Source organism: Aulonocara sp. 'chitande type north' Nkhata Bay, linkage group LG4, assembly GCF_057382095.1.
Source record: "Aulonocara sp. 'chitande type north' Nkhata Bay isolate Kocher_YH1m ecotype deep benthic linkage group LG4, A_spYH_male_GT1.1, whole genome shotgun sequence".
Taxonomy (NCBI): Eukaryota; Metazoa; Chordata; class Actinopteri; order Cichliformes; family Cichlidae; genus Aulonocara; species Aulonocara sp. 'chitande type north' Nkhata Bay.
The window spans coordinates 15,419,854-15,529,634 of NC_141347.1; the positions used below are offsets into that span (position 1 = coordinate 15,419,854).

At 42.6% G+C, this 109,781-nt stretch overlaps 10 protein-coding genes and 2 long non-coding RNA genes across 16 annotated transcripts; 3 read left to right on the forward strand and 9 right to left on the reverse strand.

Annotated features, from left to right (window-relative positions):
• Positions 1-2,475: 2,475 nt before the first annotated feature.
• On the reverse strand, positions 2,476-10,209 carry LOC147332226 (adenylosuccinate lyase-like). Its single transcript, XM_086288676.1, has 12 exons — positions 10,057-10,209; positions 8,317-8,520; positions 8,185-8,229; positions 7,786-7,865; positions 7,503-7,674; positions 7,358-7,404; positions 7,156-7,246; positions 6,176-6,245; positions 5,959-6,097; positions 3,453-3,633; positions 2,962-3,138; positions 2,476-2,813 (listed from the first exon to the last, which is right to left on the reverse strand). Exons 1-12 carry the CDS (start codon positions 10,168-10,170, stop codon positions 2,727-2,729), a joined length of 1,407 nt encoding a protein of 468 aa, XP_086144802.1. The 5' UTR covers positions 10,171-10,209; the 3' UTR covers positions 2,476-2,726.
• Positions 10,210-12,001: 1,792 nt separating this feature from the next.
• LOC147332227 (uncharacterized) lies at positions 12,002-17,784 on the reverse strand. Its single transcript, XR_015128789.1, has 3 exons — positions 17,446-17,784; positions 17,285-17,370; positions 12,002-16,678 (listed from the first exon to the last, which is right to left on the reverse strand). It is a non-coding gene; the product is annotated as an uncharacterized LOC147332227 (long non-coding RNA).
• Positions 17,785-22,932: 5,148 nt separating this feature from the next.
• LOC147332228 (uncharacterized) lies at positions 22,933-26,649 on the reverse strand. Its single transcript, XR_015128788.1, has 3 exons — positions 24,411-26,649; positions 24,250-24,335; positions 22,933-23,657 (listed from the first exon to the last, which is right to left on the reverse strand). It is a non-coding gene; the product is annotated as an uncharacterized LOC147332228 (long non-coding RNA).
• A 7,654-nt stretch (positions 26,650-34,303) lies between these two features.
• LOC147332229 (adenylosuccinate lyase-like) lies at positions 34,304-54,222 on the reverse strand. The gene is made up of 10 exons (XM_086290779.1): positions 52,316-54,222; positions 49,421-49,624; positions 49,289-49,333; positions 41,203-41,282; positions 41,118-41,148; positions 40,940-41,006; positions 40,714-40,861; positions 37,236-37,416; positions 36,104-36,319; positions 34,304-35,928 (listed from the first exon to the last, which is right to left on the reverse strand). Exons 1-10 carry the CDS (start codon positions 52,367-52,369, stop codon positions 35,872-35,874), a joined length of 1,083 nt encoding a protein of 360 aa, XP_086146905.1. The 5' UTR covers positions 52,370-54,222; the 3' UTR covers positions 34,304-35,871.
• On the forward strand, positions 53,538-61,704 carry LOC147332230 (GTPase IMAP family member 8). Of its 3 annotated transcripts, none has more exons than XM_086288673.1 (8): positions 53,538-53,711; positions 54,530-54,735; positions 54,955-55,559; positions 56,764-57,319; positions 57,950-58,047; positions 58,595-58,726; positions 58,995-59,585; positions 59,732-61,704. In XM_086288673.1, the coding sequence occupies exons 3-8, from the start codon at positions 55,529-55,531 to the stop codon at positions 59,803-59,805; spliced, it is 1,482 nt and encodes a 493-aa protein (XP_086144799.1). In that variant the 5' UTR covers positions 53,538-53,711; positions 54,530-54,735; positions 54,955-55,528; the 3' UTR covers positions 59,806-61,704. The 3 variants fall into 3 exon arrangements, with proteins under 3 accessions (XP_086144799.1, XP_086144800.1, XP_086144801.1); XM_086288674.1 differs by lacking the exon at positions 53,538-53,711 and adding an exon at positions 53,850-53,945; XM_086288675.1 differs by lacking the exon at positions 53,538-53,711 and having other exon boundaries at positions 54,530-54,573; positions 54,641-54,735.
• Positions 61,705-62,823: 1,119 nt separating this feature from the next.
• atf4b (activating transcription factor 4b) lies at positions 62,824-65,723 on the reverse strand. Its single transcript, XM_086288678.1, has 3 exons — positions 65,534-65,723; positions 64,330-64,785; positions 62,824-64,220 (listed from the first exon to the last, which is right to left on the reverse strand). The coding sequence occupies exons 2-3, from the start codon at positions 64,679-64,681 to the stop codon at positions 63,223-63,225; spliced, it is 1,350 nt and encodes a 449-aa protein (XP_086144804.1). The 5' UTR covers positions 64,682-64,785; positions 65,534-65,723; the 3' UTR covers positions 62,824-63,222.
• A 2,626-nt stretch (positions 65,724-68,349) lies between these two features.
• On the reverse strand, positions 68,350-76,473 carry LOC147332232 (uncharacterized). Of its 2 annotated transcripts, XM_086290579.1 has the most exons (12): positions 76,396-76,473; positions 75,030-75,122; positions 73,925-74,065; positions 73,686-73,823; positions 72,139-72,252; positions 71,835-71,924; positions 71,062-71,112; positions 70,512-70,622; positions 70,184-70,300; positions 69,199-69,315; positions 68,875-68,914; positions 68,350-68,515 (listed from the first exon to the last, which is right to left on the reverse strand). In XM_086290579.1, exons 2-12 carry the CDS (start codon positions 75,090-75,092, stop codon positions 68,493-68,495), a joined length of 1,005 nt encoding a protein of 334 aa, XP_086146705.1. In that variant the 5' UTR covers positions 75,093-75,122; positions 76,396-76,473; the 3' UTR covers positions 68,350-68,492. The 2 variants fall into 2 exon arrangements, with proteins under 2 accessions (XP_086146705.1, XP_086146704.1); XM_086290578.1 differs by having other exon boundaries at positions 68,385-68,914.
• A 1,837-nt stretch (positions 76,474-78,310) lies between these two features.
• On the forward strand, positions 78,311-82,542 carry napsa (napsin A aspartic peptidase). Its single transcript, XM_086288681.1, has 9 exons — positions 78,311-78,510; positions 78,801-78,954; positions 79,334-79,457; positions 79,818-79,936; positions 80,085-80,284; positions 80,416-80,538; positions 80,997-81,141; positions 81,234-81,332; positions 81,518-82,542. Exons 1-9 carry the CDS (start codon positions 78,443-78,445, stop codon positions 81,677-81,679), a joined length of 1,194 nt encoding a protein of 397 aa, XP_086144807.1. The 5' UTR covers positions 78,311-78,442; the 3' UTR covers positions 81,680-82,542.
• A 90-nt stretch (positions 82,543-82,632) lies between these two features.
• mief1 (mitochondrial elongation factor 1) lies at positions 82,633-86,896 on the reverse strand. 2 transcript variants are annotated; one of them, XM_086288679.1, is made up of 5 exons: positions 86,750-86,896; positions 86,485-86,665; positions 86,346-86,381; positions 85,808-86,079; positions 82,633-85,721 (listed from the first exon to the last, which is right to left on the reverse strand). In XM_086288679.1, exons 1-5 carry the CDS (start codon positions 86,894-86,896, stop codon positions 84,885-84,887), a joined length of 1,473 nt encoding a protein of 490 aa, XP_086144805.1. In that variant the 3' UTR covers positions 82,633-84,884. The 2 variants fall into 2 exon arrangements, with proteins under 2 accessions (XP_086144805.1, XP_086144806.1); XM_086288680.1 differs by lacking the exon at positions 86,346-86,381.
• Positions 86,897-87,136: 240 nt separating this feature from the next.
• LOC147332235 (mitochondrial ribosome and complex I assembly factor AltMIEF1-like) lies at positions 87,137-87,939 on the reverse strand. Its single transcript, XM_086288682.1, has 2 exons — positions 87,853-87,939; positions 87,137-87,388 (listed from the first exon to the last, which is right to left on the reverse strand). The coding sequence occupies exon 2, from the start codon at positions 87,347-87,349 to the stop codon at positions 87,137-87,139; it is 213 nt and encodes a 70-aa protein (XP_086144808.1). The 5' UTR covers positions 87,350-87,388; positions 87,853-87,939.
• A 5,146-nt stretch (positions 87,940-93,085) lies between these two features.
• On the reverse strand, positions 93,086-99,471 carry LOC147332236 (uncharacterized). The gene is made up of 3 exons (XM_086288683.1): positions 98,691-99,471; positions 98,165-98,566; positions 93,086-97,907 (listed from the first exon to the last, which is right to left on the reverse strand). The coding sequence occupies exons 1-3, from the start codon at positions 99,342-99,344 to the stop codon at positions 94,008-94,010; spliced, it is 4,956 nt and encodes a 1,651-aa protein (XP_086144809.1). The 5' UTR covers positions 99,345-99,471; the 3' UTR covers positions 93,086-94,007.
• Positions 99,472-106,013: 6,542 nt separating this feature from the next.
• Positions 106,014-108,866, forward strand: mpst (mercaptopyruvate sulfurtransferase). The gene is made up of 2 exons (XM_086288684.1): positions 106,014-106,787; positions 107,675-108,866. The coding sequence occupies exons 1-2, from the start codon at positions 106,184-106,186 to the stop codon at positions 107,971-107,973; spliced, it is 903 nt and encodes a 300-aa protein (XP_086144810.1). The 5' UTR covers positions 106,014-106,183; the 3' UTR covers positions 107,974-108,866.
• The last annotated feature ends 915 nt before the right edge of the window (positions 108,867-109,781 follow it).

The following is a 109,781-nucleotide window of genomic DNA, read 5'->3' on the forward strand; positions in this document are numbered from 1 at the left end:
CCCCAAAGTAATTTTCGAGAAGCTTGGTGGCATTGAATTTCTCTTAAAGTGCGACTTTGAAATTTCCAAATTACCAATTAAATCATCCAAGTTTCATAAACAGGTTCTCCAGTACTGGAAAACAAGCATAATTTTTCTCCACATACAAATTCAATTTGGAACAACAGATGTATTTTGATAAAACGAAAATCCATCTTTTATAAGGATTGGATGGATCATGGAATTTGGACGGTTTTACACCTTTTAGACAATGACGGCAATGTAGTATCGTATAATAAATTCATAGATAATTATGGCTTATCATGTACTCAAAGTAAATTCATTGAAGTTGTGAAAGCCATTCCCCCTGCAATGACTCAGATGGCTTAAGCCAGTTTAACCTATTCTTCCTCTATAATTCGTGAACCGTCATTAATTATTGATGATCGTCAATTTAAAGGAAAGACATGCAATAATACATTTTTAAGGACAATTCTAACCAAACAACTTTTTCCTTCTCAATTAAAAAGAAAATATTTGTTTAAAGATTAGAACTCGAGGTTTTTGACTAAGTATCTTTCTTTTCCAATTCCACCTAAAGCAAAAGAAAATCACTTTAACAATAGCAAGCACACCATTGTTTTTCTTGTGACATTACCAATAAGTTTGATGTGTCACATGGCCCTCTTCCTATTGAAAAAACAAAAGCTGTATCCAAGATGGCCGACTTCTTAATGGTCACCATGGTCACCACCCATCTTGAGGAGTTTGCCCCCTCACATATACTAATGTGCCACAAACAGGACTTTAATATCACCAACCATTCCCATGTTATTACCGTGTATCCATATAAATGGCCCACCCTGTAGATACGAATGCATGCACTCTTTACAGAGCACCTTTTTTATTCATGTGAAAGTTCCAGATCTTTTTGGGATGATTTTCAGTACTGGTTAACCTCTAAAAATATTGACCACCCTTCTATAACCTTTCAAGTAATTAGATTTTGCCTACAAACAGAAAATAAAAAAAATTATTAATTAACTTATTTATAGTTGCAAAATTTTTCATTCATAAATGTCGCTTCTTGAAAATTACTCCGATTTTTGCTGGCTTTAAAAATGAAGTCCTTCTATTGAAGGTTTCATTAGACAAGTGTAACTTAAAGCTCACACCTTACTTGAATTTTTGATGCTGCTTTTCAACTGATGTAGCTAGACTGTGTGTGCGTACTTTTGTTTTTTAACTTTTATATTGAAGGTCACTTAATGTACTTGTATGCTGCTTTATTTTATTTCTGACCTATAGTGTTCTTTTGTTCGATGGCTGCTTTGTTCTTAACCACCTATACGTGTACATATCTTTTCGATTAGTAAGATATGCGCTGTAATTGTTAGTTTGTACAATTATAAAAAACAAAACAAAAAAACCCACTTAGAACCAAATTTATTTCGAAGTTACGTGATTCCGGTTAGTGTGGAGGTCGCAATATGATGCTCCCAGTGGCTGCAGCCAGGTGCTCTTGTACTGGACTGCAAAAATAACACCTCAGTGTTATTTCGTGTAATTTTAATCCATTTTTGCCAACAAGTCAGTCTTTGATCTCGTAGACTTCTCTATGTAAAACGGCTCTGCTTCTTCTTTGTGGCCTCAGCACCAAGCTGACAAGCTCTCACAGCTGTTTATGGCGAGTCCATGAAATGATGCCGAGTGATGCCACAGCTCTGAGGTCGCTCCAAAAGATACTCTGGCACGTTATGAGAGCTTGGTCCACATTGCCAGCAAAAAGTCAAACTTGTTCAATCACCTGGTAATTATATTCACATTATTTATTCACTTTGTCCTTTTGAATTTTCTAGCTTATCACAGATTGTAGTTGAGCCAGTGGCTCCTTCACTTGTTTGTCCTGTATTTTCCTCAGTAATCAGTGTGTCAGATCTTTTGCTACTTCTCTGCCTTGTTAGGCAATAATGATACTTGAAAGGAATGTTGTGTATTTACAGTTCTGGAGGTCAGGCTCACTGAATTGGAGACCCAGCTCCACACCATGGAAAATCCTTTCCAGACCCCTGCAGAGAAAGAGCTTTGCTACCATTAGCGCTGACCCAAGCATATAAGAATAATGAAAAATCTGTGCTTATCAGTTGCATTTATCTAATATTAAAAAAACCTCATGAAAATTTTTCGAATTTTCAGTGTATTGCTGTATAGGGTACACATGGGGTTCCTTATGATTTTTTTCTTGATATTATTTTGATAAAATGCAACTCTGGAACTGCTGAGTGTTTCCTGACTTATACACCATTTCTTTTTACTGTGCGCTAACAGTCTATTAAGACCAGGGGACTTGATAGGGCTATTTAAAGGTCACAGAATTTACTTCAGAATATTTGCAAAATGTGCCACTCAAAGTGTTCCCCATGTCAGTGTGAGTAATGCTGGTCTCATGGCCCGTCTGTGTAAACTTCAAAGATAAAAACAAAAACACACAGTGGCTGCAGTGGACATTTTACTGTTTTTAATGCCCTCGCTTCATCTCATCTGTTATAACTTCTCTCCACCGCGGCTGGTTGACCAACAACAGTACAAGCAAGAGCGGCCCACACGCTGGTTGTACCACACACTTTGTGCGCTGCCTCCATCTGACAACAGAGCTCGCTCCAGGCAGACAGACGGTCAGTCCCTAGAGTGGAGTGGACAGCAAACTCTGCTCGACCATAAAACCAGCTTAAGACATCACTGATGTTTTAAAGCACAAGCTCAACCTTGACGTCCATATTGGCCTTATACGGCTCCAGTAGGGGGCGTACTTCTTCAGCCAGGAACGTTTTCACCTGAAGAAGAGGAGCAGGAACAAGAAAACAAACTATCATCAAGGGGGGGGGGCAACAGACACAGCTGCAGTAATAGGGGAGCTGCAGCTTGGCTGAAAACATTCATCTGTTGTCAGACTGAACAAAAATAAGGCTGTTCATGCTGTACCTGCTGTGGAGCACGCCCAATAAAGGTCTTGGGGTCCAGCAAAGCATCCAGCTGCCCTAGAATGGGTGCAAAGTAGGGGTCTCGCTGGATTCTGGCCAGCAGGTCATTGTCTCCACCTTCCTGTTTGACCACAGCTGCTGCCTCTTGGGAGAGAACATGGATTTTCTCGTGACACTCCTGAAGGAGACACAGGAAAAAACAGAAACATTAAGGTGGAGCTGACTTTAACAGCCATGTTGTTAGGTCTCCATGTCAGGTCTGGTTATTGGTAATCAGCTTCTTCATTTAAATGGTCAAAACACTGGTTACTAGTCAGTAAGATGAGCTCACTTCAGTCATCTGTTTTTCTGGTTACCACTGGCATCTTCTGCCCAGTAAACCATCTCTCCTGATCAAGCAAAAATGCATTCATCCAGTTATGTTCAAAACTATTATTAATGTGTCCATTCTGACTCACAGAGGAGAACTCCTCACAGGGCATTTTCTCCTACCTGTCTGTTGCCTCCTGCCTTCACTATCGCCATAATAATGTTCTCTGTGGCCATGAAGGGCAGCTTGTGGCAGATGTCTCTCTCAATGACTTTGGGGTAGACCACAAGACCCTCTGTGATGTTCTGCAGCGTGCTGAGGATGATGTCTGCTGTCAGGAAGGACTCGGGCAGGGAGATCCTCCTGCACAGGAGCAAGGCAGAGAAGAGAGGAAAGAAACCATCAGTAATCACAAGTAACAGCTTTTTACTCAACCACTGAATCCTGGGTAACAATGTGCAATGCATTGTAGGATGTGTAGTTCTTTAACCATTAAACGCAATTATGTACATAGTCTTTTACTCTTGATTTCTTTTCTCCCCCCCTCAGTTTTCCCTTTATGGCCACAATTCCTCTCTTAGCTGTTTGACTTGGTTCAAGGCCTCAAACTCTCATGGATTTCCTTAAGTGTCAGTGGGAAAATGAAGGAGAAATCCCCTTTTAAAAACCGTGGGCAGTCACTATGGCACTCCACTTGGGCTACTCACTCCTAATTGCAGGGTTCATATGCATTTTTCAGGGTCAAAATCAAACACTTTAAGCACTTTCTAGGTCCATTTTCAAGCATTTCCAGTACATTACCAAAAAACAAAACACGTCTCCTATTTTAACTAGTTAAGCACTCACGTCCCCCAAAACGAGGGCAAAAGGGAGGAGATCGCGTTTAATCGGTTAACACGAGGAGGGATAAGACAATATAAATGCTGACATGAGTAGTGTCCACAGAAACCTGAATTTCAGACCATTTTCTAAAACCACCAAACAAAGCAAAGACGCCAAACCGTTAAAAGAGCAGTTACCGCACCATGAATCTGTGGACAGGTAATATCCATATTGATATATGATTTTCTGGAGTTGAATGTGAACCAAAGCATATTTTCAAAGGTGTTAAATGCTTTAAAATACTTTAATTAGGTGTGAGATATAAAAAAAATAAAAATAAATCATTTTTTTCTATGTTTGAGTCACAGTAACTTATAACATAGTATCATCTGCAGTAATATTTACACCTCTGATGACATCTCACAAGTGTTAGCTTTATTTTGATAGCAAGATTGCATACACACAGTTTGTAACTGTAGAGAAATACTCCATTTATTTTAGTCATTTCATTTTCAAGCAGAAAGCTCAGAAAACCCCTGGAGGCCTAACAGGTTAAAGTGAATTCCCAATAAAACTAACTGTAAGTTGTTTAACTACACTGTTGTCTGTATAATTGTTAAAGTCCTAAATGATTATCTTTAAAGTGTTTGTGCTAATAACATCATGCACAGTAAGACAGTCATGGAGAACAGCACTGACTGGGAGACGCTTTGAACATAATGAATTGTTCATCTCCCTTTAACCCTTGGAGATCCCTAAAAAAGACATCCACCTTGATCCCTAATGGACATAAATGTCCATTCCCCAAAAAGTGCAATAAAAATATTATATATTAATTTTTTTTTTCACTTTAATAAACAGGCAGCCATAAAGTATGAAATATTCATATATTAAACATATTTGTCTGTTGTCTCAGTGGCTGATAGTGCCCCACAGACCTCAGTCTGAGCTTGAAGCCATTTATCATTTTTAAGTTGTTTAATGTGTAGGTGTTCACAATAAACAGATTAAATGAAAGCCAGGGAACTTCAGTAGCACAAAAAAGTGGCCATTCTTTGTGCCCATATGGATCAGTGCCTCTTATTACCATCATTTCCTTAAGCTGGCTAGTTAAGTATCAGGCTAATGTTTAAAGCTTTCACTTGAGTGAAGAAACTCACATTACTGCTACTGCCAAGTAATGTTAGCTAAGTTTACAGCATATTCCATAAATCACAATGCCATAACTACCTACTGTAATAGCGCTGCCATACTGCATTACACTCAGTGCATTTCAATCATTTCTCCAGAAAATTTGAAAGCCAGCAAAATAATAATAGTTTTAAAAAAAATTTGGCATATGTCATGTATACATTCTCGAAAATTATTAACTAGGACTCTCCTGTCATGTGTCTCAAGAGCGCAAACTCCGCCATTGTCGTTTTCCATCGAACACTCATTAAAACACCAACATGTTAGTGCACTCATCCCTGACTGTGCGGGGCGGAGTCAGACATTAGAAACGGACTGACATGCAGAGGTGCACGGCAGCCCGGGCGGAGAAATGTTGCTTTTACACTTTGCAACTCATTTAATTTCTCTATCTGATAAGAAAACTATTCAGAGTTATTTGTGGTGAGTGAAATACAGTTTCAAGAACATTTAAGCTCCACATCTGAAGTTCAAGCACTTTTCAATCCTTGAAAAGACAATATTAAAATTCAAGCATTTTCAAGGATTTCAAGCACCCGTACAAACCCTGTAATTGGGAATCATTGTTCACTACTATTTATTGTACGCTTCCACACTGATGTGATATCTACTTCACAGAGGAGAACTGCATCATACCAAATTCACAGCAGTGTAAGTGTGTCTGTGTTGGCTGACCTGTTGGCGCTGTCATCCAGTGTCCTCTCCAGCCACTGGCCCGAGGCAGTATGCAGGGGGTCGGCCATCAACGCAATCAGATGTCGGGCCAAGCTACAGGAGCGTTCTGCATGCATCTTGTAGGGCATAGCACTGGAACCTGGAAGAGGAGCAGGCAAAGCTTTAGGCTGAGGCACAGTTTAACAGGCAAAAAGTGCTTTTGAATGAGCGAACGTACCAATCTGCTCCTTCTCAAAAGGTTCCTCGATCTCTTTTAGGTTGGCCAGCAGGCGGATGTCTGTGCAGATCTACAGCAGATGACAGCAAAAAGTTTAGACTCAGGTAGGGCTGCACGATTTTGCATAAAATGATAATCACGATTTTTTGGCTTGGAATTGAGATCACGATTCTCTCACGATTTTCTTTTCCAGTATAAATATTTATTGCACTTATTGACTGCACATCAACTCGTAACAGTTAAGACTGAACATAAAAACAATAAATAAACAAAACAACAAATGTCTCACGTTTTGTTGTTGCTGCAAACTGTTGTACTGCTTGAAATTCCGTCTCCACCGTTGCTCGACGCTGCGTGTATAGAGCAGGTAGTGCAACAATAGAAAAATAGTTGCGGGACGGCACTGTGTAGCGTTTGTCTAGGGTGTTGATCATTTTCCTAAATCCCTCGTTTTGCACAGTGTTGATGGGAGCCATATCTTTGGTCAGGTGATAAGTGATAGCCTCCGTAATTTCTTTGTGCCTGCGGGAGTTCAATGTGTATAGGGAAGCGCTGTATAAGGTTCTCGCTATTGATGTTTGGGTGGTTGACCGGGACGGATTTTCTCCTGTCACTTTCTCGTCATCCCTGACGTGCACTCCGCTGTTTTTTCCCTGCTAATTTTAGCATCACACGGCACAGCTTCTGTATCACGTGGTATAAGGCTCCGCCCTTGTCATTTGTTGAGCAGGAAGAGTGAGCGCTTGTTTTCATGCAGATTACGTCCCGGATCAAAATGCGATACAATCGTCGTCTTTTTTTTTTTTCCCTTTTTAAATCGTTGTCATTTGGAAATGAGATCGCACATAAATATGAATCAAGATCGCGATTTTCTAACGATTAATCGTGCAGCCCTAGACTCAGTTACATCAGCTTTTTGAAAAGCTTGAGCTCAAGGCCCAAGTTTCTTTAACCACCACTAAATGGAGACATTTCCTCACCTTGTGCGCAGAAGCTCCCAACCTAGTGAGGGTGGACAGGCAGTCTACGTCCACTTTACGACTGTACGTCTGTCCAGTCACCAGGTAGGCTCTGGATAAGAATGGAACAAATGAGTTATAGCCTGTGTTTCAAACTGTTCCTGCTTGGACCATGTTATAAAAACATGTCAGCCAACATTGGAGACAGGAGTTTGATACTCACTTCTTAAAGCCAGCCATCTCTGTCACCATCTTGTCAAGCTCTTCCACCTGGGGGCACAAAAGGAAAACTGACATTAAAAAGTCATCACAATACGGTGCTGTGGGACTTCAGAAATCACCCACGTGGTTCTTATGGTTGTTTATACCTTGTCATGGTCCCCTTGAAAGAGCTGCAGGAAGCTGGCCTGGGTGCCTGTGGTCCCCTTGACTCCACGGAAACGAAGATCATCGCGGGCTCGCTCCAGGTTCCTCACATCAATCACCAAATCCTGCAGCCACAGACATGCTCGCTTCCCCACTGTGGTCAACTGGGCAGGCCTGTACAGAGAGCAGGAGAGGGGCACAGTGGGTGTGTTTGACATCAAAGTTGGACAGCTCCATCAGTCTGATGAAGGCCTATGAAAACACTGCAGCTGCAGTCGGACTCACTGGAAGTGTGTAAAGCCGAGCGTGGGGAGGTCGGCGTATTCCTCTGCAAAGTTTGCCAGCCGGTCGATGACTCTGGCCAGCTGCAGGAAAAACAAGCCTTTAATGATCAAATCAGGGTGTCAAACTTATTTTACATCGTGGGCTACAAACAGCCAGCTTTGATCTTTAGCTCCCAGAAGCAGTGAAGATGCGTAATAAATGTGACCAATATGTTGCATAGCCTGTCCTGTAATCTTTCAATATATTTTTTCATGAATTCAATTCAATGAAAATGCCCTGTTAGTTTTTTTTTAATGGACTCACTGTAAAAACAAAAAACTAGCCGACAAGCTTGTTTGATATTAATATATTAATTTGCACTGTTTTCATAGAATTTCTGGACAAACAGGTGAGTCTCACCTTAGGCAAGAGGATGTTGAAGCCATCACGCAAGGCAATGAGATCCTGAAGAAGAGAAATGACAAACATGAGAAGCTTTAAAGAGTCAAAACTCATCACTGCTGGGTTTATTTATGCAATAGTCATACTTACAGTATTGTCTCCCACATAGCATGACGTAGCTCCGAGGTGGATGATGGGAGCAGCTGTGGGGCAGCAGTGTGCAAAGGTGTGGACGTGCGCCATGACATCGTGCCTCAGCTTTCGCTCTTCTTCAGCCGCCATGGCAAAGTCAATGTCCTCTGCATGGCTCTCCATCTCTGCAATCTGAGCATCAGTGATGGGCAGACCCAGAGCCTGAGGAGGAGAACATTGAACACAGAGACATGATGACAAACAGGAAGAGTTCCTACAAGCAACTCGTAAAGTTTAGAGCTGGCAAAACAAAAGTGCTTGTAGTTACAGAATGAATTCTGAACCATTTCCTGCAGGGTTTCATTTTCAGAGTTTACTTATAAGCTTTTTATGTCGAGCTTTTTGACTCTTGATAATACAGTTCTTTACTTTTAAGATATTTATCAACAGTTACAAATGCAAATACGTTTTTATGTAAATACATGTTTTATTATAAATACATGTATTTGCAGTATTGGCTCTTCTGTTGATGGAAAGGATGTTTGGGTAAAAGTCAGTGACTTGCATTGCTAAGCTGATAGCAAACAGCCTGCTGTTTATTAGTCATTAGTCTGTCTATTAGCATCTCTATTCTCCAGTTTTGATCATCATGTGCTGTCCTCATGAGGCGGCACAGGCGCTCAATATGCTGATTAGACTGGACTGTATTCTGTTGGGACACCGTAGTCACGTGATTCCTACAGCAGTACAGAAAGGTTCCAGATAATAAAGTACCTCTGTCCAGTCAAAGGGGTCATAGGTCAGACTGGTCAAATAAAACCTCAGTAGAAAAGAGAGCACAAACACAACAGCATTTAGCCAGAGTAACTGTTACCAATTTTCCCACTTGAAGAGCTTTTCGTTCACAGGAACATTCGCTGTCGAGAGAGCAGCAGCTGTTCAAATGATTCAGAACATGTACGCATGCGTGTCGAAGCTCACGTGGCTCTGCGATAGAAAATACGAACTGCAGATTTTCAATTTTAGAATCTCATAATAATGTTGACGGGTATTTTTGAAAACAGATTTTCCGTTTTCAAAAAAATAATCCCGTCCACACGTAAACGCAAAAATGAAGGAAAACGCTGCTAGGAACATGCCAAAGCAACAGTTGGCGATATATTCCTACCGTGTAGAAATGTTGGCCAATCAGAAGTATAGAAGTAAACAAAGATGGGGCATAGAAGCAGAACCGAGTCCTATGTGTAGAGGGGCAGTAACTGTGTATATTTAAGCATTTAGACACTGCAGAGAGTACAATTAACAGTATTGTAGAAATTCATTTCACCGAAATAACGTGGCGCACAGTGTGACGTCAAAAATGGCGCACACTTTGATGTTGCATTTTCTCCCGTTTTCTTCATCCACACCTAAATGCAAAAACTGAGTTTTTGAAAATATCCACCCTGGCAGGCGTTTTTTTAAAAAAAAAAAAATCTCCGTTTTCAGTGACCGAAAACGCCGTTTACGTGTGGACAAAAGGTGCAAACGCATAGAAAAATCTGCATTTTCAAAAATACCCGGGTACGTGTGGACGTAGCCAAATGTTCATTTAAAATATGACCTATGACCTCCAGACAAAGACGGTAACAGTCTGCTCAGTCAGCACCGGGTAGCATCCACACGACTCGTAAGACCTCCTTATAACTATGTTTAGAGCAGGAAACTTGATAGCGGACTTCTTTCATAAGCTTGTATCAGCAGATCATTATATCAAACCTTTTCCGCTTTGGCGAGGAAAATCCACAGCTTCCTCCAGGTGATGAACTTCTTTTTGTCGCTGAAGTTGTAGTGCATTTCTTCGCTGGCGTAGCTGGACAGCGCTCCGGCCATGGTTGCTAGAAAAGTGAACACTGCGGGGTAGCGACAGGATCTTAAGTAGTGATGTGCGGATCGATCCTGAAATATCGATTCCTCCGATACCAATCATTTATGTTCTGGAATCAATTCTCACATTAAAATATCGATATTTTAGTAATTTACAGTAAATTTGTAGTTTATCATTAACAGGAACACAGTGGAAAGAAACTATAACATTCGGATTGTCTACATTCAAAGGAACTACTTTCTCTTCCGCCTTTCATAGTCATGTGCGAAATACGGCTGTATAAATGCACATCACTAGCGCGCACTCACAACAATGGTAAATCTAGTGTTAAGGGTAAGATCTCCCATTTGTTTAATTTCAGATTTAACCCCAGGGGCGATTCTAGGATCAGAGCTTTGGGGGTGCTGAGCACCCAGAGAGCTGCCCATCCAGGCAAGGTAAACTTTACTCGTCATGATGAGACTTCTTCCCTGTCTCTGTTAGTCCCTGCATCCTTAAATGTCTCCCGTTCTCCCGAGTTCCCTCTGACTGTCTCCTTGGTGCATTTAAACCCCTGTTCCTCCCTGTCCTCATCGTCTGTTGTCTTCATCTCCATTATCAGTCATCATAATTTTACCCTCTCTGTGCAAGTCTGCAAATTTCTTTATTAAATCATAAGATTCTTAAATTCATCAAGTCTCTCTGTGCCTGGGTCCTTGTCACAAAACATGGCATCACTGTTTTGTACATTTTAACACAATTTAATCCCCACATTTGGGAAAGAAAAGCAAAACACTTTTTTGAAAAGTCTGTAACAAAACCATCAAATCTGATAAAGGTTATTTAAATGCTGCAAAAGAAGAATGGATTGGAATTTTAAAAAAATACATATCCCAACCTTAATTATTGTGGGAGAATAATGAATGATGCTCATAGTGAGTAAAAAGTAAACAGAGTGCATTTTTTGGACATAGATTCACTTTTAAAGTGAATGTATAATATAATGCAGATACATAAAAAATACACTCCAAAAATAGAAGAGTCCTTGAAATGTACAAAATATTATTAAAAAATTAGAAAAATTGAGACACCTTGGCCTATGGTACAATGTACAATGTATGAAAAGATCTTTACTGCAGATACGACTATGGCTCTCCAGATTTTTTTCTTTTATTTTAACCTATGTCGCCTCACCTTGAGGTTGGCAAATCTATCACATTTTGGTGGTCAAGTCTCTCAAGCATCTCTTTCTCAACTGACATCACAGCCAGGTGCTGGAGTCTGCTTTGACCCATGGTCCTTCTCAGCCAGGTATGGAGCTGACTCAAGACACTAAATGACCTCTCACAGCTACAGCTGCTAACTGGTTTTGTTAGGGCAACCTGAATAACAGTTTTCAGTGTGGGGAAGATCTGATTATCCAGAAGATTGTACAATGTTAGCATATCTGGGATGGCACCAGCCCCACTCTTGAGCTTCAAAAGGTTTTTGGCAACCGTGACTTCCTCTGACTGAAGCTCAATATGGTAATGCAGTGCCAGGGCTGACAACCCAGTTTGTTTTGCAGATTCTGTATAGCAGCTTTAATATAGGGAGAACACAACTTCCAGATTGCATGAGTAAAATTAGTTGTTTTTTTTCTTTGCCAGTTTAACAGTTTCTGTTTTGCCTGTTAGTACTCCCTGTCTGTTTTCTTACCTGGTTTTTCCTGACCTTGTACATTCCCCTCTTTCCTCTCTCTTTCTTTGGACTGACAATCATACACAAATAGATTGTATTCAATTGGATTAGAAAATACTATTAAGATCACTAATAAAAAAGTCCTCTCTCAGTGTACTTTCAACCAAAAGGCAAATAACCAAACCACATGTACATCTAATAAAGGATATAAATATTGAATCAACATTATCCTTTATTCACGAATCATTTGATCTTACACTTTTACCTAAATGTGGCTCCTTTTTTTTTGAAAAAACTTCCTCATATCCATTATGAATCTGGGTGTCTCTCTGTACACACACACACACACACACACACACACCAGGAGTTATAAGGTTAATGGGCATCCAGCCAGTTAGCAGTTAGTACCTTGGGTTCAATATCGGCACATACACATAGGACAAATTAACCAGTTTCTCTCATTCCATTTCAAACAGGACAGTGGTAACAACAGCAGGCTACAGACAGTGTTAAGTTTCAGACTTTAAATAGGCTATATACATTTCAATGGGAGCAACAGGACGGTCAAATGTCGCTGATTTCACTACAGAGCAGGACGGATTGTAGGGTAGCAAACATAGTCGTTTTCAACACAGCAGGTTACCTGGGTGTAATGTTTTTCAGCTAAAAAGAAACATGGCCTGACTCCTACCTAACTATATAAAGAGTAACTGAAGGTTAAATGCAGTTAATATGTCCTGTGTTAAGGCAGGTGCTTCCACCTCCGCTTCGCTGCGTCTCAGCCACCATCTCTCTGGCAGCAACGGTGCTAGAGCCAGAGCAGGGGAGAGCCGAGCTGGAACAAACCATTTTGGGAGGGAGGAGGGGTTATCTAAACTTTTGTTGTTAAAATGTTGCATCTCAATTATGTACTGTATGCTTTTTATAATTTTAGTAGTGTGTCCCACAAACAGCAAATATTGTCAAAAAAAGTAAGAAATCTTTGGGGGTGCTTTGATTCCCAAATCCAAATCCTTTACCCAGGATAGATATCTTACCAAACTCAGCATTTTTAATCAGTATGGAAAGCATTTCTGTTGCTGCAATAAACAGCAATGGCGAGATTGGACATATTTATGATTGATGGCCTCAGCCTAGACCTTTTGACCCTACCAGAAATACTCCGGAAGTGTCTAGTCGTTTTCAGATGTGTGTAATATGTTCCATAAGCATGAGGGGAGGGGTATGGTTCCTGGGGGGATCAGAGAGGGAGGGGTTCCTGAGGCATGGGGGTGACGCAGCAGATTTCTGTTGAGTCAGTGCTGTATAGAGAGACAGAGCAGCAGTTAGTTTTCCACAGACAGCAGTCAGAATTCTGTTTCATTATTATGACAATGTGATCTTTTTTTCCACAGTAAATAACTATTTCTTTTTTCAATAGTGGCTTTATTTTGCTTTCTTATATTACAGACCCAATAAAAACCTTTAAGATTATCTGACTAGTAACGGATTGCATTCATATAGCGCTTGGTGGAGGCAGGCTACATCCTTGTATGTGTACAAAAAAGAAGCGCCGCGCACATTGTCACGGACCCGGCTCTGGAGGACTCGGGGGTCCGTGAGCAGTTTTGACCGTTGTTGTTGTTGTTATTAGTATTATTATTTTTTGGTGATGTGTGTGTTTTTCTGCACAATGCTGTGTTAGTCTGTGTCCCTGTATAGGCAGGGTGTGGGTGTGTACGTGTGTATGTCTGCGGGTGAGGCTGGAGGATGGAGCACAGCCACCTGCAGGCCTGATGGGTGTGGCCCTGCGGGAGGACTGGCCACACCTGAAGTTCCTGCCACACCTGTTGGTGATCAGGCTCGTCGGGGGAGCTACTTAGGAGAGTGTTGGAGCTCCCACCGCCGCGGGATCATTGAGTTATCGTACCAAGTTAGTGTGTCAGCATATGTCAGTGCTGTATACCCGCCGAGGGTTAGTGTTGACGGCTGCTTCTACGGTTTCCCTGCAGGAGGAAGAGTGGTCCAGAAAGGCAGCACGCACGGGGTGTGCGGAAACACAACAGCGGGGAGCACGAGCACAGACGGAAGCACGCACACGGGGTTCAAGGGAGCAACGGGGAGTTATTGTGTTTACAGCTTTTCACTGTAAATAAAGAGCACTGTTTGCATCGCAGATTCTGCGTTTTGGGTCCTCCTTTCCCCACATCCCCACCGTCTGCCAGCCAGACCGTGACACACATATTCAGAAATCAGCCCCGAATGATTTTATTAAAACACCCTCGGATGAGGTAATTTTGGTTTTGTGTGCTTTTACAATAGCGGATTTATTTTGCTTTCTTATATTACAGACGCAATAAAAAACCTTTAAGATTATCCGACTAATAACGGATTGCATTTATATAGCGCTTGGTGGAGGCAAGCTACATCCTTGTATGTGTTTAAAAAAAATAATATCCCTTAGTGAAAAGAGCACCGCGCACATATTCAGAACTCGGTCCTACTTAAACCATTAAAATACCCCGGTGAGGTATTTTGGTTTTGTGCAGCCACTCCTTCTCAGACCAAAGTAAAGAGTTTTTCTTCAGTTTTTGAGCTACTTTTCCAACAGGTTTTCTCAGTAGCAGAAAACTGTCGACAGACAGAAACTCTAAAAGAAAACGGTCTTGTACATCGAGGAGGAGTCAACAACCCCTCAAATCGTTATTAGTATCTTTTTCTTTTCTTTTTTTTTTTGCCTGTCCCGTTTGGTTCTTTTGCCATCAGAATTATTGTCTAAAGGCAAAGAAAGATGCCCAACGGATTTACTTTACCAAATTGACCATCCCAGCCTTGCTGTAATGGTGTATTTGTTTCACCTTTTATTGTTTATTTTATTTATTTTTCATTTTCACTTGCTAGATACGGGACAGACTTGAATGAGGAAAAGAAAAGGGAGAAAGGAAGAGGGGGAAAAAACAGTGGAGAAGAGGGACGGGGATAAAGGGCAAAAAAACAAAAACCAACTAAATAAGCAGACAACAAAAATACATATATCAATCACCTGGATCACCTGTTGAGAAAGAAAAAAGAAAACAAGCAGAAGAAAACGAGAGCAATACAATAAACAACATCACGAATATAACATGGGAAAATAACAGTAAATACTAAATATTAAACATTATTGTGCAGCACGTAAAATCGACAGCGCATGGGCTTTGGGGTAGGAGCCAACAAGGGTGTGTGAGCACCCGTGTGTACACCTGTGAGCATGGATGCGCTTGTTTTTAAAAGGCTCCTTCATGTAATGATCTGCTAGAGCAGGGGTGTCAAACTCAAATACTGGGTTTTGCAAATACACAGTGGGCCAAAATTCAAAACTGGATCAAAGTCGCGGGCTAACATTAATATTTATTGAAAAAAAATCTTCCTCCAAATATAACAAGGAATCTTTTCTTATGGACTCAAACAAGTTTTGCTGAAAAACTGAATATGGAACAAGCAAAGCTTAATACTAAACAATATATATAACTTAATATTGCACACATGCAAAATCAAAATTCCAATTAAATAACACATCAGTGGAATTCATTTCTTAAATAAAAAATGTATATGCATATGTATATATGTATATATCATTTTATCATTTATCAAATTTTATCATATTCTCCCACCTGTCCTGAAAGCTCCTGTTTTCTGCATTTCTTTTTTCCCTTTTGGGATAGGTAGCATGGCAGTATTTGCATGGTTGCTATGACTATGGTCAACAGAGGAGAGGGTGCTAATGGGTCCTGTCATGACTGACGCACCACAACAACAACAGTTTTCTGGGAATTGTAGTATTAGCAGTACATGCACTGTATAATACTGGCAGGCCAGCTCTAATAGTAATTTTGTATGGCTTCGCGGGCCAAATGTAATTAGGCTGCGGGCCAAATTTGGCCCGCGGGCCAGAGTTTGACACCTATGTGCTAGAGGGTGTGGGGGAGCCACAGCCCCGTCCCCCAGGGCATGAAGCAAGTATGGATTGGTATCGGAGGAATCGATATTTCAGAATCGATCCGCACATCACTACTTCTTTCCCCCCGCCCCGCTCCTTCTTCCTCTTCCTCTGAGTTTTTATAGCAGTTGTACCAACTTACAGTTGTATTGGGGAGGGGCCAAGATGGTGACCGAGGTAGACGCTCTTCTCCGTGGCTAAGCAGGATTTTGCAGTTTTACTTCCCTTTCAGCCGTCGTTTTTTTCTCTGAATCACAAGTGAGTTATCCTACTGATCTTATTCAGTACACGTATGCGGCACTTCTAACTAATGGCTTCCTGAACCATACTTCAAAGAACTTTTTCGCGACCCTAGCCTCTTTGCAAAGCGATAGCTCAGCTAACAGCAGGAAAGCTTTGCTACCTCAGCGAGGTTTCCAACAACTCAGGGTAGCAAAAGGAAGGAAAAAGAAACACCCATGAAATTGTGACCAAGTGGTCGGCGGGGTTATGCACAAAATAAATAAACTTAACAACGCCACCTAGGGGAATTACACCCCCAGGAAATATATTTAAGAAAAATAAATAAAAGGAATAAAAGAAGACCGCACAGATTCAAGGATGCACACTGAGGCAGGTTGGCTTCCAATATTAAAACAGTTTTATTTATAGAAATAAATAAAATATTATAAATAATATTTTATAAATAAAATATTAAAAGTCAAGATGTAGCGTCATTATTGACAGTGTCCTACAGTAAAAATAAACAATCGTGGAACTTGGACTTACCAGCAGCCGTGGAACCAAAAGAAAATCACACCAAAAGAATCACTGCAGACCACCCAGTGCTGTACAAAAGAAAGTGTGAAAACGACCCACCACCTGAGGTCCCAGGGCCACTGGCTCGTCCTCCTTCACTGAAATAAAACACAGAAAAGTATGTTAAAAGAATAAAAGGACACTGAGCGTCAGGCTCGCTACAAATCATAAAAAGACTAAAACACACGTTAATAACTTTAATAAAAGAAATCTCACACACACACACACACACACACACACACACACACACACACACACAGGAAAGGCTTATTCCCCACGGGTCAAACTACCACTCGTGCTGGTAATAATTATTCTCAGGCGTAGGCCGGTCTGGCTCCCCACCGGCTGAGACCGGCCACCCAGGCGATTTAGAGTCCCAGCACGACACTCGGGCAGAGAATCACTTCAGCCCGATCACAGAAGTGTGGGTACGAGCAACAGTCCAGGGTAAAATAGAACACCAGGCGAACCCAAAAAAAGGTAAGCCTACTTAATAAAAACAAGATAAGACAAAACGAGACAAGACAGCAGACTCCACCAAGGAGGAGCTCACAACAGCAACTGAGAAGGCAGTCCACTCTTCCAATTTAGGTTGGACAATTTACCATGGAGAGGTGAGTACAGCAGTGAACCCTGAAACAGATAAGTGTAACCTTAAACTCTTATAGCTATGAATGCTAATAAAAGTAGTTCTAACAGCTTACCCCAGGACCGGAGGCACTATACTCTCATTGGTGGAGATACCACGAACACCTCTCTCCGCAATGGCAGAATTAAACAGACTGCTGCGCTACAACAGGCCGGAAAAGGATATTAACACCAATTCCAGTATTCGGAGGGAATCCAAGGTTAAGCGAGAGCATACCTGTAGCTGTCGTATAATCGGCTCTTGCTGATCAGTCCGTCGCAGTACGCCAGCATTTACTGCTGTATCGTACCAGAAGCTCGGGAGGAATTAATCCAACAAGACATCGGCTTAGCTTTATACAGGCTAGCGCCACCCTGCAATCAATGTGCAGGTGGGTTCCCAATTAACCCGATCACCTGATACAAGGAGCGAGTGCAGTGGAAAGAGAGCGAGGGTGGTAGAGCGAGCGAGAGAGAGAGAGAATGAGAGAAGAAAAACAACGGAAGGCGAGTAGCCCATCTGGCTACATCTACCCCCCTTTTTTGTATTGGCGCCCCGACAATAACTCAAGGAACCTAACACCATGGCCTGAATATGGCAAGCTGAGCATTAGCAACTGACGCAGATTCAACAGGACGTGGCAAGTGATAAACATTTGAGTGATGACCAGCTGTTGAACGTGCTGTTCTCCGCAAATGTGGCCCACTCACCTCAGACTGTTCAACAGAGCCTGAGGAAGAACCTGGGGGAGCAGAGGTCGAGGGTGCTACAATCACACTGGGAGTAGACCTGAGCTCCACCGATGGAACTCTAGAGGCATCGGGAAGTGACACCACGGGTGCGACAGGGTGTGAGGGTACCTCAGGGACAAGGAGCCACAACTCGTCGTCACTCAGAGAGGTCTGCTCTGAGTCAGCGGGTACAGGTGGGGGTGGAACCGGTGGACCAGGTGTAGGTGGCCCTAGGCTGACCTGTGCCTTTAACATGTCACGATGGACATGTCGAACCTTCTCCAAGTCTCCCACGGGGGCAATGGTATAAACAGCCCCGTTCTCTTGGGGTGCCCTCAACACCTGATAGACCACAGAGCTCCAAAGGTCCTGGATCTTGTGCCGGCCCCGGGTGCTATGATCTCGAAGATACACCAGCTGACCGACCTTTAAAGGAACAGGGTGGACTCTCTGGTCATGCCGTTCCTTACGGCGGTCAGCGGCCAGCGACAACCGTGCCCGAGCTCCCTCAAAAGCCACCATTAACCTGGCTTGGTGCTCGGCCACCCAGTCCTGTACCCCTCCAGGCACTGGGTCCTGAACGCGGCCTAGAAGGAAATCAATAGGCAGCCTAGGATCCCTGCCAAACATCAAGAGAAACGGTGACTCTCCGGTGCCCTGATGTGGCGTGCTATTATAGCAAAAGAGCACATGCGGTAAGCATGCAGCCCAGTCGCGTTTCTGAGATGATGGCAGAGTCCGGAGGAGGTTATGGAGGGTTCGGTTAAACCGTTCGCACTGCCCATTACCCGCTGGGTGGTAAGGGGTTGTACGGGACTTGGCTACCTGATACAATTCGCATAACTGTTGCATCACCAAACTCTCAAAATTTCTACCCTGGTCAGAGTGGAGGCGGCTTGGAACGCCAAACTTAAAAAACCACTCTGTTAACAGGGCCTGGGCCACAGTAGAGGCCCGCTGGTCCCGAGTAGGGACTGCAACAGTGTATTTGCTAAAAACGTCAGTCATAACCAAAACGTTTTCAACTCCACTACGGGAAGGTTCCAACACCGTGAAGTCTATGGCCAGGATTTCATTTGGCCTAGACGCCAACAGGTGACCCATATAACTATGAGGCCCCAACCCTGAGTCCTTTGCGACCTGACAGCGTTCACAACGCTGAACCCATTGCTTGATGTCAGAGGACATCCTGGGCCAATAGCAACGCTGCCTGACCAGTTCAGTGGTGCGCTCAATACCTTGGTGCCCATGGTCCTGGTGCAGCTGCCTCAAGGTCTCAGGCTTCAGAGCCTCTGGGAGAACAAGTTGGAGGGCTTCCTCACCTCCACCTGGACGCAAAATACGGCGATAAAGGATGCCATCCTTCTCCACCAGACGATCCCACTGACGCAGCAGAACCATGACTGGTTTGGGGAGCTGATTCCTTTCCTCCGAAGAGGGCAGGGTGTGCCTCCTCCAGTGTACCAAGAAATCCTTGAGGAGGGGGTCAGCCTCCTGCAAAGCACGAATATCCTCCAGGGAGTGAGATGGAAAGGCCCCAATCTCCAACTGAGTAACGGAGGGCAAAACGGCTGGACACTGAGCCTGCCGAAGTGAAGTCGGGACACAAGTCCCAGGCAACACACCCTCGGCCAAGCTGGAGCTCGTCTCATACTGTCGAGAGAGAGCATCAGCATTCCTGTTACTGCGGCCTGAGCGATACTTGATCTCAAAATCGAATGCCGCCAGCTGGGAGGCCCACCTCTGCTCGGTGGCACCCAGCTTAGCTGAAGAGAGGTAACTGAGTGGATTGTTATCGGTGTAAACCACACACTTCTGCCCCAGCAGGTACTCCCGGAACTTCTCGGCCATGGCCCACTTGAGTGCAAGAAACTCCAGCTTCATGGAGCTGTAATTGTCCATATTGCGCTCATGTGGCCGAAGACCTCGACTAGCATAAGCCACTGGCCTAACGACACCTTCTACATCTTGGGAGAGAACTGCACCTAAACCACTGTGGCTGGCGTCAATCTCCAAGATAAATGGGCGCGTAAAGTCAGCATATGCTAGCACAGGTGCAGACACAAGCTTTGCTTTCAGGGCCTCAAAGCTTTCCTCACACTGAGGGGTCCAAATAGCACTCAAACTCTGTCCCGAGCCCTTCTTTGTCTTTGTGCCAGCCGATTTAGCCACCACTTGATGCAGGGGAGCCGCCAATGCGGCAAACCCCTCCACAAAGCGCCGGTAATAGCTGGCGAAACCCAAAAAGGATCGCAACTCTGACACGGAACGAGGACACTGCCATTTGGCTACTGCGTCAACCTTGGCTGGATCGGTCGAGACACCCTCACAGGAGATTACATGGCCCAAGTAGTTAACCTTCTGCTGGAAAAAGGCACACTTTTCTAACTTAGCCTTGAGCCCCTGTTGCTGCAGCCTTGCCATCACCATCTCTAGCCGTTGCAGGTGCTGAGAGACAGACGAGGAGAACACAATGATGTCGTCTAGGTACAGCAGTAATGACTGGCACTGCTGATCCCCGAACATCCTCTGCATTAGGCGCTGAAAGGTACCAGGAGCATTGCACAGCCCGAATGGCATACGATTCCACTCGAACAGGCCAAACGGCGTGCAAAAAGCGGTCTTGGGCTTATCCTGCTCAGAAACTGGCACCTGGTTGTACCCGCTGGCCAGGTCGATGGTAGAAAACCAGCGTGCGCCAGCTAGGGCATCCAGACTTTCCTCGATGCGAGGTAAGGGGAAGGCGTCCTTCCTTGTTTTGCTATTCAGCAAACGATAGTCAACGCACAGCCGAAGGCTTCCATCCTTCTTGCGGACCAACACGATGGGAGAGGCATAAGGGCTGCTACTTTCCCTAATTACCTGGGCCTCCAGTAGCTGGTTGATATGAGCCCTGACAGCCTCATAATCAGAAGGAGGAATTCGCCTGTACCTCTGCCGGACAGGTGCGTCATCGAGTAGCGGTATGTCGTGCGAAATGAGGTTTGTGCAGCCCAAGTCTCCCTCATAAGTGGAGAAAACAGAGCGGTACTTCCGCAAAAGTAACCGTACCTCGTGTTGCTCTGACTCAGCGAGAGCAGACAGGTCAATCATATCCACCATCTCTTGAGCAGGGCTGCTGGTTGTATGGGAGGAAACGGTAACGGGAAAAGAGTGTTCCTCGCTAACACCGGCAGGGAGGCTAACAACAGTAGCTTTGCTTATCACTCCCAAACGGGTCCGCGGGTGGAGAACAGCTTCCGCTGTCCCTACATTGGTGACTGGGATGTAGGCAACGCCCTTATCCACCTGAACCAAACATGGAGAGGCCAGCAACCCAACTGGCAACCCGGACTCAGAAGGTTCAAAAAGCACAGCCTGACCTGACAACTGCTGAGAACAAGTAGTGGCCACCAGCTGCATAACACCACCAGGTATCCGCACGGCCCGCGGGCCCTGTACCTTAACGGTACTGACAGGGTCCTCTGGGGCTTGGGCTGCAGACTGGTGACACTGATGTAAGGCCTCCAAAACTGGTCTCGGTGCCTGTGACACAGAAGGAGAATGAAACAAGGAGCCACCGAAAGCCCCAAACAGTTCTTGATAACAGCGGCGGATTACGTTCATTCCTAAGATGCCAGGGACAGAGGGCGTAGCCCCAGGAGGGTCCTTCACTATAAGGATTCCACAAGAGGGCATTTCCTTGCCACACAGGAGTACACTGAGCTCCAAATAGCCAATGTAAGGGATGGCAAGCCCATTGGCAGCCCGAAGCTGTAGCCAATGACATGACTGAAGGCGTTCTTGTCCCCAAGGGGCAAAATGTGCCAAAAAGAAACTTTCTGTGATGGTGGAAACCATGGACCCAGTATCCACCAAACAAGGGACAGTTACCCCACTAATAAGCACATCCATCTTTGGACACGATGAAATTAGCCTGCCAATCCTATCTTTCTGTGAGCCAGTGAACTCCCCACCTGAACTGTGACTCTGCAGCACAGATGGCGTTAGTTTTCCGACTGGGTAGCGGGAAGATGATTGCCAACTGCGGCGTAAGGAGGGCCTGAATCAGAACCTGCTCTAGGGCGGCGTGAAGCCCGCTCCCCAGTGCACTCCCTAGCAAAGTGTCCTGGCTGCTGACACCGGCGACAAATCACCGAGCCAGCCCGTGAAGGCCGAACACTTCTTCGGGGGTTCTGTAAAGAAGCCACTGTCTCAGTGAGCTGATTTAACTGCTCTTGTTGGCGCTTTAGGAGTTCCTTTAGCTCACGCCACTCGGACTCGGGTGTACCAACAGGAGCGAACCTAGGGCTAGTGTGCACTCCACACTGAAAACCATATGCCGATGGTTGAGAATAGCCACGGTCGCGAACACCGCCTGAAAACCCTTCTCTTTCCCATCTAATTGCTTCCCCGCGCACCTCTAACAAGGTGGCAGTGGGCACACGGCGAACGTATTGTTTAAGCTCTCTGCGGAGACCACTATCAACAACATGTTCTACAAATTGGTCTCGGAGCAGCACCTCTGCGTTACGCATACCATCAGGTGCACTTTGTTTTACTTGCTCCATCAGAGCCATTAGCGCTAAGGAAAACTCCTGCAAAGTCTCTTCCTCCCGTTGTCTCCTCGAAAAGAAAGCCTGCTGCAGAGTGACATAGGACTGCGCATTGCCATACAGTTCCTTTAAAATGGTCAACACCCGAGCAGGATCCCCTCGCTCTAAATTAGGGCGAAATTTGATCTCCTCCCTTGCTTCTCCCTCTAAATGGTCAAAAATAAAGAAAGCTTGATCAGCAACAGACAGGTGCCGGGCACGCATGCATGCTTGAACCTCTTCGACCCATTCAGCTATATTGATGCCTGTTCTACCATTGAACATGGGACATTTACGGTCCCTAGGCACCACCACCAGACGCTCTGTAACGGCGGCCTGGCTACCAACATTTGGTATGCAACCAGCTGGTACGAAAGAGGACGACGCGGCCCCGCCACCAGACTCGAGCACAGCGCCCCCATCCCGGCGCAATTGCTCATTATCTGCCCTTAACTGCGCTACCAAGTCCCTAAGTTGCTGCAATTCTTCCTCCATAATAAATTTTGACCCCAAAAAAAGAGAAAATTAAATCAGCAAGGTGCTAAAATCCTATTACTCTTCCTTCTACCTGGATACTGCTGTCTTGTCTATAATCACACTCTAAAACAAATAGAGCCTTCAAACAGGTGAACTAGACTCGTTGCAAAAAAATAAAACAATTTACAAAACCAAACATCTACCTCAAACGTGCATCCTGTCGACAACGCCAAGTATGTGACCAAGTGGTCGGCGGGGTTATGCACAAAATAAATAAACTTAACAACGCCACCTAGGGGAATTACACCCCCAGGAAATATATTTAAGAAAAATAAATAAAAGGAATAAAAGAAGACCGCACAGATTCAAGGATGCACACTGAGGCAGGTTGGCTTCCAATATTAAAACAGTTTTATTTATAGAAATAAATAAAATATTATAAATAATATTTTATAAATAAAATATTAAAAGTCAAGATGTAGCGTCATTATTGACAGTGTCCTACAGTAAAAATAAACAATCGTGGAACTTGGACTTACCAGCAGCCGTGGAACCAAAAGAAAATCACACCAAAAGAATCACTGCAGACCACCCAGTGCTGTACAAAAGAAAGTGTGAAAACGACCCACCACCTGAGGTCCCAGGGCCACTGGCTCGTCCTCCTTCACTGAAATAAAACACAGAAAAGTATGTTAAAAGAATAAAAGGACACTGAGCGTCAGGCTCGCTACAAATCATAAAAAGACTAAAACACACGTTAATAACTTTAATAAAAGAAATCTCACACACACACACACACACACACACACACACAGGAAAGGCTTATTCCCCACGGGTCAAACTACCACTCGTGCTGGTAATAATTATTCTCAGGCGTAGGCCGGTCTGGCTCCCCACCGGCTGAGACCGGCCACCCAGGCGATTTAGAGTCCCAGCACGACACTCGGGCAGAGAATCACTTCAGCCCGATCACAGAAGTGTGGGTACGAGCAACAGTCCAGGGTAAAATAGAACACCAGGCGAACCCAAAAAAAGGTAAGCCTACTTAATAAAAACAAGATAAGACAAAACGAGACAAGACAGCAGACTCCACCAAGGAGGAGCTCACAACAGCAACTGAGAAGGCAGTCCACTCTTCCAATTTAGGTTGGACAATTTACCATGGAGAGGTGAGTACAGCAGTGAACCCTGAAACAGATAAGTGTAACCTTAAACTCTTATAGCTATGAATGCTAATAAAAGTAGTTCTAACAGCTTACCCCAGGACCGGAGGCACTATACTCTCATTGGTGGAGATACCACGAACACCTCTCTCCGCAATGGCAGAATTAAACAGACTGCTGCGCTACAACAGGCCGGAAAAGGATATTAACACCAATTCCAGTATTCGGAGGGAATCCAAGGTTAAGCGAGAGCATACCTGTAGCTGTCGTATAATCGGCTCTTGCTGATCAGTCCGTCGCAGTACGCCAGCATTTACTGCTGTATCGTACCAGAAGCTCGGGAGGAATTAATCCAACAAGACATCGGCTTAGCTTTATACAGGCTAGCGCCACCCTGCAATCAATGTGCAGGTGGGTTCCCAATTAACCCGATCACCTGATACAAGGAGCGAGTGCAGTGGAAAGAGAGCGAGGGTGGTAGAGCGAGCGAGAGAGAGAGAGAATGAGAGAAGAAAAACAACGGAAGGCGAGTAGCCCATCTGGCTACATCATTTAAAAGTCTAACCAAAGGAGCAACCAAGGAAATGGAGAGAAACACGGGTGTAGCTGGCTCCAAAACCAGCCCCAAGAATGCCGTGACTGCCGAACATGACTACAACCGCAGCAAAAGTCCTGAACTGATGCCACTGACTGACAGGAGTTATTACTCTGAAGAACAAATTTAATGGGAACGTTATGCACTCTGAAATGGACTCAGAAGGACACTATGATAGTCAACATTGATGGTACACTTCTTCTTCTTGCCAGTGTGTATGGTTTTAATTCTAAGTCTCATAATGACTTGTTATTGGATGCCCTTGAAACACGCTTTTTGTTCTGGTTATCCAAATATCCTAATCTCCTGTTATTAGTTGGAGGCGATTTTAACATTGCTCCAGATCCTTCACTAGACAGATGGCCACCTAGCTCAAATAACTCTCTGTCCTGTTGTTTAAATACATTTATGCAAAAAATTTCATTTAATAGACATTTGGAGAATTAAAAACCCTAAAGGCAGACTATTTACATGGAGTAACAAATCCAACTCTTCTAAATCCCGTATTGACTTCTGGTTAATATCTGATTGCTTAAATAGGAATAATGTTATATCCAATATAATGCCAACTCCACTCACGGACCACAAAGCGGTATCACTGAGCTGCTACTGGAAACTTAATAATTCCCTTCTAAAACATGAAAAAGTGATTGAAGATATTTTGTCATTAATCAAACGTTTCTGGGATAAAGCCCTAACCAGTCATCTCTGCTGTCAAAATTGGGAAGTCTTTAAATTTGAAGCCGGTAAATATTTAAGAGAGCATGGCTCATCTGCAGCAAAACAAAGAAAAAATGAAGAAATTAATGTAATTCCTAGGATATCTGCTCTCACTCAGATCCCACCAGAAAACCTATCTGAAGAAGATAAAACTGACTTAGCTTTGCAACAGAGTAAGTTAAATGATATCTATAAACTGAAAGCAGAGGGAGCCTTTGTGAGATCAAGGAGAAGAGGATTAGAAGAAGGTGAACAACACTCATCCTACTTTGTTAAATTAGAGAAATCTCATTCTAAACTTAGTTCTGTTCGGAGACTTAATATTGACGGTATTATAACTGATGACCCCCGAAAAGTCTCCACCTATTGCTCCAATTTTTATAAAGATTTATACAAGTCAGAGTTTGATGAGAGTGCTGGTCTGAACTTTATGGAACAAATCCCTGATGTGCGAACAGTAACAGAAGATCAGTTGAGTTTCTGTGATAGGCCGATATCTATTGGTGAAGTGCTGCCCGCTATTCAACGTCTTAAACTTAATAAATCCCCAGGAACCGATGGCTTAACCTCTGAATTTTACATTGCTTTTGCAGATCAACTGGCTCCATTTCTTCTTATGTATACATTGAAAGTCTTATAAATCAGTCTCTTCCCCCCACTTTATCACAAGGTCTGTTAACCCTAATCCCAAAGCCAAAGAAAGATCCCACTTATATTGACAATTGGAGGCCAATTTGCCTCCTTAATAATGATTATAAGATCCTAGCTCAGATCTTTGCCAAAAGACTGAAAGCTGTTTTGAATGATATTATTGATGAAACTTTCTTTATGGCTAACAGACACATATCCAACAACATTAGACTTGTTTTTGACCTAATTGATTATGCAGATTTGTGTAGGGATGATAGCTTTATCTTATTTGTAGATTTCTGCAAAGCGTTTGATACCAGTGGCGGTCCTAGCCTGTTTGGCGCCCTGGGCAAACACTCCCTCTGATTCTCATTGTTTCAGGATGACCTGCCATTATCCAATGACACATCTGCTTACCTGTATCTTTTGCTCGTTTCTCCTCCTCTTCTTTTCTCTTTTTTCTAAACTGAGCACCTGATGGCTTTGAACTTTTCTTGTCCATCTTCCATTGGTTTTAATTTTGCACTCCAGTATGAACACCCATCCCCCAACCCGAGGGTCACCACAACATAACCTAACAGACCTAGACCTTAGTTCACAGATTTGCTTTGTCTAGGGTTTATTTCTGGGGTTTTGTACAACCCAGGGTTCAAATCATGAATCCATAATGGACTTGGATTTACAACATTATGAATGAAATGTGCTCTATTTGGAAGAACCGAGGGCTCTCGCGCTCACTTTTCGCATATAGAATTTTGAAAAAACATCGGTGCAAATTATAAGCCTGCATCATAATGTCTGGTGTTTTCATGTTTGTTGGTTTGTTTTAATTTTGTTTTATTTTGCGAGTTGGTTATTAGATGCTGCTCCAGCCAGCCGGAGAATCCCCCGCCGCCCCGCCCTCTCCTCCCTGTGCAGCAAGCAGCAGGCGCACCTCGCAAACGGAGGGCGCCCTTACTCCCAGCAAATGGGCAATGGAAACCCAATCGGTGCCTACAACATTCCCAATATGCGCTGGCATGATGTCGGGGCAGCATAAGTACGAGTAATTTTTTTTATTTATTTATTTTTTGCCGATGCCCGTGATACCGCCCCCCCACCATGATGCCGCCCCAGGAAACCGCCCGTGTCGCGCGTATCAAAAACCGCTACTTGTCCTGAATATCACGGCACAAGCAGGATTCACTGCACTGTTAATGTTAGCTTTGTTATATTGCTGCCTCTGTTCGGTGGTGTTGAGCCAAACGGACTTTAACGTGTGTTTGAACGAGCTGGCGGTTCACTCGTGAAGCTGAAAGAAAGATGCTTTAATCACAGGAGTCACACATGTGTCCACTGTACCATCTGGTAACTCTTCTTGTTTAGCACTCGTAATAACACAAACACTAAATCCTCCTTCTCTCGTGCTGTTTTGTAGCAGTGTACACCTGAGACTGTCACCTGTCTGTCTGTCCTGCACTCTCTCTCTTTGTCTTTCTTTCTGATTGTGTAATAAAAGTATGAACATGTATTTATAAGTTACACTTGTGTTTGAATCCTGCAGCTTCTCACACATTTGATTTCCATGTGTGACAACTGCAGACAGACTGAGGGACACACTGCTGCACATCATCTGTGAGGCTTTGCACCCCTGATGATCCACCAGGACAAACTCAGCAGTGTGTGAGGAAGAGGAGGAGGAAGAGTCAGCAGCTGCTGACAGATGGAGAGAATAGACAGACTGTTCCCTGTTTGTGAAGGACTGCTAGAAAAGTTTAAAATAACTAATTGCCTGTCCTGAATCAGTCTCATTAGGTAATGTTCAAAATATTTTATTATTCCAGTGTTTTCAGTGTGGGAGAAAGTACTCAGGGCCTTCAAGTTACACACTATGAAAGGCAGCAACAAGTTTAATATTCAGAAACCTAAAGTATGTATCAGCAGCAGAATGGACCTAAAAATAAATGTTTGTTTCAGTTCTATGAAGCTTTGAGTATTTTGGATTAGTAGCACTGCTGTGTTTGTTGCATCATATTGCTGTAATTGTTTATATGCTTTATATATTCTGAGGTAAGTTGATCTATAGTGTTACATCATATTCTATAAGGATGTTATGTGTTTGTATACTTTCTGCCCAGATGACTTAAAGCAGTTATGACATGGTCTGATTTTCTCACCCAATAAAGGAATATTTAATATATCAGACTACTCTTCATTCTATCAGAAACAGTTTTCACAGCTCGTACATTTTCCTTTTTACACATGTATGTAAGCATTGAGCCAAATGTAATAATGCCAACATATTAAATGAACAATATTTGTCTCTCATATATAATACATCTGGGGTGGCTGTAGCTCAGGTGGCAGAGCAGGTCAGCCACTAATCAGAAGGTCGGTGGTTCGATCCCAGGCTGCATCCTGGCTGCATGCCAAATATCCTTGGGCAAGATACTAACCCCGTGTTTGCCTACTGGTGGTGGTCAGAGGGCCCGGTGGCGCCAGTGTCCGGCAGCCTCGCCTCTGTCAGTGCGCCCCAGGGCAGCTGTGGCTACAATGTAGCTTGCCATCGCCAGTGTGTGAATGTGTGTGTGAATGGGTGAATGACTGAATGTAGTGTGAAGCGCTTTGGGGTCCTTAGGGACTAGAAAAGCGCTATACAAATGCAGGCCATTTACCATATACACTGTCAAAGATACTTGTCTTTGAGTGAAGATTTAAGGTGATAGGAAATATAGATAACTGCAACTTGAATCTTTGACCCAGAGTTCAAGCTCACTAATATAACATATATATATATATATATATATGAGTTGTTCCTTTTTTGACTAAGTGGGTTGGTTTAAATGGACTCACTGTATTGGTGCACGGGTGTGGGGCGTGTCTCATGGGTGTGGTAGATGATAAATGTGGTTGCACTCACCTGTTCACAGCACCTGATGTTGATGAGCAGAAAGGTAGGGTGAGCATGAGGCAAAACTTTCTGTTCACCGCAGCTTGAATTGTTTTGATGTATTTTAACTGTAACTTGATGGTTTTTGTATATTTGTGCACTAATTGATGCCATAGACCAAGTTGTAATTTGGCATAGTAGTTAGTGCAGTTATTGGTGAGTTGCAGTTATTTGTTTGTGCAGTCTGTGCATTTGTTTAATAGTTAATCCCAGGCAATGATTTGTATATTGGACAGTTGCATGTGGAATAAAAGGAGCAAATGGTACAGAAGTGTATTTTATGTGTTTATTTTTGCGCGTCATCTGTGTCCTCATGTTTAGCCTGCCGCGGCCATATGTTGGAGGAGCCGCAACAAATTGTCAACAGAAAAGTTTGTAGGTTTTATTGGATTATTTATATATAGATGAGTTTTATTGATGAGAGTTTTATAATTTGCTGTTGCCTTTGTCCACGCAGCTTTTAGAATAAGCCTTTGGCTACACAAAACAGATTTCTTTCAGGAGTCTTATTCCCCTGTTAGGTTTCAGCAGTACAGCTGCACAAGGCGTTGTACTGATTTACTTTCTAGTTATTGTGCATCAGGCGGCTGAAGCCATTGGCTTGGGAGTACCGCCGCAGTTTGTGTTTAAGACAGTTTGTCTTCCTCACAGCTGACGGTATGGAGGTACATAAATACCCACCGCTAGTATGTACGGAAGACTAGGTTGAGTTAGTTAGGTTTAATAGGCAGATAGTGGGGGATATTGCTCCTGTTAATTGTGTGTCCAAGGTTTATTGAAGGGAATGTCATCAAGTTGATGTGTTGGAATGAAGCTGTGTGGCATAGGTGCAGTTCAGCATTTGGATTTTGTATTGTTTTGAAAAAAAATGGAGACACACCAATTAATACAATGTGGTGATGTGGATGGAAAGAAAAGACAGCCGAAACCGACTACTAAGGCTTTGGAGAATCAGATTGAAAGGCTTCAAACAGAACGTCACACTAAGATTAATAAAATTAAAAAGGTCATAAAGATTATTAAAGAATTAAAGCAATCTGAGGATAACGTTTCCACTGTTCAGGCTCAGTTAGAGAATTTGTCTGTGTTGCTTAATGAGGCAACTCGTCTGCATGAAACCTTGCTTCCTTTGCTTCCTCAAGAAAAACAAACTGCTTGGTTTATAAGTGTGCGAGCACATAATACTGAGTTTATGGGAGAGATAAAGAAATGGCTTCATGATGCAAAGGGAAACCCTCAGAGTAAAAATCAGGTGTCTGAGCTTGATTTGCCACATATAAATCCACCTGGTGTTGAGTCTTCTGATGTATTACCTGCTGGAAATGGTTCTGGTGCTTCTAGGCACGCCGGGAATGTTGGTAAAGGTGCTGTGATAGATTATGTTAATCCAAGTGAAAGCATCTCTAATGTTGGAACCAGAAGTTGTAGGAAAAGTAAATCATCACTCAGTGGCTCAATGGTTTCATCTGCCTTGTCAGCACGCATAATGGCAGAAGCTGACATGGCTGTCCTTCTTGTTCGACAGAGGTTGTTGAAAGAAAAGCATGCTTTGGAAGAACAAGAAATGCAGCTTAAGAAAAGAAAGGAGCTTCTTGACTTAGAAACTGAAATAGAAGCCTCAGCAGCAAAGGTGAATGTTTTAAAAGCTTCTGAAATGTCCCGAGTCAAGTGCTGTTAATGGTAAATCTGATGGAATGAATTCGTATTTAGAACGAGAACAGGAGTTTAGGCATTTTAAATCCTAACGCTCCTACGTTCAAACCTGTGTTACCAGAGCAGCCATATCAGGGTGTTGATGCAAGTGATCATCAAGCGCATGTATTGGATGTAAGGCCCAAGGTTAAAAAATATTTCTCAGCCTAAGGTCGTTTTGTTGGAAAAGTCAGAGATGGAGTTACATCAAGTATTTCCAGGTGCAGTTTCAACTAATCGGATGATGTCGCAGTCTCACGCACAATCAAAACCTCTTACACATACAGTGCAAGGTGGTGAGGGTCATGATCATCTAGTCACAGTTTTGAAGAAACAAAATGAAATTACAACTTTATTGGCTGAGCAGCTGTCTGTTTTTGCTACCAAGGCGTGACATTCAATTCTTTGATGGTGATCCTTTGCAATATCAAACATTTATGAGAGCATTTGAGCACATGGTGGAGAGTCAAGCTCACAGTGCTAAGGATTGTTTATATTTTCTCAAGCAATATACTAGAGGCCATCCAAGAGAAATGGTCAGAAGCTGTCAGTATATGCCTGTTGAGTATGGATATGCTAAAGCTAAATCTTTGCTCCAGGAAAACTTTGGCAATTCGCTGAAAATTGCTGCTGCCTACATTGAAAGGGTCAATAAATGGCCACCTATAAAATCTGATGATGTGAAGGCTTTGCAGGGATATGGGTTTTTATTAAGGCAATGTTGTAATGCAATGGGAGACGTTGAGTCCTTGCATGAGTTGGATGTCTCTGCTAATAGAATAGAATTCAACTTCAACTAATATGCAAGCAGTTATAAAAAGTTGCCTTATAAGCTCAGGGATAAGTGGAGGAATGTTGTGTGCAATCTGCAGGAGAGGATTCAACGTAAAGTGGTTTTTTGCGATGTTGTTGAGTTTGTCGAAAGGCAAGTTAAGATCGCAAGTGACCCATTGTTTAGAGATATACAGGATCCTCCAGCCATCAGAAAAGAGGTGAGGAATGTTAAGTCTCAGTTTTACCCTAAGGCTAAGCGGAGTAGTTTTGCTACTACAGTGGCCAAGGTGGAAGGGAAGCTTGAGCCAGCATTGAGGCGAGAGAGTGGTTCAGTTGTGACCAAGGTTTGCTTGTTTTGTGGAGCAGGGCATATGTTGGATTTGTCCTTTGTTTGAAAGAAAGTTGCACTGTGAAAGATTATCTTTTTTGAAAGAGAATGGTGTGTGTTATGGTTGTCTGCGCATTGGGCACAGAAGCAAGGACTGTAGGAAACGTCTCTTGTGTAAAGTCTGTAAACAGAAACACCCCACACTCTTACATATCCACTCCAAGCAGAGGGAAAGTGTTTCAGTGCAAACTGTAGGAGGGGGAGAACCACCAGATGAAGGTCCTTCATGTGCTGCGCAAAGCAGTGGCGTTACTGGGGCTGGTGAGCAAAATGGTGCTCTGTCCATAATACCAGTTAGTGAAGGCCAAGAAAGGTAATCAGTCACTGATAACCTATGCTTTTCTAGATCCTGGGAGTTCAGCTTCATTTTGTACTGAAGGGCTCATGAATAGGCTGAATCTTTCAGGAAGGAAAACTGGCGTTCTTTTGCGGACAATGGGTCAGGAGAAAATGGTCAGTAGTTATGTTGTTTCAGATTTGGAAGTGGTTTGGATTTAGATCACTACTGTGACTTGCCTGACTTATTTACTCAGAAAAGCATGCCTGTTCATCAATGTAATATTCCCCGACAGGAAGATCTCGATAGATGGCCACATTTGCGCTATATTAAGATACTGGAGATAAATTCTGGGGTAGACCTGTTGATCAGGACCAATGTGCCCAAGGCTTTAGAGCCATGGGATGTTGTTAGAAGTCAGGATGGAGGTCCCTATGCAGTAGAACTATGCTGGTCCTCTCAGAGAGGATCGTAAGACTGACATTTTTGATGTGAGTGTCAATAGGATTTCCGTGGCAAGATTGGATGAGCTGTGGGAACGTCAAATAAAGGCTGATTTTCCAGAATGTATTCAGGATGAGCAGTTTGCTTTGTCTAGAGAAGATCAGCAGTTTATGAAGTCAGTGATGGACTCTGTTAAGTTGGTTGATGGTCATTACAACATTGGTTTACCTTTTAGGTGCAATCAGGTAAAAATGCCAAATAATAGGAAGGCTGTAGAACAGCAAGCATTCATATGCACTGTCATTATTTCATCAGTACTTCATTAGTCTGCATCACTTATCATCAGTTTATTATCAATATTATCATGTATCATTTATCATTTAGTAAATCTGCCAGAGCACGCAGAATAAAACACCTTTTAGATATAATACTCTATCATGCAAATAGCACCAGCGGACCTGCAGGTCCAGGCAGGCCGAAGTCAGTTGAGGACAGTCAACTTTCGTTGGCTTGGACCTACAATCTCACAAAACTGCACATTCGTCTACACAATTGGTTATGTTCCCAGATACCGATGATGGGAAACATTTGGTTTCAAGCCTGGGAGAGTGTTGTTGTGCTGAGAAGAGGAGGTCCAGGAATTCTCCTGACGTCATAATGGCTATAAAGCTTTCTGTAACGGGGCAGAGAGGAGAGGACCGGCTCCCCACACTGTATAATAAGTGTGTGTTTAATAAATCACTTTTTGGACACCTCTCCGGACTCTGTCTGCGCTTATCTTTCCTTCCAAATGAAAAGAACCTCACAGCCTTAAACGGAAGTTTGTCAAGGATGATTCCTGGTTGTCAGGGCCAAAGTTTCTTGCTGAACCAGAAATTAATTGGCCAGTGAACCTTGATTTTGGAAAGATCTCTTTAAATGATCCAGAGATTAAAATGGCCGTTTTAGTTAATGCTGTTGATGCAAATGAATACAAGAGTGCATTAATCAGGGACATCAAGAAGGCCTACAGAAAGCTGGCTTTGCAGTTACACCCCGACAGAAACCAAGACGACCCGCAAGCCCTGGACAAGTTTGCAGATTTGGGGGCAGCCTATGAGGTCCTCTCAGATAAGGAGAAAAGGGAAACTGTATGACATGTATGGAGAGTACAGGCTCAAAGAGGGTCACCACAGCTCTCACAGCGATATCTTCTCCAGCTTCTTTGGTGATTTTTGGAGTGTCAGAAGTGGCAGAGAATCGGACGGAACTTCATTCCTGGGGATGTGGTTATCACTGTCGATGATTCTGCGCCTCGTAACTCTTGGGTGACTGGAAAACTCCCCAAAAAGTTTAAAAAGACGAAGTTTAAAATATAATTAGCAGGGGTGCGTTCTTCGTACCTCGCTAAGTAAGTTAGCTGGATCTGATTGTTGACGATTTCGCGTGATCTTGGATCGTTCGGTTCCCCGAAGCGATCCAAGACTTGCTGCCATAGCAACAAAGCCGTAAGCGTAAACTTGCTCGGGAGCAGGTTTACTTTATGTAAACAGGATTAGATCGCGGCCACTCGGGTATGTCCGCTTCATTTATACGAAAGCAACAGCGATATTTTTCCACTGTTTTTCCATAAATAAATATTATCAATGTAACTAAAGATAATGCAGTATTTGATTCTTTTATTGATTTCATACAGATACATACAGGTCATTTCCTAAAAAAAGGGAAATGTAATAGAATGATTAATAGTACATGTATTTGATTATTTCAGATGTAATTCATATTTTAGAGTAGTAATAGTAAATTACTTCGTGTAATCAAGATGAGAGACCACGGCTATAAAAGCGAAGGTGGATTTGGGAAGCCTGTCGCAGCCATGTTCTGTCCGTTTACGCGAGCCACCCATTGCGGAAGGTGCAAGATTGATAAGGAGAGTTTTCAGAATTCAGCGTATATTGCGGGACAGACAGGATCCTTTAGCTCAGCGCGACAGTGTGCTCATAGAGAGATATCGATATTCCCGTGAGGGTATTATTTACTTAACCAACTTGTTGACGAGGGGGTGCAGGACCACCACCTGTCTTTTTTTGCTCTGCCCTTTTCTTGGTTGCTGTTATAAACAAACAGATTATTTCAGGGTCTCTTTTCAAGAGACTAAAAGCAATATAAGTGATAAATATTACCATTCTGTAGAATATTCTTATATTTCACTTTTACTTGTTCCCATGTTCTAGTGGGTCCTGTTGTGGCTCTAATGTGAAAGAGGATATAATGTAATATAATATGACATAATGTAATATAATAAATTACTTAAGAGTTTAATTTGTCAGCAACTTTCTGCCAGCCCTCTCTCCTTGCTTTTGCAGCCTTTGCAGTGTTCCCTTGCGTTTTAATTGAACTCTGAAACTCCTGAAATCCCTCAATCAAGAATTCTTGCTCTGCTGCCGAAAAATACTGAGCGCGCTCCTTCGACATTTTTGCCGACCAATCAAAGGGTTGCCGATCAATGTTTCTACTATCGATGCGTAGCCACTTTTAAGCCACCCAGTGATCTCACATTACTTCATCCAGCTATACTAATCGTCAACAGGTGTGTTCGGAGAACCGGAATAGCAAGCTCAAAGTTGGCGCGATGATTTGATCTTGGATGTAGTAAGCGAGGTATGAAGAACAGACCCCTGGCCCATAAAAGAGGTTAACTAAATGTAACTCTACAAAAAGTAATTTACAGAAACGTAATCACACAACTTCAGTCACAAACGGACCTAAACACAAAGACGCAGGAGGGTAGCTTTTATAGTGGTTTGGCCAAACCATTTACACACAATAGGGAGAAACATAAACAAACACCAATACTAACTAAGCACAGAATAACGTAAGTAAACACAAAACACCCCCGTTTCTCACAAGCACTTGGTTGGTCCTGCTGAACAGGTGTTTACAAAGTCCTCAGCCCTTGGCAACACCTTTTGCCCAGACAGAAAACAGCCACCTCCCCAAACCAGGTAACTCAAAGTAAGAGAAACACAATTAATATTAAAGAAACAATTTTTGAAAAACCACACAATGCTGTTATGTGCACGCTTCATAACATCAGTGTTAGGTTTAAGTGAAGACATTCATGAATTATATTACTAAGATAATTGCAAACCAATATAATGATGTGAATGAAGGGACTGACTTTACAATAGACATAGCATAATTTATTTATTTATTTTTTTTCACCCAGCCAAAAGCATATATATGTTCAAAGCACCATATCAGCCTCATGTTACACAGAGGCTGTCAATTCAGCGCTGTAATGGCTCCAGTAGGGGGCGTACTTCTTCAGCCAGGAATTTTGACACCTGGAGGAGAGGAGCAGGAAGAAGAAAATACATTTTACACCATTAGTTTCTTAACAGTCGTCACCGTCGCCAACCGGGGCAGCAGGCACAGCTGCAGTAATAGGGGAGCTGTGGCTTAGATGAAAACATTCATCTGTTGTCAGCCTGAACAAAAATAAGGCTGTTCATGCTGTACCTGTTGTGGAGCACGCCCAATAAAGGTCTTGGGGTCCAGCAAAGCATCCAGCTGCCCTAGAATGGGTGCAAAGTAGGGGTCTCGCTGGATTCTGGCCAGCAGGTCATTGTCTCCACCTTCCTGTTTAACCACAGCTGCTGACTCTTGGGAGAGAACACTGATTTTCTCATGGCACTCCTGAAGGAGACTGATAGGTTTGTAGCTTGAACCTATCCGCTGGAACGTTGAAGACAATATAATTACACAGCAAAGCAAGACACGGGTAGGCAAAGTTCTTCATGTTTCTCGTGCACGGGAGAGACCGGACAGGCGCCGTTCCTTCGCTTGACCCCAGTTGCTCTCGTCCGTTCTCCCGTAACACTGCCCTTTTATTGAGGTTACATGAATATGCATAGGTTCATTAACACAGGCAAAGAGTACTTTGCCTGTGTGTGTGATTTGTGTGAGGTCAAGATGTGACCCTGTGAAGACTCCCCAAAGCTGGTGCCAGGCGTCTAGCAGATCTATCTAAACAAAAGGCTCTTATACTTAAAGAGATATACGTGTGTTTGCTATACCATATATCAACAAAGAAGATAGGACCTCTCTGATGTTCCTAGACTGTGGGTGTCCATTCTAGTGTGGAATACACACCAAGCCTTTACAGCCTGCTAAAGATCAGTCCTATTACTACACAATTGATTATATACCTATAATAATAATAATAATAATAATAATAATAATAATAATAATAATAATAGATACTTTATTGATCCCCATGGGGAAATTACTTGTTTTTCTCTGCATTTAAGCATATATGGTTAAATATTTCTAAGCATAAATGACAATGAACAATACAAAACCTAACAGAGACACAGGAAAAAACAGAAACATTAAGGTGGAGCTGACTTTAACAGCCATGTTGTTGGGTCTCCATGTCAGGTCTGGTTATTGGTAATCAGCTTCTTCATTTAAATGGTCAAAACACTGGTTACTAGTCAGTAAGATGATCTCATTTCAGTCATCTGAATTTCTGGTTACCACTGGCATTTTCTGCCCAGTAAACCATCTCTCCTGATTAAGCAAAAATGCATTCATCCAGTTATGTTCAAATTATTGTGTCCATTCTGACTCACAGGGTATTCTCTCCTACCTGTCTGTTGCCTCCTGCCTTCACTATCGCCATAATAATGTTCTCTGTGGCCATGAAGGGCAGCTCATTGCGGATGTGTCTCTCAATGACTTTGGGGTAGACCACAAGACCCTCTGTGATGTTCTGCAGCGTGCTGAGGACGATGTCTGCTGTCAGGAAGGACTCGGGCAGGGAGATCCTCCTGCACAGGAGCAAGGCAGAGAAGAGAGGAAAGAAACCATCAGTAATCACAATAACAGCTTTTTACTCAACCACTGAATCCTGGGTAACAATGTGCAATGCATTGTAGGATGTGTAGTTCTTTAACCATTAACGCAATTATGTACATGGGCTGTATCCCAATTCAGGGTCTGCAGCCTTAAAGTACGCAGCCTCAACCATCCTCAAGGGCCGCGTACTCAAAGACCGCTAAGGCCGGAAGTGCGAGGCTTGTGTAATGGGACGGTCTAGCCTCCTTTGCGCTGATACTGTTGTTTGTCAATAAAGTAAAAAAAAAAAAAAAAAAAAGAGCCTCTGTTGCGCTGCTCAGGTTGCCTAGCAACCATGATACGAACCACTGGAAACGTGTCATAGCTTTGTTTGACAGAAATGAAGGAGAATCTTTTGTTCATTTGTTTATTTGTTTCTACATGAGCTTTGATCATTCTCTGTAAGATTAAGCTCAGCTATTGAACGGCGTATATTTTAAAGGCTTTAAAACCAAGTTAGTACAAACGTCACTAATGTCACATAACTTTGCTGACATGTGGCCAACAGTGATGTTTAATGTTCTTCGTTATTAAACATTTGCACATAAGGTATATAATATTCAGTACTTAAAGTGTACTCTTTGGCCGCCCCTCATCCGCAGTTTGTTTTTTTTTTTTTTTTTTTTTTTTTCTGCAAATTTATCCACACCCATCGCTGTGCTATGCATTCTGGGATATGTTGGGCCACGAAGTCTACACTGCCACAGCCTTAAAATTCAGGGAAATGAAGGACTCATTTCAGGGCCGCATTTCGAGCAGCCTTTTAATTGGGACAGCCTTCGGCGCGCCGCTGTGACGTAATCGGCCTTGAAATACGTACTTTAAGGCTGCAGACCCTGAATTGGGATACAGCCATAGTCTTTTACTGTTGATTTATTTTCTTTTTTCCCTTTAGGTTTTCTCTTTTGTTGCTTTATGGCCATGATTTATGTCTTAGCTATTTGGCTTGGTTCAAAGCCTAAAACTCTGGAAGATTTCCTGAAGTGTCAGTGGAAAATATGAAGGAGAAATCCACTTTTTTTTTTTTTTTTTTTTTTTTTTTTTTGTTTTGTTTCACACATGGTACAGCAGTAATGCATTCCCATACACAACCTTCCTTTCAATTAAAGTAACACTGTTTCCATGCATGAAAAGGAGCAGGAAGAAGAATAAATTCTTATTGATACCTGCCCCCTATCTGTGATAATACAAGTAGGCAACCAAAATTACACTATGACAATTTTCTGCACATAACAAAACAAAGCAAACAGAACAATATACTCAACAATGAGCAATACCACTAAATATCAAACTAAAAGGATCATTTTTCTACAATTAAATTCTATTCTCAACTTCTTCATATTGGTTTATCATTTTATTCTTATAGCAGACTTTAAATTGAGAAACATTTATACAACACTTAAGATGATCACTGAGAGAATTCCTATGACTGTTGGACACATTTGCCTTTGTGTGGTTCAAGCAAACCGGTGCTTAAAATAAAACTTCCTTCTGCCGTCCCCATTTTCTGAACACAATACAAATAAACTTTAACTTAAGAGGTAGTGTTTATTTTTTGCCCTAAACATAATAGTTAAAGTCTGTAATTTCACTATGTCTTCTAGTTTTAACAATTTCGATTTTATAAACAAATTATTAGTGTTCTCTATATTTAACATTATGCATAATTCGAAGTGCTCTCTTCTGTAATAAGTATAATGCTTTCATATTAGTCATGTATGTATTCCCCCATACTTCAACACAATAGCTCAGATAGGGTAGAAACAATGAAAAATATAATATTCTCATTGTCTTGTAATCTAATATATATCTAACATTACCCAGGATATAAATACTTTTAGCCAACTTTTTTTTTTTTTTTTTTTTTTTTAACATGTTCAATATGTGATTTCCATGTTAACTTTTAAAACCAGAGTCCCTATAAAAGTGGGCAGTCACAGTGGCACTCCATAAAAGCTACTGTGGGCAAAAACCATAGGCCTGTTAAATTAAGCTACTTCTTCTTCTAACAGGAAAATCATCCATCAATCTTCTTCCACTTATCCGGGGCCGGGTCATGGGGGTAGAAGCCTAAGCAGAGAAACACAGACCTCCCTCTCCACAGCTACCTCCTCCAGCTTATTCTTAGGCAGCTCAGAGATATAATTTCTCCAGTGTGTCCTGGGTCTGCCCCAGGGCGTCCTCATGGTGGGAGATGCCCAGAACACCTCGCCCAGGAGGCATCCTAGTCAGATGCCCGAACCACCTCAACTGGCTCCTTTCAATGTGGAGGAGCAGCGGCTCTTCTCTGAGCCCCTCCTGGATGGCCGCACTACTCACCCTATCTCTAAGGGAGAGACCAACCACCCTTAGAAATGGTAGCTGGTAATGTGACCGCTACAGCTTCCACATCACTGCAGCACCAATCCGTTTGTCAATCTCCTGCTCCCCTCTCCCGTCACTAGTGAACAAGACCCCAAGATACTTAAACTCCTCCACTTTGGGCAGTAACTCATCCCTGACCCTGGCACTCCACCCTTGTCCGGCTGACGGCAATGAGTGGAAAAATATAGGGAAGAGTTCACCCTGCCCAGGGTAGGGTTACCGGAGCCCCAACCTGGGAGTCAGTCCTGGGGAGGGTGCCAGAGGGCAAGTGTCTCATGACCGGGCTTTGGCCCATGGGGCCCGGCTGGGCACACCCCGAAGAGGAAAAATGGACCCACTCTTCTGTAGGTCCACCACCTGCAGGAGGCACCTTAGGACTCAGGTGCAGTGTTTTCCGGGCAGTGGCCAAGGGCGGAAACCCCGGCGGACCGATTCACGGTTACTGAGACTAGCGAGCAAGGAAATCATATTAGCACTAATTTAGCAGTGAACACACAACTGTTTCACCTTGGTTTATCTTTTTTTATTTATTTATTTATTTTTTAACTATTGAACTATTCAACTTTTTTTAATATTTCAGCTATTTTTACGTTATGTTTAACTAACAAATTGACTACTTCCATACTACCATACAATTGGAAAATGTTAAGCTTTTGTTCTCTCAGTTATAGGATTCTTTGTTCCTCTCAAGTCTTCAATTTTTTTAACAAGAAGACCTTGATGATGCAGAAGCAACACTCGTAACTGAGAATCATTGTTCACTACTATTTATTGTACGCTTCCACACTGATGTGATATCTACTTCACAGAGGAGAACTGCATCATACCAAATTCACAGCAGTGTAAGTGTGTCTGTGTTGGCTGACCTGTTGGCGCTGTCATCCAGTGTCCTCTCCAGCCACTGCACTGAGGCAGTCTGCAGGGGGTCGGCCATCAACGCAATCAGATGTCGGGCCAAGCTACAGCAGCGTTCTGCACGCATGGGGTTCCTCTTGTAGGGCATAGCACTGGAACCTGGAAGAGGAGCGGGCAAAGCTTTAGGCTGAGGCACAGTTTAACAGGTAAAAAGTGCTTTTGAATGAGCGAACGTACCAATCTGCTCCTTAAAAGGTTCCTCGATCTCTTTTAGGTTGGCCAGCAGACGGATGTCTGTGCAGATCTACAGCAGACGACAGTATAAAGTTTAGACTCAGTTACATCAGCTTTTTGAAAATCCTGAGCTCAAGACCCAAGTTTCTTTAACCACCACTAAATGTAGACATTTCCTCACCTTGTGCACCTTTGACATCAAAGTTAGACAGCTCCATCAGTCTGATGAAGGCCTATGAAAACACTGCAGCTGCAGTCGGACTCACTGGAAGTGTGTAAAGCCGAGCGTGGGGAGGTCGGCGTATTCCTCTGCAAAGTTTGCCAGCCGGTCGATGACTCTGGCCAGCTGCAGGAAAAACAAGCCTTTAATGATGCAAATCAGGGTGTCAAACTTATTTTACATCGTGGGTTACTGTTACAGGAAAAATGATTCTGTTTCTTTACCTTCTTTTAAATGTGCAAGCATGCCCTTTTGTCTATGGTTAGATTAGTTTAGAATTATCTTTTTAGACTTTCTCAGCAAAGACATACTGTTTTGGGACATATTGTTTTAGATTGTTTTATATCTCACAGCTTTCTCCCAGCTCTCTGCTGACGAGACTAGCGCCACATATGGAGTTGTTTATTTTATCTGTTTTGTATTTTCTTATCCTGTTCTCACTGTCTTTCCTATAAAAAGTGCCCAGCCTCTGTACACGTTGTGAGTTGTTCTGAACAGCTTACCCGTGTGCACGTTAAAGCATAAAAAGTGATCTTGTCTCATTGTGTCTTTATTTCTCCTGGGTTTTTTACAGAGTTTTCCCCCAACATTTCTTGGTCCTTCGGAGCCGGAGCGCCTCCATCGTGTCCCATCTCCGTGACCAGTCCACGTTGTTCGCCTGTCGACAGCCCACACACCAGGTGTGTGGAAAAAGACCAAGAGCGTTAAATTCGGGTCTTGGCCAACGTCTTAGAAAGTGACCCACGGTGGTGGGACCCGATCGAGGTGGACCAGACACTGACCAGGTAGATACAGACACACTGACACAATCTTGCGTAAAAGCGCATTTTGAATTCAGGGAATTTAAAATAGCGGAAGTAGCTCGTCGACTGGTAGCTTTGGAAGCTCGTCGACTGGTAGCGTAGCTCGTCGACTGGAAGCTTTGGAAGCTCGTCGACTGGTAGCGTAGCTCGTCGACTGGAAGCTTTGGAAGCTCGTCGACTGGAAGCTTTGGAAGCTCGTCGACTGGAAGCTTTGGAAGCTCGTCGACTGGAAGCTTTGGAAGCTCGTCGACTGGAAGCTTTGGAAGCTCGTCGACTGGAAGCTTTGGAAGCTCGTCGACTGGAAGCTTTGGAAGCTCGTCGACTGGTAGCTTTGGAAGCTCGTCGACTGGTAGCGTAGCTCGTCGACTGGAAGCTTTGGAAGCTCGTCGACTGGTAGCTTTGGAGCTCTGGGTAGCTCCCCCAGCTGGGTCTAGACTGGGTCTAGGGAGTAAGTAGCTCTGGGAGCTCCCCTTATTATAAGGGTTCCGGTCGCGTGTGTGTGTGTGTGTGTGTGTGTGTGTGTGTGTGTGTGTATTGTTTTAATTAACGGAGCAAGCTGAATTTTCACGGTCCAATAAGAGACTGAGCTGCTCCTACTGTGTTTTTCTTTTACTGCTATTCACTGACGTGCTGGTGAGTTGAGAGAACGGTCGAGTTCCGTCTCGTAAAGTTCACACCGCTTTTGGAAATAGTCCGAAAGTAGAAGGGCGTGTGAGCAACCACTCTCGTCTCTAATACCAGCGAAGGTGATAGCAGCTGTATTGTGTATATATTACTTAAACAAAAATAAGTAAATACATAAATAAGATGGGTAATCAAGCAAGTGAAATTAAAACTCACTCCTGCTGACGAGCAGTGGTGAGAAAATAAAAGTCCAGACGCCGGACAAAAACAGTGTCTGTAAACTGAGAGATTTAAGAAAACAAAATATAAACAGTCAGAAGAACAGAACTCAACTGCCAGTTTAGTAAAACCAGAAGACGAGACACTGTGCAGTTCCCACAACCCTTTTAGAAAGCCATCACTCATTCCTGCAGCCGCATCTGCAGCACCACCCATATCAGGAAGAACTTAATAATCCCTTATTAAGTGAAAACTAGAGATCACAGTAGTTTGAAGTAGTTTAAAAGGGTTGAAAACAGACCCCACTGAGTAGATATAAATATAAAAAGTACGAAATAAAGATGAACAAAGGGAAAATTACAGTAGAAATTATCTTTAGAGTATTTGAAATTAATAATAGCAAGGATAACAACCTGTAAAGTGATATTAACAATGAAACACAGTTGGCATGATGACCATGCCCACAATGTATAAAATGAATATAAAGCAAATAATTCACACGAAAATATTTTAATAAAATAAATAAGGTATATTAAGGCTGTGTCATTGTTCAGCCAAGGACAGTGTGTGAAAAGGTAACTGTCTCCACCTTGGGAACAGGATGATTCTGCAGGTCATCTGAAGCCCTTGATGGATACAAAATAAAATATAAATAATATATTATAATAGAACTGCCTGGTCCGCCATGCAACAGAGAGAACAAATGTGACCGCAGATTGGATGAATTCTAAATTATCTGTTTGCTGAATAAGATGATCCTAACTATCAAATTGGCTCAGTAGTAGTATAGTGGTACACACTGATAAAATATTATAATATGCTATTGCTGTCATATAAGACAAAGAGGATAATATTAACAATGACATATTAATATGAAGAGGCACCTTAATCGGTTATGATGTGAGGTGGATAATTGTTAAGCAGTAGTCTGCATCAAGCTTAAGGTTTGCTGAAACTCAGTGTAATGACATGTGAGATGAAGACAATACAGAGAATAACTAAACTAATGAAGTGCATAGAGGCACTTGACCAGCTTGAAACTTATCATTCTAGAATGACACATTGCTGAGATATAGAGCACACCTATAATAACAACCAATAAGCAAAACCCTGTAGACAACAGCTAAAACTACAGGATTGAGAAGCTGAATTAAATATGTAGACACTGCTAAGCTGATGAGCATGTTCCACATTTTCTTTTCTTTTTATTTATTTGTTTCTTTTAGAGCAGAAGCTGCTGTAACACACCCAAAGAAAGACTCTAGGTCTGACCAACCGTCTCAGTCGTGGGCAAAAAGATGTCAGTCAATAAAATTCTAAAAGATAATTTGTTGACGAAAAATATATCAAGAGATAAAAGATAAAACAGTCCAGTGTCCCACTTATGAATTGTATAAAAACACACAGTCCCAAGGCCAGAGCCAGCTATGCCACACGGCCAAGTTGCACCCCACATGTTGCCTTTAACAGGGTTAGAAGTTGTCCTTGGAGACCCACCACCCTGTAAGCATATAGAAAAACCCATCCATCCCAAACATATCTGATTTCATCACATTACATACCTGCACAGAGAGACAAAACGAAACAGCAGTGTTTGTAGTGTGGGCTATAAGAAGACCAGTGTATCAGTGCAATCAAGTACACCTGCCTCTAATTAGTCCAACCCCATTCCAGCCATTGGCTCACCAAAAATGTGACACACACAAAACCACTCCCAACACAGTGCAACTTCACACAATAATATGGAGCTGAATTAACACAGGCACATTAGTCTACCATGTTACAAGCTGCATGCTATTAAAAGCCAACATATGCAGACTTCTGCCTTGTTCGGGTGGCAGCATTTTTCTTTTTCTTTTGTGTCCTGACACGTTTATGTTTTTTGTTTTTGTTTGATTATTTTGTTGGTTTTGGAAACGATTTTAAACGAACTTGTGACAATACTTGAGAATCACAGTGACACATGGTGATTAGGCATATGATTGAAAAATGCCTAGGTTTAGAGCTGTGAGCTATGAGCTGTGAGCAATGCAAAGTTAAATATATATATTTGTATAAATGGGAAACGACCCTAACTTGAAAGTTTGAAATGTGTGAGATCCATGCATTGTTTGAAGAACTAGAAATTATTCAAAACTGCCTTAAGTGAAAATGTAGAGTTGCATCTATTCTCCCAAACAAAAAAAAAAAAAAAAAAAAAAAAAGGAGAAGCATTCTGTAACTTCAAAATAAGGCTGACTGTTGACAACAGACTAAAACACTAATTCGCAGGTGGCTATCAGGAACAGAGAGGCGAGCAAAGTCACAAACACCAAGGCCGCAGACAGCCACGCAGAAACAGCAGATAACATAGAGACAACGCCTGCTAGAACCGTGGAGAGGAAGGTCACTTCACACGAGATTGTAGGAGTAGAGGACAAATTAGTTGTAAAGTCAGCTTCAGGCCACACAACTGTACAACAATTAACTGCCCTTTTAGAACTAGTACACACAGCAAGTGGCCGCAGGTGCTTTATTAAATGCCTATATGACCCGTCGTGTCCAGTAAATTTGCTAGGTAGAGACGCTCTGACAAAACTTAAGATAGCAGTCATGCCATTCTTTTCTGGTATTACACCTGAGTGCCAGAAACCGACCGAGTATCACAACATTCTGAGATTTAAACAAACTCCAGGCCCAGATCCACCTTATGATCAGCAAGTGTGGAAGCTAGGAGAACAGCATTTGACCTTACAGCACAGGCCGAAATTGTGTAGGTTACGCAGTAACCACAGATAGTAAAATAATAGAAGCAAAACCACTTTCTTCTTCATGTCCTGCACAGAGCGCTGAGCTGATAGCTGTGATACGCGAAAGCTAAATACACAAAGACAAACTAATAAACATACATACAGACAGCCAGTATGTTTTCTCTGCTGTGCATCATTTTGCAAAAAATTTGGCATAACAGAGGAATGATTACACCAACTGGCAAACCAGCATGCCAACCTCTTACAACGCCTACTGACTCTTTCATTACTACAGGCAACGATTTTGCTGACAGAGCAGCAAAATAGGCGGCACAAAAGACAAACATGACATTGATGGCAGTAAACACACATCAGATTCCACTGGATGTGTTGAAAAATGAACAAAAGCAGCAAGCACAGCAGAGCAGGCAAAATGGCTAAAACACGGTGCAGTTCTGACAAACGACTTAATGATGTGTTATGGCAAGCTAGTGTTGCCAAAATTCCTCCACAAAATGGCGGCATTAGTGACTCATGGCTGTACGCATTTGTCAACGGGGGGACTGACCAGTATTGTCAACTCTCATTTCTACACTGTAAATTCTACACTGTAAATTTTGAAACTTCAGCAAAACAATTTGTCAGAACGTGCATGACGTGTCAAAAATATAATGCTCAGGGTAACCTGCGACCAAAAAGAGGCCGTTTTCCAACTCCGCCTCATCCTTTTCACACAATTCATATGGATTTTATTGAACTAAGCGAATGTCAAGGGTCAAAATACGCCCTAGTGGTTATAGACGTGTTCTCAAAGTGGCCGGAAATCTATCCAGTGAAAAAGGCAGATGCAATTTCAGTAGCAAAGTGCCTGTGCAACCACTTCATACCCACATATGGCATCCCAGCTTTGATACGATCAGACAACGGCACTCATTTTGTAAATGATGTCATCACTAAGGTCTCTGAAGCACTCGGTTTCAGCATAAAACACCACTGTGCTTATCACCCTCAGAGTGCAGGCCTTGTAGAGAGAACTAACGGCACTATAAAACAAAGGCTCAGGAAATGCATGGCAGAAACAGGAAGGCCGTGGCCTGAATGTTTGGGTTTAGTGAAGATGTGGATGCGCTTAACACAAGGCTCCCATAAACTAACTCCATTTGAAATCATTCATGGCAGGCCGTTCCCACTGCCCATTACCAGTCAACCAATAGACAAAGCAATCAGAGAAAACACATTAGCAGAATGGATGTCTAAGCTGTTAGAAAACAAAGAGATCATTGTACATAATCAACAACCTGATGATGTTTCTCCAGTGTCTTGCAGACTAAAGCCCAGTGACTGGGTTCTGATCAAGGTGCTCCAAAGGAAAAACTGGAGCACACCCAGGTGGGAGGGGCCATACCAAGTCCTCCTCACTACACCGACCGCTTGCAAAATTGCGGAACGACCATCCTGGATCCATCAGAGTCACTGCAGGCGAGTCAGTGAAGCCATCTAAACACAGCTGACGGCAGGCTTGCCCACTTGTTGTGATCTCGCCCGGTGGAGGGGTCTACTCGCGACAGGAGGGTGTGTCCCGTCGTCATGAGGTGGTGGCTCTTAATAACTGCAGCGGCCCTGACCATGGCCGGGCTCCTCACCTTTGCTTCCGTGAGGGACAACAAGTCACGCTATATGGAGAAAAGGCAGACACTGTATGACAAAGGAAAGTACACCAAGTTTCCCCATGGCTATGCCACTAATTTCTGGTGGCAGTTTATGAACACTACAGCTTACTTGAATAATAAAACTGACTGCTATGCAAATACATATACACTTTCTGCCCACCGAGGAACGAGAGGAAGTGTATGGACTGTTCACTCAACGAAACCTGTGCCAGTAACGCGACACTGATGAGCCTCAACTGTCGCTCCAACTACAGCTACCGGATGATACTACAAACAAAGACTCAGTACCAGACAGGATGTGCACGGACGGCACCAAGCAGTAAAGGAACCAGAGTTTCGCATCTGAGGAGGAGTGAAATTCTTACAGAGCTTGATCCCCGGCATTGGAGTTGCCGAGGTGCGGGATCATGTGGAAATCAACCGATATGCTCTGCTACGACACATCAACTTGACTAAGACCCTGGGAACCGCCTTAGCAGGAGAACAGCAGGCCATCAGAACGATGGTGCTGCAGAACAGACTGACACTAGACCTGCTAACAGCATCACAAGGAGGAGTTTGCAAGCTGATCGGGGAAACATGTTGCACTTTTATCCCTGATGGATACGAAACTGGAGGAGACATTTATGAAGCTTTGCAGAATTTGACCGCTCTGCAAAAATATGTCACTGACCACACACCTGGAGCAGCTACAGCACAAGGCTGGCTGGACTGGCTGTTCAGCGGTTCATGGCTGGCTGCTGTAGCAAAGCCATTTTTTCTTCTAGGTCTCATCATGATAGCACTGCTCATATTAGTGTTGTGTGTGTTGCCATGCCTAAGAGTAATGATTTCACAGATGATAACAACTACAATGACTGCTTATGTTGCCGTGCCTGAAGAAGAACAGCATCCTGTTGCAATTCTGTTAGAGGAGAACTTGTAATAACTGCTAATGAATGACGTGGTGATTAAAAATAACTTCTGCCTTTTTCAAGTGATCATGCACTGATTAACACATTAGTAGTTTATGCAGGTACAATATAAGGTTTTCATCCTTGTATTTTTTGAAGTTTTCATTTTACATATTAGGTTTTCATCATTTTTAAATACAAAGTTTTCATTTTAGTTTTCATCCTTTTATTTTTTGTAGTTTTCGTTTTAAATATAAGGTTTTTATCCTTTATTTTTTGTAGTTTAGTTTTATTATTTTTTCTTGTTTATTCCACTTGTTATTTCATTTACTATGATTTTCTTTGTTCTTTTTATTATTTTATTTTGTTTTATTCTTTAGACCAATGATTTCCATTTCTGCTATGCTGACATTTTGAAAATTAAAAAATTGCTTAAGATACTTAATAAATAACCTTCACAGACAATTGTTGTATACATTTAAAATAAGTTAAAACAGGAGGGAATGTTACAGGAAAAATGATTCTATGTTTCTTTACCTTCTTTTAAATGTACAAAGCAGCCCTTTGTTCATTGTTTGGATGCCCTTTTGTCTATGGTTAGATTAGTTTAGAATTATCTTTTTAGACTTTCTCAGCAAAGACATACTGTTTTGGGACACATTGTTTTAGATTGTTTTATCTCTCACAGCCTTCTCCCAGCTCTCTGCTGACGAGACTAGCGCCACATATGGAGTTGTTTATTTTATCTGTTTTGTATTTTCTTATCCTGTTCTCACTGTCTTTCCTATAAAAAGTGCCCAGCCTCTGTACACGTTGTGAGTTGTTCTGAACAGCTTACCCGTGTGCACGTTAAAGCATAAAAAGTGATCTTGTCTCATTGTGTCTTTATTTCTCCTGGGTTTTTTACAGAGTTTTCCCCCAACAGTTACAAACAGCCAACTTTGATCTTTAGCTCCCAGAAGCAGTGAAGATGCATAATAAATGTAACCAATATGTTGCAATGCCTGTCCTGTAATCTTTAAATATAATTTTTCATGAATTCATTGAAAATGTCCTGTTAGGTTTTTTTTTTTTTTTTTTTTTTAATATTAATGGACTCACTGTAAAAACAAACTAGCTGACAAGCTTGTTTGATATTAATATATTCATTTGCACTGTTTTCATAGAATTTCTGGACAAACAGGTGAGTCTCACCTTAGACAAGAGGATGTTGAAGCCATCACGCAATGCAATGAGATCCTGAAGAACAGAAACGACAAACATGAGAAGCTTTAAAGAGTCAAAACTCATCACTGCTGGGTTTATTTATGCAATAGTCATACTTACAGTATTGTCTCCCACATAGCATGACGTAGCTCCGAGGTGGATGATGGGAGCAGCTGTGGGGCAGCAGTGTGCAAAGGTGTGGACGTGCGCCATGACATCGTGCCTCAGCTTTCGCTCTTCTTCAGCCGCCACGGCAAAGTCAATGTCCTCTGCATGGCTCTCCATCTCTGCAATCTGAGCATCAGTGATGGGCAGACCCAGAGCCTGAGGAGGAGAACATTGAACACAGAGACATGATGACAAACAGGAAGAGTTCCTACAAGCAACTCGTAAAGTTTAGAGCTGGCAAAACAAAAGTGCTTGTAGTTACAGAATGAATTCTGAACCATTTCCTGCAGGGTTTCATTTTCAGAGTTTACTTATAAGCTTTTTATGTGGAGCTTTTTGACTCTTGATAATACAGTTCTTTACTTTTAAGATACTTATCAACAGTTACAAATGCAAATACGTTTTATATAAATACATGTTTTATTATAAATACACATATTTGCAGTATTGGCTCTTCTGTTAATGAAAAGGATGTTTGGGTAAAAGTCAGACAGTGACTTGCATTGCTAAGCTGATAGCAAACAGCCTCAGTTGTATTACCGGCCCCTACTAGACTGCGAAAATAACACCTCAGTGTTATTTCATGTCATTTAAATCCAGTTTTTTGCCAACAAGTCAGCCTTTGATCTCGTAGACTTCTCTATGTGAAACGGCTCTGCTTCTTCTTTGTGGCCTCAGCACCAAGCTGACAAGCTCTCACAGCTGTTTATGGCGAGTCCATGAAATGATGCCGAGTGATGCCACAGCTCTGAGGTCGCTCCAAAAGATATTCTGGCACGTTATGAGAGCTTGGTCCACATTGCCAGCAAAAAGTCAAATTCGTTGAATCACCTGGCAATTATATTCACGGTATTCATTCACTTTGTCCTTTTGAATTTGCTAGCTTGTTATGTTGTTGAGCCAGTGGCTTCTTCACTTGTTGCTCCTGTATTTTCCTCAGTGATCAGTGTGTCAGATCTTTTGCTACTTCTCTGCCTTGTTAGGTAATAACACTTGTAAGGCATGTTGCATATTTGCAGCTCTGGAGGTCAGGCTCACTAAATTGGAGACCAAATTTTGTGTGTGTGTGTGTGTGTGTGTGTGTGTGTGTGTGTGGGGCAGACAATCGAGGACAGAGCTGGCCCAGACGCCTGTCTGCTTGCCTTTTCTCCAGTTTTGATCATTATGTGCTGTCTACGTGAGGTCCGCAGTGTATGGGAGGAAGAGGAAAGGCAGCAAGTAGTTGCGCTGTCCCAAGCATATAAGACTCGTGAAAAATCTGTGATTATCAGCTGCATTTATCTAATATTAAATCACTCACAAAAAATGCAATTTCATATATTTGATTTTTTGATTTTTCATTATATTTTTGTTTGTTGTATAGGCTATATACAGGGTTCCTTAATTTTTTTTTCTGTTATTATTTTAATAAAATGCAACTCTGGAACTGCCAAATGTTTTCTGACTTATACACAATTTATTTTTATTGTATACTAACAGTATGTTAAGACCAAGAGACTTGATAGGGCTCTATAAAGGTTGCAGACTTTACTTCAGAACTTTTCTTGTCCATCTTCCATTGGTTTTAATTTTGCACTCCAGTATGAACACCCATCCCCTAACCCGAGGATCACCACAACATAACCTAACAGACCTAGACCTTAGTTCACAGATTTGCTTTGTCTAGGGTTTATTTCTGGGATTTCGCACAACCCAGGGTTCAAATCATGAATCCATAATGGGCTTGGATTTACAACATTATGAATGAAATGTGCTCTATTTGGAAGAAGCAGGCCCCCCTCCCCTTTCGACGGGTTGTGTGTGAGACTTTAAATCGAGGGCGTAGATTTGGTTTTGGAATTGGTGGGGACGGATGATTCAACCACCAAACCCTGCCCTGTTTTTTTTGTTTTTGTTTTAGTTTTTTTCCTTTTTGTCTTTGCTTCTTGATTTTTTAAAAAAGGAGAAATATACTTGCCTACATATGCTAGTCTACATGCTTTTAAACCATTTAAAATTACAATTCATAGTTTTGTGTGAATTATATAATGTTAAATTACTATTAAACAAATGACTAAGAATTTTAGACTTTAGTTACTTCAGCCATATTCCATATAAATCAGGTATCATATAAAAATAGCTTCAAATACAGTCATGACAATAAAAGAATATGACTTTAACAACATTACTTCAGTTATAGTACACAAACATCTCTGATACATTAGCACTAAGGGAACAGTGAATGACCTGGTGGTTTTTGTCTATAAAACTACTCTAAGATTACCACAAAGTAAAAGATCTCGCAGCAAAATTATGCAACATTTTAGGCACTATTGCCCCGATCAAATCAGTGAGCTGGGATTTTTCATTCTAAACATGAACTACTGTTACAGCAACAGCCATGGATTACTGGTGCCCCACACAACTCAATGTCCACTATGTGAAGGAGCCAAACGCATGCCTTCTCCTCTCGTTAACTGAGATAAACTGCTGGCATATTGGTTTTACATCTATACTGTCCAGTCTCTCGTGGTGGACATGGCATACAGCATTTTACCTTTAAGCATTTTACATTTTAACGTTAGGCATATAATTTTAACAGCCTCTGTAAACTAATATCCTGGCTTGCTCGAGGCTGCCGTTTTCTCTGACAGTTTCAATCAAAATTAGAAATGCTACTCTGGGAGACTGAGAGAACTTGGATTTATGAGCTTGGATTGGAAACTAACTGTTGTGCAGTTAGTTTCCAAAACACGTTATTCATTGTTACATACAATTTTAGACTGATGTGGGCCAAAGCCTAGCATAGCCTGTAACGTTATTATGACGGACACATTTTATGAGTGAACTTGACTTTAAGTGACTTACAGGTTTCTTTGAAAAATACTTTCTTATATCCAGGTTCTTCGTTTTTGCTGTCATCCTCCTCTCCTCCTTGCAGGTCCTCGCAGCGCAGGCTTGCAGCTGCTAAAACTAAACAGAGCTCCCTGAAAGGCACAGCCAATCACATTGGCCATATTTGTCACATGAGGTAGGACTCCAGTAGAGATCGTAATTTAAGTCTTTCTGCGCCGCTGGGTGAATGAAACGTTGACAGATCGTTTTTTTTTTTTTTTCTTTTTATCCGGTTTGTTTTTCTTTACTCGAAGAGATCAAATTATTGGTGGGGACATGTCCCTTCCGTCCATGCCAAATCTACGCCCTTGCTTTAAATCATCAAACTGTAAATTATAAATTTTAAATTGTTATTGATCCCTTTACCCCTGGTCCTAAAGTGTATATTTATTTTCTTACTCTTCTCATATTTGTTTGTTTACTTGCACTGCTGTAACTGGAGCCACGTCGTCTCGTCTCTCCATATACTGAACTGTATGTAGCAGTTGCAGAGCGAACGGGTTGAGCAGAGATAACAAAGTTTACTTTGACTTCAGCAGCGAGCAGGCGCACCGCGCTCACTTTTTGCGTATAGAATTTTGAAAAAAAAACCCAAAAACATCGGTGCAAATTATAAGCCTGCATCATAATGTCTGGTGTTTTCATGTTTGTTGGTTTGTTTTCATTTTGTTTTATTTTGCGAGTTGGTTATTAGATGCTGCTCCAGCCAGCCAGAGAATCCCCCGCCGCCCCGCCTTCTCCTCCCTGTGCAGCAAGCAGCAGGCGCTTACTCCCAGCAAATGGTTGATGGAAACCCAATCGGTGTCTTCGACATTCCCGATATGCGCTGGCATGATATCGGGGCAGCATGAGTACGGGTAATCTTTTTTTTTTTTTTTTTTTTTTTGCCGATGCCCGTGATGCCGCCCCCCACCATGATGCCGCCCCGGGCAACCGCCCGTGTCGCCCGTATCAAAAACCGCTACTGACGATACATATAGTTATAATTATAGAAGTTATAGCATATTATACAAAATTAGTTATTATTAGAATAGACATAACATAATTTGGATATCGCATGATATCAAACAGAAGCTGTCAGCTCTGTAATGTAGGCAATCAATAAGAAAGCAGTTCATTATTGCTGTAGATTCCAGCGGCTCTTCATATTTTTGGCCAACAGATGTCACCAAACACGACTGTGTGTGAAAAGCTTCAAGTAATGAACAGGTTTTCAACATAAGTTCTAATGCTTCAGATAGCTTCATTTGGCCATCGCTATTGAAAATCTTTGCCGGGAGAGGGAGCGTGAAGCTGGGCGACTAATCCAGTGAGTGTGATCCGGTGTCCGAGTGGCGGAACCAGAGAGCTGTAGCACAAGGAAGAAAAGGTAAGTACATAGATTTGGGCGCACATGAGTCGTGAGAGCCTGTTACCTACCCGGGTAAGCTGACGAAGAGACAGCAAAACTGGTCTTGAATACCCTCAGTAGATTGCCCCAGATTAGCTCCAGGTGAGTTGGACAGGTGAGGAGGTCACAGCTCCGCCCAGAGGCGGACATCGAAGAATATAGAACTCAGTGGTAATTTACCAGCAGCGCACCCGGACCGTGACAACAGTTTCAGTAAGCAAACTCTAAATTTCTTAGTAAATTACTTCACCATCTGTAAAAAGTGAAAATCCCAACCCATTTTCTTATTTCCTTAAATACGAGCTCACCTTATAGTGTTTATTGCTCCAGACAGGTCAGTCCCCTTCATCCATCTATGGCCTACTTCGACCCAGATTACAGATATGGAGATAAATCCTTCTCTCCACATTATAATAATTGTTTTTTGTTTGTTTGTTTAAAAAAACAGGGTCTGAATGTCCTCTGTTCACTTTTAATCTCATGCTTTGAACATCACCATCCTTTAAATAGCCGACTTCTGGTAGGATCACGTGGTCAAGTGGAAGGTGTCCTTTTTTTAATGTGTGACGTGACTGTACAGACTTCAAAAACGCTGGGACGTCGAAGCGCTAACTTTGCCTCGATACATGAAAATACGTCAACAAAACGTTTAAAACGTGTTATGATCGCTGCAATAAACACGAGTACGTCAGCGAAGAGTTTGGAGTCATATTAGCACTGTCACCCACGTCTTTAAAATCTACACAGCAAATGTTGCTTCTTCTTTTTTAACCTTCTGACTTCCGTGATTTCCCTAGGTTCCCTGAACGTACCTCCCCATATAGCGGACATAATTCAACTGGTAAGGAGCCAAGGATGAGCTCAGACATTCAGGATGACTTTTCTGCTAAACGTGTCGTATTCTTCAGGCAGTATCCACTCTAAGAAGGCGAAGATTTGACTCCAAAGCGATCGGACAGCGTCTTACAGTCATCTGCTATTTATAGAAGCTCTTACTTATTATGTAAGCCGTTTCTTGTATCACATTTAAATGTATTCATGCAGCATAAATCCCCCTTCCTGCCTCGCACAATACTCTGTCTAGAGGCGTCATATATATTATGAATAGCTGTGTTCATGCATGATGCAACATCTGGGGAGCACATCCAGCTGTAAGCCAAGCACAAAGTACTGACTCTCTCTCTCTGTCTATCCATCTTTCCGTCTGTCCACCTGACTGCAGTCTGCATACAGTGCCACACTGCTGCTGCTGCTGCTGCTGCTGCCGCCGTCTGATACAAGCGAGTGGGAGGCACAGCTTCCTCTGTTTTCTCTCAAAAAAATGAACAGACATCTTATTGGAGCAGCTGCTGAAGGGGTGGATTTGGCTTCCAGTCTCCTGCATTGCACAATCTTTTCCCTCAGCTCGGACAGATAAAGAAGACAAAAGAAAGGAGTACTGGAAGGGGAGGAGGACTGGGAGCGGAGGGGATATATATATGTATGTATCCATAAAGAAAAAGACTAGGAAGAGCCACGGTGAGGTGAAGGGGGTGTGAAAGAAAACAGATTACAAAAAAGAAGGAAGGGAGAGGTTTAAGTATGAGGAAATGAAGAGAGGCAGGGGCAGGAAACTGAAGATAGAGTGACTACACTGCAGCAGAATGAGGGTTAGAGTGAAAGCAAGAGCAGGAAAGCATTTGAGCTCCGCATCCGTGGCTTTCTGAAGAGGCACGAAAAAGGAAGGCACCGTGGAGGTGAGACGGAGACGGAGGAGGGGGGCTGAGGAGGAGGAAGCCAGAGGTTCTACACACAAGATGGCTGCTGTGTCCTCTGCCTCTGACACCGGTAAGTGGCTTTTTAATATTTTGCCAGACACCTCACAGCGAGCTCGACATCATCACCTTTACTTTAACAGCAGCATCCTTTCTCAAACGTCGGCTGGAGGTGGAAACTGTTGCTCGTGTCAACTTCTGTGATTGGTGGCATACATGGAAAGTCAGTGAGCATCATTAATCAATAAACTTCTCACTGCATCTCATACTCTCCTCCACCTCCTCCTCCTCATGGAGCACGCATCACTCCTCTGAGCATCTTCTGGATATTCAAATACTTCTCTGATGCCTTTGAAAAAAAGAAGAATCAAAACTCAGAGTGCGTCATGTTTTCGTTCACATGACAGAGTGGTGTGTCTGCCTCTGTTTTTCTGAAATCTGAGGACAGATAAAAAGATGAGGGATGCTGGGAGATCAGCCAAAGCGGGACAGAGACGCGAATGAACGAGGAGCCAGGGAAAGAGATGAGATATAAGGTAGCAAGCTTCTCAGATAAGATGAGAGCAGAGAGGGAATGGAAGGAGGGAGGCCAGGAAAGAAGGGGGGAATGTAGAATTGCATTGCAGTGTGAAGGATGCAGAGGTGCAGCAATCTCCAAAACACAGTAGGAAGACTCAATAGTGGGTTTAAACAAATTAAGATCCAAAATCTATTCAGACAGAATGTTAAAAGTATATACCTCTACCTAGGTTTGATCCCTGGCTCCTTCACCTTTGGACAAGATGCTGAACCCCGAGTTGCCTCTGATGCATCCATCAGATTATGGCTGTTTCTCAATAATCGAGTACGCTAGTCCTTACTTGATAGTCTGTATTTCGTAAGTTCACACGGGAGTTCGGACTTCCCGAGAACGCGAGAGAGACATCACAGCGCCAGAAGTTTCACTGCCATCCCCTTTTAATTTAAATGCGATTAATATTGCAATGAAAATTACACATGATCTGGTAGATTTCTTTAAGAAAAAAAAAGGTAATTTACAAAAGTATTTTAAGCAGTTTGGCAAAATTCACTTTTACATATGAAACGACGTGTGTGTGTGTGTGTGTGTGTGTGTGTGTGTGTGTGTGTGTGTGTGTGTGTGTGTGTGTGTGTGTGTGTGAGAATGTCCAATTATAAAAAAAGCACTTGTGTGTGTGAGTGAGTGGGTTGTAAGAAAGCGCTTTGAGTGCTCAAATTCAGTAGAGAAGCAGCGTTCTGATGTCACTGTGTTACAACAGGAGACCCCCGGGCCCGCCATCCCCCAGAGCGCAGATTGCTGCTCCTCGGGGGTCCACGGTCCGGTAAGACCTCCACTGCCAACACCATCCTGGGAGATGAAGTCTTTGATGGTGGGACGGAGACTACACACAGCAACGTGGGCCACACTGAGATCTACGGCCGCCGTGTCACCGTGGTCGACACCCCGCCGTGGGCCATCCCGGCCGACCCAGCCGACGACGCCGAAGCTGACAACAACGACAACGCGGGGGCCGAGTCAGACAGCCCACGCCGCCCGCCGCCGAGCCTGGACAGCGAGGGCCCGTGCATGGGGGCCATTCTCTGCCCTCCGGGACCGCACGCTATCCTTCTGGTGGTGTCGGTCACCCAGCCCTTCACCGAGACTGAGCGGAGGGCTGCGGAGGAGCAGCTCGGCGCCCTCGGGGGAGGGACCTGGAGGTACTCCATGGTCCTGTTCACCGGGATAGACAAGCTGCCCAAGGGGTTTTTTATTGAGGAGCACATAGCAAACACTGGAGAGGCCTTGCAATGGCTGGTGGAGAGATGTGGAAGCAGGTATAACGTCAGTTTGCTATCTTCCCGTTTTTCCCAATGTCTCCTCTGGTTTCTCAAAAGATACTCAATGTTTAGACTGTGCAGCAGGAGTTTGATAGATAACCCAAAGGGAAACGGCTGCAGATGTTGTGCTTCAAACCTGATTTACACTGAACATGCTGCCTATGGAAAAAACAGTTGTGCAAATCTGATAACATCTCCAGCAGTATCATTTCAGTCAACTTTGGCTGCAAGCTTCAATAACAATAAAACTGAGTGTATGAAGCTTCAGGGTGGATTAGTCACTACTTCATGGTGGATTTTTAACTCTCCACATAGAAGAGTGCCATGCTAAAACGTCTGCATCTGTTCACACTGGATTGCTTAGTTGGTGTTAAACATCAAACTGGCAGCACCAGAGACTGCTTAGCTTATAGTGAATGTAAGGTTCAAGATCTAAAGGTTCCTGATTTTCAGTTCAGTTTTGTCACCAACCAACAGCAACGCTGTCAGTAAGACAACAATTCTGACATTTTTGAAAACTGTGGAAAGTTTCTTTCAGGGCAAAAGGAAACTGTATGCTGCAGTTGTTATGTAGTTCTAAATAAATTGAATGTCATGCTCCTTTTAAAGCTGGTTTCCCCCCTGCAGGTACCACGCCTTTGATAACACTCGAAAAGAAACAGAAGAAAACACACAAGTACCCGAGCTGATGGAAAAAGTGGAGGAAATGATCACTGACAACCAAGGTTTGGCTGGATTTATTAAAGTAAAGACCATGTAGAGTTCATGAGATGAGAAGCGTTTTAATTAAAAACAGTAGGGAAACATCTCAAATGCTGGAAATGAAACACGTTTATGTTTTGTTTTTTCATGAATTTATATTAATGTTGAAGCCAGCGACACAAATAAAAGACGACACAGATTATTTCACCTGTATCCTGTGGTGTTTATGTTTGAGGAAGGAACTGCCGTCGTTTTATTGTTCAGAGTTTCCTTTGTTGTATTTTGTTCACAATACCACAAATGTTTGTGGTCAGAACTGCAGTCGGGTTCATTTAACACCGGTCTCTGCCAGCAGCATTCTGGGATGTTGCTGAAAATAAACATGGACTTCCCATGAAAAGGCTTGAAAGGCTTTATATGTGGCTTCAAACCCTGGATATAATCGTAACAGAGCCAGATGTGCAATGTGCATTAATATTCCCCCCTCCTCACTCGTGCTTGTTTATTTAATGTGTATTAAGAGCTGACACACAACAGTTCGGTGAATAATTTATGGGTGCTTTCATGCAGGATGGTACTTTGAGGTGAATGAGCTGATTTTACTGGAGGAAGAACAGGCCCGGAGAGCTCTGGAGGAAGAAAGGATGAGGATGGAGGAGCACGCTCGACAGAGGGAGCAGATGATCGGAGGACCTCCCAGAGGTATGAGCGTTTGTGTGTGCTGAGGTGTGTAATTGAGTGAGTCATGTGGTGAAGGAGAGTTGAATTCACATGTGTCACGATTCTACCCTAGGGAAAACAACCCCCCCCCCCCCCAACCACCCCCACCCCACGAAATGGTGTTGTAGCAAATTGCTTACTCATTCCTGTTGAGCTTGCGTTGCTTTTTATTCAGAGTGTTTTCATTCTCTCCGCTTTGTTTATCTGACTACTCTTCTATTTCTCATCCTGTCCTCGTCATTCTGTTTAGAACTGAGGTTGCTGTTGCTGGGTTGGAAGGGTGTTGGAAAAAGCTCTGTGGGGAACTGCATCCTGGGCCGCCGCTACTTTGAATCAGGACAAGAGACAGAGCTGTGCCTCAGGCGGCAGGCGCTCGTGTCTGGTCGTCGGGTCACTATTGTAGACACGCCGGGCTGGGACTGGTTCTCGGTGAGGCGAACCCCTAAGCGAATCCGCCAGGAGTCCCAGCGCGGGGCTGCCCTCCTGCGGCCCGGACCCCACACCCTGCTGCTGGTCCTCCCCGTCGTCTCGTCCCTCACCGCCAGGAAGCGGCGAACGCTTGTGGCGCACATAGAGACTCTGTTTGGCGACAGCGCGTGCCTCCACACCATGGTGCTGTTCAGCTGTGGTGACTGGCTGGGACGCACGCCCATTGAGGAGCACATCCTCAGAGGCGGACGCGAGTTGCAGAGACTGTTGGAATACTGTGGGAACTATTACCACGTACTGGACAGTAAGACGCCTGGCAAAGACAGGAGTGTGTCAGTCCTGCTGGACAAGATTGAAGAGATGATCAGAGAGAACGGCGACAAGGCCTTCCTTCCCATACAGACAGAGTGGTGTAAGTCCTTTTTTTCTATATATTTTGCAACGATAGCTAATGTTCAGTGGCTTTTGTCTCGTGTTGCAGTTGAAAAACACATATGTACACAGCTGATCTGCTTATGAAAATTATGCACACTAATAAAATGATGTTGCATTTGACAGTGAGCGAGGAGAGCTCCTACTCCTCTGACAACACCGAACCGGAGGACGACTGCCGGGGATGCCAGCTACAGTGACACAATCAGACTAAAGGGAAAAGTCTTTTTCCTCCTTGTGAGCCTTTTAACGGGGCATGAACATCACCTCATAAAACTAAAATCTCATTGAGATATCCCTCTCTAACTCTCAAGAGTTTCAGGGACAACAAAGGGTTCAGATGAGTAGGTCTGGAGAGTGAGACATTTAAGACGAGCTCCTCATGCCGAACAGCAGGAGAGATGTCCTGCTTCGAGCGACCTGAGCTCAAAAACACACCCCGAGCCTGCGAGCATGTCCACAGAAGTCAGCTGCTGCTAATCTTTGTAAATCTTTATTCCGTCCGCACTGATCAACTTTGTATTACGTGTTGCAAAAAAACGGCAAAATCCAAACCAAAAAAGCTACACGTTTAAAAAAACAAAACAAAAAAAACTGCAATGTCAGATTTGAGGGTGGGATCACATGTGTCATTAGCAAGTTTTGGAAGATTGTTCCCTCTGATGTCAATCAGTTTGAATCAGAAAGGATTTACAAGCAAAAGAAAAAAGCTCAAGTGAAAGCAAGATACTTAATACCAAATCCAAACATGGACAAAGTGTGCTGGAAGTGCACGCACAACCTTCAGATGTTAAAAACAGGAGGTAACGCTTGCCTCTCACATTAGTGAGACTGAAATGATCTCCGTTAAAAATGCATTCGTCTCTGCTGCTCAGGGAGTCTGAGTTGGATTAATTTAAAAAGGGGCAAAATCTGGCACAGCCACAGAGACGCAGATTAATGTTGATTGCTTAAATGTGGACGTGAGTCACATGTTAATCCAAATTTGGGGCTTTCTCCGAGTGTTTGTTTTAGTTTACCGGGAGCTTAAAGGGAGTGAGTCTTTAAGAACCAGCTAAAAAGCGCAAGTCATTTTTATCACACCTCTGCATTCATGTTCAAGAGGAGCTGGGAAGACAGTTTAAAGAAGGCTGTGTCGAAACTTAGCGCAGCCTCAGATCCCCGTGGAGCACCCGGGCCAGCTCTGCTTGGCTGCTTATGGTCATGCACTCAGTGCGTGTATTGACAAGGCAGATTCAGCTACGTGCCTCAGCATCAAAGCGAGACAGCAGGAGCACACCCTGCAGCAGTAGCAGCAGGGCAGTATCCTATAGGCTACATCAAGCTTTCGCATGCTACAGAAACAGCATAACCTCATGAACCACTCAAGCTCTCATAGGGCTCTTAATACCTTGTAACTTTTTCTACATCCTTGAGCTATCAAACATCAGTAGTTTAAAGAAAAATACATACATATATATATATAAATATATACAGCCATCAGAGGCATGTTAAGACATAGCATGTGGAAAAATGAGTGCCTATAGAGCTGAAGGCAACCTCACTTCGTTCTTCTTGCTTGAATAAGCGATTTCTTTGGTATCACATCACATCCTTCTACCTTTACAGCTGCAAAAAAAAGAAAAGAAGAAAAAGGAGGGGATAAAATAGAATTCACCCTCTGAAATAAAAACAAATACATAATATGTGACCGATAGCACTGCCATGCTGTAAAATGGAATTTTCTACAAATGATGTAGCCTGTAAATGAAACCGCAGCACTGCTCCCTCTCAACGCTTCAGCAACCTCTGTGCTTCATCTAGCCACATAGGCCACCGGCAGCACTTAAGTGTGACACGCATGACTTTCACATTTTAATACGAGGACGTCCCGCGAGTCCCAAACCACCTCAGTATATCAAAAGTGTAGTAAACAGTGTAAAATAATGTACCATTTTAGGCTCTTAGTGAAGCATTTTTGCACTGTGTAAGTTCTACCACTTTACTGTAGCCAAAGTGACGTCCCTTTCTGTGGTCCCTCTTTATGTGGAGATTGCAACATCAGTACTTTGTTCATCCTGAGACAATGATAATAAAAGATATGGATATATTGTTGTGTATTTTTGGCTTTCGTCTTATTATTTAACTGTCATTTCAATAAAAATGCAAATCCTGTCTTTGAAGACAAAAGATCTCACTGTTTTACCTCTGAGAGGATCTGGTAGTGTGGTGATAGCATCACTAGGTGGCAGTGTAGTAAGCAAAATACTGCATGTGAAGATGAAGGCAGATAAAAATGAGCTCTGAAACGGTTTGTTTCAACTTGAGTAATATTTGCATTACTGGGAAAGGAGATTATTCAAAAAATAATGCAAAAAAGGTAATTTCAGATCTGTTTTGCATTGGCAGACAAAAAGAGAGTCTAATAATTCTTGCTTCACTCTTGAAAAATGAGGGCATTTACACAAAGTTAGCAAAGGTTTTTGCCTGTAAGGAATATTTTGCCTATTAGTGCTGAACTGCTGTGACTTTGGCGCTTGTCCAGAGAGGTATGGTAAATAGTCCCTGAGCTATCTGGAAACGAGCCCAGGCCAATTACAGAGCGCACACCTAGGTCCCGTCGTAGGATGAATGCACACATTTCTGTTGGGTAACATTATTCGAGTTGTGCCTAGGTCAGCACCAGTCAGCACTCTCACTTTTTTTCTCCCCCTCTTCTGTACACTGGCACAAATAAAAATATGCTCAATTTCATGACCAGCATAAACTTTTGAACCACCTTAATGAGCTGCAGAGGGACTGAACATACTATTACATCTTTTGGGGTTGTATCATTAAGAGTATCCAGTGTAGAGAAATCTGCCCAATCAAACGTGTTGTTATGCACTGGGAAATAAAGCAGCACCCAGATGTTTTTATAAACTTATAAATAGAATTAACTTCACATGACTGTCACTTGAATAATCATGCGTTTTGACAACATGACCATCAGGCGGGCCCCATTATCTTCAGTTCTGCTTCAAAGAAAACCCTGAGATAGCGACCAGCCTTGTTTGGAGTTAGATAACAGATAATATTTGTAGTATTCATCCACATTACTTTCATGCTTCAGACTCAGGTCAAACTTATTAAACACTAACGAAAGAATTCTCAGAAACCAACACCAGTTCCTACTCAACATCTGGTTAATGTTAAAGCATTCTCTTGTCAACATCATGCAAAAAGAAAAACTGCCACAATTCATTTAAGCACTTTATTACTCTTTATTGAGAGAATACATGTAGTCTGGTTGTGATATAATATAGACAAGTTGAAAGGTTAAAAAGTCAGTTCCTAGGTTACCAAGGTCCAAATACACGCAAATACATACATAAAATATGTTTATACTGGGAGAAGATTACTTAATTTTCAACTACTTGCTTCTACTTCTACGTGACTATTCAATATTTAATACCAGTGTTGGATACATAAAAGGTGATCATCTGACAAACACTTCTTTTCTTGTGCATCCAAGTCATGCAGTGCAGATGCAGCTTCAACTATACTGTTATTCATTTTCAAAAAAATAAAACCCACTGAGCCCACTTTCTAGTCATCACTTCCTATCACGCATGATCAGTCACTGCTAGGTCCTGCCACTAGGGGTCAGCACTCAGACCCTTCTTGAGCCTTGCCATTCGAACTTCCTCCATCAGTTCTTTGAGATACTCGATCTCTCTGGCCATAGATTCGGCCTTCTCTGCCAGCTCTAGGTTCTTCCTCTCCAACAGCACGTGCTCGTCAGCGAGGGCGTCCTTCTCCGCTCTCTTCTTCTGTCTGTAGCGCGTGGCAGCAGTTTTGTTCTGCTCCATCTTCTTCTGTTTTTTGTCTTTTGGAGGCCTCACAGCTGCACGTTCAGGTCCACCTGCACCGCGTGGGGACTTGACCTTGACACTGGTGGTGCTAGGAGAGGGCGGACTAGCTTTGTAATTTGGTTCCGGGTAGGGTCTGCTTCTGGAGGGTGTTTTTGGAGGGGAGGATGGTGGGGAGCAACAAATGACCTTTGACGTGGTGGCCGTGGTGATCCCGACTTCCTTTTTCGGGGCAAGCACGAGGACGATGCGAGTTGGTGAGAGTGAGAGTACAAGCTTTGGGACCTGAGGGACCACAGTGGCTACCACTGGCTTCACCTCACTCTCTGACACATCCACTTCACTGCCAAGGTCCAGGGTAAAGGTAGGGGAGGAGGGAGACTCTACTACGGGGGATTCAGGGTCTGGGGAGGTAGGCTCTGATTTGATTTCGAGCTCCTCTTGAGGCTCTGGGATACAAAGTGGAGAAGAAGGAACCTCCTGCCCATCGATGCAGGATTCAGGATCATCCACAGTGATGACAGCAGTATCTGAACAGACAGTGGAAGATGAAGGGGGCGGTGTACTTGAAAGAGAAGCAGAGGGAGGATCCATGAGCACAGGAGTTGAGAGAGCTGGCAGGGGGAGGGAGTCGAGCTCCATGGGGCAATCAAAGGAGGCCAGGAGGTCTTCTGGAGAGCTGTGAGACTCTTCAGCAGGACTGCAGGAGCCAATCAGCGAGTCCAGGTCAAGGTCACTAAGATCCACCTTCTCGGCCATCCAGTCCAAGTCACTGAGCGCATCCTCTGTGGAGGCAGAGCAAGCAAAACATGAATGAGCTATTAATCTATACTTCGTTACACTCTGACATCAGGTGTCCGAACTTTTAGGTGTTACTCAACAGTAAGTCGTTACCTTTGCCGTCACCTGAGAGCGCCTGGCTACACGTCAGCTGACCTGGGTGGGCCAATAAAGGAAAGAGCAGATCAGACTCCATCCCGACTTTGTCCCCATGGAGGAGGAGGGCCGGCGGAGAGGGAGGAGGGGAGTAGAAGGGCGGAGGAGAAGAGGAAGACGACAGCGATGAGGAGGTGAGGGGGGAAGCAGGTTCAGCATCCCCCTCCAAGCTTCCTCCTCCTTTCTGTTGTTCTTTGTCAGGGCGGAAAAACAGCGAGTCCATGGCGTCAGCCATGGGAGAGGAAGGCCCCCAGAGAAGGGCCTCCATGTCTTCCTGGCCAAACTGTGAGCTGGTCATCATCATGGTCATAATGGCTGTTGTTGGTCACAAATGGGGAGCGTGACAATGCTAGGGTAGCTTCGAATTCTATTATGCTGTCGAATGCAGCAGTGCTGAGGGTTTCCACGTAGGACCTGAAGACAGAAAGATGAACAAATGTTTTTGAATGCCTGAACACCATTTTAGACACACACACACACACACTTCACATTTATTACAGAAAAGAAAGTTCCAAGTATAAACAAAATCATCCTGAGTCAAATTCTTTTAATTTTTACCAACACTGCCCCCAAGACTGCAATACCAGTGATCTATCACGTGTTTCCGCGCAGCTCCCAGTCTTATGACTCTGACGTAAGTCTGCTAGCAAGCGAGGTCAAAGAGTCCGTCTCCCTCCCCACAAAAAAACAAAACAGCTACACTTTTGTTCTCAGTCCGCCTGCAGCGAGCCGCCATTTTGACACAAAGAGGAAACGAACCATTTTCTGAGTGCCACGTTGGCGCTCGGAGGCCGGCATGAGAACACAAGTTTGATTAATCAGCGTGAGAGAGGGTTTAGCGTTTTCACAGATACAATGTTACGAGCTTATTTGCGAAAACTGCGTCAAATGTTACAAATCGTGACAGTAACACGTGTTGCGTCACTTCAGTTTTGTCGTCATTTGATTTAATAGTTTCAAATAAAGGTGTTTAGCGTTCTATTAAATAACTGTATGGCATATATATATATATATATATATATATATATATATATATATATATATATATATATATATATATATATATATATATATATTAAAAACATAACAGCAGACTCGTCAGACCGGCTCCCAGGCCAGACGGTTGTCCCCGACAGCTGGTATGTTAAAAAATAATACTTACGACATTTTTGCTGAATTAGAAGTGACTCAGTGCACTGGCTGGATGCACTGTTTTGCTGGCTGCTGCTGGGTCGCGGCACAATTTCACACTGCCATTTCGGCAAATAGCGCGGTGTCCAACAATATCTGCTCGTTGTCTGTTCCGCAGGAGGGAAAATGGCGATAGTTGTGAGCAGTTCGCGATATAGAGCTGATGCAAGGAGTGGCAATATGCATCCGCCGTGCCCACATTATCAATCCGCGTCACACCCACTGTCTGCTGTCTGTCTGAAAAAGTAGTCACTGAAAATAAACTTCTGAAAGTGACGCAGTATTTGTTAATACCACATCTTTCAATATATATAAGCGTAACTGCCATTTATCTGTATAGATAGCGACTAACTGACTAATTGTTATAATAACATAGCAATAGCTTTATTATAAAGTTTCCTCTAACAGGAAGGTTTTTTCAAAGAACTACTTTTGGGTGGTTAATTTTTTAACAGAATTGAAAAGGATGAACTGTGCTGTTGTTACACAAGTGCCACTGGCATCCCTCCTATACCCATCAAAAAAGAATAAATAGTAACAAAAAACCCCAAAACAAATAAATAAATAAAAACATCATTATGCCAGAGGGAGTGATTATAGAGTGTAATAACAGTCCTGACGGTTATTATAGTGTATGTGGGATTGGGTGAGGGTTGCTGGAGGCCACAGCTCAGTGGAAAAGCAGTTCCTCACTCTGTTTGTGCTAGATTGCTGTGTGTCTATGTGATTGCACATGCTCATTCCACACAGTGTTCACCACAAGGTGTAGGTCCCACAGGTGGGACGTTTATGATTAATTATCTGGTCTGACTGGTGTTAATGACAATGCTTTTCTTCTCATAACATTCAACTAAGTGTGCCACCTAAAGCTAGTAAGCTGTTAAGCATTATGTCAGCATAAAAGGTACTCTATATTGCCAAAAGTATTTACTCATCTGCCTTCTCATGTATATGAACTTGAGTGACTTCCCATTCTTAATCTGTAGGGTTCCATGTGATATCTCCCGTTTGATATCCCACAAAAACTTGCTCATCCGTGTCTCTGTGGGCCTTGCTTTGTACACTGGTGCGCAGTTATGGAAAGGAGCATCCCCAAACTGTTCCCACAAAGTCGGAGTATGAAATTGTCAAAAATCTCTTGGTGTGCTGAAACATTAAGGGTTCCTTTCACTGGAACTAAGGGGCTGAACCCAACTCCTGAAAAACGACCCAACACCATAATTACATTTGCAAACAGAGCAAATGTTTGAAGAAGCAGTCTGCATGCCTGGGTGCTTGATTTTATACACCTATGAAAATGAAAGTGACTGGATCACCTGAATTCAGTGATCCAATGGATAAGTGAATGCTTTTGGCACTATAATGCACATGTGATCTATATTATGAAAATATTGAGATTTGAAATTGTTATATTTTGAATGATTACAACTATACAACTATCAGCCTCTTCAGCATCAGTTAGTCCTGCACTGAACTTTATAAAAGGATCTTGATGGAAGCATTTTAATAAGGTTCCTGCAGGAGCCCCTCAAGCATTAATAGAGGTTCCTCCAGTAACCTTTTTATTTTTCCTAAATTGAGCTATTAAAGGTTCCGTAAGAAAACTACAAGGTGAACAAGGTTCTTTGAATAACCCCAAGATCCTTGAGATTATCCGAATTCTGAGGGAGTGCTGCGCTTAATGAGTCAAACATTCATCTTTTTTTTATACCATAACACAGGTGTAGCGAGGTGAAGAAAACAAGGTGTATGTTGTGAAGCTAAAGCAAGGAGTGTGATATCCTTCTGCAGCATAACCTTATGATTTCTGCCATTGTTTGTATTCTGCACTGCAGCCACTGTCGCTGACTGGTGTCCTAAAAAAATAAAAAGTAATTACTGATACTCAACTTTGCAGGTGATGCAGTACTGTTTATTGATACCACACGATTAAATGCATACAAGAGTAACTTTTGTTAATTTATATATTTAATCATAATTGTTATCAGGACTTCAGTAGTGACTCCAACATAAGCATTTCCATTTTTACAGTGATGTAAATGTACAGGAACTTTCAAATCAATCAAAAAGGAGTCAAGTCAAACACACTTCACATCTCTGTCACACACACACACACACACACACACACACACACACACACACACACACACACACACACACACACACACACACACACACACACACACACAAAGGACAAACACAGTGGTCTTTGATTCAAGATAACTTTTTCCACATGTCAATCAGATGATCCAGTCCTTCCTGTAGACCATCAACCAGCAGGCAAACTTTACCCGAAAAAATGCTCTTATTTGACTTCTTCAGCTTCTGACCATTCTTTTCTGTAAAATAAAGATCCATTTCCTTGGTAAAAGCTTGAAGTAATTTCTCAGATGACGTCCCACCTGGTTGTGCAGCTCTCCCCCCATGAATGTCTGTGTTGCTTTTTCCATCACATAATATGTATAACATCCTCACCGCATCCAGATGAGCGCCTGCACTCTTTAACCTAGCAATGCCGTGCCTTCGCAGCTCCATCACTGTGAAGATAATATAATCTAGACAGCGTTCCAGATCAGCGACACCTTCCATGTAGTCATTTACCAGTTTCTCAACTGCCGTCCTCGTCACCATCTTCTTGCTGACTATAGCGGCGTGAGCGCCCATACCTCCAGCAGATGCAATCATGCCAGCGCCGACAGCTGTCGCAATCAGCGAGGCACCCATGGTCACCGGAGCTAGGACGATCCCCACCACTGCAGCTACCCCTCCCACAGAAGCCGTGGTCCCTCCGGCAATACCCATGTTTTTGTTGTTCTTCTTGATCTTGTTTAGCTTCTCACAGATGGAATGGAAATCTGTGATGATCTTCTGCAGGTCTTCTTTTCGTTTACTCATTAGAAGATTGTAGAGATGCCAAGCCTTTGCAACATTCATGGATCTCTGACTGATTGAGCTTCAAAGAGCAGTGACAGAAGAGACACAAAGTTGTAGCTCATGTAATTAGGTACACAACAGCTTATCTCGCTGACTTCCATCATCACGCTTATGCAGATTTTCATGTTTTTGGTTACCTCATTTCATCCTCTTTGTCACTCTATAGAGTGACAAAGACGAATCAGAGGACGCTGAAATGATTGCACAGAAATGAATACAATAAACTGGACATAACAATATAATAATGCTCTGTGTTAGCAAGGATCATTTTTCACAAATCTTTTTCATGTTTTTTACATTAATTACTACTTCTTGGAATAAAAGAAAGAATAAAAATGCCTTTTTTCAAGGCAATTATGAAACAAATTTTTTCCTTACTTATCATTCTGTTGAACCAGGTCAATAGCCCGCTGAGGTCCTGAGGAAAACAGATCATTTTTATATGAAAAACACTCGCTGACGAGGGAAAGATCACATTGTACTAAATCACAGTTAGATAAAAGATCAGGTAGACTTTACAGGAAAACCCTGATCTTTGTCATGCATTTGTCTGCAAACACCAACTTGTCATTTGTAAAAACAATGAACTGACTTACATCCATGTCCTTTTTACCATAACAGTAACCAAAAGACAACTTTAATACATGTGTATATTATAAAGCGTGCGTGTCGTATAACTGCAGAGCGCGCTGTCTCTCTCACCAACTCATCTGAATCATCCTGAAGGATCTCGAGGTACCGAGGTGTCTCAGAGTGCACTGATCCTCCAGACACTGAATGTGATGATGGTGGGTTCAGCGGAAGCTGTGGTGGTGTGTTCTGTAATGGACATAATATTTTGGTTGTCAGCTTTCCTATAACAGGAATACTCCAGTTCAGGTAAATAAAATAAGCCATTTCCATAGCAGGAAATTGTTATAATCAACTTCAAGATCATTATTATTCCCATGAGTTTCACAGGTGACTCTGCTGTGGAAATTTTCCAGCCGTGAAAGCCGCTTGGCTCTCGCAGTTGTGTTATTGCTAGTCACAGACGTGGTACACAGAGGAGAAATCCAATTCAACTGATTTTTCCTCTTATGTCAGGGTTTATACATTTATGTCACTGATGTTATACAATGGGTCCAGATTAGGGAGATAAGTCTGTGTAGTCCCAAAAAGGTTGATTCTGTTCATCTGGACTTAGCGTGGGAGAAACCTTTCGTTTTTAAGAAGATTTTATATATACTACTAGATATAAAATCCAAGTGCCTTAGTTTTAAAATGACTTGGTGTTCAGGACTGGCAGGCCTTTCAACAGTACAGATCATGAAAGAAAGCCCACTTCTTCAAAGAGGCCGGTTGCCTTGAATGTAAATGCTTGAAAAAGAATTTGTGGCTTATGAAATTCAATAAAAAACTATGACTTTATAGCGTGATGAAGCATAGAGATATTTTTTAAAAGCGATCAGCTGGTAACTCAACGTACAGACTTGAAACTTGGACAAGTTAATCAGTGGACCGTCACCAGCTGTTGTGACAAATTTCAGAAATTTTAACTCACAAAAAAATATGTGAGCTGCTATGGACCTGCATGGTAGAGCAGGAGGGAGATAATGTAAAAACATATAAACACTGTGTAGCATTAGTTTGTGAAACCCGAGAGAAGTCTGTATCCATATTGCATGACTTTTAATTTGCAGTTTACCCGTGTACTGTAGTTGTTTCCAGTGACGTTCAGTGATTCTTGAGAACGAGCCTGTGAGACAGGAGTTAGATGTGTGGAGCCTGCAGGGGAAGGTGGGGACTGACATTCTGGCTTGTTCTAGTCACACACAAAAAGTTAACATAAGACAAATATTTCATATAATACTATTTTAACTAGAGAGAGTCAGGTCCTATTTATGTCCTCTTATTGTAATACTTATTTAGCTCCAGCTTAGAAAATATTACAATTCACATTCAGATGTCTCAGAGAAGTCTGTCTTTACATTTATGACATGAGGGAAATATCTTGTCGAGCATGGAGCACTTACCTCGTATCTCTGACTCGCTGAAGACTGTGTTTCATAATATTGGGGGGGACTTTGAAAACGATGAGGCCGAGGAGGGGGAGGAGGAGGCTGTTTAATATGCAGATCTGGATTCTGTGGCAAAAAATAAAGTGCAAATTACACATTTATTTAGCATTTAACCAGAAGCAGATCTTTCAACAGATTAATCCTCCAAAGACAAAACCAAATCCAGAAAAGGGAATAAAAACAGATCTAATGGAAATAAAAAAGCATTTTTCAAAAGTAATAAATGGAACAGGTTGGATCAGGAAGTCGTTTCTGGAACCAGTGGCATATTAGGTTTTTTACAGACAAGAAATATTTTTATTACTAATCTTAATGCTTAAAAATAATCCCAAAAATTCCCTTTGTGGGTTGACCTTGATAAAGTGTGCTTGTCAGTGCTCGACACGTAATATAAGTGTGGTGTAAAGTCTTTATTATCTGTCATTCCATCTCTTAATGATGAGCGCATGCTTTTCTGCACTGTTAATCGCTGTGATGGCGTGCATCCAAGGACCAACTCTCATACTCGTAAAGGCGAAGAGTTTCTCCCTGAGATAGTGCTGCTGCTGGGGGATTCCTGGAGATGAGATGAAAAGAAAAGTTTGTTAGTCCGGTTTGTGGTCTGAGAATCAATGACCTACTTCCTCTCAAGTTATAGTTGCATGATGTGCTTGAGTATGAACAAAAATCTGAGTGTAGTCCAACATTTTACAGAGCTGAGTATTCCTGCTGTTTACTGCTGGGTTGGACCAACATTGCCACAATATTACTAAAACTCTGGTAAAATATTATCTCGACTATAGTTGCAAGCAACAGTGAATAGCCAGGCAGTTTAGCTGGTCAAAGTTGACGTGGCAACTGTAGCCAGTGATCAAGAAACAAAGTTTTGTGGCAAGAGATGTAAACAGTTGCTGAAATATAATCTCATTTCCTGTGTGAGGGTGTCTCCACCTTATTCATTCGAATTTAGTCAAACTGAAACTCGTTTGCTTCAAAAGGGATGTGTTTAAATGCAGGTCCAGCTTTGACCAGCTTTGGCTGGTAGCTCAAGATACTGACACGAAACTTGGAGAAATTAATCAGGGGACGGTCACCAACTGTTGTGCTAAATTTCAAAAATGTTCCCATACATTTAATGGGCTGCCGTAGAGCTGCATGGGGGAGCAGGAGGGAGATGAAGAACAGATCTATAAACCGGTGAAAACGCTATGTTTGCTTGTATAGGTTCAGAGAAGCTCAGAGAAGAAGCGTTCTCTGTAGTGCATCACTTTAAGTTTGCGGTTTAGTTTGCTCACTTACGTTTGGTGATTCCTGAGAAAGAGCTGGAAAAACAGGAGTTAGATGTGTGGAGCCTGCAGAGGGAGGCCTGGATTGATGATCTGATGTGTTCTTTAAAAAAAAAGAAAGAAAGAAAGAAAGAAAATGAAAATGCATAATACTATTTGATTCAACAAAGATTCAGGTTCCATGCATGTATTTTTGTTCTAATAACAATTTAACGCCAGCTTAGAAAATAATATATTGCACATTCAGATGTTGAAGAGAAGTCTGACTCTACGTTTATGACCTGAGGGAAATATCTTGATGACGATGGAGCCCTTACCTCGTATCTTTGACTCGCTGATGAACTCATCTGGCCATAACTGCTGTGGGAAGCTGGAAAACGATGAGGCTGAGGAGGGGGAGGAGGAGCCTGTTCAATGTGTAGATCTGGAGTCTGTGGCAGAAAAATAAATTGCAAATTATACATGTAGCATTTACAATAAATTCAAACAATTTTCTGGACTGGCAGGAATATCAAAGTCAGTCAGAGCATTTGAATTAAAAAGATACAGTCTCCTGTCAAGAGATTTATTCTAAAAGACACTTCTTCAGCGGAGAGTCAGAGAGTGGAGAAACACACGCTGCAGTTTTTACTTGCAAGGGCGGTCAGAGAGCGCTCACATCAGAGTGGGGGCCCTGTGATGTGCGCTCTGTTCTTGCACTTGTCTTTATTTATACACAAGAATAATACAACAGTGAATACATTTGTTCAGTGGAATGTTGATACGTGAGCAGGTGCATATGTGGTTGTGTATGTTAGGTGTATGTGTGTGTGTGATTCTGAAGGACGCGGCCCCTCTTCTTGTTAGGGAGTGAAGATAAAAATGTTCTCTCCACTTCCTGGTAGGGAGTGAAACCGCTTGTTCAGCTCTTATTATCGCTGTGAGAAGAACAAGTCTTGTAGTGAACAACAGTCTAAGTCATCAAAAGGTTATTATGCAGTATTCTATCACATGCAAACTTATATCATTAAAAGCTTATACTGACTACTAAGTACAATTTTCCATTGACATCTCCACAAACTCTAAATGTCATCACAGAATACATCTACAAATAGACAGTGATTATGTGGGAATGCTGTGGAAGAGCATTAGGAAAAACTTTCAGGTTAAAAAATTAAGCTTCCAGTCATTGAGTCAGCTATGGATCATATCAGAGACGTATTGAAGAAGAGGACCTTTGAACAGGATAAACATTCAAAGACATTACCAAATTCACAAAGGGATAGCGAGAAAAGGACTAAATGGAACAAAGGTTTGGCCTGATCAAATGCAGATTGTGTTCTCCATTAGTTATTCCTGTGACTTTCTGGATTCTTGTAACTAGCACAGAATGAATGTAAAGGTTAGGCTTGGCCGTGAGTTTGAAAAGTGAATACAACTCATGGTATCTTAAACTTTCAGTCTTTCTAGGAGCCTGCATGTGGTGACTAATGTGGTTCCAAAAAGGCATGAAAATGTACAGAAATAGATGCTTGCTTGTTCAGTGACCTCATTAAACACCTCCCAGCTGAGTTTTTGGTCTTTACCAGCACTGCATGATATCTATCTTGATCAATTCTGGCCCCAGCTGGAGTAAAATAAAACTAGTGACTGATGTCACAATGGCTACACCTTTTCTTCTATATGGTCTGTGGTTTTAACACTGACCTGTTATATATAATACGTCAGCACAACTCTGAGAAGTCCACATTTAGTTTGTGTTTTTGTCTTATGTTCACGGAGCTTGTCTAACAACCATGAAAAGGCATTAGCTTCCTTGTCACAAAACCCACAAGGACGCATAGTTCCCCAAGTATTCTTTCTAAAGATAAAAGTACTTTTCTACCATCACGGGTGAATGAGCATTTGAAGCGCTTTCTGCGATTGCTGGTTTTTCAGCATTTTTTTTAGTATCGGTTGGTGGTTTGGGAGCAGGGCGAGCAGGCTGAGGCCTCTTATAGCCCACAGGGGATCCACTGGAAGTCTGGTCACAAAAAAGAGGAAATGAATCAATACATACTTATTAGTATCTGCTATCTTTATGAGCCAATATGTGATTAAGTGAAAAAAAAGAGCTCAACTTACCGCAGTAGGTGCTATGCTTCCAGCCTTATTGGAGGACTCAGCTTTGTTACTGGTGCTATTGGTTTGTTGATATAATTTCAACCTGGGCGCTGGTACAGGCTTGACTTTAATTTCTGGTTGAGCTTCATGTGTGTCATCAGGCTGTCAAAAATAGCAGGCAATTAGCATTTTGTTATCTGCTACTCCAGTGCCAAACAAGCAGGGACGCTGTGTAAAATGCAAATAAATGCAGAATGCAATGATTGAGAAATCTCATAAAGTCAAATTGTTTTCAAACTGTTTAAAACAAGTAATTTCCCCATGGGGATCAATAAAGTATCCATAAAACTGTCTAAACAGAGAAATATACCATTTTTAAGAAAAAAATTGCGCCATGTTTTTTACCAGCTCCTCTTCTTCATAAACGTCTGCTAGACTTTTGGGAATGAAACGTTGTCTGACTGTAGGCAGGCAAGTTCACAACCAGGACTCTTCTACTACTAAGTCATGGTACACTATTAGATGCAATGTGTGGCTCAGCATTATCTGCTGAAATGTCATGGAAACTCTGGATGGGAGCATATGTTGCTCTAAAACCTGTGCATCCCGTTCAGCATCGACGCTGTCCTTCTAAACGTGCAGACTGCCAATGCCATAGGCACTAATGCAACCCGTTAGAAATGCAGACTGTTGAACTGAGTGCTGATAACAAGGCGGATGGTTCTGTTCCTCTTCAGTCTGGGGAACACGGCATCCACGTTATCCATAAAGAATTCCAAATTTCTATTCGTCTGACCACAAAAAGGTTTTCCACTTTGCCTCAGAGAAGACAGCAGCATGATAGTTTGCCCTCTTGTGAATAAAATATGGGTTCACAGGATTTGCAAATCATTGCATTCTGTACAAGCAACAGTTTAATTACAAAAATATTGAGCTTAATTAAAGGAAAGCTGAAAGATTTGTTTATTCACATACAAGGCCTAAAATTCCATTTTTTTATACTGCTATAAATGTTCAGAATTCTTCTAGAGAATAGATACAATGTTTAAATTAGAAGTGTGAACACCCAAAAAATAAAGACTCAGCAGTTCATGGACGCAGGAGGTTAATGTGAATCAGTTTTTACCAGTAAAGCGTCCGGGTCTTCGTAGATAGGCTGTTGGATTTCATCTGAGCTGGCTGACTCCATTGTGTCATTTGTCCTTCAGGGACTGGATGACTTTGGAGTTTAAAGTGTGACAGAAATGAAAAAAAAAAAAAACTCATTATTTTTGATAAAGGAAAAAGAATGCCTATTTGTTTAGTTGATTTGTCAGGAAAACACAACTCATAATTAGATGTTACAAGAAATTCTTCTGTTAACCAGGAACTGCTAGGAAGGGATTTTTTTTTTTTACCTTTTTTTTTTTTTAAGTTCAGTTTCTATACATTTTATCTCCTGACAATCTTTCAAAAACCTAACTTAATACCTTCCTTTCCCCAGCTCCACCTCTACAACATATAAGACTACACATGTGCATATGATGTGGCTGTCTATGGATTGGATTTTAGCAGCTATCATGGGCCAGTTATGCACTTATGGCCCTCTCCAGGATTATTGGTTTGTTGATATCTCAGGAAAACACACTTATAAGAACAGCAGTGAACCACTGAAGGCCTTCATTCTAGATTTAGCAAGAATCTTAAAGACACGTGTCAAGATTAGAGATGAAAAAGTTTGTTATGTCATATTTTTAAGGACCTGATGTTCAGCCACACCTGACACTGCCGTTAATAATGGCATTAGACATTATTTTAGATGATTTTCTCTGACTTTATTAGCTCTGTTTCAGGAAAAGCTATTTTCAAGTCCAGTCCAATGCAATCTCTACTTGCAACTGGCCATCTTTACAGACAAATTGCAGCAAACCGCGGCTTTCCTGTAATTATTTAATACTTTTATACTGTCTTCCTCAGCTAGACTATAAATACTTGTTTTGTTTTCTCATGGGTTATAGCAGAAAAGTTGGGTTATGCAGTTAAATGATCAGACTCGTGCAAGGAAAAAACAATACATGCCTAGAATGCAATGACAAGTTAGCTTATGTGTGACTTGCATCGCTGATAAAAACGAATGTGTCTTTCCTAACAGAAGCCTTTACAGGAAGCGTGCGACACCTGCAAACACATCTGCAGTCTGGTTAAAAAGATGTGTGAAATCTTCTTTGAATGAACAATTATGTTCCAAAACATAATTGGAACATGGGATCCAGTTATGTTTTACTATATCTATTATATCTTACACTAAACTGAGTATTTAACTGTATAAGCTGCAGCATATAGGTGATAGCTCTTCAACTCATGCTCAAACTCTTGGTGATGGTGACATTTTCTTTGTAACATTATGTAGCTTTTAGGCCTTTTAATGTTCTATAATATTAATATTTTCTATAGAATATTCTTTTAATTCTATAAAAATAAAATAAATAAACACAAGAAAAGGCCATTCTTACCACCGTGCTCCCGTTTAGAAGGTAACTTTATCTGCTATTCCTTGTATTTTCCTTCATGACTCCAGTGTGTTAAAGGATTTTAACACACTGGATGCTGTACTGGTAGCACCTGTCGCGCCACAGTGCCTGCTCCTCCCACCAGCGTCATGATGGAGGCGCAAATATGTGGGTGGATCCAGTTTCTAGACAGGAACACGAGAAGCTCGAGAAATACCAAGGCTCAGAGAAGAGTGTGAAAAAATGTGGAGGGTGGTAATCGGAGCACTAGGTGCGGTAACTCCCAAACTAGGCGAGTGGCTCCGGCAGATCCCAGGAACAACATCAAAGATCTCTGTCCCGAAGAGCGCAGTCCTAGGAACAGCTAAGATACTACGCAGGACCCTCAAGCTCCCACAACTCTGGTAGAGGACCTGAGATTGAAGGACAGACCGCCCGCCGGGGCGAGAGCTGAATCATATATATATATAAATTCCCCGTTCGCCCCTGTGGGCGGTTTAGCCTTCAAGCTCGGTGGTTTACCTTTTGACGTTGGGAATATTTTCTTGGCACACTTTGAGGCCCACAACACCAACTGAGCATCAGTTAAACTGAACAGCCTGAGTAGTGTGCTGACCATGTCCATCCCTTCTTCAACACAGTGTATCGATCATCTGATGTCTGTTTCCAGCTGAATATCTGTCATGAAGCTCAAATCAAATCATCACAAACTGGTTTCTTGAACATGACAATGAATTCACTGTACTTAAATGGCCTCAGCTGTCACTAGATATTAATCCAATAGCACATCTTTGGTTTATAGTGGAATGGGAAATTCACATCACGGACATACAGCTGGTAAATCTGCAGCAACTGTGTGATGCTGTCATGTTAATATAGACCAGAATCTCTGAGGAAGGTTTCCAGCACCTTGTTGAATGCATGAAAAATTAAGTTAACGCAAAAGGGGGTCCAAACTGATACTAGTGAGGTGTACCTAATAAAGTGGTTGGTGTTCTGTGTTTCCCTTTTTATATTGAGTTGTCTCTGGATGAGGTCTCTTTGTCTCCTGCACATTTCCCAGCCTCCCCTGGTTTTTGGACTGTTCACCTTAGGACTCGGGTTTAGATCACAGATTACAGCTACTTCCATTTTGTTATATAATTATCTGTCATATGACGTGCTGTTGGGCACCACACATCATCACATCCCTGCCTATATAAACAGTAGGGATAAGTGTCTAATAATGCTACCCTTTTACTCCAATAATTACATGGATGTTTAATATATTTGAACATACCTAAAACAGTGTATCCAACCAACAATTTCAACTGTGAGGTAACAGTCCTAAGTGAAAACAAGCCAAAAGTGTGCATATTCATATTTGAGTAGGACTTTAAATGGTGAGCTTCTAAAAGCAGCGGTCAGTCATTTGGACACTGTGGAATGACTTTCTAAAAGCAGCAGAAGAAAAAAAATCGAGTCCTCGTGGCTTGGTTACTTCCCTATTTTATCAAAAACCACAGGCTGAATACTACTCGCCATGTCAAGCATTTATAAAAACCAACTATCTTATAAACACCAGTGCCTTTACCAAAGATGAAACTGCAGCAGGAGCCCATGTTTTTGAAACTCAATTGACACACACATCTCTCTAACTCTATTTAGTCAGGTCTGTGTTTGAGGAGCCTCATCAAAAGTAGCCTTTCACCAACAGCCAGTAACAAACTGCATGTTTACAGATTATTCACCGAGCTTTTTGTGGGACGTTTTCCATTATTTTAACACATCTGTGCAATGCGCAGTGAGCAGAGTAGAACTCGTGACCCGTCACACACCTAGTGCGCCTGTTTGTAGCTCTGAGTGACGGCCGCACTCTTCAACCAATGGCAGCTTCCTTTTCATTATTGCCCTCCAACCGCGGAGCCGCAGAGCGGACAAAGCCGAGTGAGAGCGGATGTTATCGAAGTACTTTCACTCAGCTTTAGTGCGTCAGTTGAAGTAGACGGTTCCGCGTTTCTGCGTCCATTAGCCTCGGAAATTAAGTGGACTTTTACTCTGGAGGTCAGAAATGAGTCGACTGCAGATATTTTGTGTGGCCGGGGTGCTGCTGCTAGCACAATGCACCGCCATCCTGAGGTAAATAACATTTATCTGCCAGTAGTGATGTAACTTGCGCGTGCTACTATTGCTATCCGTCCCTCTGACTTTAAATAAGGATTCATGAATGCTCGCGTGCTGTTGTCCTTTCCGGTCTGAGGCAGCACCTGTCGCAGGTGTACTTAAAAATATTATTTACTGCCAGTTTTGTCCACTTGAGAGGCTTCAGTGTGAGAAGGGTTTCCGTGTGGACAGCACCAGGAAGCTGCATCTTTGCGCGCGTGACTCGCGCGCGCATCCTTTAATTAAATCTCGTTTTGTTATGGCAGAGTTCCTCTTTATAAAACAAGGAGCCTGCGCCGCCTGATGAGCGATAATGGGTTGTCCGTGGATGAGCTGCGGGCTTTGGCGAAGAGCACCGGATCACCGGACAGCGCTCCATCCCCACAGCTGCCCGTGGAAAGGCTGACCAACTTCTTGGATGTATGTATCACCTGCAGGACACTTCAGTTAAAAGTTACAAATTAACAGTTCATGCATGAACGTAAATACACCTAATGTTAGTGTGCAGGTCTTATTCAAGGGTCAATCGCATATTTTAACCTGTGAGAGAGAGATTTTAAATTAAGTAAATATTAGACTTAAGCACCTGTGATAACACATGTTTTCCCCCCCTTTCTTCTTTGCTCTGTATTTGAAATAACTTGGGGGATGGAAAAAAAAGTCTGAGATTAATGCTAAGATTAATTTTGTGCTGAGAACTAGTACAGCTGAAAGACAAACTGTTATATTGGCAGTAACTCCTGCACGATCCTGCTTAACTTTGTCGGTACTGCATTGTTTCCCGGTTTTGTCTCCTTAGTCTCAGTACTATGGGATTATAAGTATTGGCACCCCACCACAGAACTTCACTGTGCTGTTTGACACTGGCTCCTCCAACCTGTGGGTCCCCTCCATTCACTGCTCCGTGTTGGATATTGCCTGCTGTGAGTTTGAATATTTATTTATTTGTTATTTTTGAAAAAAGGACTTCAGATTCAAAAGCTTTTAGTAACTTTAATGCCAAAGTTTGATGGGTTCTTTCTCTGCCCTGTGCACCACCTTTCCACAAGATTTTATGAAAATACACTGTGGTTTTTACATAGCACTCAACAGTCAGAGACAGAGTGCTATTGACTTATTGGAACCACATCCTCATTTAGATTTGACAGCATATGTGGTGGATAATGGCAGGGGCCCCTCAGGGGCCTGGGAGCAGCTCACTGGGCAGCTCCCCATGTATGCAGGAGTATGAAGTCCAACAAATCCATGAATTTTAAGTATGATTGATGGTTTTCTCTTATCAGGGTTTCATCACCGCTACAACTCAAAGAAGTCGAGCACATATGTCAAGAATGGCACAGAGTTCTCCATCCAGTATGGCAGGGGCAGCTTGTCTGGCTTCATCAGTGGGGACACTGTCACTGTGAGTTTGAGAAACACTCAGTCACTATCACTAAGCTCTTTGTTTGACTGCATTTCTCAGTTTTGGTGATCACACCATTCCTGGCATTCCTTCGAAGCATTTATTGTGTATTAACCATTCCCTCTTATTCCTTTGGCATGGATTGCAGGTTGCAGGTCTGTCTGTGCCTGGGCAGCAGTTTGGAGAAGCGGTGAAGCAACCCGGGATCACGTTTGCCTTTGCGCGATTCGATGGGGTGCTGGGCATGGGCTACCCCTCAATATCTGTAGCTGATGTCATGCCGGTGTTTGACACGGCCATGGCTGCCAAGCTACTCCCCCAGAACATTTTCTCTTTCTACATTAGCAGGTTGGTATGCAATTGACAGTTTAGCCTTACACTGCTGTATTATTTAAACTGTGTGGAGAAGTCAGCTGTGAAAATGTGTTTGGTGTTTTTTGCTAACACGATGGCTTCTTTTTACTTTTACCTTCCACCAGAGACCCGACCGCAGAAGTAGGAGGGGAGCTGACGCTGGGAGGGACAGACCCGCAGTACTACACTGGAGACCTGCACTATGTTAATGTGACACGAAAGGCCTACTGGCAGATCGGGATGAACAGGTGAGAAGGAACCTGAGTGGCTTTGTTCTTAAAAGTTGAATAGTCCACATGACACATGACAGACTTTCTGTTCCCTGTTTGTCATGGATACTATCCGTGACGTCAAAGTGAGCGTGCATGCAGGAAAAAAACATTTCAGATTAGATTAGGTTAGATTGTTATTATTTCTGCCTACAGAAATATATGTTTCCATAGTGTGGATCTGAGCACATTAAATGCATTAAGGGTATAGGGAATAGAAGGGTGCAGGTGGGTAGCAACACAGTTTGCAGAGGGGCAGCAGCTGTGCGTAAGTTAAAGCAGTATAAGCAGTGTGACATATGTGAGATTTGCCAGTTGGATGTGTAGGCGGATGAAAGTTGGGTTTAAATGTGTGGTGAACAGCAGATAGTGAACATAAGCTCATGCCCCTTCTTTCTTGGTCCCACCATGCTGGTTCCTTCTTACCGTCCCCACAGAGTTGATGTTGGCAACCAGCTGACTCTTTGCAAAGCCGGTTGCCAGGCTATTGTTGACACAGGGACGTCCCTAATTACGGGTCCTAAGGAGGAAGTCAAGGCACTGCAGAAAGCCATTGGAGCGATCCCCCTGCTCATGGGAGAGGTAAAGATGAGTGTGTAATTACAAGCCACCCACTGCATCTTTCCACCTTGATTTTTAACTTAATTTTGACATACATTTTCTGTCCCCTTCAGGCCTTGATCGAGTGTAATAAGATTCCAACTCTCCCCGTTATCTCTTTCGACATTGGAGGAAAGACGTTCAACTTGACCGGAGAGGATTATGTCGTGAAGGTATTGACTTAAACCAATAAGAAGTGGTGTTTTTAAGTCATAATAAAATCTAATGACAGTTTTTGTAATTATTGCCCAAAAACTGTAAGAAACAATCATCAGTTGTCACATGTCCTTTAGTGGTAGTGAGGTCAAAGATGATGATTGCTGAGGGTAAGGAGTAAAATCTTTCCCCTTGTCTGCAGGAGTCTCAGCTGGGTGTGACTATCTGTCTGTCAGGCTTTATGGCCATGGATATCCCACCTCCTGCAGGACCCCTCTGGATCTTGGGAGATGTATTCATTGGGAAGTACTACACAGTGTTCGACAGGAATGCTGATCGCGTGGGGTTCGCCCCTACCAAGTAGACAATGAAACAGTGTAAGATATACTGCACTTCTCCTTTTTAACAGTAATTTCACTTTAAAAGTCCCGCAATGCAAAATTTCATCGACAGTCTTGCTTTATTTGATTTGCAGAGATATCTGACATTTGCATGCAGAAACGAGGTTTTCATTAATCACCAAATGATTTGCAGTGAGCTAATAGGGACGCTACATTAATGACCACAAATCAAAGGAGTGATGTGAACAAAGGGACTACTACAACCCATTTCTTACACTTGTCTGTTTAAATACTTTTGATTTTTTTTAGCTTTAACATATATTTTATAGAATACTATGCAAACCTGTGCATTTCAATGTCTTTGGATGGTTTAAATTTGTGTGATTTGAAGTGTGCGACACCTTTTGTACACAAAAAGCACAATAATATGAACAAAAGTACTGGGCTACCTACACATTACTCCTGCAGGAGCGGCTGGAAATCCATGCCATGAAGCTCCCAACATACAATTTTGGTGCCCATGTTAACGCCAGCAGAGGTTTGGACCTCTACAGTTACGGAGCCAGGAGAGCAATGGCAACTTTAATGCTGTCAGTGACCCCATCCTATAATTTTATATGGTTTGACTCTTCGTGGCTTGTTTTCTGAGGTATCTAAACATTTCCACTTTGCAATACCGCTTATAACTGATTGTAGAATATTTAGGAGGAAAGAATTCCCCAGGCTGCCTTGTTGCAATGGTAGCCATCCTATTACAGCACCATGCTTTAAGGTGGGGCCCACTGCTGTTGTCCATACAGTGTATATGAGGATTTGTGTAACATGCATTTTTGAATTTGATTACTGACTTTTGACAAAATAAAACTTTAAAATAAATAAATATTTTGTCACTTTTTTTGGGAGACATGTTTATTAGTTGTAACCCATCAGTGTGGAACCACAATATGCTTTAAGTCAAAAACAACAGGGTGCAGAATGTCATTTTCATTTTTAATGTAGTATACAAAGAGCTGCACTGTTCAATGTTCAGCTTGGGGGGGGAAAAAACAAAACAAAACAAAAAAAAAAAACAGCTGGGAAAAGTACATAGCATGCAACATGGTTTATGGCTAATATGCACTCCACAAGGTAGAGGTAGTGATCTACTTTGGGTTTTGTTTACAACATTACAAATGTGGCACAGTGACTCCCCTAGTTGTTTATAGCATAAACTAGGTCAGCAAAGGAAGACACTTAATTTGCAGAGAAAGAAGATCTACTGTAGTCATTTTTTTGTCCACACATCCAGATCAAAGCACTTAATGAAGCACAACAAGGAGTACACATTACATGTTGAACCTGCATCAGTGCAAATAAATATGAAGCTCTTTTTGGTTACAAATGTACAATAAATACAAAAATATTTATTTCCCCCCCCGTTACTGTTATCATCATCACCATGTAAGTGGTTATTAACTCGACGCATAACGGAACTATAAACGACCCCTCCATTATGTACACAATACAAATAGTGGGATGGGGACTGAGGGGACACTTACTCCATATCACTGCATTTTCTTCACTCTAAGGCTAAAAGTGACAGCAGACAGCGGTCATGTGATTATTTGGATGACATATTTTGAATACTGTTTTTGAGACTACTTGTCAGTGAGGCAGCTATAATAGTTACTCTACCGGTCACCTGACCATGAACTGATAGAATAATTTCACTTTAGAAACCCTGGCTATTACAGCTGCTGTTACATAACTGAAGATCTATGGGTAGATCCCTGTGCATCAGATCATGAGCCAAAACATTAGCACCTGTAATCTAGTCAAATATAGGACGATCTGACAGGCACACAGATCTGTTATGTGTCACAGCGGCAGTACTGATAAACAGTAGTCGTCCTCTTGACCTGCTTGATGTGGACTTGCGCTGCTCTAATCTGTGTCTGGCAACTTACACAACAGACTGGCACCGACAAGTTAATCAGGGTTTATATGCAAGCACACAAAGACAACAGGCTCTACTCTGACTGTGATCTGAGGCTTCAGTTAATACTGAGACTAATACACCAAAAGGACAAACAAAACCCCCTGCGGGTTAAAACCATGTTTGTTGTTCTTTAACTCTCAAATTGCACGAGGACAACGGCGGAAAAACTGCCAACACAAAAGAACCATCCTGCTACTAAAGACACGGAGGCCCAGATGGAGCAAGTGAATGCAACACATACTGGATATAGTTTAGAGCAATAGCAGGAAATTAAAGCAAAGGCCAAGAGATACAGCGCTTTCAGTCCTCCTGAATGCCTAACGTTGTTCCAAATTTACAGCAGGACACTAGTAATGAGAGAAAATGAACAAAATTAGGATTAAAGCATATCAGACCTGTGGATTAAAGCAGCAAACATGAGTCTGGAGATGAGCAAAAGCAAACAAAGAGCAACTTTGTATTCAATCATCACATGAATCCTCTTTTTTACTTCTCCTTTTGGGGAATTTCATCAACCAGCGACTACCCAGAAATGTCCTCTTTCTATTTATAGTAAACTTTAAATCAGTTACCTTGGTTGAACGGTGTGGAGCAAGACATGGACATACAACTCTGTATTTAAACCTGTTCCATATTAACACATGCAAACAGCAGACGTTCCAAACACACACTTAATGACTGTTTTCACATACCCGAGGTAACGTAAAGCATACAATAAAAAGCAGCCACTGTATTAATGAAGATTCCTCGCAGATGTCATTCAGGATGATTAACGATTTATTAACTTTTGAGTTGGCATACACACACGCAGCATTACACTCTGTTCTTTGAATCAAATCCCAAAAACTGAGTTAGCAATCGGTTCATGTAACCCTGACCTGCATCGGACACGTCTGTATTCCTAAAACACTGGACTTCAAGTGTAACACATTTCAAGTCTTCTGCAGGAACTCAACACTCGACCATAATGGTGCATCCATTCTTAACTTCATTAACACAATGGCCTTAGTGAGAGCCATCAGCACCAAAAAACCACCTCTGTTCTCTGAGATCAAAATAATATTTGGATCACAACGATACGTCTTTAATGTTAACATATCCCCAACATTTGAGTAACTGCTACTGTGTGTACGGGCCTCTGCATGTAGAGGAGGCCATGACTAATCAAGAGAGCATGTGTTGCACAAGAGAGGATTATTCCATGCACATGTTTTTATTCCCTCAACCTCGTCACAGCTCAGCGTTACCATTCAGAGGTGTGGTGGCTGTGCTGCAGTTCTCAGCAGTCCCCCGGGATCAGACAGCGCACAGTAGAGGGTATACCCTAGCTCGTCCACTTCTTGATCAGTCAGCTCACAAAACAAGTTCACTTTAGGGCTAAGGGCACACGGCAGCTTCCCAGCCTCCAAGTGCCCCACTAGCGCTCGTAGCAGCTGAAGGAAGCGGTCGGCCAGCGCTTCCTGAGTCCAGTCACCTTCTTTTTCACTGAGCAACAGGATGGTATTAGTGAGCTGGCTGGAGTTGAGCTTGTGAAGGGCAGGGTTGAGCTTGCACACAGCCTTCGCCACTTTGAGGCAGGTGCAGCGGCAGCCGCCATCCTCCTGATCTAGTGCCCTGAGCCGCGCGGTCTCGGCCACGCGGAAGCTCTGCCGCCACAGGTTTTCGTGGCGCTCTGCAGCAAACCGGTGCGGTTTGGCAATCAGTGAGGTTCCATCCTCCATCACGAGCAAAGGCAAGAAGTCCACATACAGCTTCCTGTCCGTCTCGTACTGTACCTCCAGAGTCAGCGTTTCGGCGGGAACCACAGGACGGATGATATAGTCGAGGACACTCCCTATAGCTGGCCAGTTAATAGAACCTGCAACAAGCTTCTCAAAGACTTCAAGCACTGATTTCGGGGAGAGATAACCTCCGACCATGCATCGGTCCCAATAGCTGCTGCTCCGAGGGAAATATTCCAAATTCTCCCTACGGACAAGCCAGAAACCTGGGACATTCATGATCGTGTCCTCTCCGGGGATGGACGACCACAGATTCTTCTCCAAGACAAGAGGCACCATGAGCTGGGCGTGGTCGGCTGTTACAACCTTGGAGGCAGAACAGGGGAGAATGGTTTCCAATTAAATGAATGTGTCATTATGAAAAAAACAATCCCAAAAATAAGCGCTCTTACCTGAAGGTCATCGTACAGACTGCCACTGAGGTACATCTCTCTGAGCGGCATGTCAGGCAGTTTGGCATGAAGAAACACTCTGAGCTCAGCGCAGATGTCCAGCGCCGCCCTCCTGGCCATGGCCTGCTCCTCAGCAGGGATGTTGACATTATTTTGGTAGAATTCCCACAGGTGTTCTTGCAAAGACAGACGCATCCGGGCCCGCATCATATCCGACCGGGTGGCATCGCTTCTTCCCACAGCAGCTCGACCCACAGCCCTTCGCAGACAGTCTGGGAAGAAAACAAGTTACAGATGCATTGTTTTAATAAGTGCAGCAGGATTTTGTGAGATTTCCTCATCTGCGCTTTCAGGAGGAAGCGATGGGTAAAAGTGTAATAGGATGGGAGTGGCACGGTTATGTTCCCTAAATATTCTAATATGACAGAACTAAATCTACGAAGACTAACTGAAGGGGCTTCTACAGTTTCTATAACATTACAATTAAAGATTAGTATAAAACAGCTGGGTATCTAAACTTAAACGAGCCAGCACCCACTGTAAAGGAAGAGCAAGAATCCTCCAAACAGACTGTCTGTCAGCAGATTAAACAAAAACATTTAAAAAAAGATGAGAGCTGGCCGATAGTCTACCTCATATATAAGTTATAAATTAAAGGACAATTTGCTTCCCCTCACCTGGTTCAAAAGCATGTGAAGAAGTGGGCAGAGACTGCAGTGACCTGCTAACTGTGGACTTCATGTCATGGTTTAAAACCCTCGGGGACGACCCCATCCAGGCAGGCTCCTCCCAGCTTCTCTTTCCTGTCTGCTCCATCTTTGTGGGGCTGGTGGGAGCACTTATGGCACGATCATACATCTGCACATAAAATTCATTGTATTGGTATTAGTTAGTCCACCCCCGCACCACACACACACACACACTTTTCATGATAGTACTCACTCTTTTGACGGCTAGTGTTGCAATGCCAAGCATGGCTGCCCCTCCCACCCCCAGCACAAGTTTGGCATTTGAAAGCATGAAGTCAATAGCTGTTCCAATCCCATTATCATCCTTCTTTCCTTTTCGGTCTCCGTTCACCCCCGCCATCCTGGCACTGGGAAAAAAAAAAAAGAAGAAGAAGTGGAGTCAGGATGCCTAGGGTGGGAAGAGCCAAGAAATCAGTGGATAGCTCATCACCATGTGATCTTGTTTACATCACTTCCTACAAACTAAACCATTACAAAGAATGTCTGTTTACTCCTGACGTTTTACGTGTAAACCCACCTGGAAGATGTACCTTCGGACAACCTTTAACCCACCACCTGATGGCCCCTGATCCCCTTCCTCCTACATAAGCCCACCCAGTCGGCTGCTGAGAAAGAACCGGCCCCTTTTCAGGGCCTCCTCCTTATCTTCTGGGACCGTCAGTGCCTGGCAGCGGCGAAACTCGCGAGCCACGGCGCGGCGATAGTAATTCCGGTCTGTGTACTGAAGGTGTCGGCCTGCCCGGAGCAGCGCCCTGTAGAGCTCCAGCACCGCACTGCGAGACCAGCTGCCCATCAGGGATCACACATGGAGAGGAGGGGGATACCCTTGCTCCTGTGCAAAGGGTGAGCACAGGGTAGATGATTAGAGGACTGAAGTGATAGTTAGAAATGGCTTCATCCGTGTAAAAATCCAACCTTTAAAGTGGAAAATCAAACATGCCACACGCTGTAAAAACACAGCTGCAGCGTCAGCTCAGACTGCCACGTTAGCCTCTGTGTAAACCTAACCAAGCAAACACTAAAGCTCGCAGTCTGTTTTCTGGCACATGTTATGGGATCGTTTCATCAGCGAAAAGAAAGCGTTGCCGTGTTACATACCGAGGCTCACTAGTCTTTAGAAAATGGCTGGATCAAGTCACATCTCTTTGTAGCACAACACGCTAACTAGCTGCCGAAGCAAGCGCTGACCTTACTTTCAGCCAGCTTTATGGACAAAATATGGTCATTGAAACGTTTGTGCGAGCGAGGATAAACGAGCCACACAAAGACACAACAAAACAAATCTAAGCCACCTACTTCTCAGGAAAAAAGGACCAAAGATAGTTTGTCTTCTGGGGGAAGCAGACCTCTGCTCTAGCCGGGGGTCAGACTCGATAGTGGAAACCGGAAACAAATAGTCTGCTATTCATACAGTATATCCGGGTCAGTTTTTAGTGTTTTTTTACGCTTTTATTTTGAATTAATAACATTGTCCGTCGAATTATATTTTTAAGAAATTGTGCCTTAATTTCAATTCAGTTTTAATTTATTAAAATCACAAAGACACAACATTTATTTATTTTTAATTTATTTATTTAATAATAATAATAATAAATTTAATACTATGAATCTATATTGAAATAAGGTTATAGCTGATACCTGTGTAGTACTGAGGTCTTAAAGTTCAAAAAGGTGATGTTTTTCAATTTTGTGTTTTCACTATTTTGCTGTGGTAACAGCAATCTCCAGACAAAGAACTTTTTCTTAAACTTGATTTGGAAAAGGGTTTTATATATATGTCTGTTGTATCTAAACACGGGTAATGTAATGCACTGTACACCGGAGCTAGTCAGTCATTTCTTATCCAAAATGCTGCAGCCACATTACTGACTGGGACAAAAAAAGAGAGCTCACATCACTGGATGGAAGGCTTTTTGTACGTTACAGAATCAGGTATAAATTGGCACTATTTGTGTTTCAAGCCTTAAATGGTCTCGCGCCTGCAAATGTGGTGGATATGCATCCCGCATTTAAAGCTTATTTCAAATGGAGCTCATGCATTTGCTATCATTGCACTAAAACTCTGGAATTACCCTCCAGAGAGACCCTGGACAAGCATCAGCTGTGGCTATTTTTAAAAAAATCTAAGCCAAAGATATACTTTTTCTTTCATACTTTTCTTTCTTTCATACTAAACTGCTGATTCTGGAATTCTGTCTGGAGGATTGGTTGCTGTTTCATGTTAAAATTGTGAATGCAGGTAGCATAATTTTTTGTCCAAGTGTCACTTTTTTCTAATAAATTTTATTGGAAGGATGGATTAAAATTGACAAACAAATAAACATTTAATTAATATTAAAAGATGAAAACTGATGCACTCAATTTTAATGCAATCAAGAAAGAACTTTCTGTAATTTTTCTCTATTGTGGAGAACAGTATGTATATATATATATATATATATAAACAACACCCAGCGCGCCCCTGCGGGCGGTTTATCCTTCAAGCTCGGGTCCTCTACCAGAGGCCTGGGAGCTTGAGGGTCCTGCGCAGTATCTTAGCTGTTCCCAGGACTGCGCTCTTCTGGACAGAGATCTCCGATGTTATTCCCGGGATCTGCTGGAGCCACTCGCCTAGCTTGGGAGTCACCGCACCTAGTGCTCCGATTACCACGGGGACCACCGTTACCTTCACCCTCCACATCCTCTCGAGCTCTTCTCTGAGCCCTTGGTATTTCTCCAGCTTCTCGTGTTCCTTCTTCCTGATATTGCTGTCATTCGGAACCGCTACATCGATCACTACGGCCGTCTTCTTCTGTCTGTCTACCACCACTATGTCCGGTTGGTTAGCCACCACCATTTTGTCCGTCTGTATCTGGAAGTCCCACAGGATCTTAGCTCGGTCATTCTCCACCACCCTTGGGGGCATCTCCCATTTTGACCTCGGGACTTCCAGGTTATACTCGGCACAGATGTTCCTGTACACTATGCCGGCCACTTGGTTATGGCGTTCCATGTATGCCTTGCCTGCTAGCATCTTGCACCCTGCTGTTATGTGCTGGATTGTCTCTGGGGCATCTTTACACAGCCTGCACCTGGGGTCTTGCCTGGTGTGATAGACCCCAGCCTCTATGGATCTTGTACTCAGAGCTTGTTCTTGTGCTGCCATGATTAGTGCCTCTGTGCTGTCTTTCAGTCCAGCTTTGTCCAGCCACTGGTAGGATTTCTGGATATCAGCCACCTCCTCTATCTGCCGGTGGTACATACCGTGCAGGGGCCTGTCCTTCCATGATGGTTCCTCGTCTCCCTCCTCTTTCTTGGGTTTCTGCTGCCTGAGGTATTCACTGAGCACTCGGTCAGTTGGGGCCATCTTCCCAATGTATTCTTGGATGTTCCTTGTCTCATCCTGGACTGTGGTGCTGACACTCACCAGTCCCCGGCCCCCTTCCTTCCGCTTAGCGTACAGCCTCAGGGTGCTGGACTTGGGGTGAAACCCTCCATGCATGGTAAGGAGCTTTCTTGTCTTTATGTCAGTGGCTTCTATCTCCTCCTTTGGCCAGCCTATTACCCCAGCAGGGTACCTGATCACGGGCAGGGCGTACGTGTTGATGGCCCGGATCTTGTTCTTACCATTCAGCTGACTCCTCAGGACTTGCCTGACCCTCTGCAGGTACTTGGTGGTTGCAGCCTTTCTAGCGGCCTCTTCATGGTTCCCATTTGCCTGCGGGATCCCCAGGTACTTGTAACTGTCCTCTATGTCTGCAATGTTGCCTTCTGGTAGTTCAATCCCCTCAGTTCTGACTACCTTCCCTCTCTTTGTTACCATCCGACTACACTTCTCCAGTCCGAACGACATTCCAATGTCATTGCTGTATAGCCTGGTAGTGTGGATCAGTGAATCGATGTCTCGTTCACTCTTGGCATACAGCTTGATGTCATCCATGTACAGGAGGTGGCTGACAACTGCTCCGTTCCGTAGTCGGTATCCGTAGCCAGTCTTGTTAATGATCTCACTGAGGGGGTTCAGGCCTATGCAGAACAGCAGTGGGGACAGAGCATCTCCTTGGTAGATCCCGCACTTGATGGTAACTTGTGCTATGGGCTTGGAGTTGGCCTCTAGTGTTGTACGCCACATCCCCATTGAGTTCCTGATGAAGGCTCTTAGGGTCCCATTGATCTTGTACAATTCTAGGCATTCCAGTATCCAGCTGTGGGGCATTGAGTCATAGGCCTTCTTGTAATCAATCCAGGCAGTGCACAGGTTGGTCAGTCTGGTCTTGCAGTCTCGGCTGATTGTTCTGTCTACCAGTAGCTGGTGTTTTGCACCTCTGGTATTCTTGCCAATTCCTTTCTGTGTCCCGCTCATGTATTGACCCATGTGCCTGTTCATCTTAGCCGATATGATGCCTGACAGGAGCTTCCATGTAGTACTGAGGCAGGTTATTGGTCGGTAGTTGGAGGGGACCGGTCCCTTCTTGGGGTCCTTGGGGATCAGGACCGTCCGGCCTTCAGTTAGCCATTCCGGGTGTCTCTCGTTAACTAGCAGCTGGTTCATTTGTGCTGCCAGACGCTCGTGGAGTGCAGTCAGCTTCTTCAGCCAGTAGGCGTGAACCATGTCGGGCCCTGGTGCTGTCCAACTCTTCATACTGGAGACCCTTTCTTGGATATCTGCCACTGTGATGGTTACTGGACCCTGTTCAGGGAGGTCGCTGTGGTCTGCCCTCAGATCCACTAGCCACTGAGCATTGCCGTTATGGGTTGCATCCTTCTCCCATATGCTCTTCCAGTATTGCTCCGTCTCCAGCCTTGGTGGTGCTGTTCTCTTATTGTTCCCTTGCCACTGAGAGTACACCTTTGCTGGTTCTGTGGAGAACAGCTGGTTTATTCTCCTGCCTTCTATCTCTCTGGTGTACCTCCTCAAGCGGCTGGCCAAGGCTGTGAGTCAGGTATGGACAGCTTGCTGTATTTCTTAGGCACCTTATTTGTCGCACCTTTCTGCAACTCCGTTAGTTGGCTAACCTCCCTCCGTGCTACTTTGATCTTGCCCTCTAGCCTCCTTCTCCATGGAGGGTACTGCCCCTTGTGGCTGTTCAACTTGTAGCCAAGCATCTCACTGATCACTGCTGCCGTATTGTAGATCAGCTTGTTAGTGTTGGTAATCGTGGTTGTAGGTATTGCCCGTAGTGCTGCATTAACATCATCTAGCAGACCTTCTGAGGGTACTTCACGTAATCTTGGTAACCGGCTACGGGGGATCCAGGTTTCAAGCTTGGCCATGATCCTATTTTTCAGGTCAGCTCCTCTCGCACTCAACGATCCTTCTCCTATCGCACTTGGGGCTATGTACCCAATCTCGGGTGGGGGTGATGATATCTCCCCCCTGACCTGGCGTCCTGACTCCTCCTTGCCGTAGCATTTGTGTTGTACCTTGTCAATCTCTAGCTGTGAGAGCAGTCCCTTCTTTCGAATGTTGGAACACTGAGCTACTAGTTGTTTTGCCGTCATTGTGGATGTTGGGTATCGTTGGGTATAGGTCCCTCATCCTATTCATGTAGCCCCTTCCGCCGGGGTTACTTGCGTAGTAGCATTCCAACAACGCCCTGTTTTCATCCCTTGCCCACCGATGCCTTCTTGTTCCAGTAGCCCACTTTTCGTCAGGGTGCCCTGGTTCCTCAACACCTGACGCGGACCTTGTTGATCCGGGCGACGTCCGAGCCGGCATGCCTTCATATTTATCTGTCTCGCTCATGTCTGCGGTAGGCTTGCTTAGCATAGGGGGTCTAGCCTTAGGACCCTTACTGGATACAGACGCCCCAGGCAGGAATCGAACTTGCGATCCTCTGTTCCAAAGGCGTGTAGTTTAACCACTACGCTATCCAGCTAGCGTATATATATATATATATATATATATATATATATACATACACATTCTCCCAAAGACAAGAACTAACAGACTTAAAAACTCCTTTGTCCCACACGCCATCAGACTGTTTAACTCCTCCCTGGAGGGGAGAGGGAGGGGAAACAGGAGGACAAAGGAGGGGGGAACAACTAAGCTGTAGTGCCTCTTCACCTCACTGTGCAATACCTTTTGTGCAATACTTTTGTAAATAGTCAACGGTGCAATAGACTCAATACTTGAAATGTGCAATTCACTTGTATTTTTATTTTTATTCCTATTTATTCTATTTATCCCCTTCGTATATTTTATTTATATTGTCTCTGTATTTATATATATGTGTGTGTGTGTATATATATATATATATATATATATATATATATATATATATATATATATATATATATAATATTCTGTAACTCTGTAACTTCTGTTGGTGCTGTGCTTTTTTGGAAATCGAATCTCCCAGAGGAACCCACCCGAGGGATTAATAAAGTTCTATCTAATCTAATCTAATCTGATCTAATCTAATATATATATATATATATATATATATATATATATATATATATATATATATATATATATATATATATATATATATATAATATGTATGTGTATGTAAGACTTTATAAGAACATCAAAGTCATGATCTTTTTAGTTGCATCAACAAATGTTTATTAAATCAACAATAAACCAAATAGCTCTGAGCAATGTGAGACTATTTGGAGAATCAGTGAATCCAACCAACTTTGCCAAATGACACTGAGGCAGCTGACACTGTTATCATTTTAAACAGTTGATATATATCATTAAACTATCTTAAACAGGATTATTAACGTATTCTGATTTTTTTTCTGATAAACTCCAATGGCATGAAAACATATATCTCTTAGTCTCAAGAATGTAGATCTCCTATGAAAAGGGTCAATTGGATACATCAGTAATCCATACGAATCTGTCACTGATATTTATTTTGGATCCAATAGTTCTTTTGAATATCGATAATACTGAGTGCAAACATCAGTGAGTCACGATCCATTTGACCTCAGCAAAAACATTTACATAAAAAGGTAATGTGATAGAAACAACAACAAAAAACACGACATCATGGAAAAAATATAAAGAGGTGACACTTAAAATAGTATACAACGTTTATGTAAAGTCATCAAATTATCACTCAATTAAAATGTATTTACTTACTACAATTTAAACCCAGTAAATAATGATTTTGTCAATAGTGAAAATCAGTCTCATTACAAGAACATGTATACATAATTCAAAATCCATTAACGGTTCATGCATTTCCACACACATTAATGCTGTGATCTTACCACTCTACATTTAAATGCATATTTTTTCTTTTACAGCTTCTGCTGGAGTTGTAAAAATTTGCAGAGTGTCAATGACCAGGTTGCACTAAGGGAGCTCTAAGAGATTTCTTCTGTCCAAGACATATGTGGAAAATTCTAGTAATCTAGGGATTACTGAAACATTTTCATGGTACAATTCCACATGCATTATAGCCATTTTTCAAGTCAATTTCAATGGCTTGAAAAATGTGGAAAACTCATAATCAAGGCATGTACTTAACCCCTTTCATCCTGGGGATGATATGTATATCCCTGATATCATCATGCTGGAGCAACCAACACAAGTAGCGCTCGGTCCCCATACCCCATCCACTGGTGAGGAGTGGTTTCACTTGGCGCATGTTAATGTACCATTTATAAGATTTCTCTGACACTCCATGATGCCTCAGAGCCTCTTGTACGATCTCAGGAGTTGAATGGCGTTCACCAAGACCTACAGTCTCACCCAGCCCCAGCAAAAGGTCGGCAGCTTTGGCTTTGCGTTGCCCAGTGCCCTCCACGTATGCTTGGTAGAATGGAACTGCCAGATGGTCCATCTCGGTCAGCCAAACAGCTCCACCATATTTCTCAATTAAAACCCGCTCTCCTTTACGTGTTAACTTTCTGCCAAAATTCGGCTGACCATCTTGGACCCACTCTAAACAGTCAGCAGAGGGCATCATGGGGATGGACTGGTCTAGAGAGACTCTTGAAAGTCTGGATTTTCCCTCCAGCTTACTGAGCAGAGCTGTGACATGTGCAAGGGTCCCAGCAGTGTTCAGGATTATATCTGAGTGTTTCTTCAACATGGACTTGGTGAGATGAACCAAGTATCCCTCTGCTATGGACATTGCATTGTCCATGTCACCCTGCAGTTCACACTCCACATGATAGAACTGGTTTAAGTGTGTGGCATCAGGATCTTCCCCTCTGAAGCTGGGAGATATGTAGTAGGTCCCTGGCAGGTTTTCCTGGAAGCGAAGGAAGTATTCCAGTACAAATTGCATTGAGTCAGCAAGGTACACACCCTGGCCCAGGAGATTGACAGAAACTGGCTCTGAGTCAGAACCCAAGCCCATTGGTGAGGAGATGGTGTCAGTGGTGAGAGGTGTCAGAGCATATGCGTACTGGCAGGAACTGTTGAAGTATTCCACTGTGCTGTGGAAAAGAGTGTTTTGGATCTTGAAAAGGTTTCGATACCACTGGCTCTTGATGGCTGCCATGGAGTGAGACTCAGGATCTGTCCAGGAACGAGCAGGCTTGCACTGGGTAATTTTCAAGTGGATGGTTTTGAGGGTTTCAGAGTCAGCGGGTGGGCCATTCAGTGATGAAACATATCCAGGGTAGCTTTGGAAGCATTCTGTTTGCAGCTCAGCAGGTTTAGTGCCATCTGGTGAAGGTAACAGAGGGATCAACTTGGCATGAGCATAGTCGATCTCAAATCCCTCAAAGATCAGTGCAACACTTGGAGCTTTCATCCCCTCTTCCAGCAGTCGAGCAACTTTGTAAGTGGCCAAGATCAGTGCTGTGTAGTCAGGTTCCTTCAGTTTGAAGATGTCACTGGACAGAGGTTTGCGTGGCACCACAACAGTTAGACCAGGACTGTTTGGATAAGGTGTCAGAAAGGCAACAAACTCACTGTCTTCCCACACTCTCCACTGTTGCTGCTCCCCACGAACAATGCGACTGAACAGGTTGTCATTGGATAGGTCCCCCAAAAAATCATAGCAAAAAGGTGCATTTGGTGTTGGCAGTGCACTTCTAATCTTATCTTGAACCCGAGCCAGTGTTTCATTATCCCAGCGTGGACCACTTTTTGAGGTGCAATAGCCAGGATTATAAGCGTGGAACTCTTCTTCACTAGCAAGATGGGGCTGCCATTTTGGCTCTAAGCCATGAAGAGGGAGGAGTCTGATTTGTGCTGGCTCACCAGGACTTGGATTGAATACCAAGGCACAACGTTGCACTCCCAGTCGCTCACATAACAAGTTTGAGACAACTCTTGCTCCTTGTAGCATAGCAACAAAATCAGCTGTAGCTAAGTGGAAGATGCTGCTTGCCCCACTAAGAGTTTTTCTAGTCAGAATCGTTGCTCCAGGGATCCAGGGTTTGAGATTTAGATAAGCAACAAGCTCATCTGTTTCCCAGATAACATTAGGGGGATCTCTCAGGGGTCTGAGGACCTCTACTCGTGAAATGCCACAAATCATTGAGGCCACAAAGATCACACCAGCATTTGTCTCAATGACAGCATCACCTTTAGCGTCCAGAGCAATGATTCCAGCACAGATCTCCTTCAGATTTTCAGCTATCACTTCTCTGCACGCTTCCCTAAGGCTGTGGCCTTTATGATGGTATAGACTTGCTATTTTCTGAGCAACTGTGTTCCTCAAAAAAACATCCCCATCTCCAGAGCAGGTAATGGCTAACTTTTCATCAGCATATATACCTGCTCCTACTACTGCTGTGTCCCCAACTCGCCCTTTCAGCTTTCCTACCAACCCGCCTGTAGAGGTTGCAGCAGCCAATCTATTCCAGCGATCCAAGGCCACAGCACCAACTGTCTGTGGATGATTGTTTTTGGAGTTTTTTCCACTACTGAGTTTTGCAGTTAACTCTCTGTGACGTACATCAGTGTAGAAATACTCAGGGCCAACGGGCTTCTGCTTTTCCTCAAGCTCTTCAAGAAACTCTTCAACTCCGTCTCCCACGATCAGTGCATGTGAGCTTTTATCCATTACACACCTGGCTGCTTTTATTGGGTTCTTTAGACTTTGCACACAGGCAACAGATCCTGACTTCTTTGTACTGCCATCCACAATGGTTGCTTCCATTTCATTTTTGCCATTTTTGTTAAATACAGAACCTTTACCTGCATTGAACAGAAAGCAGTCTTCCAGAGCTTCCACTGACCTCTGAACTGCATCCAGACTACTGCCACCTTGTTGAAGCACTTGGGATCCGAGAGTTAAGGCTGCTTGTAGAGCAAACTCAATGACCCCTATTACTTGGGAGTTCAGCATTATCTCTTCTCCAGCACCCCCATGAATCACTAGAGTGTAGTCTGGACTCATGCCAAGGGTACTACCAGCAGTGCTTTTGTCTGTGCTCTCTGGATAATGAATTTTCTCTCCATTAAGTTTCTCTCTTTGACCCTGCTGAAGTAGACACTCAAGGGCTCCCATTTCACTTGCAATGGCATATCTAACAGCTAGAAGCATCAATAACTTCAGGTTCATCTTGAGGTTTTGTTGGAGCTTGTCTAGTGCAAGAGCAAAGCTACCTTTCCCATTAAGCACAATGCGAACCTTGTCCCTCTTCCCAAGGTAGGTTACAGCTAACTGATCTTGAGCATAGACATTTCCTACTCCGCACTCTACTCCTTCCATGAGATCTGTACCTGTCAGATACACAGATGGACACCCAAAGGGGTCCAGGAACCTTTTCAAGGGATTTTCAGATGGCAAAGCTCGGCGCAGAGCAGCTAGGTGGGGGCCAACACCTTGACCACTTTTGGTGTTTTTTATTAGCTTCTTATGCTCCAGAAATGCAACATGGAACAACTGCAGTAGGTCAGTAGTGTATTGGATGGCGTTATCTGGACCAATGCAGGATGCCAGGGCACCTACTAACTGACGAGAATGCGTGGTGATTGAGTATGTAGGGTCACAACGACCATGTTTGTAGTGGCGCATATGGGAAGGTGTGACAAGTATGTGATTTGAAGCAGCTTCTCCAAAGGTCTGCCTCATGGAGAGCTGCAAAGAGAAGTTGATCCAGGCATCATATAGACCTCTGTGCCCTCTGAGAGTAGAGAAGACATCAGGATAGGAGGAGATGTCAAAGGTGAGAACTGGGTGGTTTGTTTTTAAATCGAGGCTCTGTTGGGGGGTATTTACACCCTGTAAAGGGAATGTTAGAGGATGGGGACAAACAGAATTAATATTGTTTACTGCAACAGATCCAGTCATGTTTTCAGTGCCAGTATGCAGTGGGTTTAAGTCAACAGTCTCCGACAGATCATACACATGTTCAGTCACAAGCCCAGCCACCATCCCATCCACAGCACTGTGCTCAAACACCATTCCAGCTGTGCAGTTTTTGAACACAACCAGGTTCAACACCTGTCAAAAAACACAGAAAAGAAAGGGATTATTTTGGGTTTCTTTGCCCTCCTTGACCCTGAATTGGATAAGTAGTATAAAATGGATGGATGGATGTCCTCTACAAATCAGCAAGCAATAAACAAATTATTTAATTATAACTCTTAATTACTACTCTGAGGCTTTAAATCTTTTAACAGTTGTTAAAACTATAATAAAGTTTCGCAGTAAAGAGCTAATACAGCTGAACTAAGCTTGTTCTAGTTTCCCTCCATTACCTTGTCATAGTATCTCAGAGATGGATTGTGTCCTCCTCCTCCCAGCCTCACTGCATTGAGGATATCAGCCAGTTCAGAGGGTGCATCATAGTCTTCCAGACAGAGCGTAAGTATAGCACTCTCCATCAGCCTCAGTGATGTCAGTGCTGTTCCTCCTTCCTCAAGGATCTTTTCCCTTCTCGCAGCCCAGGTCTTACGCTCCAGAGCTGTGAGGTTGCAAATGGATGAAGGATCATTTTGTTTCCCTGCCCTGGGTTGATCCATCACCTGAGCAAGCTGGTTATAGATGTCAATAAATGACCGCGCAGAAACTGGCCCACCAGTGCTCGGTCGCCACAGTATGTCAACAGGGAACACTCCGCCAACACAGGTAATGACAGCATGGAGGCTGTCAGGGAAGATCTGCAATTACAAAGTCTACAGATTAGAAAATATTTGATATACATTCAGTAGGTTAGTACATCAATAGATAAAGAATAAAGTCTTTTAGGATTCATCAAGATAGTTGTACTGCTATTAATCTCACCTTAATTTCATCTTGAACCCTCCCAGGAATACGGGTGGCAGCGAATACTTCAGCCTGCTGGGTATGCTCCATTGGAATATTGCCTTCCAATAAGACGGGCTCACTGTAAAGCTTTGCTGCTGCCCAGAGCAGAGCAGCTGCTCTACTAAGCTGGTTACATTTCTTTGCTTTAGATGGAAGAAGAACTACAGGGAGTGCTGTGGAGATGGGGAGAGGGTCAGCACAAGACAACAGACCTCTTTTGAACTGCTTTGTCACCCAGTTCTCTTGGCCTGCAGCACTGGTTGCTAATTTCTGCTGGGCTTCTTCAAGGAGCTCTCTTTGTTGTTGCAACGTACTTTTGAACTCTGGGTAAAGATCGGGTCCTAAAGTAAGCTGCAGAACACGGCTCACTTCTTGCAAGGTAACATCCAGATCTGGAATGGGGTAGTCGAGAAGGGTCATCCTGTTAATACAGAGGAGGCTTGACAAAAAGAAAGAAAAAGAGAGAAAGTCCATGACCGCTCCAGGTACTTTGTGAGATTTTCCAAGCATGCAAAGAACCAAGACTGATCTTGTTTGTTTTTTTTTCTTTGTTTTTTCTTTGTTTTTGTTTTTGTTTGTTTTTTGCTTTGTTTTATTATTTTCTTCAAGCCCTGTGTACAGGAGCTGCATACAAAAAGATATTTTGTGAAAAGGGTTGGCGTAATAAGCAAATGCTTCAGCCAATACCTTTTGATTAGCCTTGTCTTATGCTTTCTTTCTTTATGGTGGATTTTTGTTCTGTTTTCACTGTTTGTTTGTTTTTCACTGTTTTCACTGAGATTTGAATTTGAATGCTAATCAATAAAATCTAAATCAAAGTCAAAAATCAAAGTCAAAGACAAAAAGAACCAGATACCAATACTTGTGCACATTTATCAAGTCAGAAGACTGATGGATTTAGTTTAAACAAATGGGGCTGACGTAAAAGCTGTAGAACACTATTCTTGCAGCACAGTTACTTTGTAATACAGTATGTCTAAGTAATATGACAGTCAAAAGTGGTTTTTAAATCACATTTTGTAAGGATCTAGAGGTTTGGTTTATAATTAGATATTTGTAAAAGTAACTAAACTATGCACTTTCTGGAGAACCTGTAGGGGAATTGTTGCTACTGCTGGACTTCTCCAGCAACACACAGCAGACCTTCAGTATGTGTGTTTTAAAAATTGGCAGATTAACACAATTTAAAACTGGGAACAGCAGCTTAAATACTTGAAGCTGTGATGATTTGTTTAAGCTGGAGTATGACCTGACCTGGGATAACTGTCCTAAAAGTATGTTTTTGTTCCCATACTGTAACCTCAAATGCAAAATCTCAGACAGTTCAGGATAATGACATGCAGATGGTTGAACTGGTTTAAAGAGGGTGAAAATGTGTGTAGATTCATTTCAAGGAGGGCTCTATAATCATATTCAACTGTCAGTCTAAGAGAGAAGGACAAGTTGTAAAAGTATCCATCAATCAGAGACAGAAAGAGGAGATTCAGATCCACTAAAATGTTAAAAATGTGGTCACAGGAGCAAGACAGGAAGAGAGGTCATTTCTGCTTTTCTCCCAAAAACCTTGAATATCTTATAATTGGTCTCAGAGAGGCAGTTGGATATCATATTGATGCATGCTCAATCATCCAGGTAAGTAAATCCCCAAAAGTTGATTCTGTTCATCTGGACGTAGCGTTTTGTGGGCGAAGCGTTTCATCACTCATCCAAATGACTTCTTCAGTCTCAGCTGACTGCAGGTTTCCCCAATCTTATAAACTGTACATTTGCATAATGACTGAAACCAGCCCACTGAAGGAACAATGGACTGGGAGGTCAGTTCCTTGGGTCCTGGCCTTGCAGTCAGCTGAGACTGAAGACGTGGGGTAATACCACCATAAATATGTAATCAGGTAAGGTTTTCTAACACAACATTTAACTACATACACATGTGGTATTAAAACCTTTGTAGATCAATGTATTTATAATTATTAATTACCAGTTACCAGTTCTGTCTCTCTATATTCACATGTTCCTATTTTCTGCTAAGCACTCCAGGGAACTATCTACATGAACCACGTGACCACCCCTGACATAACTCTTACCATTCGAGGGCCCTGCTATGGATGTAACTTCTATCAAAGCTAGCTAACATCCATAATGGTAAAATTAGGAACTTTAAACAGAGCTTGACAAACAAATATGTGACATTGCATCTTTTGTATAGAGCTTGTACCCTAAGCTGTGCCTTTTGTGTTTGTACTGATTAGAAAATGTTAGCTTATCAACATAGAATGATGAATATTCCAAAATATTACTCTATATATTATAATATTCCAATATATCACTATATTACTGCTGTTGTTAAAGTGAATTGTTAAATGTTCTCATTTTTATGCTTACCATCTCTACATTGTTTTAACTCTGTGATGAAACAATGTAGAGATGGTAAGCATAAAAATGAGAACATTTAACAATTCGCTTTAACAGCTGTTTTGTTCCACAGTTTTTATTGGCAAACTACACCTCAGATCTCACATGTAACACAAACTACACAAACCGGCACACCGCAGTGTATTTGTCCATATAGCTACTGTATAACAGAACATTTTCCCTTTACGGTTTCCTCACATGATGTCCAACCATTCTCACATTAGCGGAGCCTGTAAGTGAATTATCTGATTTATGTTTAAGAGCCTGCTGAGTGAAACACAGATTTCCTTGTGCTTCAATGAGGTGAACATGAATGGAATGCATCCAGATTTTACTTCTGTATTAGACAATACCCCCAGCACTCTACAGCTATACAGAGCCTTGTAATGGCTCATAACTAAGCTCATCTGCTCACACGTGAAAGCAGTTACTCCCTTTCCCTAACTTAAGTTGGCCAGGGTTTTTTTGTTGCTGGTCGTCAAGGAAACATGTCCCTCGCCAAATGACTTTTTGGGAAATTAGATTTCTCCTGATTGGTCCCATCAGTTTGAATCACCCACACAATGCTGGCTGTCTGTCCTTTATCCGAATCTTGTGTTCCATCTGATGGATTTGGGTTCTGCAGGGAAGCAGGTCTTGTGATTCCAAAAGCTCAGCTACCAGAACTACTACTGTGTGTTACATCATAGAGTAGAAATAGCCAACTGATGGGCAATAAAGCAACAGTAACATTATTTTTGAAAAAATCTAAACGAATTAAGAATAAAAAAATCTATTATTTTAACCTCATCACATACTGGGTCACCAGCAAAGCTCTTAGAGGCAGGGCCTGGATTTCAGTTGAACCACAGTTTAGTTTAGTTTAAGAAACTAGAAAATGTTGCTTTTCAGATCAACTCACTTACAGACATTTTGGCCTTATAGTTCATCTCTTATAAGATTTTCATTTGGTTATGCCAAATGGTGGGTGTTATTTTGTTCATATTTCTGCAGAGGAAACCAAAATATAACAAAGGTTATTGTAATTGTGTTAAAAAGATATTTTTTAAGCCTCTGAAGCACTATTTATTTCCAAAAACGTACAAAACTCATGCCACAGAAATAGTTGTCAAAAGCTTATCTGAAGAAAATGATCCACAAAAAATTGATTTTATAACATTTCTTAATATTGAAGTCTGTGCATTAAGGGTCAGTACTTCAGAAATATCTTCAATTCACCTTAGACGTTAGTATGCTGTATGCTGTACATGTAACTGCATCAATACAAATCAAATCATTATCTCCTCATCATATTTGAAGGGCTTTGAGTGCAGTAACAGTAGAAAACTGCTCCATAAACACCAGAACATGAACCCTTTACCTTTATTCACCTGTACGTTTTATTTAGAATAAAATAAACTTACCTCGCTATGAAGATGTCTCGAGATCTGGCCAGCTGGTAGGGTGGAAGACCACTCAGTGGAAATAAAACTTGGTTGGACTGGAGAGACAAGGCTTTGTCTATAACACACAGGCTGTGACTCCAATTAAGCAATTTAGTCTCTTGCCTGTCCCTTTTCTCTACCTCTCAATGCCTCTCACTCAGTCGTCCTCGTGCTCTCTGCCCTCAGTGGTTCTTCTCTAGTGTTTTTTTTTAATCCTCTCTCACACAATTTGGACCCTCACAATGCAGCAAAAACTGCCAAATACACTCAGGAAAGTAATTCCTGGAGTTTTATCAGGTAGCGTCTTAGGAAGTGAGAGATTCAGCAGTTTGTGTTAGTATAGCAGACAACAGTACATCTGCATTAACGGTGTGCCCCTTTTTTATACCGGGATCAACTTCTGCTTTACGCCATATGTGTGTGTGTGTGTGTGTGTGTGTGTGTGTGTGTGTGTGTGTGTGTGTGTTTGCACTTTTCTGTTCACACGAATGTAATATATATGCAGTTTTTTGTAGATCATAAATATTTTGTGACGAGTATGGGAAATAAGTAGAGATTAAAAAAATGATCACATATAGTCAAGCTCACAGGAAAAGTTATATGACCACTTTGTTATATTGCATGTGAAAATAATGTGAGGATATTTTTCATGCAACTAAACATTTACAGATCGTGTTTTTGCTTGCTTTGTGCATCATCATCCCCTTCAATCTTTATCCCTTTAGGAGTTTTAGGAGCTCTGATTTTCTCCTTTCAAATGAAAATTATAAGAGAAAATCTGCTTTTGAAAAAAAGTGACATTTTCTCACCAGACAAGATGTCACAATTTTGTCACCAGGTGGAACTACAGCATGACAAAATGATGACCTTTTGTCACCAGATGTTTTATCACCACATGTTTTGTCCGATGATTTTTGTCTTTGCGCAAAATGTGTTTGCATAAGAAGAGTTCCATCTTCTGGATAGAAATGATCCAGAGAGACTGTTGGATTTCTTTCACTGTTAAGAAACCGGCATGGATGTTTCTAAAAAAAAAGGATAGTAACAGAAACATATGTTGCCTATGTTGCCATAATCTCACAAAGACAGCATTTCCATGCACAATTATGGATTATTTCATTGCAGTAAGGTTCAATGAAATGTGCATTTAAATACATCCCCTCGCCATGCTTTAATATGTATTTAATTAGACCGGTTTTTAATTAAATACATACAGCACAGCAGACAGGACTGAACCTGTGGACGACCTGTACGTAACAAATGGCTAAAAACAAAGATTGAAGCATAAAAACTGTAGAATAATACAGAAAGTCACCTGCAGTGTCTGAGATTATTAAAGTATTATTAGGTTATTGAATAAAGACACTAATGCTGCACTAGCATCAATCCTATGAGAAAAAGAGAGTCCCAACGAAGTCACCAAACTCTGGAGACTGTTCAGAACATGAGTGATGAAAATTTTCTTTATCATTAAAACTCAGAGCTCTTACTGTTGAATGCAAAAAGAAAACAGATGCATTGTCACTTTTGCAGCAATACCACCTACAGTATATCAACACTCAACAAGACTGTGAGACATTCTGGAAGGGGAACTACCGTAAACTGTTTCATGTGATGCTGATTATGAAAAAGAGTTTGCAGGAAATGTAAAGTGTGTGGATGCCTGACTAAGCAGCGCTACAGATGTGTGCAGAAATGTAAACTAGTGTTTTATCCTACAGGCGTCCAACCAGGTCGCATCCCAGACTCCAGATTCATGCATTTTTTCCCAATTGCCTTGATAGTGACCGCATGATGCTTTCCACGCAGGAGCTAAAGCAGCTCTTTGAGGTCACAGGTGGACCTGAGTGAGCCGCTTTGTGGCTCCAGTGTGACGGCCTGTCACATGATGCTGGCTGCTCACATGATGCCAGCGCCATCGTGTATTTCCTCGTCTGAGAGGTTCTCAGAGGCTAAAAGCAAGCTTTGAGGATAAATAAGCAGTGACGCAACTTTATTTAGAAATGATTATCATCTTTATTTGTGATTTATGAATGATAAAAATAAAATCTGATTACAAATCTGACTCTGAGGTTTTTTAGTTCATTGTGACCTCGGTTTTAAACTCAGAAAGCAAGAAAGTACTTATTGGGCAATTTTCACATGAATATTGGATACATAAGACGTTTTGTGCTTGATAAAGACATTTTTTCATAACTCAAAAGAGAAAGATTTAAAGAGAATAAACATGTAGAGAACAGAAGAAACTGTCCCACCAAAGGGGGGAAATCTCACTGATGATGGTGCTGTGCAAAGTTTGAAAAATGCAATCGAATCATTGATTCAATTGCATTGCTAAAAAGTACTAATATGCCAGTATTTATAAGAACTGATGCAATGAAAAGTATGTCTGTATCTAAATGAGTTATATAAATACTGCTGTTTCAGTGCAGAAACTCTACATGTGAATTTAGAGGTTCCACATTTCCGCTATAACAGTAGAAAAAGTGGCTTTTTTTTTTTTTAAGTGCACTTAAAGATGTTCCTTAAGACATCTCAGGCTCTCCATCTTCTGTTCTCTCAATGAACTACTTGTTAAATAAGAAAAATACTTTTAATAGAAATTAATTACATCTTCTAGCGTCTGGTAATTTTTGATTTACTGGTCCAGTCTACCTGAGATGAAACTGAGCTGTATATGGCCAGTGATCTAAAATGATTAACACTCTTACCTAACAGCAAGGGGTGACTGCAAATCAATGCAAAGGTGTCCTGATTGGTCATCTTTGTCTTACATGATGAATCATTTCTATCCTGGTGGAAGCAATGTCTTCAACAGGTACAGCACGAGATGTCAGGAAGTGGTTTAATGAATATGAAAATTAGGCTTTTCAGTCAGTAGATCTCAGCCCAGCAGACCTTCTATGGGAGGACCATCGTGTTACGCAGCACTGCATCACCATCATCGACACCAAAATAGGAAATAGCTCTTGGAAAACACACTGAAGCTATTCTAGTGCTCCAACACTCTAATTTAAAAGTTACGACACTTCTGATTCTTTGATTTAAGTCCAGATTTTTTTGTCCTTATTGGCATGATAGGGTCACAACGTTGCTGCACTTCCATGATGTGACCTTCCCGTTCCACCACATACCAAAGGATGTGATGACTTTGGAGTACAATCAATGCATTGTTATGTTCAAGAAACCAGTTTGAGATTATTTCGGGTTTGTGATGTGGTGCGTTTACTTGCTGTCGCCACAAGGTGGGTACACTATGGTCAAAAATGGAAATGGTCAGCAGCTGTACTCAGGTGGGCAGATTAGCAGTTTGTGAAATACTAAGACCAACCAGTGTGTCATTAATATTCAGAGTCACTTGAATTAAACGTTCATCCCCATTTGGCTTAGTTTGAGCATTCCTACATTACATGCCTGTGTGCACTGAGTTGCTGCCATGTGATTGGATGATTAGATATTTCCGTTAATGAGCAGCTGAACAGGCGGTTAGTCTTAAATTAACCGTCTTCATCTTTGACTGTAATTCGAAATTGCGACTTTATTCTCAAAATGATCTTTACGTGCCGAACTTGTTCGCTCCTCAAAAACAAAATTGCACAGTGACTTCCCTCTAGCGCTCCGGGTTTGTATTTCATGCAGAGGCTCGTCATGGCGGCTCAGACCCGTGCTCTGGTGTCAGGTCAGTGGCTGGCAAATGCTGTCAGAAATGACCTGATCGGTCCCAAGCTTCGCGTTCTCGACGCTTCTTGGTACCTGCCGAAAGCCAAACGGAACACCAGAGAGGAGTTTGCGCAGAAGCACATCCCGGGCTCGTCCTTTTTCGATTTGGACGAATGTTCCGACAAGAACTCTGCGTTTGATCATATGTTGCCAACTGCCAGCTACTTTTCGCAATATGTGGGAGATCTGGGCATCGGGAATGACACGCACGTCGTCGTGTACGACACCAGCGACACCGGGGCGTACAGCGCGCCCCGCGTGTGGTGGATGTTCCGGTTGTTCGGGCACAGTTTGGTGTCGCTGCTGGATGGTGGCTTCAAGAACTGGCTGGTTGACGGCTATCCAGTGACGTCCGAGTACTTGAAGCCGGAGAGCAGAGAGTTTAAGGCCACTCTGAACCAGTCGTGGGTTAAAAGCTACGAGGACGTGCTGGAAAACATCAGAACCAAGCAGGTCCAGGTTGTGGACGCCAGGTCTCCTGGCAGGTTCAAGGGTACTGAGCCAGAGCCCCGAGATGGTGAGTCAAACTTTAAGCGTTTAAACTTAAGAAGAGGCCAACAGTTTATCTGTCAGTCGTGTTAGTTCCCCAAGGGTTAAAAACAGCTTAGAGCATAAGATACAACATGTAGGGTTTTGCATCAAAACAAGAAAGATGAGACTGCTTTGCATACTTCACATGTTGCTGCTGTCATTTATCGTGTACACAGTGCTGTGTGCAATACTCCAAAGTGAACATGCTTTCAAAAAATACTAATATCAGCACTTTTTATATAATAGCTACTTTTACACAAAGTGCAGGAAAATAAATTAGCTTCAGCACTCTTTGCCTTTGAAACAGCACTGAGTTTTAGAGGTACTTGTACTTTGTTTTTTAAGGTACTCTGTATACACTGGCTGTTATCTTGGAAACCTTTGGCTGTTATCAAAGGCCGTGCCCTGTGGTGGCCTTGCCCTCTGCTCCAGCTTTTTGTCACTGAACATAACTCTTCAGTAAGGTTACTATAGTGAACTTAAACTACAGTAAAATCTGAAGTAGGTACGGAATGTGAAATGAAAAGGAAAAAAATCTAATGATAATTGATAACTAAAAAACAAATATTATTGAAGAGTCTCTGTAGGGTTTTTTTTATTACACAAAAAAAGCTGCTGATAGAAACTGTGAGCCGTGTTGAAAGCCATCACCCAAATTTTATTTCAGCTGCTAATTACAGCTCTTGAGCCACGTGCAGATAACCAGCAGATACTGTGTGCTCAGCTTCTATCTTGGTGGTTTTCACTGAAGCAAACATCCACTGATGATGTCCAGGAGATGCTGCTAAAAGCTATGGAAGAAATTTAAGATAAAAACCTGTCACATGTTGATACGTCCCCTAAATTTCTCACTCTTCTTTCTCCCGGTCACAGACATACTGCCTGGACATTACCCCGGAGCGATCAACATACCATATACAACTTTGCTGGATCCCTCTGGAAAGGTGAAGGATACCGAGAGCCTGGCTGAGATTTTCAAGGATGCAGGGGTGGACATGACGCGACCGTTCTGGGCTTCTTGCGGCTCAGGCGTCACAGCGTGTCAAGTCATTCTGGCCGCCCACCTGCTCGGGCATCCCGGGGTTTGCCTTTATGATGGTTCCTGGTGCGAGTGGTTTCAAAAGGCATCACCAGAACTTATCATCTCAGAGGGGGAGGGAAAGAAGGCGTGAGGGGAAAGTCACTTCTTTAGAGGGAGCTAAGCTACAGGTGTATCTGACCTGACCGTGTTGGTGTGTCTCCCACAGCATCACAGTGTTGCTCTAGGACTGTGATCGCAAATGACCAGTTGCATAGATGTGTGAGGTGATTGCTTTCAGACTTTGGCTTTCAAAAGTCATGTGAAGTGACAAAGAGCAATCTGGCAAGTTGGTTGGCTTGAACCGTTTAGTTAGGGTTAGGACCATATTTTTTCACAAATGTTATGCAGGGGAGACAAATTGCTTTGGGTTAACAAGAGCCTAGGTGTCAAGACAAGAAGCGGAAAGAACACCCTCGATAGGTCTAAGGCTAAGCAGCACAGACGGCCAGTCATGTTCGCACCGGCACATTTAGAATTGCCAGTTAGCCTAGGACTGTTGGACTGCGAAAGAAAGCTGGAGACAACCCACAAAAACAGGTGAATAACACCCAAACTCCCCCCAGGAGGTCGGTCCAAACCCAGGACCTTCTTGTTATGTGGCACCAATTCTAACCACTGCATCTACCCCATGACACACCCATATTTGTTTTACACAGTTTTAAAGGTTAGAGTTCAATAAAAAAATGTTGTTTTTTTCCCCCCCATCTTATTTCTCAAAGTCGCAGAGCTGTAACTGGTCACTTGCGCTGATGGTCCTCGAGCAACATGCATTATTATGCTGTAGGAACAGCACCAACACGGGGACAGCAGATTGTGCCTGAACTTTAAACCTACGCCTTAACATCCTTCCCCCCCCCCCCCCCCCCCCCCCGAGTATATTATACACACTATAGGTTGTAAGGTTCCTCAGCTGTAAGAAACCTTTCAAATAATTTAATAATTAATGTTTTAAGCAAATGTAACATTCTAAAGTTTCACTTCATATGTATTGTTTTGGTTCTTTCTTTAACCAAAAGTGATGCATTAGAATTCCATTACAATAACCTGAATATGTTATGTGCTTCCGTTTTGATGGGGTACCACCACAGGTATCTTCTTTTTCTTTTAAAAGTAAGTCTAGCTCACAAGGTGGAGGAAAACGTGCATTGGGTAACCAGTAAAGTAAATATTTAGCTTTGTTAGAAGGCCACACAGGGCAAAATTCACTGTTGATCAGATATAGCTTCCTCAGGTGACCTCGCAGGGTTGTAGGAAACATGTTGTTTCAGATCCTGTTTTTTTTTTTTTTTTTTTTTTTTTTTGGGGGGGGGGGGGGGGGGGGGTAGGTTAAATTATCTTGATTTTTTGCTTTCACTTGATCGGACTGTGTAAAAGTTGCCAGTTTTGAAAACGTAAGTCATTGTAATTCATTGTTAGTGTGCACCCAAGAAGAAATAATAATAATAAAAATCTAATTAAAAATACTTAATACACTTTTTCTAAAACATGCACAGCGTTTTTGAAAAAAAAAAAAAGATTGCTGACACAGAGGAAATGGAAACCAGTTTGAGCCGGTTCCTGCAGTTTTATATGAGGTGTCTGGAAAGATGCCCGATTGCCAAAATAAAGTTTATGGATTATAGCTCACGCCAGGATGAGCTACGTGCAGCTGTTCTGTGCACACCATGTAGGTCATCAGGAAGTGTAAGTGCACTAATACGCATTTACAGTTTGAGAAAGAATCATTAAATCAATCATGAGGACTGCTATTTTGAAAGCTTCATAAAAAACTGATCAGAGTATATATTTATTCCAACTCTATTCTTCCTCGAGTAGCACTTTGTTTCTCATTAACAATGTAGCAAAGGGGTAATCTTAGCCACTCTGTATGATGTCAGCTGTTGCTATGTCTCATTGAGG

What these genes read in the sequence shown, in the direction of transcription:
- LOC147332226 (XM_086288676.1), bottom strand. Translation starts at nt 10,170, where the DNA reads ATGGCCGGAGCGCTGTCCAGCTACGCCAGCGAAGAAATGCACTACAAC. An exon ending in GCTATGTGGGAGACAATACT is followed by an intron (nt 8,230 to 8,316) that starts GTAAGTATGACT and finishes TCTCTTCTTCAG; the next exon opens with GATCTCATTGCCTTGCGTGA. An exon ending in CTCGGCTTTACACACTTCCA is followed by an intron (nt 7,675 to 7,785) that starts GTGAGTCCGACT and finishes CTCTCTGTACAG; the next exon opens with GCCTGCCCAGTTGACCACAG.
- LOC147332229 (XM_086290779.1), bottom strand. Translation starts at nt 52,369, where the DNA reads ATGACAGCAAAAACGAAGAACCTGGATATAAGAAAGTATTTTTCAAAG. An exon ending in CTCGGCTTTACACACTTCCA is followed by an intron (nt 41,149 to 41,202) that starts GTGAGTCCGACT and finishes AGACTGATGGAG; the next exon opens with CTGTCTAACTTTGATGTCAA. An exon ending in ACCTTTTAAGGAGCAGATTG is followed by an intron (nt 40,862 to 40,939) that starts GTACGTTCGCTC and finishes CTCCTCTTCCAG; the next exon opens with GTTCCAGTGCTATGCCCTAC.
- LOC147332230 (XM_086288673.1), top strand. Translation starts at nt 55,529, where the DNA reads ATGGCTGCTGTGTCCTCTGCCTCTGACACCG. An exon ending in GTCCTCTGCCTCTGACACCG is followed by an intron (nt 55,560 to 56,763) that starts GTAAGTGGCTTT and finishes GTGTTACAACAG; the next exon opens with GAGACCCCCGGGCCCGCCAT. An exon ending in AATGATCACTGACAACCAAG is followed by an intron (nt 58,048 to 58,594) that starts GTTTGGCTGGAT and finishes GCTTTCATGCAG; the next exon opens with GATGGTACTTTGAGGTGAAT.
- atf4b (XM_086288678.1), bottom strand. Translation starts at nt 64,681, where the DNA reads ATGACCATGATGATGACCAGCTCACAGTTTGGCCAGGAAGACATGGAG. An exon ending in GCTCTCAGGTGACGGCAAAG is followed by an intron (nt 64,221 to 64,329) that starts GTAACGACTTAC and finishes CTGCCTCCACAG; the next exon opens with AGGATGCGCTCAGTGACTTG.
- LOC147332232 (XM_086290578.1), bottom strand. Translation starts at nt 75,092, where the DNA reads ATGGAGTCAGCCAGCTCAGATGAAATCCAACAGCCTATCTACGAAGAC. An exon ending in GAAGCATAGCACCTACTGCG is followed by an intron (nt 73,824 to 73,924) that starts GTAAGTTGAGCT and finishes TTTTGTGACCAG; the next exon opens with ACTTCCAGTGGATCCCCTGT. An exon ending in TTTCTCAGGAATCACCAAAC is followed by an intron (nt 71,113 to 71,834) that starts GTAAGTGAGCAA and finishes TCTCATCTCCAG; the next exon opens with GAATCCCCCAGCAGCAGCAC.
- napsa (XM_086288681.1), top strand. Translation starts at nt 78,443, where the DNA reads ATGAGTCGACTGCAGATATTTTGTGTGGCCGGGGTGCTGCTGCTAGCA. An exon ending in CGTGTTGGATATTGCCTGCT is followed by an intron (nt 79,458 to 79,817) that starts GTGAGTTTGAAT and finishes TTCTCTTATCAG; the next exon opens with GGTTTCATCACCGCTACAAC. An exon ending in TCCCCCTGCTCATGGGAGAG is followed by an intron (nt 81,142 to 81,233) that starts GTAAAGATGAGT and finishes TGTCCCCTTCAG; the next exon opens with GCCTTGATCGAGTGTAATAA.
- mief1 (XM_086288679.1), bottom strand. Translation starts at nt 86,896, where the DNA reads ATGGCGGGGGTGAACGGAGACCGAAAAGGAAAGAAGGATGATAATGGG. An exon ending in CAACACTAGCCGTCAAAAGA is followed by an intron (nt 86,666 to 86,749) that starts GTGAGTACTATC and finishes TTTTATGTGCAG; the next exon opens with ATGTATGATCGTGCCATAAG. An exon ending in GTCTGTACGATGACCTTCAG is followed by an intron (nt 85,722 to 85,807) that starts GTAAGAGCGCTT and finishes TCTGCCTCCAAG; the next exon opens with GTTGTAACAGCCGACCACGC.
- LOC147332235 (XM_086288682.1), bottom strand. Translation starts at nt 87,349, where the DNA reads ATGGGCAGCTGGTCTCGCAGTGCGGTGCTGGAGCTCTACAGGGCGCTG.
- LOC147332236 (XM_086288683.1), bottom strand. Translation starts at nt 99,344, where the DNA reads ATGCAGCTCCTGTACACAGGGCTTGAAGAAAATAATAAAACAAAGCAA. An exon ending in GGGTTCAAGATGAAATTAAG is followed by an intron (nt 98,567 to 98,690) that starts GTGAGATTAATA and finishes TTGTAATTGCAG; the next exon opens with ATCTTCCCTGACAGCCTCCA. An exon ending in CTCTGAGATACTATGACAAG is followed by an intron (nt 97,908 to 98,164) that starts GTAATGGAGGGA and finishes GTTTTTTGACAG; the next exon opens with GTGTTGAACCTGGTTGTGTT.
- mpst (XM_086288684.1), top strand. Translation starts at nt 106,184, where the DNA reads ATGCAGAGGCTCGTCATGGCGGCTCAGACCCGTGCTCTGGTGTCAGGT. An exon ending in TGAGCCAGAGCCCCGAGATG is followed by an intron (nt 106,788 to 107,674) that starts GTGAGTCAAACT and finishes TCCCGGTCACAG; the next exon opens with ACATACTGCCTGGACATTAC.